The sequence below is a fragment of the Giraffa tippelskirchi genome, chromosome 11, assembly GCF_054371585.1.
Source record: "Giraffa tippelskirchi isolate mGirTip1 chromosome 11, T2T-mGirTip1v1.2.pri, whole genome shotgun sequence".
Lineage (NCBI taxonomy): Eukaryota > Metazoa > Chordata > Mammalia > Artiodactyla > Giraffidae > Giraffa > Giraffa tippelskirchi.
Genome location: NC_137285.1, coordinates 48,329,072 through 48,473,250, shown reverse-complemented (window position 1 = coordinate 48,473,250; position 144,179 = coordinate 48,329,072). Strand labels below are relative to the sequence as shown.

At 36.6% G+C, this 144,179-nt stretch overlaps 1 protein-coding gene across 5 annotated transcripts in view; it reads left to right on the top strand.

Moving 5' to 3' along the window:
- The first annotated feature begins 136,068 nt into the window (after positions 1-136,068).
- The window catches only part of PCDH18 (protocadherin 18), a 13,626-nt gene continuing 5,515 nt past the window's right edge, over positions 136,069-144,179 (top strand). For 2 of the 5 annotated variants that reach the window (XM_081545164.1, XM_081545168.1), the window contains exons 1-3: positions 136,383-138,960; positions 139,756-139,844; positions 139,934-140,097. In XM_081545164.1, the coding sequence (XP_081401290.1) occupies positions 136,474-138,960; positions 139,756-139,844; positions 139,934-140,097 (2,740 nt within the window). In that variant the 5' untranslated portion in view covers positions 136,383-136,473. Of the gene's footprint in view, positions 136,303-136,382; positions 138,961-139,755; positions 139,845-139,933; positions 140,098-144,179 lie in introns of those variants that run through there. The other 3 variants (XM_081545167.1, XM_081545166.1, XM_081545165.1) reach the window with 3 other exon arrangements.

Genomic DNA, 144,179 nt, shown 5'->3' with positions numbered 1-144,179 from the left:
GGTTTGTAGTGACAGATATTTTTGTGCAGAAAATAGCACTAATTTTCCTTTCTATATATAAGTGTGTGAATGTTTGTGATGATAAGAAAAAGATTTGAATCAAGAAAGTGAGGGTTAGGTGCTACTTTTTTTTTTTTTTTTAACATATCCTTTAAAAGTACTAAATACTTGAAGTCTGTTTCCATAGCTTATAATGGTTTGAGCGATGCTGTTTTCTAAATGCTCAAATTTGGTATGCAGCTTTATGACAGGAAGTTGGCCTCCAGAGCAAGAATGTATGTAAACAAAGAAATGTGGCTCACAGGAAGGTTTAGTTAAATCAAATCCTGGAGGCTGCTCCCACTCTGAGCTTCTTTCTGTATCTTGATTATTTGCAGATGCTTCACATAAAGCTAGAGATGAAACCCAATAGTTACCCTCCCTAAAACTCCCCAAAGCTGTTCACAGTAAGCTTAGAGTGTCAACCAGCTAAACCAAACAATGGGAAGGAAGTAAGAAACTTAATGCCATCCTGCTTCAAGATGCAGGAAGTACTTTTTTTTCCCTCAGGAATCAAGCTTCAACATTGAACTTTGGAAAGAGAGAAGCAAAAAGTCAAATAATACAACTGCCTGGAATTACCACCCCAAACATGAAGGGTTAAAAGTTATAGCTGTTTGGTCCTTTGACATGATTATAAAATCACATGCCTGCTGAGCTTCAAATGCTATTGTCTTGCCAGAAGTGCATAGCTCTGCCTTTCTTGGCTGTAAAAATGCTAAAATGCCAAGGGCTACAAATTGTCTTATACAAAGTCACAGAAACTTTATAGAATAAAATAGATGGAGAAGAAGAAAAAAAAAAAAAAGGAGGCATTATTGTCTGTCTTAGAAAGTCTGTCTGCACAAGTAAAATATTTCCTAATTCCCGCCATGCTATCTAATCCAAAGATGTAACCTAATTCTTCTGGAAACTAGAGGCTGCTTTCTTTTCCCTGAGCAATTAGGGAAAATGGCAAGAAGGCAAATCTGGTATGATGTTCTTGGAAATCTGCTGGCTGTAATGCTTTCTGCTAAAGGAACAGTGGAGAAACGAACTGAGAAAGGCCTTGCAGAGGGAGTCATTGTCAAGGACCACCACACTCCTCCCCCAGCAGTTCCCACTTCCCAAAGAATATGGGAGATGGAGCCTGCAGGTGCCCACAGGCCCTAGGATTAATCCTCAAACAGATACAGTTGGGCTCGGTGGTTTTGCTGAGATTGCTGCCGAGAGGTTCACCGCGGGAAACCACCTACCTCCTTGGGTTCTACTGGAGAGCGTAGACTCTCAGGGAATTACGAGCGCCTCAGGCCACAGCTCTTAAGTGAGTTACCATCCCTCTGCATTGACGCTGTGGATTAAGTGCTGGAACAATGGGCATGCGCAGTGCCTTGGGAGGCAGTCAGGAGGGTGGCAGCTGTCACGTAAGGATCTGTGTTGCATTCTCCTCTTCCACTAACCAGTACCCGAAAAGCCAACATCATAAAAAGTGAGTAAGAAGTAGTATAAGAGCCACATTGAAACCCCCTTGTGTGGTAGCCATTAGAACTTCAGCTTATACTAACCTGGGGGTAAGAAAACAACCTTTTCAGAAAATGAAATAAAGTTTTAAATAAGGATGAGTCGTACAGACCAAGAGAAGACTAAATAACTGAAAGCAGCTGAAAAACAATGACATTGGGCCACAGAATTGTTAACAAATGTGGCTTTTAGCCAGCCAGAGTATGAGCCTCAATTTTACAAAGATGTGGGCAGTCACTGAAAAAAATAAACTGGTTTCATGTTTACAACTTGGTCATTTAAGATTGCTCAACAAACTCATTCTATATGATAGTTCAGTTTTGGAGGTGAATATATTTGACTTAAATGACTATGAAATCTCATTTTCACATTTCCTACTTATTGACACTGAAAATAGTGAGCTCTTTATTCACAGGTAGGTAGTGCATTTCTATGTCTCGGTATTTCCTGAATCTTTGAGGAAAAAAAGATGGATATTATTTGTTTAAAGAAAACCTGTTGCCTTTCTTACTGTTAAAATGTTCAAAACCTCCCAAGCCTTTGGGTTTATTGACAGTTATGACTTCTAACTCTACCGCATGTAAATTTACTTCAGTTTCCATGAACAGTCACCTGGTACACACACAAACACACACTCTCATCCCACAGATGTACACAGGTTTAATTCTAGCTCTATTTCGTACTGATATGGTCTTTATATTGCAATGAGGGGAAGACACACTTGGCATCATGTCACTTGACTATAGTAAGAAGTGGTTTGACCTGGCTTCAGGTACCTTTTCTCAATGAAGAAAAAACTTATCACAAGAAGCTTGGCAGTTACTACTTCCTCATTGAGAAATATGAAAAAATGGTGAGTTATTATATTCATATGAAAAAGAGCTAATGAGACTGAACAGAACTACTGAGTTAAAGTTTTAACCCCAAAACACACCATGTTGAAACTTAGACTTGGGAGGAAATTACTTTGCTGGGTCATCCAGTTAGCTGCAATTAGATTCTCCTATTTTTTCAACTTCTCCCATATTTTAACCACCAAATCATCTCTTTTATGGCTTTATACTGGTTTTGTATATTTAAGAAGAATAGGAGACACTCTGAGAAAAGAATAGTATGATGTTAAATATATAGAAATGGAGAAGGTGGAATTATAATTTATAGTGACTTCAGTGGGAGAGGGGTCACACTGGGGCACCCTGGGAAAAGCACCTGGAGAAACAGAATTTAAACCTAAGGATCACTCCCTAAATATAATTTAGGAAAGAAGCTGGAGTCACTGTGAATTCTTGAAAAATGTTTTTCTCTGGAATCAGTATTGTGGCAGCAGGCATTCTAAGTCTGGAGGCTGGAGCTTCACTGAACAGTGAAAACTGGAAATGCTATTTGGGTCATCAGCATAGAGGAAATATTTAGAGCTATGAAAATTTATGAACTCTCTAAGGGCATGAACTTAAAAGGTCATTGGTAAATACAGAGTCTTGGAGAAGTTTAGACATATGGGCCAATAAGAGGAAAAGAAGAAATCAAAAGAGATAGCTCAGGAAAAAATGTTGGAAAGGGATTCAGTTTCATGGAGTATCAGAGTAACACATAAAGAGGCAACTTCAGGGAGGAAGTCATCTATTAAGTAGAAAACAAGGAATAATTAAAATAGATTTTTAAATATTGTAAAAAGAAAAGTCTGAGTTTCCAGACTCTGTTTTCAGTAAACAACAGTTTTCCAATCACTTTAAAGACTTCAATAAAGAAAACAATAAATTAACAATTTAACAGTTATGGAGCAACTACTAAGTGCTAGGCATATTCCATTGATGCTTTTCATATTATTTATGACCAACACCTTGGAACACTCATTCAGGCTTAACTTTTAATGGCATGTTTATGTCTAATAAGTGTAAACACTCCTATTCAAATTATTCAGTAATACTGTGATCTCTTTGGATTATTTGGTGTAGGAAACCCTTAGACAAAATGATCATATAAGATTTTTTATCTTTAGGACTGTATTTTTGGCTCCAGTTGGAAAAACATACTTAAAGCTCTTTATAAAACTCCTGTTAATTACTTGGAAGAACAATCACTGTGGCTTCAAATGAGAAGGTTTTTCTTTTTATTTCATATTTTATTCCATTTTATATTTATAGTAAGAATTTCAGAATAAGAACCTTTTCCGTCTGTCTCCTGTAATTTCATATTCAGTTTGGTAAGATATGATAGGCTAGTAGGATAAGTACCAAGAATAGCCCTTTAACCCCTGGAACAACTACCTCTATGCAATGGATGCTTCTTAACCTCTAGGTCAGTGTTCTCAAGAGACACCAAAATTCTTTCAGAAAGGAAAGGAAAAGAACACAGTTTGAGATCATACAGAAAGGACAATTTTAATACAACTAAAATTATTTTACTAAAACTGTCTTCCAATCCAACTTCATGAGACTTAGGCCAGATTCCTATGCTTAGAGATGTTCAATTCATTTATTTATTCCACAAATCGTTATTAAGCAACTACTCTAATGGCAGAAAGTGAAGAGGAACTAAAGAGATTCTTGATGAGGGTGAAAGAGGAGAGTGAAAAAGCTGGCTTAAAACTCAACATTCAAAGAACTAAAATCATGGTATCCAGTCCCATCAACTCATTGCAAATAGAAGCAGAAAAAGTGGAAGCAGGGACAGACTTTATTTTCCTGGGCTCCAAAATCACTGCAGACAGTGACTGCAGCCATGAAATTAAAAGATGCTTGCTCCTTGGAAGCAAACCCAGACTGCATACTAAAAAGCAGATCTATCACTTTGCTGACAAAGGTCCATTTAGTCAAAGTTATGGTTTTTCCAGTAGTCATGTAAGGATATGAGACTTGGACCATAAAGAAGGCTGGGTGCTGAATTGATGCTTTTGAATTCTGGTGCTAGAGAAGACTCTTGACAGTCACTTGGACTGCAAGGAGATCAAACTGGTCAGTCCTAAGGGAAATCAACCCTGAATATTCATTGGAAGGACTGATGCTGAAGCTGAAGCTCCAATACTTTGGCCACCTGATAAGGAGAGCCAACTGGAAAAGGCCCTGATGCTGGGAAATACTGAAGGCAAAAGGAGAAGGAGGTGGCAGAGGATGAGATTGTTGGATAACATCACCTACTCAATGAACATGAATATGAGCAAACTCCAGCAGATAGTGAACGACAGGGGAGCCTGGCGTTCTGCAGTCCATGGGATCACAAAGAGTTTGACAGGACTTAGTCACTGAACAATAACCACACACACACACACACACACACACACACACAAAATCTAGGTGCTAGGTGATGGAGCTAAAGCAAGAAACAAGAAAGACAAGGTTAGTGTGTGTCTTATTTTCTAATATATAGAGTTATATAAGGGCTTCCCTGGTAGCTCTCTGGTACAGAATCCACCTGCAATGTAGGAGATGCAGAGACATGAGTTTGATCCCTGGGTCAGTAAGATACCCTGGAGGAGGAAATGTCAACCCACTCAAGTAATCTTGCCTGGAAAATCCCATGGACAGAGGAGCCTGGTGGGTTACAGTCCATAGGGTTGCAACAGAGTCAGACATGACTAAAAGACTAAACAACAGCAAGTGTTACATAGTAAATGAGTAATTAGTGTTGGGTATTCTGACATACTCTAAAGAAAAATAAAGATAAGGAGGAAAAAAGTGAAGAAGTATGCATATGAGGGATGGAGCTAGGTGATGATTTATTATATACATGGAAATGGATATCAGAGCTGGACCTCACATAAGAAAGTGAGTAATGCAACTACCTTTAGGAAAGACATTCCATAGGGAAGAAATACCAAACCACTGCCCAGCAAGAAGATGAACTAGGGGCATGTCTGAGAAACAAGAGATAGGAATAAATATAGCTAGAGAGGTACCATTTTTAAATTATCAGATCATTAGGGGTTGGTCATTAATTAGGCTTTTATTCTAAGGAAGATGGAAAAACACCCTAGGGTTTAACACAAGGAAGGGATACTATCTGATTTTATCTCTTAAAAGTCAGACAGCTACCTTGTGTAAAGTGAAGTGAAGTGGGACAGGAGGGAAAGGAGAGGAATTCGTCAAAGAGGCTGCTACAGATGTACAGGAGCGAGTAAAGTGGACCAAGATGATAGTTTATAAAGGACATAAGTGGTCTAAGTCAAGCTGCACAATATAATCAGTAGTAAGTTGAAAGTGCAAGCCTTTTTCTTTTCTTGAGCAGATTTTATTACAAATAAGAGAACGGTTCTTACTTCAGTGTGGTGGTGATTGAACCAAAGCAAAAAAAGAGCTATAATCAAGAAAATAAAAAAAGAGCCATAATCATGTGAGCATCAGTCAACAGAAAGAAAACCAGTTATTAAAAAAGGTAAGACAGTTTCCTTACTTTGATACTAATCAGATAAAAATTACAGGAATTCAGATGATGCATAAAACAACAGTAGTGCCAGAACTTTTGGATTTTACAAACCTTAAATAAAGGACTAATATTGTCATTTCCTCTTTTATTCATCAACTAAACATATTAAAAACAATAACAGAATAAACAAAACAAAAATACAACCCACAGAATGGGAGAATATTTGCAAATGAAATGATGGACAAGGGATTAATCTCTAAAATATACAAACAGCTCATGTAACTCAATATCAAAAAAACCAACAACACAATCAAAAAAAGAGCAGAAGATCTAAACAGACATTTTTCCAAAGAAGAAGTACAGAGGTACATGAAAACATGCTCAACATTGCTAATTATCAGTTCAGTTCAGTTGCTCAGTTGTGTCCGACTCTCGGCGACCCCATGAACTGCAGCACGCCAGGCCTCTCTGTCCATCACCAACTCCTGGAGTCCACCCAAACCCATGTCCATCGAGTCGGTTATGCCATCCAACCATCTCATCCTCTGTCGTCCCCTTCTCCTTCCGCCCCCAATCCTACTCAGCGCTAGGGTCTTTTCCAATGAGTCAACCCTTCGCATGAGGTGGCCAAAGTATTCGAGTTTCAGCTTCAACATCAGACCTTCCAATGAACACCCAGGATTGATCTCTTTTAGGATGGATTGACTGGATCTTCTTGCAGTGCAAGGGACTCTCAAGAGTCTTCTCCAACACCACAGTTCAAAAGCATCAATTCTGCGGCACTCAGCTTTCTTCACCGTCCAAATCTCACATCCATACATGACCACTGGAAAAACCATAGCCTTGACTAGACGGACTTTTGTTGGCAAAGTAATGTCTCTGCTTTTAAATATGCTATCTAGGTTGGCCATAACCTTCCTTCCAAGGAGTAAGCGTCTTTTAATTTCCTGGCTGCAATCACCATCAGCAGTGATTTTGGAGCCCCAAAAAATAAAGTCTGACACTGTTTCCACTGTTTCCCCATCTATTTCCTGTGAAGTGATGGGACCAGATGCCATGATCTTAGTTTTCTGAATGTTGAGCTTTAAGCCAACTTTTTCACTCTCCTCTTTCACCTTCATCAAGAGGCTCTTTAGTTCTTCTTCACTTTCTGCCATAAGGGTGGTGTCACCCGCATATCTGAGGTTATTGATATTTCTCCCGGCAATCTTGATTCCAGCTTGTGTTTCTTCTAGCCCAGCGTTTCTCATGATGTACTCTGCATATAAGTTAAATAAGCAAGGTGACAATATACAGCCTTGACGGACTCCTTTTCCTATTTGGAACCAGTCTGTTGTTCCATGTCCAGTTCTAACTGTTGCTTCCTGACCTGCATACAGGTTTCTCAAGAGACAGGTTAGATGGTCTGGTATTCCCATCTCTTTCAGAATTGTCCACAGTTTATTGTGATCCACACAGTCAAAGACTTTGGCATAGTCAATAAAGCAAAAATAGATGTTTTTCTGGAACTCTCTTGCTTTTTCGATGATCCAGCGGATATTGGCAATTTGATCTCTGGTTCCTCTGCCTTTTCTAAAACCAGCTTGAACATCTGGAAGTTCACGGTTCACGTATTGCTGAAGCCTGGCTTGGAGAATTTTGAGCATTACTTTACTAGCATGTGAGATGAGTGCAATTGTGCGGTAGTTTGAGCATTCTTTGGCATTGCCTTTCTTTGGGATTGGAACGAAGACTGACCTCTTCCAGTCCTGTGGCCACTGCTGAGTTTTCCAAATTTGCTGGCATATCGAGTGCAGCTCTTTCACAGCATCACCTTTGAGGATTTGAAATAGCTCAACTGGAATTCCATCACCTCCACTAGCTTTGTTCGTAGTGATGCTTTCTAAGGCCCACTTGACTTCACATTCCAGGATGTCTGGCTCTAGGTGAGTGATCACACCATCGTGATTATCTGGGTCATGAAGATCTTTTTTGTACAGTTCTTCTGTGTATTCTTGCCACCTCTTCTTAATATCTTCTGCTTCTGTTAGGTCCATACCATTTCTGTCCTTTATCGAGCCTATCTTTGCATGAAATGTTCCTTTGGTATCTCTAATTTTCTTGAATTATCAGAGAAATGCAAATCAAAACTACAATGATGGATCACTTCACACCAGACAGAATGGCTATCATCAAAAAACTACAAACAATAAATGCTGGAGAGGGTGTTGAGAAAAGGGAAGCCTCTTACACTGTTGGTGGGAATGTAAATTGATCACAGCCACTATGGAGAACAGTATGGAGGTTCTTTTAAAAACCATAAATAGAGCTACCATATGATCTAGCAGTCTTGCTGCTGGGCATATATATATATCAAGAGAAAACCATAATTCAAAAATGTACATGCATCTCTATGTTTACTGCAGCATTATTTACAATAGCCAGGACACGGAAACAACCAAAATGTCCATTAATGGAGGAATGGATAAAGAAGTGGTACTTGCACCGTGGAATATTATTCAGTCATAAAAAGAATGGAATAATGCCATTTGAAGTGACATGGATGGACCTAGAATGAAGTAAGTCAGAGAAAGACAAATATATGATATTGCTTATATGTGGACTCTTTAAAAATGGTACAAATGAACGTATTTACAAAACAGACAGAGTCACAGATGTAGAAAACAGACTTATGGTTATCAAGGGAGAGAGGAATAAACTGGGAGGTTGGAATTGACATATACAGACTACTATAGATAAAATAAATAAAAAGGACTTATACAGCAAAGGGAACTCCACTCAGTACTCTGTAATGACCTATATGGGAACAGAATCTAAAAAAAAGGGGATATATGTATATGTATAACTGATTCACTTTGCTATATAGCAGAAACACAATATTGTAAATCAACTATACTCCAACAAAAATTAATTAAATAACAAAAATAGCAAAAATATCTCTTCTAATGTTCATTTAATCACATTTTCCCTTTATTACAAACTTGATTAACTCTTGCTATTCATGACAAAATTTCGTTGAAAAATGAAAGCTTCATGAATAGGCTGCCAACACTATCACATCTTCTAAAGACTGACAACAGATTTCAAGATCACATAGTATAATATTAATTTTTAAGTCACTTTAGTACTTGCAGTGTAACTCAGTTTTGTTTTTATACTATTTTTATATCAAAATTAGGGTTGCCAGATAAAACACATCTATTAAATTTCAATTTCAGACAAATAATTTTTTAGTATAATGTGCTTCAAACATTTCATAGGATATACTTACAGTAAAAATAACTATTTGTAATTAACTTGAAATTTAAGTAAATGTTCATGACTTCCCTGGTGGCTCAGACAGTGAAGCGTCTGCTTACAATGTGGGAGACCTAGGTTCGATCCCTGGGTCGGGAAGATCCTCTGGAGAAGGAAATGGCAACCCATTCCAGTACTCTTGCCTGGAAAATCCTGTGGATGGACGAGCCTGGTGGGCTACCGTCCATGGGGTCACAAAGAGTCGGACATGACTGAGTGACTAAACTTTCCTTCTCAATTTTCATTTGCCAAATCTTTCAACCCTGATCCAAATTCCTTCCACAAGTTTCTATGTACATTTTCCTTTGTATTTTACACTGAAGTACCTACTATTAAAATGTATGTATACTGTCACCAAGAATATCATTGGTACATAATAATTTTCAGACTTCTAAACAAGCATTTTTTAGTTCCTATACCAATCTCAGTTTCCTTATAAGCATTTTTAGTTATAAAAAATGCAGCTTATGTGCTAAAATGGGAACACCATAACTTCTAATAACTGTCTAATAACTGTCAGTGAAAGGTGCAATGCTTATGATACTGATGTGTATATATGTGTATTGACTTGTTGGAAGTAAAGTGCTTAAAGGAAAAGCATCCTTAATTCTTTTTCTTTTTTTTTAAGGGAATTTATTACCTTCAGTAGTTTGACTGAGCTTGTAAATGCAATAATACATTCTCTTCTTGGATTCTATGAATATATCATACACCTCCTGCAAGGCATGAAGTGACTAGATGAATGTCTGTAAATAATTGGGATGAAGGGAAATTTCCTCACTTGTGTACACATGATTGTCCTGCTACTGCCTTTGGTATTGCTGTGACTATTTTGCTTCCTTCCATTAAATGCTAATACAATGCATCATTTAGTGGTATTTCTAGCTAATGGATAGCAAGAGACTTATGATCCTTATAAAGAAATGTTTCCAATCCTAATCTACATCTGCTTTTTTTATGTCTCAATCTGTTTGCTATTTTTTAATGGCATCTTGGATAAACTTTATATAGAGGCAATCTATACTTCCATTGAAGCTTTTTAAAGGGCTTTTTTTTTTTGTAGGAAAGAAGAAAGATCATTCTTTAAATTATACTTTCCATCAATCCGAAATAGGCAGTGAGTCTGGACGTCTTTGAAAAGAGAGATCCACAGAGTAAGAAAATGAGCGAGAGAGACCTTGTTTTCTTGTAATTTGCAAATGTAATTATCCTGAACATGGAGGAGGAAGCTGAAGCAGCTGGCATGGATTTTGACAACCACATTTAAATTGTTTATAAGAAACCCTCTCCAGTAAGCATGGGTGTTCCAGATGCAAGGAGAGACTGTGGTATTTGAAATCTCAGAAAAACAAAACCCCAAAATCTGGGCATGCTTGGAGGGTGTGTGGTAGGATACAAAGCCATGTATAAACAGAATGACTGTCAGACAAGTCAAGGCTGGACCTCTTGACTGAGCACTGAGTCTCTGTACCACTTTCAAGATGTGGAACTCCTATTTCAAACTAATTAGAAGGAACCACATAGAGAAAAGGCCCAAATAGAGCAACTCCAAAAGAAAACCGCAGGGACTTACCTGGCAGTCCAATAGTTAAGACTCTGCACTCCCAATGCCTGGGTATGATTCCTGGTCACTAAACTAGATCCCACGTGTGTAAACTAATGAGCCTCCACGCCCCAAGTAACCAGACCTCATGATGAAAGGAAAATCCGGCACAGCCAAAAACAAACAAAAAAGCAGTAATATACACATTTCCAATATTCTTATTCAGGGTTGCAGTAAGACAGTAAAGGAGCTTTATGCAAGTAATGCGCCCTAGAATTTCAACACCAACATGAAAAATTCATACTTCTAAAAGAGATCAATCCTGGGTGTTCATTGAAAAGGTCTGATGTTGAAGCTGAAACTCGAATACTTTGGCCACCTCATGCGAAGGGTTGACTCATTGGAAAAGACCCTAATGCTGGGTAGTATTGGGGGTGGGAGGAGAAGGGGACGACAGAGGATGAGATGGTTGGATGGCATCACCGACTCGATGAACATGGGTTTGGGTAGACTCCTGGAGTTGGTGATGGACAGAGAGGCCTGGCGTGCTGCAGTTCATGGGGTCGCAAAGAGTCGGACACGACTGAGTGACTGAACTGAACTGAATCTTACAGAATAAATGGCTTTTGATTTGAAAGGTAAAGACTGTAATTTATGGCTTTGTAGTACAAAGAGATTTAGTATGTTTCTATACCATCTTTGCCATTTGAGGAACTTCTGATTTCCCAGTTCATATTCTCCTGAAGAAATAGAAGGCTATGAAGAAGAAAATGTATTATGAGGCAAGGTTGTGCAGTAGAGCGAGTCACACTGGGGCTTCCAGGCACTCATTCATGTATGCATTGCATGTATATGTTGAGTGTCTACTCCAGACAAGACCCATCGACAGAAGTTGGTGATGTCACACCTGCCTCCGTGGAGTTCTTCATCTTAGGGCTGAACAGGCATGTGTCCAGTTCACAGACTGTGTGACCTTGTGCAATTTCAATTTACTCAACTTCAGCCTGTTTCTCCCATTAAAAATAACACCAAAACAGATATACAACCTTTACCTCAGGTAATGTTTATCTTTTTTCAGTTTTCAAATATCAACTCTATTAGGATGTACTTTTCACCCAATAAAATTCAGGGTTTTTTTTTTTGTGAGGACCTTTGACAAATAGATACAGTAGCATAACCACCAGCATCAGTGTGATTTAGAACATTTGCATAGTGGTAAAGAATCCACTTGCCAATGCAGGAGACCAGGTTCGATCCCTGGGTTGGGAGGATCCCCTGGAATAGGAAATGGCAACCCACTCCAGTATTCTTGCCTGAAAAATTCCATGGACAGAGGAGCCTGGTGGGCTATAGTCCATGAGGTCACAAAGAGCTGGACGTGACTAACCATCCACACAAAGTTCCGTTGGGTCACTCTGCAGTCATTCCCTCTCTGAAGCCCATCCCCTGACAAACTCAGATCTTCCTCTCATATCCAATCACTACAGCTTTGTCTTTTAAGATTTAATGAATAAAAGCAACCATACATCACATTCTCTTTAGTGTCTGGCTCCTTTCACTTAGTAGAACTTTTAGAAATACTGTTGCTTGGAGTATCAATATTATTTCATCATATGGACCTTATGTGTTGTTTAGATAATTAAGAGTTTATAGTAGAGGCTGGTGAGAAGCTCCTGATTTATAGAAATCATTGCATGTGTGGCAACTATTAAATTATTAAATGATTCTGACTCAGACTTCATTTTCTGTTGAGACATAAGGAATAATATCACATTCAAGAAATAATCATTTTGGCTAATGCCCAGAGGCTCCAGTTATAAATATAGGAAGAAACTGGAAAATTTAGACATTATCTGGAAAAACTGAAGCTTCCTTTGATTCAATTAGTGAACATGTTCTTTAGACCGATGTATCAAGTTACATTGTCTCAATTCTATTTTCACTCTGTATGTGTAGATAAGGTCACACTTAAAAATATATAATCTCCAAGGGTCAGTCTTCATTGTCGCAGACATGACAATTTATGTTGTTGCAACTCTAGCAATCAGAGTCTCTTAATGGCATCATAAAACTTGACACACCATTTTTTTTCCCTACAGGGGAGAAAATTAGGAGGTTCAATTTCAATATAGAAATGGCACTCAGAAAAGTGATCACAGATAAATCTCAAAACTATTTTCAGAAAGAGGTTTCATTTTCTATGTCTTGTACACTAAAAGTATGTCTCTGAAATTAACTCATTTTTTATATGTGATCACAATCCAAACCACGTTATAAATTCTATAAATCCCCTACAAGCCTTCTAATGCCTGGAATTAGAAGGCTACATTTGGGACGTAGCTTGACCTATAATATCTTACTAATTCAAAAGAGAATGTATGCTAAGAACTTGAAATTTGAATTTTACTTCTGCTTCTGAGAACTGGTGATCAGGATTTGCAGTTTGCAACTTCAGCACTTAAATGAATCCAAGATTTATTATTGAGATCAGTAGACTGCCTATAAATGCAACCCTAGGCTGCTTGCTACTTACACTTAAATATGACTTAGCTGAAAACAGCTTAATCAGAACTTGTGGAAATGCCATCACTCTCCGTACATAAAAGATATACTCTATCATATAATCGATTTATGCCTGAAACATTATTCTGCAGGTTACTTTTACTATGACTATGTTATTGATTATCAGAAGTTTTAAACCAAATTTTGATTTTAACACTTTGTACGCTATTGCTTGACTGAAGACAGTCAATCATTAGTGTGTACCAGCTACAGCATTCCTGGAGGGGCTGCATTAATGCACCCAAGTCCTCTTTTAATCACATACTCCTCAGTGTAGCAAAGGAAGAGAGGGTTATCAGTAGGCTAAGGGCTGACATTTGTATCAAGGAAGAAAGAAGCCAGTGTTCAACTATATTCCAGTATAGATCCAAATCACCTATTTGAAAAGTGACTGCTAATGAGTTTGTAATTCAATGCTTGGAACTGTGGTGATGGTGGTTTAGTCACTAAGTTGTCTCCGACTCTTGCTACCCCATGGACTGTAGCCCGTCATGCTCCTCTGTCCATGGAGTGTGTTGCCATTTCCTTCTTCAGGGGATCTTCCCCACCAGGGATCGAACTTGGGTCTCCTGCATTGCAGACAGATTCTTTATTGACTGAGCCACCAGGGAAGCTCAGTTGGTTCATATGAAATAAAATCTTCCTCACTCTTCAACACTACAGTGACAAAATGCCAGAAAAACTTCATTGTTGACACTATCTTTAGGAACCAACAAGAACTTCATAGTGGTGGTGGTTTTTGTTTTTCATATACTTTATTTTTAATATAAACTTCTTTTTGGCTCAGTTTGTGGATAATGGAGGCGAGTTGTGAAGTGTGAACTCCAGAAAGGCAAAGACAGATGTGAAGACAAAATGATGGAGAATCATAGATCTTGTCTCTATAACACAAATTATCCCCATAAAGTAAATCTCTTTGAGATGGCTTTCTGGGATGCATTTAATTAACAAAATAGCCTGCCTGTTTTCAAAGAAATTTTTTATAAAAGCATATTGCATTTTGGCATCACCATATTTCCTGCAGTAAGACTTCACATCTCATTTCCTTGTCTTCTTTGTGTCTCACATAGGATACATTTCTTAGGGAATTTCTATAACCAGTGGTCTGAAAATTTTTTTTTCCCTGTGACTAATAAGAAAAAATATATTTTATTGCAACTACATGTATACATTGAGACATAAATATATAAAGCTATAAATATATAGTTATACATATAACTTAAAAGGTAAAAACTTTTACAAAACTTTACTTACCCTTACCATGAGTAATATACCTTGCTGTTCTTTTAGTCTGTTCTATTTAATTTTATTTTAAAAAATGTCTTCATGATCTACCACGTTGATCTCACTATCCACTAATGGTTTATCAACCACATATTGGAAAACTCTGATATGTTTGTATCCTGCAATGGCTTGGTAGGTTGTATGTACACCTGCAAAAAGTTGAATTTTGATTTTTGAATACAGTCTCTGCATAGTATAAAACTCTGCTTTTAAGCAGAAATAAATTCTTAATTTTACTTTTTGTCATAATGAACACATTTTTTCATCCTTTTCTTAAATGTAGTATCATGAGTGTAGGAATTAGGAGGCCTGGTTTCTAGTTTTTGCCCTTCTGAAAATGAGCAATAAGTTCTTAAGCACTTATTTCACCTGAAGAAGCCTAAAGAATTACGCTTTTAGACTTAAAAGAGCCTCTCTCTATGTATATAAATATTATATGTATGTATATATATATATGTGTGTGTGTGTGTGTGTGTGTCTTTGTTTTGATCTTTTTACCATGTGTTTATGTTCTTTTTGTAATAACATACAGAAAAATGAATAAACTTAACTGGATTACTTTTCAATTTCTGTTTAGGTTTAACAATAAGCATTCTGGTTTTTTGCCATCAGTTATAACTCTGTAATTTCTTCTCTAGGAGAAGTAACAAAATTTCCCAACTTCATGGCTTTTTTTCTTGGCTGGTTCTCCTGGTAAACCTGTATCTCATATTTTTTAAGATAACCAATTAGAACTACTTTGTGAAACAGGTGATGAGAAAAAAAAAAAAAGATAAGACTTGTAAGAATCCAACACACAATGTCTAGTCAATAGCCCCTAAATCTAACTTTTTTTAACTCCTTTCCCCCCCTAAAGAAATCCATGTTTCTATTTCTTATATGAGGTCTAAGATCTCTCTGTATGAGACAGTGAAACACAAACTATTCACCTCAATGCTTTCCTCTGCTGCATTAAATTTTTCAAGAACAAGTATTAGCTAAGAGATACTAAAATGTAGTGTATCCTTAATAATAATTTAAACATGCTGGTAAAAGTTGATTGTGTGTTCTTCTCTATCCTTGTCAACAAGGGTGATATTTAGTTAAATGTAATGTAAAGCCACATAAACATAAAACTTTTCTTATTACAAACTCTTCATTTAAGATTTTTTTCTTCTGGAAGCTTTAATATAAAACTTTCAGATTTTCTTATGAATTATACTTCAGATGTGTTAAATAAGATGTCTCTATTAAATTTTTTGATCCCTATTCAAGACATGAATTCATTGTTTGACTAATGCAGCATACACACAGAATGATACAAACTTCATGCTCTATGCTGTACTTAAACCAGCTTTAGACATCAAAGATTTGCATTCTTCTGATGTGAAGTGAACTACAGGCCCAAAGAATAGGCCTTTGTAGGGGGATATGGAGCTTGAAAGAAATAGCTAAGCAGTTATGCTTCACCCTGTCAAACAGCAGATTTCATATTCACTATCACAAGATGGTTTTTCTCTGAATAGCCTCCATTTCATGTGTTTGTTGGGGTGAGATAGCCTGTCTCAGTGCAGGCTAGTTAAGTTCTTGAGAACTATAAAATTTTTAATATACATACCGATACTTCTCAGTCTGCAAGCATAGATATATTAAAGTCAAATTGGAGATGTATGTTTAAATATTGTCTTTATAGAATTAGTTACACAAAAGCTGTGTGACAAACATGGGAGTCCTCAAGAGTAGGGGAAAATTTAGAAATCTACATATGCATTTGAGGGGTCTCAGAAGAGATAAGCTTCCCTCTCTCTATCACACTATAGAAAGTTCTTCTGGTGACAAAAAAGTACAAACTTCCATTTATAAAACAAGTCCTGATGACATAATGAAATGAGATGGTAAATATAGTTAGTAATACTGTATTTCATATTTGGAAGCTGTTAGAATAAATCTTAAAAATTCTCATCACAAGAAATAAAATAATGTGAAGTGATGGATGCTGACTAGACTTACTGTGACGATCATTTTTCAATACACACATATCTAGTCATTATGTTGTACACTTAAAACTAATGCAATATTATATATCAACTATATCTCAATGTAAATAAATAAAATCAATCTATTTACTTCTCAATGGTCTATATGCCACATTTACCTATATATTTTTACTTGTAAAACCCATTAATAAAAAGAATAACTAAAAGTATATAATATGTACTGATCATTAAATTAACTATCTGGCTAAGAAGATATTAAAGAGTTCATTTTAGTTGTGAATCATCACTGCAAGATGATTCTCTCAGAAGTGAAGGACAATGCAGGAAGTAAGAAGACGTCAGGAGAATTCCAGATTAAGCTACTCTAACTGTATGTGAACACATCCCATAATCTGAGAAACTGCCTTATTTCTGCCAAAGATTTCTTGCAGATGAGAAACATATAAACAACATTTAATAACATTTGAGACTCCATGAGTCTAATGTGAAACCAGGGAAAGTATCAACCCAGATTAAAATCTTCAAAAATAAAAAAATTTAATTGTTTATATTTTCATTTATGATAATAAAATAACAGTAATTAGCTATCTAACTGATTAGTGCTAATTAGATCTTATTTTTCTGTGTCAGTAAGTATGTATTGGGGCATCTTAGATGGCTAGGTGGGTATATTGGGGCATCTTAGATGGCTAGGTGGGTAAAGGGTCTGCCCACAATGCAGGAGACTCAGGAGAAGTGGGTTTGATCCCTGGGTTGGGAAGATTACCCTGGAGAAGGAAATGGCAACCCACTCTAGTATTCTTGCCTGAAAAATCCCATGGACAGAGAGGCCTGGTGGGCTATAGTCCATGGGATCACAAAGAATCAACACGACTGAGTGACAAAGTACACACAAGTATATAACTAAGTACACACAAGTATATACTGTTATATATCAGGATCATTAAGGAAAATAGAAACCACACTAAGTAATTCCAACAGAAAAATATTTAAAAGATTTGAAGAAAAAAAAAAATCAAAAAGATCAATGAAGTCAAGGCCTGTTTCTGTTTAAAAAGATAAACAATTGGTAAACCTCTAGCCAGGCTCATCTAGAAGAAAAGAGAAAAGACACAAATAAACAAAATAAATGAGAGAGGAGAAATAACCACTGATGTCACCCAGATACGAAAGGTCATGAGAATACTACAAAGAATTATATGCCATCATACTGAATGATCTAAAGAAATGGAAAAAATTTCTAGAAATTATACAGCATGGCAAGACTGAGTCAAGACAAAATAGGCAATTTGAACAGATAGATCACTAGAGTTTATCATTAAAACAGAAAACCTCCCAGCAAACAAGGCTTCTGACCACAGGACTTCACAGGAGAATTCTATCAAACATATAAAGGAGAACTTATACCTTCCCTTCTCAAAATATTCCACAAATTTGAAGAGGAGGGGACAATCTCAAAGTCATTCCACAAGGCCACCATTATTTCCCTGATACAAAAACCAAAGACACCACAATAAAAGACAATTACAACCTGATATCTTTCATGAATATAGATGCAAAAACTCTCAACAAAATATTAGCAAACCAAATCCAAAAATACATGAGAAGGATAATATAACATGATCAAGATGCATTTATTCCCAGGTCAAAAGCATGGTTCAACATTTGCAAATCAATGTGATATAGTACATTAACAAAAAGAAGAAAAAAAGGAAGAAGAAAAATCACATGATCATCTCAATAGACAGGAAAAGAATTAACAAAATTCATCATCCATCATGATTAACAACTCTCAAAAATGGATATGGAGGGAACATATCTCAACATAGTAAAGGCCATTTATGACAAACCCAAGTTAACATAATGCTCAACACTAAAGTTGAAAGCCTTCCTGCTGTGCTCAGTAACAAAACAAGGATGCCCATTTGTCACAATTTCTGTTAACAGAGCCCTAGCCACAGCAATCAGATAAGAAATATAAGGAATCAGAATTTGGAAGTGAAGAGGTAATACTGGCACTATTTTCGGTTGACAAGATAGTCTATATAGAGAGAGAACCCTAAAGTCCCCATCTAATAACCATGAGAAATAAATGAATTCAGCAAGATTCCTGGATATAAGATTAATATACAGAAATCTAGTTTGTTTCTATACACTAATAATGGAATTTCAGAAAGAAAATTTTAAGAACTCCCATTTTAAAATCACATAAAATTACCTAGGAATAAATTTAAGAAGGTGAAAGACCTATACTCTAAAATCTACAGGACATAATGTGATCCTTCAAAAGCACATGACGTTTTTCACAGAACTAGAACAAACAATCCTAAAATTTATAAGGAACCACAAAAGACCTTGAATTGCCAAAGCAACCTTGAGAAAAAAAAAACAAAGCTGGAGGCATAACCCTCCTAGATGTCAAACTATCTTACAAAGCTACAAACTATCTTACAAAGCTATAGTAACCAAAACAGCAGTGTGATTTTGGCACAGAGACACACAGATCAATGGAATAGAATGGAGAACCCAGAAATAAGCCCATGCACCTATAATCATTTAATCTATGACAAATGAAGCAAGAATGTACAATGAGGAAAAGATTATCTCTTCAAGTAGTGCTAGGAAAACTGGACAGCTACATGTAAAAGAATGAGATAAGAACATTCCCTCACACCATATATAAAAACAAACTCAAAATGGCTTAAAGACAAATTTAACACTTGAAATTATGAAACTCCTTCGCAGAACACTCAATATAAATCACAGCAATATTTTCTTGTATCAGTGTCCTAAGGCAAAATAAATATAAGCAAAAGCTTTTAACCTTGAAAGCTTTTGCACAGCAAATAGAAACATCAACAAGAAGACAACCTATATAACGGTAAAAGTATTTGCAAATGATGCATCTGTTAAGTACAGCTCATATAGCTCATATAAACAAACAACCCAATCAAAAAATGTGAATACCTTGAATAAGTATTTCTCCAAGAAAACATGCAGATGGCAAATTGGCACACGAAAAGATCCTCAACATCACTAACTAAAAGAAATGCAGGTCAAAACCACAATAAAATATCACCCTACATCTGTGAGAAGGGCTATCACCAAAAAGTCTACAAGTAACTAATTTTGAAGAGGATGTATAGAAAAGGGAGACCTCACACACCGTTGGTTGAAATGTAAATCGGTATTGCTACTATGGAAAACAGGATGGAAATTTCTCAAAAATTAAAACAGAACCACCTTATGATCCAGCAATTCCACTTCTGGGTATATATCCAGAAAAAAATGGAAAACAGTAATTTGGAAAGATACGTGCACTTCAATGTTCACAGAAACATTATTTACAATAGTTAAGACATGGAAGCAACCCATTTGCCCATCAACAGAAAACTAGATTAAGAAGATTTGGTATGTGTATATACATATTGTATATGCACACACACGCAAATATGAGTGTGTGTATATATATATATGCACTTACATACAATGGAATATTATTCATATAAAAAAATGAAATACTGCCACTTGCAGCAACATGGATGGACCTAGAGAATATTATGCTTAGTGAGATAATTCAGACAGAGAAAGATAAATACTGTATGATATCACATGTGGAATCAAAAAATAATAATAATAATACAGATGAATGCCTATCCAAAACAGAAACAGACTCACAGATATAGAAAACAAACCTGTGTTACCAAAGGGGAGAGATAAGTGGGACTGGGGGCACAAATTGGGAATATGGGATTAACAAATCCAACTACTGTATATAAAACAGATAAGCAACAAATATACAGTATGGAATGGGGAATTACACCATTATCTTAGAAAAATCTATAATGGAGTACAGTCTGCAAAAACACTGAATTACAATGCTCTACACGTGAAACTAACACACTATTGGATATAAACTATACTTCAATTAAAAATAAACTAGTAAAGCAAAATAAATAATACAAGGGTTTGAGAGTTTCAACAAATCACTGAAAGACTTAAGAGCGTTACAACTGAGATGTAGGTGGGATGTCATTAAGTTTTAGTTTGGTGCCTCAGTTTTGGTCTTAAGAGTTAAAAAATTGTTGTTTCCACTTTGAGTTATATAACTGTAGGAAACATGTGTCAATGACATAACTGACCAGTAGCCTCAAAGCTGCGTATTGACAGGGAAGTGTAGTCTAGCTGACTGCAACAAAACTTTCCATCTGCTAAAGTCCATGGGCCCACAGTCCTCTGCAGGTAGAATAAATGCCACAGGTGACACATTGGTTGGTATTTTATACTTTGTATTGGAAAAATAAAAATCTATATCTAGAAATTCATTAGAAGAAAATTCACTGAAATTACCTATGTTATGATAGTAAATGAGATTTTGGTCTTCAGTGTATGTTGATCTTTTAAAAGTCAGATGGAATTATTGTAGCAATTCCATTTCTACTGATACATAAGTTTCTTATTACTGCATAATAAATCACCACACATTGAATGGTTTACAACAACCTATTTTTTATCCTAGAGTTTTCTGAGTCAGAAATCTGGGTATAGCTTAGTTGGGTCCTCTACTAAGAGTCTTACAAGATGGCAATCCAAGTGTCATCCAGGATTTAGGTCTCATCTGTAGGCTTGACTAGTTTTAAAAAAAAATTCTAAGCTCATAAGATTGTTTGTTGAATCAAATTCTTTGCAGTTATAAAACTCATCGCGACTTGCTTCTTCAAGGCTTCTCTGAACTCTCAGAAATTCTAATCTTGATTTTAAATGTCTTACCTGATTATGTCAGGCCCACCCAGGATAATTTGTCTTTTATTAATCCTGAAGTCAACTGATTAGAGTCCTTAATTGCCTCCTGTAGCTCTTGCCAATATGGTGAAAATAACATCATCTTGGGAGTGATATCCCATCACATTGAGAGGCCCTGCCCAAACTCAAGGACAGGAAAGCACACAAGGGTTTAGGTGATTGTAAGTTAATTTAGAATTCTGCCTACTACAACTGTTAAAAGAGAGACATATTGGCAAGCCCCTAGTAACAACCCAATCAAACAGTGGGCAAAAGACCTAAACAGACCTTTCTCCAAAGAAGACATACAGGCAGCTAATAAACACATGAAAAGATCCTCAACATCACTCATTATTAGAGAAATGCAAATCAAAACTAAAATGAGATATCACCTCACACCAGTCAGAATGACCATCATCAAAAAATCTACAAACAATAAATGCTGGAGAGGGTGTGGAGAAAAGGGAATCTTCCTGCACTGTTGGTCAAATGAAAATTGATACAGCCACTATGGAAGACAGTATGGAGACTCTTTAAAAAAAACTAGGAATAAAACCACCATATGACCAAGCAAGCCCACTACTGGGCATATACCCTGAGGAAAACAAAATTGAAAAAGACAGATGCACCCCAGTGTTCATTGCATCACTATTTACAATAGCTAGAACATGGAAGCAACCTAGATACACATTGACAGATGACTGGATAAAAAATCTGTGGTACAATGGAATATTACTCAGCCATAAAAAGGCACACATTTGAGTCAGTTCTAATGAGGTGGATGAACCTGGAGCCTATTATACAGAGAGAAATAAATAAGAGAAAAGCAAATATTGTATATTAATGCATATATATGGGATTTAGAAAGATGGTACTGATGAACCTATATGCAGGGCAGCAATGGAGACACAGACATAGAGAACAAACTCACTGACATGAGGGGGAGGGGAGGAAGTAGAGGGTGGGATGTACAGAGAGAGTAACATGGAAATATACACATTACTCTATGTAAAATAGATAGCCAATGGGAATTCGCTTTATGACTCAGGGAACTCAAATCAGGGCTCTGTAACAACCTAGAGAGGTGGGATGTGTAGGGAGGAGGAAGGAAGGTTCAAGAGGGAAGGGACATGGGTATTCCTACAGCTAATTCATGTTGACTGGCAGAAACCAACAGAATATTGTAAAGCAATTATCCTTCAATTAAAAATAAATTTAATTATAAAAAAAGAGACGTATTGGGAATCTTTTGCTTCACACTACGTGACACACCACTTCTCTAGGGTGTTCTTTAACTGCTCCGTGGGCTTCCCTGATGGCTCAGTGGGTAAAGAATCAACCTGCAAAGCAGGAGACTCAAGTTCAATCCCTGGGATGGGAGGATTCCCTGGAGAAGGAAATGGCAACCCACACCAGTATTCCTGCCTGGAAAATTCCATGGACAGAGGAGCCTGGAACACTATAGTGTAAAGGGTGGAAAAGAGTCAGACACGACTGAGTGATTAAGCATCAAAGTATTAGGATAGTACATTTATGGGGTGAGAAGGGAGTGGTCATGAGGATAGTACATTTATGGGGTGAGAAGGGAGTGGTCATGAGATGCATTATTATTCTCTGTAGTGGAGTAATGTTTTGCATTGGTCTAATTCCAGAATCTTAATTATTCCAGAACTAGAATTTTCAGTATGATACACTTTTATATTCTTTAACATGTAAAAAATAAACAAACAGAATCAGAGTATCGGAATATCAGAATATGGGTTGTACACTGTCATATCTATTAGAAGTGTAGCCACAATCAGAACCCTGGTTTCCCAACTCTCTAATCCAGTAGTATTTTTCATAAAACCACCCTACTGAGGCCACAAGATTATAACAGGAAAATTTAGTTACTAGAACTACAAGTGTTTTCCAGTTTTGATACAGGGAAGATGTAAGACTCCAATTTTGTGCCTAGTTTATTGTTTTAACTGTACATAAATTTTACTGACCTTGAGACTGTTCTATTTGTGCTATATCCAAGCAATGGGTAATAGAGCATAGTGGTACAAAGAAAAACAGTATCAAAAAAGAGATGCACTAGTTCCCAGATCTTCCCCTTATATCTCCATGGCCTGCGCTCTCATCTCCTCTAGGCCTTTTTCCAATGGACTTTCTTTGAAAGGAGAACACTCTCCTAGTTCTTTGAATCTCCCTTGCTACAAAGTATTGATCACCACCTTGTTGTTAGCTTATTGTCTACATCAACCCAGTAAACTGTAGGCTGCATGATGGCAGGGATGTCTGTCTGCTGTATCCCATTATATCTTTGGTACCTAAAACAGTAGTTGGCACAGAGTAAGTGCTCAGCAAACATGTATGGAATGAAAAAAAAAGGATTGAATTAATTTTTAGTTGTAAGAGATCAGGCTCATCTTGAGAATCAAAAAGGCCAAGAAAATGATGGAAAATATGGATAGCCACCTGCGTAAATTTGTGTGTGTTCAGTTGCTCAGTCAGGTCCAGCTCTTTGCGACCCCATGGACTGTAGCCTTCCAGGTTCTTCTGTCCATGGGGTTCTATAGGCAAGAATACTGGAGTGGGTTGCCATGCCTTTCTCCAGAGGATCTTTCCAACCCAGGGATCAAACCCAGGTCTCCCGCATTGCAGGCAGATTCTTTACCATTTGAGCTAACTGGGAAGCCCCGAATAAATCTGAGAAGTGTTTATTATAAAAATACTGGGATTCAATTTAATAACAAGTAACAACATTTGGGTGGCCTAGGGCTCTGGACTCAGTGTTTTAGATAACATTGAGCTATCACACCAGTTGATCTGTCGTGAGCAGTTTAAAATACCAAACAGTAATCTCCAACTCTGCTACTTAGGTCCTGTGAAATATCTATCAGAGATAAATCATTGTTATAGAATAGTATGGGCTTCCCTGGTGGCTCACATGGTAAAGAATCCTCCTGCAGTGTAGGAGACCTGGGTTCAATCCCTGGGTTGGGAAGATCCCCTGGAAGAGGAACGGCTATCCACTCCAGTATTCTGGCCTGAGGACTGCAAAGAGTTGGACATGACAGAGTGACTTTCAACACACATAGGATAGTATCTTAAGGAGACAAATTAGCTACTTACTACTTTAGTATTTTGTATATATAACTTACCAGAAAGTGGCATCAGCTGTTTAGATACCCACAGAATTACTTTTATTTAGTGGGATCCAGGCTTGGATCGTTCCTTTTCCAAAAGTCAACCTAAAAACTATAGGTTTCATACTTGTTTTCGAGTTTGGGGGGATTTTGTTGTTGTTCTTACTGTTTTTGAGAAATTGACAGAGTCCTGAATGTTATTCAGTGCCTCCTCAATAATGCTTAACCAAACTTTTATTCAAAATTAGTAATTTATCAATAAAACACACACACACACACACTAGGTTACACAAAAGAACTAATATATTTTATTCCTCCTAATAATGAGTTACATGATAAGTAGCAACCCTTAGTCTTTGCCTTGGCTGCCAGGATGTTTAGAACTATTGCTATCTTCTTAGGATGACCACCTACCTTCCCTTGTGTACCTGGGATTCCTAGGTGTCTCAGGACACAAGCCTTTCAGTACCAAAACTGGACAGTTTCAGTCTAACCAGGAAGGTTTTGATTATAAAATACATGCTTGTCTTTGAAACTTTAAACATTATAAATTTATAAAAACTGCATTTATTTATAAATATAATTTACTTATATATTTATAAATCTCTCAAGTTTATAAAAAAGTAAGCTAAGTTGTGGGTACTCAGTCTGAAAGGGTAATTCTGTTTGACTAGTTGGATTAAGGAACCAGAACTAAGGGTGAGAGAGTACTCAAGGAAAGGATTTGAAAGTCACTGATGTGGAGAAACAGCTAAAGAACAGATGGTCCCTTTATGTGCCCTGCTGAGAGAAGCAAGAGACATATACTAAGTGGTAGAGGGAAAAAAAAAAAAAGAGAGAGACAAAACAGGAAGAGAAGCTTCTATTTTTATTATTGGCTACAGCTCTTACATTTTGTTTAAAAGTTCTCATCAAGATCCTACATTCCTTGATAATTTCTTTATTGATTTTCACATATTTAAACCAAGACATACTGTCTTTAAATAGTGTTAAAAATTAATGGATTAGGTAGGGGCTAAGCAAGGAGAAATGTCTAAACCTATTAACTGAAGAAGGTTTGGCCTAAATAATACTGTCACTGTAAAGTGACAAAGCTCTGAGTGGAGATGTTTGGGTTGGAAATGATGCAGAAAGAATTCCAGCCACCACCACACGCTGCAAAGCACTCCCTGGTGCCCCTGCATCATCACTTTCTTAGCCTGTCCTGAGCCAACATATTGTTTTTCTGTCCAAGTAATTTTCAGTAACACCCACAGAATCCCCAGCAGTGACTGCACTGAACGTTAACACCTGGCAAAAATTCAACTTAATGTGAGCAAATGGCATCACAGAATTTAAGCTCCTGTATAAAAATCTCCCTCCACACACTGAAAGACAGGAAAGGAAATGAACAAGCTCATGGTTATGAAATTAAGCAGTCTTCAGCCACTAATTCCAAGACAAAATAAATAAATAAAACATGCATCTTTTATAACCTGGTTCCAGCACCACTCAGGAAAACAAAATTACACAATTCTACCCGGAGAGCATCTGTGTGATAGAAGCAGCTTAATAATTAAAACCAAGTTCTGTTCAGAGAAGCTTGTTCCATCCGATTCAAGACACATGCAAGGGGTCTTTCCTGGTTCCAGGGACTGCGCTGGTTCAATTCCCTTTATTATTTCCATCAGAGAAATTTCACCAAATACAGACAGCATGTAATTTTTTAAATTTACTTTGTATCACACCATCATTTTAGACTAAGTTTACCATTAAGCTTATTTACTAGTCAATGAATGTATCATTTTCGACAAAGCAGAGATATGAGAAAGAAAACTGTGAAAGTTGCCAGAACACTTGCCCTGTTTTGCTCAGGTTTTTCAATTTAATAAATTGTTGTCACATGGAAAACCGGTCACCTAGATTTTTCACATGTGAGACTTGATACCCAGAAATCCCCTTACTAAATAATGGGATCCGTGAGGCCTCAGTTTAAAATGTAGCCCTCTTTGGTTTGAGCTGAAATTTGTCATGTGAGCTGTTGAATAAAGAGCCCCACTTGTTGGCTCCATCTCCACAAGCTGACAGCCCTGCCTTGGCTCTGGTAGAATGTTTTTTGTTTTGTTTTGAGGTAGACTCCTTAATCGCATTAGAAGCTATTATAATCCCCTGACCAAAGAGACAGCTTGCTCTTGGTAGGGCCATGCATCCGGGCCCCACTGCTTTGAGTCATGGATTTCCATTTCACTGATGAGGTGACATTATCCTCTTGACACAGTCCTTTTTGTCCAACAGTTGGTGCTATCTTTCTACCACACAGAAGCCTGGAACACACTGGAGAGTGTTCAAATAGTTGGAGAAAAGAAAACTTTTTCTCCATACATTTTTACTTAAGGTATTGTTTTATTTATTTCAAACTCTGAAAGGAACTGTCTCCAGTATCAACTGGCTTTTCTATTTCTTATGCTAGGACAGGAAAAAAAAAAAAAATGTACAAGCTGCACTCATATTGCTCTAAAGTTTCATGTCCAATTCTGGGTATTAATAAAGCATAGTGGTTAAAAGTGACCTATGTCATTAGCTGGCCCTGGTTGTGAAACCTGGATTTTTCTCACATTACTATGTGACTTTTGGAAAGTGACTCAGACTCTGTATAGGAGTTCAGTGTGTGTTAGTCACTCAGTTGTGTCTGACTCTTTGCTACCCCATGGACTGTAGCCCACCAGGTTCCACGGTGAGCTGTCCATGGAATTCTCCAGGCACGAATTCTGAAGTGGGCTGCCATTCCCTTCTCCAGGGATCTTTCCAACCCAGGGATCGAACCCAGGTCTCCTGCATTGGAGGCCGATTCTTTATTGTCTAAGCCACCAGGGAAGCCTCCATATAGGAGTTTACCCATCTTTAAAGTATACACAATAAATATCTACCTCTTAACATGTTTGGGGAAGTTAAGGAAATAATGCCAATATGTATTCATAGTATACTGTCACATAACAGCTGATTATCATTATTGTCATTATAAGATTTTAAAAGCAGCGAAATAGACTTTTATATATCTAGAAAATTAAGATAATCCACACCTTTAATAAATATAATACATATGTTCTATGGTAAAACTGTACATTTTCAAAAAATTAAATACAGAAAAACACGTATGCAAAAAAATGTAGAGTTTCACATTAATAAAAATATTTTAATTCTAGCAAATCTATTCTTAAAATATCTGCTGATACTACAGTCCCTGAGCTGGAGTCCACGAGTCCTGGAGTCAGATGTTGAGTGTGTTGTGTAAACAGTGGGCTGTTTCATGATTCAAGAATGTTCAGGATTAAAAGACAAAATTGTGCTAAAAAACAATCTACTGATACTATTTCCAGAAATTCTCTCAAAATCCCATAATAACCAGTATTTTAAAAAAAAAAACAGTTGTTCAGGAAGCAAATTATTTAGTGACATATTGTTCAGAGAGACCTATTTCAGCATTTACCCAGGCACACATGGGTATATGTTGTACTTAACGGCTCTTATTCGTAAGACTAACAAACTCAAACAATAAGAAAGCAGTTCTTCCCTGTAGCTCCCCAACAGAGCTCAAACTGTACCCATTAGGAATGAAACAGAATCCTTAGAAGCACAGGAATACATCTGTAAAGATAATGATTATCTTTGTTCTCTGATAATGTAAAAAAAAAAAAAAAAATCACACCTTTTTCAAGGAACTCTGACACCACATAATAAAGTAATTGTTACTGCCCACCAATTCTGGCAGGCTAGACCCTCGGTGACCTTTGACATAGAGCGATAGCATAGTTTCTAAGATACTTCCAACAACTATAGCAGTGTTTGCAAAGAGCTTACATTCATAGTCGCTATACAAAATAAGCCTGTGTGGAAATTTCAGGGCCATTGTTTTTTTTTTTTTAAGGTGATATGAATATTCCCTGCTAAAGAAAGATCCAGTCAGCCTCTTTCCCACCCATTTTGAGGGGTAAGTACTGTCTAGGACTAGAGTATAAAAATAGTTATGTATCATATAAGATGTTATTAAAAAAATGCAAAAACACTCACCTTCATTCTGCATTTTTACTATTTGAAAAAATAGCCAGCACTCCACTTCCAACACACACACACACACCCCACCAGTAATTTTTTCTTCCCTTTTTTCTTTTGATTCCAGAAAGGATGCTGAGCCAACTAATTTTTGCAAATGGGGCCTGGGCAAATCCACTTGGAAGCCCAAAGCCCTGGGCAGAGGAAAGCATGGCTGCTTACACTCGTATCCTCGCTTCTGCTGTAACACTTGTTTGCTCTCTCCCCCACCAAGTAAAAGCACATGCAAGAGGGAAGAGGGCCCTGAGCAACAACATTTGGAAGCTGAAAACCAGTTAAATAGGGTAGTTGTTAGGAGCAGTGAGAGATTTGAAGAACAGAGGTGGAGGAGTAGGAAGGCTTCAGAGGAGAGGGAAATGAGAAATGAAGGGGAGATAGAGACCGTCAGGGTTTGAACAATTCTGGAACCAGCAAAGTGCCCACAATTAGGTGGGTGGGTCATGTGTAATTCCGCATGATTAATCTTAGCCTTTTTCATGTAATGGGGTTATTTGGAATCCATTGAGATAATAGATGTGAAATCATTTCATAAAAATTCAAGCACAATATGAATGTGAAGTTTTAGTCATAAGTGATTACAGCTGTTTTACCAAATGAGAGGCCTGAGGGCATGGGAGAGGTTTGAATTAATAAGATATTAATTATTCTGTAGTTCAGTAATTTCTGTAGTTCAGAAAATTCTTTTCTCATCAAAAAAACAGAGAGAGGGTAGTGTAGATACTAAAATATCCATTTGCCCAAGATATTACACACCTCTTAATCTTTTAATTAACACAGCATCTGTGTCGGTGACTCTTTAAGTCTTACAAACCACATTACAACAGTTGCCTGAATATTCTTCAAACCATTGGGAATTGAACTTTTGCCATGGGGGTTATAAGACCCAACAGACTTACCCGGTTCATAAATCCTTCAGCTTCCTGGTCTGGAGTCAAACAATTCTTCAGTCTTCTCTCCTCAACCAGAGATTACTCTGCGACGCTGCAAAAACGGGCATCCGGGCCCACCGTGCTTCACCTTTCCTTTTATAGGTGCCTTTTGCCATGTGACTTTGTAGCTCCTCCTTCACTAAAAGGATACAGTATGTTTGCTTTCCTCTGACTTTGGGCTTGGCCATGAGGTGGCAACCCACTCCAGTACTCTTGCCTGGAGAGCCCCACGGACAGAGGAGCCTGGCAGGCTACAGTCCATGGGGTCACAAGAGCTGGACATGACTGAGAGACTAAATCACCACCACCACCACCATCATGAGACTTGTTTTAGCAAACAGAATATGGCAGAAATGATAGTGTGCCTGCTCTAGGCTCTATGGAGCCTCAAGATGCCTTGCAACTTTCAAGTCTCTTACTTAATCCTCTGCTGTTACCGTGAGGGAGACTCGCCTTAAGTATTCAGTTCATCAGAGGGAGATGACGGACGTGTGGGGAAGAGCTGCCCCAGCTGAGCCCAATTTAGGTTAGCCAGCCCTTCTAGGCCCCGCAGGTGCATGAGATAAACCATTTCTTCTTTTGCCAGCTGCTGAGAACTTTGGTTGTGCATTCAGTTCAGTTCAGTTCAGTTCAGTCGCTCAGTCGTGTCCGACTCTTTGCAACCCCATGAATTGCAGCACGCCAGGCCTCTCTGTCCATCACCAACTTCCGGAGTCCGGTTGTGCATTACCCAGGTTTATTGAAACAACTGTTAATCCAGACGCTGACCCTCCAAAGTTAATCATTTCTTCTGGCACCACGAGAGTGAGGTCAGCACCAAACCGTCAGGCCCTTTCCACCTGGACTCTTTTTCATTTGTCTCTCCATTATCTCCACATGGTAACAACATCATCACTCCCCTAACCAAACTGCATTCCTGTTTTTAAGCCATAGTTAAAAGAATTTTCTTTTGAAATAATAGTGGAGAAAATGCAAGGTCCTTTTTAAGAAAAAGAACGGAGAATCCGTGAATGGAAATATGCATCTCTTTTTGAACCATCGTCTACAGCCAAAGATTTAAATCCAGCATTTACGATTATCTGAACGCATAGCCACTAAAACAAAACAGAACAGAAACTTAAAATCTGCCATTGTGTTAGCATTCACATCTCTTGGGATGATATGAATTAGGAGGGGTTAAGAGTCACTCAGTTCTGCTCTTGGATGATCACAGAGCTATCTTTAGAACCAGGCAGAACCAGGTTACTGAAACACAAACTAATGGTGTACGCCTGGGAAGTGAAAGTAAATTTTCCAAGCATCTCCATCTTCCTTTGTCAAAATATGGATATTTTGACAGTTTCCTATTAAACTATCTTCCTCAGTTTATTAAAAGGGACAAATGAGAAAGACATATTGAAGGCATATACTGGAGTTACAGGCAGCCTCCATTCTCTTTTCTAACCAGACCAAGATATATATCCCATAGTATCCTTACCATACTCTACTTTTGTTTAAACAAGTGACATTGCATGTCATGGTCATTGCTACTGCTACAGAGTAAGACACATATTATTATGTCAAATGAACTGTGTGAAACTCAGCCAAAGAGGCCCAGGGCACATACAGTTTTGTTTTGTTTTGTTTTTGCCATCATTCTACAAGTCCATGCTCAAAGAACAAACCCTTGTGCTTTTACTTTGATTTGGGATTCAAACAACACTCAAAGAACTCAATCAAGTTGTTTTTTTTTTCCTATTTGTGACTTTATCTCCTGTATTCCTCTGTATGCCTTCCTTAAATTCATAGGGACTGGCTGAGAAGTTGATACTGCTTTTCTTACCTGGCTGAGAAGTTGATCATCACCTGAAAAGTTCATGATCTGGAATTAACCTTTGGATCCAAAGACAGACTTTATTCCCACAAAATCAAAATTGGTAACACTTTCTTGGATACCCACTGTACACAAACAAAAATTATGTTAACTTGACCGTACAAACATTGATAAACATGAGCATACTTTTAAAAAACATAATGCTGCTTGTTCTCACAGTTTAAAAGTATAGCAGAAGAAATGGGTTACTTTTTTCCTTTAGAGCCTTTCTTAATAAGCTAACAAACATGAATAATTGTATTTCAGGATTTTCTCTGCTCCATAATCCTCCCTCAGAAGTTTTCAGACACTGAAGAAATTTTCAAAGATTAACCTTTGGAAATAGTTGTCTTTTTAGAAAAGAATAAACAAAAGGAAAAAAAAAACAAAACTATGTGAAATTTCCCAGACTCTCTTTCTAATTTACACTAATGGATATGCAGGTCATATGGAAAATTGAACACCAAAATCTGAATTTTCGGGGCAAGAGAATTTATGCACACAAATCCTATTACCAGCTAATGGGATTTGTGGGGATCCCCAGTGACCTATTTAGAAAATGTACCCCCTGCTGTTTAAGATGAATATATCATGTGAGCTAAACCAGAATACTCAGTCCTGCAGTTGGCTTTATCCCCAGTCTGTCGGAGTGATCCCTCCATGATTTCTAAAAGATGCTGGCAACCATAGCAGTTTGCTTATCTGACTGACAGTGCAAAATGACATCTATATTTTCTCTTTTAAGTTCTCCAAAATATGTTTCAAATATTTTTTAAAGGCCTCTTCTTTCCTTTCTCCTTTCCTCTCTACCCTTCCCTCCTCCTCCTTTTTTTCCTCCTTGTCTTCCTGTTCTCTTCTCCTTTTTCTACTCACTTCCTTTTCCTTATTCTTAAATGTAGAAAAGAAGTGAAGCAAGCATTAAGGCATTACTATTCTCTCTCTGTCTGTACTTGGTTGAAGAGACTGACGCTCCTGTCACAGTTAAAGTACCTGTCACTGCAGTGGTTTCAGAACTCTCTCGTGATATAAACATATATATGTTTTTGGAGAACTATTTCTAAGTCAGGACTGTCAGGAGCTGAGAAAACCAAATCACCATGAGTGTGGAAGTGTCTGGTGGTATTGATACTGCACTCCTGTCTGTATAATACTCCCTTGGCAAAACACCAGTTTTCTCTGGGACATGGTCTCTCACTAACCTCCTGCAGTCCTCTGACTGGATACAAAATCACCCTCCACAGGGCATTGCCCCTTCCTTCAAAAGGGTGTGTTTCTATTTACGAGCCAACGAAACATCTTTGTCCTCAAAGCAAACATCTCAAATCTTTTCTTGGAACATGCTATCTGAAAGCAAACATACAAAACTAACAAAACTAATGCAAAATTGAATTATTCCTCTTTAAACATATGAGTTTTGAGAATGTTTTTATATTAATACCTAAAGAATTAAACTGATAATGATGAAACACCAGACAACCTTCCAAGAACTATCAGATAAGAAAAGAGTTTGAACATGAAATTCTTGGCATTACTCAGATCACCATACATAATCTCACAGAGGGTTACTCTTACAATTAAAGATGGGTAAAGTAATTCAAAATCAATTTATGTAAAGCCAGAATAATGATATATAGTAAGATTCTTTATATAAGCTTTTTCTTAACACCAAAGGGTTAGATTTCTGATTTTTTAGCACCTAGACCTTTTGAAACATATAGAAATCACAATTTGTTTGGATATATACAGCTTATTACTACATTACTAGTTTCCTTATTTCATGTAGAACTTGATTTCTCCTCCAAAATTTCATAACATCCTAGCAGATGCATTCAGTACACAATCAGTGACTGTGATTGTGTTTCACTGTCTACTGATTTGTGTATGTCTGTGACCTCTTGGCTTCATTCCTTTAAGTCTCAGCAACACTCAGAATTATCAGACTCGGAGGTCATTAGACTCAATTCTAGTTTTTGGGTTTCTTTTTTGAGCATTTGGTAAGGATTGATGTTTCATGAGTGTTATTCTTTCTTAAAAATCTCCAAAGTTCAAACAGAAAATTGTTAACGCATTCTACTTTGTAATTACCATATAGGTTCATTAAACACATTTATTTCTGTAAAAGATACATTATGTATCAATTTTTGCATCATCCATTGTGCATCAATTTTTCTCAACTATCCAAAAAATCATAAAATAATAAGAATATAGAAGAATGATGAAACATTTAGAAGAATAATACAAAAGTGAAACAAATCGTTATTCTTTAGCTTTCTTACTGTGTTGTACAAAGTAATGTATCATCTTTCAAGAAGGCATAAAGGAAATCTGCCTGTCATTATTTTTTGTAATCTGCTTTTAGCTTTCATTGAACACAGTAATTTTTTTTTTCCTGCCTATCTGAGCAAAGAGGAGACAACTGTCATTGAAAGACATTTCAAAATCATTAGACAAATCAGAAGGTGAATGCAAAGGCAAAGAGAACTGCACTTTACACTTTGATGGTAAAACTGATCATATAAGCAAAATCTCAGGCTATAGGTGTTTAGATTGATGAAAACTTAGAAAAATTTTTCAAACTCAAATTTGATAAGGAAGCAACATAATTCTAAAGACAAAAGGTAATATGATTTTCTCATCTAATTAGCCAATCAATAGGAAGAGGGACTTCATAACATAAAATTTTTGACAAAAACCTAAACCATCCCATTTTGCTAGAAGGATATATATATCTGTATTGTATTATATATGTATTTTATGAAGCATCTTGTCAAACTTGAAAAAAATAATAAATGACTTGATACTACTGTTAATATTTGATAGTTTACTATAACAAAATTATTAAAATTTTAGTAAAAATTAAGTAAACTTTAAAAATTCTACAGATTACTTGTAAAAAAAAGATACTTTGAAAATTAAAGTGTTCATGAAGCCCAGAGTAAATAAGTTATGATTTTTTTTCTGGCAAATTGAGGGTTAAGCTGCAAATATTCTAAACGAGAAGCCTGTATATTCTAAATTAAAACATTTCAGCAAATCTAATAGAAGTGTACTTCCTCATCTTGACTTCTAAAATTGACTAAAGGGCTCACAGACTGCCTGCTGTATCCTTGGACCTAGAGGATACGAGAAACAGTAGAGCAAGGAGCCAAATGAGAAGATAAAGATCCTGCAGTGACCAAAATTTTCTCTGAATGTATCTGTCTTTGCACACTATTTTCCTTATTTATTTCTTATGGAACACATTACTGTTGAGCTTGGCATTTGAAAGATCAGCATTGCTGATCAAATTACCAACTAGGTTGGTTTAAGAGTGTTTCATCAAAACTTTTGGCTACTCCTCAGTTCATCCCAGGGCAGCACCATCAACCTTCCTGGCAGCAAAAGAGTAACATAAAAAGATTCTTTGTTGTTTTATGAACATGTGCCAAGCCAAAATTCCCATTGTGCATCTATGGAACCAGTTATCAAGATCACCATGTCAATTCAACTGGAGTGCACATATATCTTTCCTTATTTACAGATCTGTAATTACTTGCATTTAGTTCATACTACTTATCTTAAAAAACAGCCATAAAAATTTATATTGGTTGTACACATATGGGTAAACAGACTCATTTGGGCTGTTGAATAAAATTTATCAATCCAATTAAGTTAACTTGAAAGCTATGCTGAGTGGCAGAGATCTAAATACACTGGTTCTTGTGATTATGTGGTAGCAAAACACATCCATCAGGTCCCAGGTCCCACTCAAGTGTGTTAAGGACATTCAGCCATACAGATAGTTCAGTTAAATCTCATCTACTTGGTCTCTATTCATTAAATTCTCCCAGCTGTGAACCATTAGCAGGAAGAATCAATCCAAAGTTTTTGGGAAGCACTGCCTCCAGCCTGGCCCAGTCTCTTAGTTCCTCTTATAAAATTCTAGTTCTATCCTTCACGTAGCCCAGAACATAAGCTTCTTAATATTCACAGCTCTAGTACTCTATTGCTCCATCATAAGAGAGGCAAACCATGAGTCTAGCCTTAAATTCATATTCTTTACATTTCCCCATTTCTCTCAATTATTTGTATAAATCATAATAGCATTTTAAATTTATTTTTATTAAGATTACTTTTAGAGCAATTTTATATTAACAGAAAAATTGAGGGGAAGATATAGAGATTTCCCATATAGTCCCTTACCCCACACATGGATAGCTTCTCTATTATCAATATGCCCCTCTAGAGAAGTACCTTTGTACAACTGATGAGCCTACACTGACACATCATAATCAACCAAAGTCATTAGCTTACATTATGGTTCACTCTTGCCATTGTATATTCTATGGGTTTGGATACATATATAATGACTTGTATCTATCATTATGGTATCATACAGAGTATTTTTCACTGCCTTTAAAATCCTTTATGCTCCACCTATTCATTCCTCCCCCTACCTTATCCCTCACAAACATTGATTTCTTCCTTTTTTTTTTTTTTACTGTCTTCATAGATTTGCCTTTTCCAGAATGTCATATAATTGAAGCATACTGTACATACCCTTTTCATACTGGTTTCTTTCACTTAGTAGTAATACACATGTTTCCTTTATAACTTTTTATGAATTCATGTACATTTTTTTAAAACAGTAAATAATATTCCATTTTCAGTATATACCAGTTTACTTTTCCATTGATCGCCTGAAAGACATCATGGTTGCTTCCAAGTTTCGAGAATTATGAACAAAGCCACTATAAACATCATGGACAGGTTTGTGTGGTTATAAGTTGTGAACTCCTTTGGATAAATACCAAGGAGTGCAACTGCTGGATTGTAGGATAAGAATCTGCTTGGCTTTCTAAGAAATCATCGAAACCTCTTTCAGAGTTGGTAACATTTTTGATTCCCACTAGAAATGAATGAGAGTCCCTGTTGCTCCACATCTTCACTAGCGTTTGGTGTTGCCGGTGTCCCAGGTTTTGGTCATTCTAACAGGTGTGTAGTGGTATCTCAGTGTTGTCTTAATTTGCATTTCCCTGATGACATACAATAAAGAACATCTTTTCATATGCTGATTTGCCATCTGTGTATCTCCTTTGATGAGATGTCTGTTAAGGTCTTTGGTCCATTTTTTAATTAGGTTGTTTGTTTTTTTATTCTTGAGTTATGAGAGTTCTTTGTATATTTTGGATAACAATCCCTGATTAGATGTGTCTTTTGCAAATATTTTCTCCCAGTTTGTGGTTTGTTTTCTCACTCTCCTGATCATAATTGGATTAAAATTTTTATTCCCCAATGGACCTTCTATAAGAGAAGGAATTCATGGCATAAAATTCATAAACAGGTAGATGTACTATAGTAAATAGCACAGATGAACTTGATTCTCTAGTTTAAGAAATATTTTAGAATGTCTACTGTTGCATCAGGTTCTATTCTAATCTCTGGGAAGAAATGAAAAAACAAGTAAATAAAACCAAAAATCAAGACAATATGTTGTGTCACAATAGAAGTTTATATCAGACTTAGCATTCTATGGAATTAGGAAGGAGAAAGCATTACGCTTCCATGGGAGTACAGGGAATACAGGGAGGGTGATGATTATTAAGATAAGAATACTCTTCCAACTGTGTGTCTATCAAATCGATCAATTTGTTATTTCTCCAAGTGACAGTGGACATTCTCTCTTGTTGGGCTCTTGTATTTCCCTTTGTTTTTAGAATAGAAATGTCATCTGTGAAATCATTCTAGTAATTCTCTTGTCCCTTGGAACAAAACCCTTATCTCTTTGCATTGTCTCCCTCACCTAGTCCCATACATCCTTCCTAGAAAAAAAAAAAAACAAAAGCTATAATTTTGGGGCCTTTCCTGACTAAATTGATCTTATTTAGTTAATTAAATATAATTGTCAGTCCACTACAACTCTCTGCCCCTTGAATAAATCCACATTCCACCTCATTCCCACTTCCTTGCAATAGCCTCTTTTCATTTATGGCTCCTTCCTTTCCAGCAGCTTCTGCTGATTTATCATTCTAAATCCATTTTTAATTTTCTAACTTTTATAACGCAAAGGTATAAACCTCAATAAACTTGGGTAGGAGACATTACTGTTTGTAAATGCTTTAGGGTTCATTGAAACATCTCCATTATTTTTTAGATTTCCACACTCTCTATAGGGAAGTTTAATGCATGTTGAATTCACAACCATTTGTATGTGTGTGCACTTCAGTTTTCAAAGATCTGTGAGTGCCATATGTAGAGAAGAAATCACACAAAGGCAAGCTAATTAGTAAAAAAACAGCCTAGAGGAAACAAACCTGGAATTAATGGTGACTGCCAACCTAAAAAGCAAATGTCATTCTACCGTAAAATCCCAGAACATTCCTTTCTTTTTCCTGAGGATCTCAGGATCACAGGAACAAACACTGCTAAGGTAAATAAAAACCCATATAGCCACAGCAAATGTTGTTTATGTAGACCAGACCCAAGTAACCACACTGGTTCAAAGCTGAGTTTTTTTTTTGTTTTTTTTTTTTTTTTTTTATAAATTTATTTATTTTAGTTGGGGGCTAATTACTTTACAATATTGTAATAGTTTTTGCCATACATTGACATGAATCAGCCATGGGTTTACATGTGTTCCCCTTCCTGGACCCCCCACCCACCCAAAGCTGAGTTTTTTAATCAGAAACCTTTTGCGCCCAACCAAAGATGTCTTAATCAGACAGAACCACAAAAAGGGAAGCTATATTAACACAAAGCTTGTGTATAAGTCAGCTGGAAATCATTACTTTCTTAGGAAGTGTTCCAAATTTTGTTATTTTCTACTAGTACTAGGTAACTACTGAGTATTTTACAAATAGAAAACAATAACAGTGAATTGGCAATAACACAGAGTTAGTTTTTGGAAACTTTACCAAAAAAAAAAAAAACCTCAAAATTACTCACACATGTGAATATGCAAAAATCTATCTTTTTTTTTTTTCTTATTGAGTTATAAGATATAAGATGAGCAGCTTCCTTTCACTAGTGGAAGTCCAAAGTTCTTCTTGTCAATGTTCATCTTTGGGTAGAGTTTGGTCTTTCCTCTCTAATACAGAGAAAGATTCAAAATCAATTTCATGAGACAAATTAACTACATAGCTTTATCCCAGTTACCATTCAAGAAGGCTTGCTCTAGTGTGACTTCATTTGAATAAACACTGTTTTCAATGAATTTGACTGTATTTACTGAGTCTTAGGAAAACAGAGAAAGAATCTGGGATTAATGGGAGCCACTGTAAAGATTTTCATCTTTCCCACTCTCTTTGCCATTATCTTGAAGTTATTTCATTAAAGTTTTTTTAGTACTTTTCCTGCAGTTTTCTATAATGGGAAAATCATTTTACTAATGGAAAAGTTTTATTTTTTATGTCAAAGTCCAACTGAAATGAGTTTAAAACTAGAACATCTTTGAGAGAGGCAGGTTTGGAAAACTCTTAAATTGTTCATTGTGTTAACCCAAGGGTATATAATGGCAAAAAGGATATTTTGGAGTGTGTAATTCCTAATAATTTAGGTTGGGAAGTAGAAGGGAGAAGTGTAGGGTCTTCTTTGACTGTATAAACAGGGTCAATGTATTTAAATTAAAACAGACATTGGCCGGTAGTTTCTGGGCCAACATATATATTTTTAACATATACAAATTTTATATAATATTATATATACATATTATATATAATATTCAGTGGTAATAAAAAGCAAAATGTCATATTACTCTGGGAAAATCTGCTTTTGAATGAACCAAAACAACTCTTCCTATCTGTTTTTTAAATATATTAATAGTTTAATCTTTTGAAGATATGTATCGAGATAGCATAGTTAATGATTTCCTCTTGTATTCTGTATATGATTCTATTATTTAGAATTAAACATGATCTGTTTTAAGAATTGTTCATGTATATGTTATATAAACGAACCACTGAGTAGTAAGATATAATGCCATATACATTTTGCATATTCAGTGTAGCATAATGCCCTCTGATGTCAACATATTTAAGAACTGAGATGAGTTGGCTCTAGAAAATCTTGTCAGCATTGGGTATAGACCGTCTAAGAAAGAGAAAACTAAACTACTATCCCTAAAAAATACCAATTCCCTTGATAAACTTTGCAGTCTTACTTTTCTTAGTTGTTTTTGAATATGTCATAGAACAAATACTGTCTTGATTATATGATACCATAACTTCTGGGAAATAATTTTTATTTATTGGAATTGCAATGTGGTAAATTGATATTCAAGAAATAGCACATTCTAGTTAATGAAAAAGTAAAACTGAAAATGGATAAAACTTCTTAGCAACAATGAAATACAGTAAAGGAAATTTACAATTTTTTTTAACACAAACCATTTGGGATGTATTTGAGACAATATGATTTTTAAATGCTTTACTTTTCCCCTACTTAATAGACCGCCCCCCAAAGAATCCAATTATTTACTATGCTAAAAGGTGAAAAACAAAGGATAAAACCAAAATCAGCTGAACTAATTCGGTTTAATTAGTTATTTCTCTTGTTCCCATAAATGAAGATGCCTACAGAAATAGTAACATTTTCATAAGAAACAAGAGACCCCAAAATGAAACCATATGTCCTGTTGAGGCTAGTCCTTGAATTCAGGAAATACCAATTATCTTCATTGTTGTTTTATTCTTTAATTCCTAAAAATGTAGGCATGGTTTTGAATTCCAGTTTGGCAACTATATGCAATTCCCCATCAATGTCACTCACTTTTGTGCCTTTTATCTTTCTTTTTAAAGTTATGTTTGATGTTTCCTCAAATAATTTTTTTCTGAATAAAGGGGAAAAAATGTGATTTTAGTTCACAGTTTAGTTTTGAATCTTTTTTCACATACTTAAGTCAAGTCAGAGCAGGACTGGAAATATCTTCTATTCTCTGCTAAAACTGAGTTTTATGGCTGCTGAAGACTGATCTAATTTTTAATTTTACAAGTATTTTGTGGCTAGAATATGCTACTGCTTGAATATCAATTTACCATAAGTTACTTACATGGAAGTTCCAATTATTAATAATAATAATTAGAATTAAGGAAATGTCATTCTGCTACTTCTCATCGGGAGATATCTTCAAAATTCTCTTTTCTGCTAAAATTTCCTGGCTAATATTTTTAAATTTATCCAGTAATGATCTATCTCTACCTTTTTTTAATCTTCTGGGCCATAACTATTAACACATCCAATAAATATTTGTTGCCTAACTATGGGATGAGAAATATGGTTGTAGAGTATCTCTATAAAAGTTTTCTATCTTGTGCACTAGTGTTGTGATAGTGAAAGGCTTCTTTTGTCTTTTTTCTTCTCTCATTCACTCTCTTTCACATAAAGCAACATGGGGTGAGTGGCATACTATTAGAATTTCTCCTGCCAGCTACTCTTCTGTTACTATTTGTGTTTTTCACTATTTAGCTTTCAAACATTTCAAAGTTTTGTTTGTATGTTTGAAATCAATTGTTTAACAAATCAGAAACAACTGAAGCTAACAGCAGTCCCTAATGTAATTTTGTCTGTTTTGCTTTGTGTAGATAAAGGTCAACTAAAAGAATTGAGATCTTTAATTTCTAGTCAAGTGTGCCACCTTCCAGAACATCTACTTACTTTATGTCTAGGAACTATAATTCGAGAAGCAGTGCGTCTTTAGTAGCCCAGTCATACCTGGCTTTGTGACCCCATGGACTGTAGCCCTCCAGGCTCCTCTGTTCATGGCATTCTCCAGGCAAGAATACTGGAGTGGGTTGCCATTCCCTCCTCCAGGGCGTCTTCCCCACCCAGGGTTCAAACCCACATCTCCTGTGACTCCTGCACTGAGGCAGAGTCTTTACCCACTGAGTCACTGGGGAAGTTCCTCGAGAAGTGGTATATATGCATGAAAATGGCAATATTACTGTGTCCTGAGAACTTAACCTGGTAACTGTCAGGTTGTTGCCATTGCTGTTGTTTAGTCCCTCAGTCATGTCTGACTCTTTTACGACACCCACAGACTGTAGCCTGCCAGGCTCCTCTGTCCATGGGATTTTCCAGGCAAGATTACTGGAGTGGGTTGCCATTTCCTCCTCCAGGGGATCTTCCCGACCCAGGGATGGAACCTGTGCCTCCAGCTCCAGGTCTCCTACATTACAGGTGGATTCTTTACCACTCAGCCCCCTGGTAAGCCCAACTGTCAGGTTGGGGGCCTCAAAATATAGCCAAGCAGAAATGTGGGTTGAACTCCATTTGCAGCTAGGGTCTTACCAAACTGCTGCCAGCTCTCAGGAGAATTACAATGGCCATTAGAAGGAACATTCAAACAAGATAAGTTTATTGAAAAAGAGCTCGGTGCTCTGGGATGACTTGGAGGAGTAGGATGGCAGATGGGGTGGGAGGGAGGACAAAGATGGAGGGGATATATATATATATATACCTATGCTGATCCACTTTGTTGTACAACAGAAACTAACAGAACACTGTAAAGAAATTATACGCAAAATACTTTACAACACTGCAAGTATTTTAATTTTTTAATAAAAGATTAAAAAATGTTTTTAAAAGTGCACTTAAAAACAATGGCTTCCAAATCAAGCAAACAGAATGGGATACCTATTTTAATTGGTATGCAGAAACCTCCAAAAGAATTTCAAACTAGCCTCATTGAGAGACTTGTTGTAAAATGCTAATGCAACAATTAAATATACAAGACATCTAAAACAAAAGACTTATGGCTGATTCATGTTGATGTATGGGAGAAAACAATACAAAGTTGAAAAGCAATTATCCTTCAATTAAAAAGAGAAAAAATTTTAAAAGGAAAAAAAATAAAACAAAAGACTATAAGACAAACCTAATCCTATTGTTCCCCCACGTCCTTTACTTGTGCACTCATTCTAATAATCCTGTCTGAATTGTTCTTCTCACTCTAAGACCACACGATCATAAGCAAAAGTCACCGATCAATAGCCTTACAGACACTTTCATATCTCTCTTCACAGGAGGATACCCATATAGCCCTCTCCCAAAGCTGATGAGACGCTGAGGGTTTTTTCCTCTGGTAAATTGATATGTTATTCCATTTAATAGCCAAGAGAAAACAAAAATTAAAATTCCTACCAGAGTCAGCTCTCCCAGATCTCTGTACCCAGAGAGATAGGAAAATAAAATATCACTTTGCACCCTCTTTGAGGACATCTCTTGAGTCCAAGAAATCAATCGATATTGCCAGAAATATGACAAGCTAGACAGCATATTAAAAAGCAGAGACATCAATTTGCTGACATAGTCGTGTAGTCAAAGCTATGATTTCTCCAGCAGTCATGTATGGATGTGAGAGCTGGACAGTAAAAAAGGCTAAGCGCTGAAGAATTGATGCCTTCAAACTGTGGTGCTGGAGAAGACTCTTGATAATCCCTTGGACTGCAAGGAGATCAAACCAGTCAATCCTAAAGGAAATCAACCCTGAATATTCATTGGAAGGGCTGATGCTGAAGCTAAAGCTCCAGTACTTTTGGCTGCCTGATGGGAAGAGCCAGTTCATTGGAAAAGACCCTGATGCTGGGAAAGATTGAGGGCAGAAGGAGAAGGGGGCGACAGAGGATGAGATGGTTGGATGGCATCACCGACTCAATAGACATGAGTCTGAGCAAACTCTGGGAGATAGTGAAGGACAGGGAAGCCTGGCATGCTACAGCCCATGGGGCCACAAAGAGTCAGATACGATGGTGACTGAACAACAACAACAGCTAAAAAACTGGCAAGATATTTCAAGAGATTTTTTTTTTATTAGGTAGTTCTATGTCAGAGTTGGTAAGAGATCAAAAGCTGATATTTAGCTGCTGCTGCTGCTAAGTCGCTTCAGTCGTGTCCAACTCTGTGCTACCCCATAGATGGCAGTCCACCAGGCTCCGTCGTCCCTGGGATTCTCCAGGCAAGAACACTGGAGTGGGTTGCCATTTCCTTCTCCAATGCATGAAAGTGAAAAGTGAAAGTGAAGTCACTCAGTCGTGTCTGACTCTTTGCGATCCCATGGACTGCAGCCTACCAGGCTCCTCCGTCCATGGGATCTTCCAGGCAAGAGTACTGGAGTGAGTTGCCATTGCCTTCTCTGTGATATTTAGAGCCTGATAGAAATATTTTTCAAGCCATCTCTCCAAAGTAAATTGAAGATAGTGTAGTTGGATGGTACATCAACCTATGATTTTCTTTAACTTAGTTGATTTTAATTGGTTTGGGTCTTGGGGACCATGGCTCTGAAGTGCCCTCCAAACACTGGGAATTAATTTGCTCATTATAATTATAATAATCTCCCTGGTGCATTGTATTATCTCAAAAGCTTTAAATGTGTGTTTGTAGCTGCTAAGCATTATGCAAATGATCTCCCTAAGACTGGAACATCAGAAAAGAAATGAAGAGAATCTGTGACTATCATAGGAATTAAGCAAAAACATCGTGACTTGTGGATACCATACAAGGGATCAACAAAGCTTTGAGAATCAGAGAGATAGGTAAGAGTGACACTAATGCCTAAATTTTGATCACATCTCTGAATTAACCTGAGAGTTTGATCAAAAGTGGTGAGAAAAAGAAACACTGATTTTGAAATGGAGTCACTTGTGCTAAGCTGTATGTCAGTAAACCAAGACTTAATACTTAACTTGCTGGCAGTTCAACTTCCCACAGGAATGTAATCTTAATTGGTTGGTCTGGAATTTTCTGGTCAGCACCAATGACATAATGTGACACAAAGCTCCCTTCCATCCCTCATAGGTAATTTACCTATGCCTGAAAACAATCCACTCTTTCCCCCTTTCTGCTTATCCAAGCCTTTCATTTTGTACAGCTCTTCAAAGGTCCTCTCTTTCCTGCTAGGTGGGATGCCACCCAATTCATGAATTGTTCAATAAAGCCAATTAGATCTTTGAAATTTACTTGAATTTTTGTGAGCTTCATTTTTTTTTTTTTGTAATACAGTGATAATGATATCTGTTCTACCTTCCTGAGGGATTTTTTGAGAATCTGATAAACTAATGTGGATAGAATCACTTTGTAACATGTAAAGTGTCATAAAAATATAATCTATTATTATAAAGTATTCATAGAGAATTCTGTAATATTTGATTTCTAGATAGTGTGTTCATTTCTTACAGTTTCACTTGGAAAGAGTCTATTTTTAAAAAATACAATTGTTGTGTCAAACAGAAGAAAGCAAACTGACATCAAGTAATGAGCAGCACTGGGAAAATAACGTAGTCTCCTAGCCTCCTAAAGAAACTTATCTTGGTGTTAAGTTTATTTTAATAATTAATGAGAGAGTTGGAGTTTATAGTTATTCTTCACTAGACCTGGATAGACTAGAAAAAGGACCAACTGCTATCTGTAAGCCTGTTTTTCAGATTTTTGTTTCAAAAAACAGATCTGAATCCCTAGGTCTTAAAGGGAAAAAAATCTTCTAACCACCAGCCCCAGAGAGCTGTGTAAAATGAAATGGAGGTGGGAGGACAAAACCTCTCAGAATCGAGCAGAGGCCATGTCAACAGATGTGGCTGCAGTGAATAGAAAAGGTTGAATAGTTGCTTTGTTGCTTGCTTTCTGTTTGTACCACAGAGGGTCCTCTCTATACAAATCTTTCTGGCAGATGATGTACCACATAACTCTAACTGCCTGTAGAAACATACAGAACCTGATCTTTGCTAAACACAGGAACCCTCAGCTCTTGCCTCTGTTTATTTTAATGAATGTTTATTTTAACAAATGCTTTGCATGAGACCAAACATTTATGGTAATTGTGAAAGAGAATTTATGAAGAACATAACTGAAAAGCCCATATAATTTTGCTTTTGAATCTACTGACAGAAAGCAATCAGTCTCAGACTACACTGAACAAAGAAAAACAATACATGTGAGTTTTTCAAAGTTGTACTTATAATTGGCAGGTATGAAATGACTTCATAGCTAAAGAGAGAAGGAAGGTGTGTTCAAATTAAAACTATTTCTTAAAAGAAACCCTGTTATGAGAGTGTGTTATGAACAATGTGTTGAAATAAGCCACACAACCTTCACTCTATTATTAAAGATTTTGGTGGAAAAGTACATGGCATTGTTGAAGTACTCTACACATGTCCATTGATTTATTTCATGAGGAACTGTTAATGTTGCCTACTTGTAAAAGGTCAGACACCAGAATTTGGAGGCCTGCCCAGACTCCTTTAAATAACCCCAGGGACCTGGCATTCTGTGATCCAGGATGCCTCGGTGGGTGGGTGGGTGGACAGTGGTTGAGAGAGGTGTTCTTCCATTTATTAAACTCTTATTTTTGTCAAATAAAATCAACACCAGCCTCGAAGGCCAGCAGTAGCCAACAGCAATAAAGCATAAAATGTTCCTTCATAAAGGTATATGGTCATATTCAACTCTTCCCCTGTAGTAGATTTTTATTTCACGTGGAACAGAATAAATGAGTCTCCTGAAAGCTGGTGGATTTACAGCTTGAATTTACTATTCTTCTAGCATGGCGTTAACTTCACTAATAAAAATGTTGTGTCTGCTTTGCAGAAATTCTCCACTGAAGCAAATAATGCATATCTAGGCATAGGAAAAGGATGCGAGTTCAGGAAGAACAAGAAAGAGGGAAGAAGGGAAACAGTGAGAATGTGCCCTTTTTCTTGAACGACATATTAAATAACAATATACAATAAAAGGCATAATCTTAGAAACTGTAGTTCTTATCATTGGAATTCCTTCCTTCATGCCTGTATTCTTGTGTATTAACCAGATATTGTTTTTCATGAGCTGCCTAATTTTTATGTACGTGTGTGGAATGATTCTTTAGGGGAAAGGAAAAAAGGGTATGGTCTTCTTGAAATGCATCTGATTCCCCTTCCATGTTTAGACAGCTGTATGCTTCTTCATCCTCTCTAGAGATATTTCAAAGCAGGTAAATAAGATGACTTGCTTTAATTCCTTAATTTTCTATTCTGCCACACATTCTGACTTTGTCATAAGTAAACAAACATGATTTGGGCACAGAATTAAAAAACAAACAACAAAAAAATGCAGGGAAGAAGAGGGGAAAAGGACACACTGAGAGAAAGAATTTAAATCTGAGGCCCAGGGCGCTCCCTCTTCCTCTGTCTACACAGAGTCAGCCATGTCAGCAAGCCTTTGGTCCTCCCCCACAGGCTGGAGGCCCTGCGATACAGGACTGTGTCCCATGCATTCATGGGCCGCTCTGACGCTGCAGCCCCTTTTGTTCAGAGCCAGATCATTGCTCTCCCTCCTCTCAGCTGCCATATGGTGCAGGGGAGACCCAAGTACAAAGACAGACAGGGAGAGCGCAAGGCTGAAAGAGCAAGGGAAGAAAGAAAATCAAGAGCTGCAGATGAAGCTAATTTACGTCTAGTGTTGAAGGGGCGAGAAGGCAAGGTGGGGCTGAGAACGGAGAGGAGAGAGGGAGCACATGGAGGGAGCGTGCGGAACGGATGTTCTTGGAATATGAAACTTCTCACAGATAAGCAACAGAGCTGTTTCCTGTGAGATGCGGGCTCTGCTTATTCTCCAAATATGGTGTTAAAAACAGAAAATGACCACTATGATTATCTTTTGTTATCAGTCCTAAAATCACTTCTATTATTCCTCAAGGTCAGGAGTTACATCATTTTTTTATCATAATGATATAGTTAACAAGATAAATATGCTGTTTTTATGTATATTCTCACAGTCTTGCTCTGTGATAATTTTGAATATTGTGTAAAGCCTCTCTCTTCATATGAAAATTACAATGCACATGTATTTTTTCCCCCTTAGTAAATGTCCTCCCAGTGAGGACATATGGGGAGCCTACATTTTCAGGCGTCTATGGCCAACCTGTTGGGACACAATTCATACTTTATTAAACCACATGAATGTTCCCAATGTATAGGTTTTTGTATCAAGATTGTTAGATTTTTAAAGTCAAAGTGATTAGAATACATAACACTAATGTATTCTGGCACTTTGAAAAAAGTTTATGCCAGAGGGTGTAACATTTGATTTTCCCACCATTTATTTTCTGTATAAAACAATGTACAGCCATACTTGTCATGTTTCATGATGGAAAGAGGCAGAAATATAGCTCTCTGCCATAAGAAGACCTTAATAATTTTGATCATTCCTTCAACGAGTAAGTAGTACAACAAATAGTACAGCTGCCCAATATTTCATATTTAATTCTGACCTCATAATGTTTGATAAGATAATGTTGTATGAAAATATTATTATTTTACATGTCAAGGTGTATTGAAGAATCCACAGATTTCATGGTTATACAAGTTATCAAGTGCTTATCTCAGATATAATTGTGCCACCTTTTATAAAGAATAAAGGCCCCTTGAAACTGTCTATAGCTTAAAGTCCAATAAACTACATTTTGCTAGTTTTACTCCTGCACTTTGACAATTACCCCTCAGTGTACATGGCTGATGTTTCCAAATCTATCTCTCAAAGTTGGAGTTAACCAGCTGCTCGAATTTTGGATTTGCTTTCATCTCTGTCTACATTTACTCACTTGGGGATCTGGTCTAATCTCATGCTTTTAGACACCATCCATATGATGACAGCAGCCATATTCACATCTCCTAAACTCTACATGCATATTTCAAGCTGCCATCTCAGCATATTCCTGTGTGTGTGATAGACATCTTAAACTTGATGTGTCCAAATCTAAATTCCTGATTTGCACTCACTAAACCTGCTTCTCCCATGGGTCTCCCAATCTCAATTATTAATAACTACCAGTCTTTCCTGCTAGCCCCTTAGGCCAAAATTTTTGAAGTCATCATTGACTCTTCTCTTTCTTCAAGACACACATCCAGTACAGCAGTAATCCTTGTTGATTTTATCTTCAAAATATATCCAGAATCCAAACACTTCTCACCAGTTCTATAGCTACCATTTTGGTCCAAGCTACCAGGGTTTCTCTACTGCATTTCTGTAATAATCTTATTTGTCTTTCTAGATTCATTCTTGTCCTTACACTATATTCTCAATAGAGCAACCAGGATAAGCCTTATATTACTTTTTATGTTAAATCTTTTCCTTTTATGTACAAAAACTTGTGAATAATCTGCCTACCCATTACCTCTTTAACCTTGCCTGGGTCACACTGGCTACCTTCCTTTTTGCAAATGCACTAATCACACTCTTTTCTTTGTCTAGCTTCTCTGTCTAGAACACTTTTTCCTCAGATTTCCCCACTTCATTCAACTTTTTCTTACATGTCATCTTTTCAGGGAAACCTTCCCTAACACTCCATTTAACATTGTAACCCTCCTCCCAACACACATCATCCCAGTTCTTGTTACGTTTTTCCCATAGAATGTTTTACTTTCTAACTTCCAAAATAAAATTTCTTCCTGTGAGAGTAGCAGCACAAGGCCCTGAAATTATTGAAAATACATGAGGTATGTCTTCTTGTGAAGTCTAAATTATAGTTACTGTGTCTAGTTACTATCAGAAATAGGAATAATGGTTTTATTTTTTCTACCTAGAAGTGTATGATTCACCAAAATATATTTTACAATTGCTTATCTGTTTTCTTAGCCTTTTCCTAAAAAGGAAGACCTGATATGTGTTAGATGTCAGAATCTGCTCTTCAGTTCCCCAAACTGAACTGATTTTAAGATAAAAGAGAAACTGCCAGTAAAAGAGAAATTAAAATTAATATTCTATAGAGAAAAGTAATTGATAGAAAAATGAAAGTAGCATCCTAAATTAGCCTAAATATTATCCCTCAAAACATGTAAATTGAATGAAAAACTTAGGGAAAAACATATGCATTGCTGTTATAACCAAAACACTTGGTATATTCTGGTAAATGGTGACGAGAAAATATTCTGTTTATAAGAAAAGGTTCTAACTAGACTCTTGCTTGTTTTCACTTTTCTTCTACTGCTGCTACTGTGTATTGTTAAGAACTTGCTGAGGCTAGGTTCTCCAGTGAAAAAGTACTCAAAACATGGAAAGATGGTCATTTAAATTTATATACCCAAACAAAGACATCATAAGTTACATTTTCACATGGAAAAGCGTGGGACTTGGAGTTTGCAGCATTGGTGAATATCCCAGCTCAAAAGTTTAGCTGCCTCAGTAGCTTTGTCAAGATAATTATTTTGAGTCTGTTCCCTTATCTGTTATATATGAATGATAGCCTACTTCAAACCACTGTGGTGATGATAATAAATGCCTCTAAGACACATTCTGGTACACACACAAAAAGTGCACAAAAAATCAGTGTTAATCTAATAAAGTATAGAATGACATATGAAAGTCAGAGATATGAACATCACTTTCAATCATGTTCCTCCTTTTAAAATTTAGAAGTTCATGATTTCAATTTAATTTTATATAACCTTCTTTATGGTTTTAACTAGAGCAAAAAAAAAAGAAAGAAACCTTGATTAGTTAATAATGGAGACCCATGGCACCTTGATCATCACTATCTGTTTCTTCTCAAATGAATCTCAAAATATACCTAATTCCTTCTTGTTAGCATATAAAGAGCATTTCCTGAATAAGTGAGTGAATCACTGAATGAATGAATCAATGAACCTCAAAAGGTCAGTTTTCATCCCAATTCCAAAGACGAGCAGTGCTAAACAATGTTCAAACTACCGGACAGTTGTGCTCACTTTCCAAGCTAGTAAAGTTATGCTCAAAATTCTTCAAGCTAGGCTTCAGTAGTACTTGAATTGAGAACTTCCAGATGGACAAGTTGGTTTTAGAAAGGCAGAGGAGCCAGAGATCAAATTGCCAACATTCATTGGATCATACAGAAAGCAAGAGAATTCCAGGGAAACATCTACTTCTATTTCATTGACTATGCTAAAGCCTTTGACAGTTCAACAGTTCAACAAACTGTGGAAAAGTCTTAAAGAGATAGAAATACTAGACCACCTTATCTGTCTCCTGAGAAACCTGTATGCTGATCAGGAAGCAACAGTTAGAAATTTACATGGAACAATGGACTGTTTCAAATGAGAAAGGAATATGACAAGGCTATATATTGTCACCCTGTTTATTTAACTTATATGGAGGGTACATCATGTGAAATGCCGGGCTGGATGAATCACAAGCTGGAATCAAGATTGCTGGGAGAAATATCAACAATCTCAGATATGCAGACAATAGTACTCTAAAGGCAGAAAAGTGAAGAGGAACTAAAGAGCCTCTTGATGAAGGTGAAAGAGGAGAGTGAAAAAACTGGCTTAAAACTCAATATTCAAAACACTAATATCATGGCATTCAGTCCCATCACTTTTTGGCAAATAGAAGGGAAAAAAGTAGAAGCAGTGACAGATTTTTCTCTTCTTGGACTCAAAAATCACTGCAAATGGTGACTGCAGTCATGAAATTAAAATACAGTTGCTCCTTGAAAGGAAGAATATGACAAGCCTAAACAGTGTATTAAAAAGCAGAGACACTCACTTTTCTGACAAAGGTCCATATACTCAAAGATATAGTCTTTCCAGTAGTCATGTATGGATGTGAGAGTTGGACCACAAAGAAGGCTAATTGCCAAAGAATTTATGCTTTCAATCTGTGGTGCTGGAGAAGACTCTTGAGAGTCCCTTGGACTGCAAGGAGATCCAACCAGTCCATCCTAATGGAAATCAATCCTGAATATTCTTTGGAAGGACTGCTGCTGAAGCTGAAGCTCCAATACTTTGGCCACCTGATGTGAAGAGCTGACTCGTTGGAAAAGACTCTGATGCTGGGAAAGATTGAAGGTAAAAGGAGAAGGGGTGGAGATAGTTGGCTAACATCACCGATTCAGTGGTCATGAACCTGGGCAACTCCAGGAGACAGTAAGGGACAGCAAGGCCTGGTGTGCTGCAGTCCATGGCATTACAAAGAGTTGGACACAACTTAACAACTGAACAACAGCAACACCTGGCACCCTGATCATCATTATCTGATTCTTCTCAAATGAATCTCACAGAAACCCTACCTGGTAGCAAATAAAGAGTGTTTCCTGAGTTCAACCTAAGGTATATGCAATATCCTCAACTTGATTTAATTTTTCAAAAAATGAGGATAACTTATGTCAAGGGAATCAACAGGAACTTGTTGAACTCACGAGCTTCAGTACCTGAGATGTTGAGGAAGGGTGTGGTTGTAAATGAGTACTTGTGTTGTGCTTTTGTCAGCTCAGGCTGCCTTAACAAAACACCACAGACTGAATGGCTTAAGTAACAGATACCTATTTCTCATAGTTCTGCAGGCTAGGAAGACCAAGATTGAGGTGCCTGCATATTCAGTTCTTTGTGAAGGCCCTTTTCATGACTTTCAGGCAGTAATAGTCTTTTCCCTGTGTCCTCACATGGCAGAAAGGGAGAAAGTGTAAGGACTCTGGTGTTTTTCCTCTTCTTACAAGGGCACTAACCTCATCAAGAGAACCCTACCCTCATGACCTCATTCTAATCTGAATACCCTCAAAGCGCCACCTCCAAATACAATCACACTGTGTGTTAGAGCTTCAACATATCAATTTGGGGGACACATAAATTAAGTGCACAGCATATTGCCAAGCAACAGAAAATGTGCAATGAAATTATGAACTGAAAGTATTAAAAGCAGAAAGTATTACTTATAAAAATAGTGATGCTGATTTCAGATTTCAGACTCCATTCTTAGATAGTTCCTTGTTTTGCCTGTCTGCTCTTTATGCTTTTAGTTATCATCTAGACTTTTCTTAATACATCTACTGTTTGTATCTGCTGTGGAAGTATTCTGAGCTCTGCTTCTGTTTTTTGGCACCGTAAAACTTTACTACATTATTTGAAGCAGTACAGTGGCAACTTGTACACTGTCCTCCCCTCTTTCTTCCTGAGATGCTTTCTGTTTAGTTCACTGTACATAAACTGTCTAAGCATCCAAGATATAACCTGGGAAAATGCTCAGTAATATACATCAAAATGTCAGATGGGTTAAGTCCCAAGGTCTTCTGATTGAACAAATTATTCCCAGTGTCATATGATATCTACAAAGCTCCATGTACCAGATATTAAACTAGGCATTTTTACTGACCTTCCCTCATTTAATATTTGTATTTCCTTGTATGAAATACACTGCCTATTGCTGTTTTTCAGCCACTGAAATTGAGATCAACAGTGATTAAAATACTTTGTCTCAAGAGATTGATTCAAGATGGTGGAGTCGAAAGATATGCGCTCATCTCCTCCTGCAAGAGCACCAAAATTGCAACTAGCTATTGAACAACCATCAACTGGAAAACACTGGAACCCACCAAAAAAAGATACCCCACATCCAAAGACAAAAGAGAAGCCACAATGAAACAGCAAGAGGGGCACAATCACAATACAATGAAATCCCATACCTGCCAGGTAGGAGACCCACAAACTGGAGAACAAAAGTACCAAAGAAGTTCTCCCACTGTTACGAAGGTTCTGAACCCCACATCAGGCTTCCCAACCTGAGGATCCAGCAAAGGGGCTAGGAATCCCCAGGCAATCTGACTTTGAAAGCCATCAGTATTTGATTACAGGATTTCCACAGGACTAGGGGAAGCAGCGGAGAAGGCAATGGCACCCTACTCCAGTACTGTTGCCTGGAAAAGCCCATGGATGGAGGAGCCTTGTAGGCTACAGTCTATGGGGTCACTAAGAGTCGGACACGATTGAGCGACTTCACTTTCACTTTTCTCTTTCATGCATTGGAGAAGGAAATGGCAACCCACTCCAGTGTTCTTGCCTGGAGAATCCCAGGGACGGGGGAGCCTGGTGGGCTGCTGTCTATGGGGTTGCACAGAGTCAGACACGACTGAAGTGACTTATCAGCAGCAGCAGCAGCAGGGGAAGCAGAGACTCCACTCTTGGAGGGCATAAACAAAATCTTTTATGCACCAGAACCCAGGGTAGTGATGGAGGTTCTCCTATGGAGGCATGGGTCAGCAGTGGCTCCCCATAAGGACAAGGGCACCAGCAGTAGCAGTCCTGGGAGGTGCCCTTTGGCATGAGCCCACTTTAGGGTTGCCATTAACCCTACCATAGAGCCTGTAGATTTCAGGGCTGGATCACCTCAGGCCAAACAACTAAAATACTTCATCTCAAATTACACATTTTATATAAAAACAGATCCAGAATTGAACATATATTTTGTGACTTCAAGTCCAGGTAATACCATTTCAATAAGCTTAATATCAAACAGAATCAATAGGTGATACAAATCCAATTTAATACTGACAAAATCAGATCTCTCTCATTTGGGGAGTTGGAGGGTATCAGTACATTACAGAACTTAAATTTGGAATTCTTGTTTTCTTTCTGTGAATTGTCCTCACACAGTGCATTCTGTACTTCTTGGCATACTAACTATTCATTTCAATCAGTATATCCTCATGTAATATACTGTCTAAAAACAACGCCACAATAAACTGATATATCAATATAACATTAAGAGTTTGAGCGTTGACCATGTTTAATTTCACCTATCACTGATTGTAATCCAAAGCAAGGCCACTTGAGTTAAGTCTTAAAAGATAAGAAAGGCTTCTCGAAAAGCCTTTTTCCAGGATGTGATGTTAGGATACAATCTATTTGAAGGAAATGCCTGTCAACATCATCTTGACCCACAAGAACTCTGTTTTGTGTTTGTATAAAATATCTGCCTCTCTTACTTCTCAGCTGTTACTGGGGTCATCATCAAGAGCCCTTATGAAATTCTTGGGTACATCCTTCATTAAGGAATGATTGAATAGAAAGTGAGAAATGTAGCAAAGAAGTTATATGGAGAAAAACATCCCAGAGGAGAGGGGCTTGGTACACAACAAAGATCCATGGCTTGGAGACAGAATCTTCTCTGGCTCAAATCCTAGGTCTGGCATTCATTAGCAGTAGGACTTTGGGCCTCTTTGAAATTAACTGCCTTTATGTTCAACACTTGTAACTTAATAGCATCCACCTCAAAGAACTTTTGCAAAGCACAAGTTATATAGTTTGTGTGAGTATGCGATTAAAATGTAACAGGTACTCAATAATTTTTAATTTCTTTTCTTCATGTATATTTATTTTCCCAATTAGGGTATAAATTCTATTAGATCAAGGTCTTGATTTTAGTTCTTTTTCAAACAAGGCTTGGCATGGTTTTTGTCATATAATAGTCACTCAGCAAGTGAAACTATAGAAAGAAAAAGACGATTCAGTTCAGTTCAGGTGCTCAGTCCTGTCTGGCTCTTTGCGACCCCATGGACTGCAGCATGCCAGGCCTCCCTGTATATCACCAACTCTCAGAGCTTGCTCAAACTCATGTCCATGGAGTCAGTGATGCCATCCAACCGTCTCATCCTCTGTCATCCCCTTCTCCCGCCTTCAATCTTTCCCAGCATCAGGGTCTTTTCAAATAAGTCAGTTATATGCATCAGGTGGCCAAAGCATTGGAGCTTCAGCTTCAACATCAGTCCTTCAAATGAATATTGAGAACTGATTTCCTTTAGGATTGACTAGCTTGATCTCCTTGCAGTCCAAGGGACTCTTGAGAGTCCTCTCCAACACCACAGTTCAAAAGCATAAATTCTTCAGTGCTCAGCTTTCTTTATGGTTCAACTCTCACATCCATACACGACTGCTGGAAAAACCATAGCTTTGACTAGATTGACCTTTGTTAGCAAAGTAATATCTCTGCTTTTTAATATTCTGTCTAGGTTGGTCATAGCTTCTCTTCCAAGGAGCAAGCGTTCTTTAATTTAATGGCTGCAATCACCATCTGCAGTGATTTTGGAGCCCAAGAAAATAAAGCCTATCACTCTTTCCATTGTTTCCCCATTTATTTGCCTTGAAGTGATAGAACAAGATGCCATGATTTTAGTTTTTTGAATGTTGAGTTTTAAGCCAGCTTTTTCACTCTCCTCTTTTACTTTCATCAAGAGGCTCTTCGGTTCCTCTTTGCTTTCTGCCATAAGGGTGGTGTCACCTGCATATCTGAGGTTATTGATATTTCTCTTGGCAATCTTGACTCCATCTTGTGCTTCACCCAGCCCGGCATTTTGCATGATGTACTCTGCATATAAGTTAAACAAGCAGGGTAACAGTATACAGCCTTGATGTACTCCTTTCACAATTTGGAACCAGTCTGTTGTTCTATGTCCAGCTCTAACTGTTGTTTTTTGACCTGCATACAGATTTTTCAAGAGGCAAATTGGTCTGGTATTGCCATCTCTTGAAGAATTTTCCACAGTTTGTTGTGATCACAGAAAAAATGGTTAGAAGAAAACAAAAATCAGCGTACTGAGGTATCTTCAGTAGATGGCTCTGGCACTTCTCACATTCTGAGTAGTACTTTGCTTAGCTGAAGTTCAAGATATTTTAAGTATAAACTTTTTTCAATCAATATAATTTTTTTTCACAATTTGCCCAATAGGACCACTGAGTCCAGTGCCAAAGAGCAGCCTTTTTTTTTTTTCCAAACCGTATATTTTTTAACTTATCTAAAGCCAAACATGAGCCCATCTGTGCTATATAATGAGAGATAAGGATTCCCATACTACATCATAAATCATTTTCTCTCTCTGTTTTTCTCTCTGTCTCTGTCTCTTTCTCCCTCTCTCTCTCTCTCATACACATGGCTCAAACTTTCAAAGTGCTGAAAAATTCATTCTTCACAGAAATATAATTTGAAACTGAAGTCTTATTGGGGAAAGTCAGAAATTAATTGAGGTGAAGTAATTGCGTTCATTTTCTTCCGTTTTTCCAGGAGGACTGCCACAGGCTGTGAGGAGGAAATATGACCTCCTACACGTGTTTCCATGAGGAACATGCTTGTTGTGCAGCCACTGGGTTAAAAGCCAGCTTCACTCCCTGGTGCACAAACGTATTTTGGAAAATGAGCCAGAGGAGTCAGGACTGCTATTTCTCAGTCTGCTTTAACCATTGACAGACTATGTTTATACCAACTCTGGAGATACTCAGGTGAGACAGACACCCCAGAGAATATCGGGGAAACACCTACTTTCACATGGGTGTTACGTTGTGCTCACTAATATATTCTAATAACATAATTCCTATTTCAAATGTAAACAACTTGTACACTACCTAGTATACTGTCCGAGTTTAATACTTCTTTATTCTACAGATTTCTCATATAAGGACACCCACTGAAAGTTGTCCTTCACTGTTACTTGAATCCAATTAAGGTAACACTATTTCTGTCTTGTGTTCTGATGACAGCACTGAGATATCACGTCCTCTGATAAATACTCAGATATCTTAATGAGGTCAATGTCACTACCTGTCTAATTAACTTTTATTTTCTGTAATTCACACTCTGGGAGTCTCCACTGTGATATTGATGAGATTCAGGTCACAATAGCCCCCTAATCTGGCACTTTGGCATGTTGACTCTTTAAAGCTGAAGGAAACTGAGAAATGAAGAGTGCCAGAAAGACTCTCCGAGTTTCTCTAGTGAAGCCGGTCACTAGACCCTTAAGTGAGAAGTGCCCTCCCTACATCCAGAGAAAAGAAGCATCCTTAACTTTGAAGACAGAGGGATGCTGAAAGGAATCTAAACCAACCGACCCTCTAAGTTTCTCCTATTTTAAGACAAAGCTCATACCCTCTATCCTACCACATTCTCCCACAACTTTCCACTCTTCATCAAACCTAGCATAAAAATGTTTAGGTTTAACCATTTCTACAGATCTACATTTCCTCATGAGGGCCCCTGTATTAGGTAAAATTTTGATTAAATAGGTTTTGTATGCTTTCTGTTGTTAATCTGTGTTTTGGTACAGAGAACTAGCTAAGAAACTGGAAGTAAAAATATAGTTTCCCTCCCATACAATGTCTTATTGAAAGAAAGTGCTGTTATTAAATAGAGTACAGTAAATATTATCTCTGTATAACTTCATAGCTGAGGAAATTGGAGATAATATAGTTATTTTAATATATATTGAAATGATAAATTAATGTTCAATAATTCTAAGAGTATGAATAAAGTTATGTTTTGGTAAAAAAAATTTACTGTATCTTACCTTTACTTTCTCTATATACTGTCATTTCTAGAAGCTCTCTGAGTATTCTGACTCAAAGCCCAGGTGGGATGCAATTTATTAACCATAATAGCTCTTTGAGCATTGGCTTACTAAAAATTGTTCCTGAAATTCTTGAGCAATTTAGTGCTTGGAAAAGAGACCTCCAGCTTTAAAGATACTACCACTGAATATGAAAATCTAGACTCTGTTGCTAACCATGCAAAGAGGAAAATGTCCTCTGGGTGTTTGAATAATTTTATTTATCTAGCATTTGTTCCCTCTGATTATGTATTTTTAGAGCAGACTTTTAAAAAAGCTTAAATTTAAAGAAAGGAACAAACATTTTCTTTTGAAAGGATGTTAATAATCCCTAGGGCAGGTACTTTTCTTCTTAAAAGCACAGATAGGTATTTCTACATTATACATTTGACAGAGTGGTATGTCAAATGCCTGAAATTTAAACTTATTTTATCTAAAGGGTAAAATCAGTCATACTAAGGGAATTTAAAAGTGAAGGTACTTTTGCATGATAAAAGTCACATTAAGTTTGTGCAACTTTTGCAAGCGTACATTTGCATGCTTCACTAAAGTTCATATAATGAGACTTAAAATGAGATTAATACAAAAGGAGCATTTCTCATTCTCCCTCTCCTTTTTTTCTAAAATACTACAGTTTTAAACATTTCTAACATCATTCTAATCAAGCTGTTCCTTAATGGTTGTTCTGCTTTGGTTTACATTATAATGATTCATTGGTTTATGGCAACTGTAAAAATACTAGAAATCAAACACCTATTTCATTAGTTGATTCTTAACACTAAGGTGATCACAGCTATATATCTGACACATGATTTTCATCACTGAAATTGATAGTATATGTTTGAGTTTACATACTATGGTAAGAACACATACTTTTGTATTTCATCTTTAAAGCACTGAAGTCAATAACCTGAACTCTGGATTAGCATGTTTGAGGTTTTAATGATTGAGAGACGTTTTTATGTCTACAGGCCAAAAATTATTTTTATACTAGACATTTGGATAAGAAACAGACCAACTTCTTTAGATAACTGCAATTATTAAGTCACTTAGATTCCTCCTAATTCAACTCAAGCAGCAGCCATTCCTGAGTAACAACTTCCTCTCTGCTCTTTGAGCCCCCTCCCAACTCCTCCCAGCAACTCTAAACTAAAGACAGATTTTTAAAACATAAACCAATGCTTTAGGATAAAATTTGTTTCTCATACAATATAAATCTCCCAGAAATGTTGGAAATGGTGGTTCATGAAAAGGCAAATTGTTTTTCATTGGCCTATAGCTTTTAATGTTAAAACTGAAGCAGAGCAATTATATTCTTCATAAAACTACAATTTTGTGACTTCTGACCTCTTTCCCATCCGGTCCCCAAGTAGTCTTCATTCCAATAGTAATAGCATAGGGAAATAAAAAAAGACCCACATTTACAAGAATTTAGCTTCTGGCAAGCATCATTTTAAAGAATTCACTTCCTGGCTCATGGTTTACATGACCTGTCTTCTCTTGCTTTTTTCTTTCCCTCCACCCTTCCCCCTCTCCTCCTTAGGGCAAGCTGAGTTTTAACTATTGCATTCACTGCTGCTTCCTGTCTCTTTTGCTTTCTATTTTCACAACCATGGGAATGGAATCTGCTCAGAACTATTAGACCAATATCCCCACACACCACTACTTTCATGCTTCACCACTGCCTAGAAAAGTATCAGCATGATTAATTCAGAAATATCTCATAAACTACTAGCTGAGTTAACTTCTATAATGTTTTCAGGTATTTCTTGTTTTTTTTGTTTTTCTAAGTTGTTATTTTAAAGAAAAACTTGATTTATATTAGGATCTAATTTTCCTTGGGGGCACAAAATATATAATCCTACTCTTAATTAAGGAATGATTTTATCTTACTATTTTCAATGTCAGTTTGTGTTTCTTGTATTTCACTATTTTTATAAACCACTCCCTCCAAAATCTCACTCAGAAGTCATATGTATGAAGAACCAAGTTTCCATTATCTATTCTATCAGGAAATGGGAGAACCAACTCTCAGGCAAAAATTAAGGGAAAAAATTAAGGTATCACAGTTAAACCTCAGTTTATAAGGTCAGTGCATCCTTGAAACATAACACACATAAGAGAAAAACACATAAGAGAATTATACACGTAAATGTGGAAAAGGTTTTTATTTGCCTTATTTTTAGGTAAATAGGATTGTTAGGTAATTTCTCCAGCTTGTGAAAGCTTCCAATTAAAAATAAAATTACATACTTTCTTAAAAAATAGTTCAAAACACAAACAGCAACAATTTAGCCTTACAATTATATTAATTATATTTTTATGTTATCTACACTTTTTTTTAGAGTTCAAAAACATCTGTTTCCAATAGGGTGGGAGAGAGGTTTGTTTGTTTGTTTTTGTTTTTTTTAAGTGAAAGGAAGTTAACTCTTTCCTGATTCTAACCCTTTCCTGATTTTTTTCATAGGATTCTCTTCTCTTGATCTGTTTCTTATTACCTACATTATTTTGTTTCTAGATCTGCTACTGTGGAGCTATCTTAAAACTTTTCTGCTCAAATTCTGGAGAAAGAATATATGACTAACTCAGCAAATTGAATTTCCCTGGTGACTCAGACAATAAAGAATCTGCCTGCAATGAGGGAGACCTGGGTTCGATCCCTGGGTTGGGAAGATCCCCTGGAAAAGGGAAAGGCTACCCACTCCAATACTCTTGCCTGGAGAACTCCATGTATAGAGAAGCCTGGCTGACTACAGTCCTTGGGGTCTCAAAGAGTTGGACACGACTGAGTACTAACAGATTCACTTTCACTTCAGCAAATTGACATTTTACCTTTTAGGCATAGTGTTTTGTATCAGACAGGATCAGCTTTGCTGACCTGTGTATCTCTTTCTGGTAAAATCAGTGGTCACTTCTTCAAGGGATGCCCTATGCTTTCCTTCTTCCATGACTGTTTCCAGCAGTGTGGTTTCCTTTAGAGGAGTCAGGTAGACAAAGTACTAAAATTCATGTCTTGAACAATGGAGAGACTGTGGAAGTAAATATACAGTAATTCATTTATAGTATGGCTTCACTTATTTATCCTAAGCTGTAACTGCTGCCAAAAGTATGGCAATTGAATTAGGATTCTTAGATCATAAGGTAAAGTTTTAGTTTCTATAGATATTACATTCTTCCTTTCAAAAGTAGTTTTAAAAATATAACATGAGATATTTTCTAAATGCTTGCCATCTTTTAAATATTGTTTCATATAATGATTAACCATTCATATTCTCGTCTTCTGTGAATTACCTAACCATATTCTTTAAAACATGTTCTGTTGGATTGTTGGCTCTTTTGTGCTGAATTATACATTTTTTTAAGATATTTGTGTTATAATACATTTTCTCAATATATGGTCTTACCCTGTTTATACTGTCATTTGTCATAGTAAATTTTTAATACTATTAATAACAGTCATATGTTCATAATAAAATGAGTCTTTTTGGTTTGTTTTTTGTTGTTGTTGTCACATGTTAACATTGTTGTTCTTTATCTTGATAGCATAACAATATGTATATCTTTTTAAGAAAGATTTATTTTTAATTCATCATGAATTTACATTTTAAAAACAGATTTTGTTACTCTTCTTGAATATACAATAATTTTGTGGCTTCACTATTTTGTTTTTTACTATTTCTAGAAAATTTTCAACTATAACCTCTCCAAGTGTTGCTTTGTCTTTATTTTCTATTCTCCATCCTCAATCTCCCATTAAAAATAAAGTAATTATTTTTTTCCATTCTACTCCCTAGATCTATTTTGTTTCATGTTTCTTATCACTTTACCTCTTTTTTCAGCTTCTATATGGTTTCCTCAGACCTATACTCAAGTTCATGGACATTTATTCCTGTGTTTCTAATAAGCTGTTTGGCCTGTCTAAAGAATGTGTACTTTATATTTGTACATTTTCATTCCTAAACTATTTGGTCCTGGTTTCTCTTGCTAATCTGCCTCTTTTTCAATCAAAGCATTTTGCATTACTGTTTAACTTCCTTCTTGTAGCACCTTAGCAATTATAAATTATAAAGTATCATTTATATTGTTCTATTAGCTCTAATTCTTGGAGAATTCATCCTGTTACTGTGTCTGTTGAATCTATTTCACAGTATTCCTGTGGTTCAAAAGCTTTTGCAGAGATACCACCTCAGAGGATTTCCCCTTTGCTCCTGGATATCATTATTGCTCTGGATCATGGAAATGTTCTTTTAGGGCCACTATGTACATTTTTTTTCCTACTAAGTAGAAATGTCCTCTCTTTGATAATTTTTTTGGGAGGGGGGTATTTTTTGAGTTTTGATATCATGCAGTAGTGAGAAATCACTTTACTGACAAAGGTCCATAGAGTCAAAGCTATGGCTTTTCCCGTAGTCATGTATGGATGTGAGAGTTGGACCATAAAGAAGGCTGAGTGCCAAAGAATTGATGCTTTTGAACTGCGGTGCTGGACTGCAAGGAGATGCAATCCTAAAGGAAATCAACCCTGAATATTCATCAGAAGGACTGATGCTGAAGCTGAAGCTGAAGCCCCAATACTCTGGCCCCCTGATGGAAAGAGCCGACTCATTGGAAAAGACCCTGATGCTGGGAAAGATTGAATACAAAAGGATAAGGAGGTGGCAGAGGACGAGATGGTTAGATAGCATCACCAACTCAATGGACATAAATATGAGCAACCTCTGGGAGATAGTGAAAGACATGGAAGCCTAGAATACTGCAGTCCATGGGGTTGCAAAGAATCAGACATGACTTAGAGACTGAACAACAATACTGAGACAAGAGAGACAGGAGAGAAGGAGGCAGAGCACAATGTTTAATTAAAAAAAAAAAAAAAAAGGCAAAGCCACTGAGGATACAACAAAAACTGGTTAGAACCTACTAGGCCCAAAATGGTGGAAGATTTCACTTTCCCTAGACCTTGAGCCTCATTATGTGCTTATTTTAGCATATTTGCATATGCTAAGTGGCACACCCACAGGCACCATGACAGTGCCCATAAAAGTCTAAAATGTGGGCAGTGGCCCAATTCCTGGAAATGCCCACTCTTTATTCAAGATAGTTAGAATGTTCCTCCCACTTGTTAGCTTATGAAATTACCCAGCACAGAAAAACTAACCACTCGCAAAAGCCAGGGCCACTGTTACCTTGTGACATGGTCCACATTCTGCTTAAGAAATGTATATCTCTAAATAACCTGCTTTCACTTCTCTATGGCTGCTCCTGACTTCTTTCCTGAGTGAAGCCAGGGACCCTCATTTGGTGGCCATCCCTGAAACTCACCCAAGGCCTGAGACATGACCATTCTTGTGCACCCCATTTTACAACAGTGCTGTCATTTTTAGACCTACTTCCATACAAGGCTTTGGTTTTCATTGTTACAGGAGAATTTTTTCTACATGAAACATGAGTAGAAACAGTCTGCTGTTTGGTGGTCAGTGGGTATTGTTTTTTCCTTGTCCTTTGTTCAAGGAGATTACATTCATTCCAGAGTACTGGTTTTGTGTGGGTCTCATTTCCAGGTCCATGCCTCCTCTACTGCTTTGGACCTAAAAGCAGTAGCCCTTGCGATTAGAGTCCTTATCAGATCAGATAATCCCTGGGTTATTGTGGACTTTATCACTTGTTTAGTAGTTCCTTCTTTCTTGTTTAGTAGTAGTTCTTTCTTTGTCACCTCTGGTAATTTTTCCTCTCTTTAGATTTTACCTCTTTCCTCTTCTCTTCTCTATCTTCTTTTCCCTTTCTCCCCTGACACCTATCCATCCCCTCATTTTGTTCAAATTTTCTCTTACTGAAGGAAGGTTTCAGGACACAGAACAAAAAGTTACTAGGCATTTCCTGACTCATTTTGATTAGGCCAGTTCAATACAATCCTGATACTTATTCTTATCTCTAGTCTGCCTTCTCCAACCCATAACAAACTGATTCAAGTTTTCTCTTCCTGGACAATCCTCCTACCAGGCCAAAGACCCTAAACTTATATTTGTTATTTTCTCTGATCTAATTTGTGAGAGCAAGCCTACTATGGGAAGCTACGTACAAAAAGTGTTTTTAAATACAGAGAAGGCTGCATTCCTTAACTATGAAAATAATTACTAAGAGGGCAATGCACTAAATAACCATAAGAAGAAAAATTCCTTATAACCATAGTTGAGATTCTACATCAAAGTAATGATTAGCAATTACTGTCTCTTTGAAGACTGTACTTAAATTTTATTGCCTCTCAGGCAACTATTTGGAAATATCTGATTGATGATATAACAGGTCTTGTTTTTAAATCTTTAGAAAGTTATAGGCTTAAGTTTTTGTTACCTGTTCTAAAAGAAAGAAATGATGGCCTGCCTTATCTAAAATACTTTGGTTTGTTATATATGAGGTTGGTTGATCTTTTGTTAACATACAACTCATGTTTTCTGATGTGTTTTCCTTTCATTCAAGTTTAACTTAAGTTGCATTTTCTGAAAGTACACACAGCCCAGTTACAGGAAACGAAGCCCGGTTGTACTCTCAACTGAGACAATCAGCCGTATGTGGGAAAACACTCACCAATAATGTAGTCAATAAGATATTTACATTCATTACAAAGAAAATGAGTTTGATTCTCCTTCTTGACATAGGCTGTTTCTCTTAGATTATGCTTCTCCACAGCTGTAGATCTCTTTCAAGGATATTTTATCATTCTACACAGTAGTTTATATTCTTAGGATTCATTCACGATTCATCTGAAGGGTTGTACAGTTTTATTCAAGAAATTTTTAAACAGTGGTGTGGTACATGTATGGAAGTAAAGTCTTTCTGATTTGTCAATTTAATATTTAACATTTAAAGTTATCTTAAGAGTCTGATAAGGGTTTTATAGCTATACAGATAAAGAAACTTGCCCCAAATCCCACAATTGTTAAGTGATATAGCCAGGATTTGACCCACACTCTGTCTATTTATACCTTACATTTAACAACCGTGTTATACTGTTTACTGGTCCCAACTAGTCATTCCACCATGAGAGCAAATTGCAACTGTTCTATTGAACTGAATAATTTTGTTTCCAATTTGGAAATGGTCTAGTCTTTTTGAAATATTTCTAATGAGCAACTTATTGGTATGACTAATTGTATCTTTATTTTGCTATTATTTACTACTTCTAGAAGCACTGAAGAAAATCTACTACCTAAGTAATCTCTTTATTCACAAAAGTAAGTTTGGCATTGGCCTTAACTTCTGACACTGAAAAAAAACTGATTAGAATACTTAGAAATGAATCCACGAACACAATTAAAAGAAAAAAAGAGATGGTTAATTGTGCTAATGTACATTCCTCTTTATAACCTGCAGATGCTCACAAGTAACTGAGGAAATAAATTCTATCTCCCCAACAAATGAAATGTCTCACCACTATATTTTTGTTCCTTTTGCTGCAACTCTTAAGGGCTTTTTATTTATCTGACTATAGATGTTGGGAACTGATCAACCACTATGAGAAACACCTCCAGCTAAATTGAAGGAAACATGTTTTAATAAACTCCATATTCTAATAATGAGTTTTATCATATACTCTATGATGAAAAACAAAAAATAGTCACTATGCCAAATCTATGTATTCAAAATTACCATCTCTAATATTTGAAGACAGGCTTGTCGTTATCATATAACTTAAGTTACATGAAGTATGATTTAAATTCCCTAAGGAAACATTTCAAAATGTGGTGTGCATTAGGTTCTTTCATTTCCCAAAAGGTGATTCATAGAACGAGGGCTAGAAAAAATGGTGTTCTTGGCAATTCTTTAGTTTCACACCCCTATCACCCATTTTTGCATTTAAACTGATCATTTACTGGCAGCAGATGGGTAATAGAATAAAAGTTTTCAATACAGTGTGGTGAGCATATATATTTCCAGACACAACATGAGAGAGTGCAAAGCAGTGCTCTTTAAAGTGATTAACAAAGAGCCGTGGAATCTGCTATCAATCTTCCTTGTTACTGTCATAGCCCTTCCCAGGACTGTTAGAGAAACTTTACAATAGCTGAATACATGTTACACATACAGATGGGGAAGTGCCTCAGGCAGTTTGGCAAATTTTACTATGAGTCAATTTTTGAATTTCTGCTTTCTGAGTCACCATATCATCTGAGTCTGACATTTTCATTTTAAAAATTCCTGTTACCTTAATGTTGACATGTCTGTATCATTTCATAACATTTGTTGCATTTGAAAATATTATCAACAAATATGCTTCACTGAGATTAACATTAAATGACAAGATACAAGTTTAATTTATCTGGGGGCACATTCTCCTCCGCACTGCCCCCCACCCATTGTGGTGTAAGGAAATCCCCTTCTCAATTTCAATTTTTCTAACTGTAGGGGGAAAATTATGGATATTTCTAGCATGAGAGTTTTTTGTAAATAATGTTCTAATTAATGTATGTATATAAAATGGTATAACATTTCATATGAGCTACTAGTTTCAGACTCTTGTTAATTATAAAAGACAAAAGATACAGGAGCACAGCTCAAAGTAGTGCTAATGAGAGGTTTGTTTGCTTATTTATTTTAACTCAACTCTTACTAAAAAAAGTGCTTGCTTTTAGATAACTATTAATCTCTGGTTCTAATCAGAACCATGGTATTAATGGGACTATTTTAAATGGCTAATATTTCCCAAAGAAAGTCTTAGAATGATGTTGAATGTATTATCTACACACATCAGCTACAGAGGATTTTCCTTAGGCTTGCATTACTGCTATATGAGAGTCCTCTTTAACCCATCATGATTCCTAGTTGCAATTTAGAATACAAAGAAGATGCAATTAAGAGTCTGGGTGGAGGGTGTGCTGTTCATTCACAGAGATGGAAAATGAAAAAAAAGAAAGTGAGTGACAACCAAGGTACATTTTTAGGTAAAACAGGAAGCTGAAGGACCATTTCATTTAACGTTAATCATAAATACAGAGTGGGCTTCCCAGGTGTCTAGTGGTAAAGAATCCCCTGCTAGTGCAGGAGAACAAGTTTGATCCTTGGGTTGGGAAGATTCTCTAGAGAAGGCAATGGTAACCCACTCTAGTATTCTTGCCTGGGAAATCCCATGAACAGAGAAGCCTGGTGAGCTATAGTCCATGGGTCGTAAAAGAGTCAGACACTTACTCAGCAACTAAACAACAACAACATAAATACAGAAGAGGAGAACAGAATAATTTCAGAATGTGTATAAAGGATAGAAACAGTATGGACCTAACAGAAGCAGAAGATATTAAGAAGAGGCGGCAAGAATACACAGAAGAACTGTACAAAAAAGATCTTAATGACCCAGATAACCACAATGGTGTGATCACTCACCTAGAGCCAGACAATCTAGAGTGCGAAGTCAAGTGGGCCTTAGAAACCATCACTATGAACAAAGCTAGTGGAGGTGATGGAATTCCAGCTGAGCTAATTCACATCCTGAAAGATGATGCTGTTCAAGTCCTCAAGTCAACATGCCAGCAAATTTGGAAAACTCAGCAGCGGCCACAGGACTGGAAAAGGTCAGTTTTCATTCCAATCAAAAGAAAGGCAGTGCCAAAGAATGTTCAAACTACCACACAATTGCACTCATTTCACATGCCAGAAAAGTAATGCTCAAAATTCTCCCAGCTAGGCTTGAACAGTACGTGAACCGAGAAATTCCAGATCTACAAGCTGGATTTAGAAAAAGCAGAGGAGCCAAAGATCAAATTGACAACATTGGTTGAATCATAGAAAAAAGCAAGGGAATTCCAGAAGAGCATCTACTTCTGCTTCATTAACTACATTAAAGCCTTTGATGGTGTAGGTCACAAAAAAAAACCGTGGAACATTCTTAAAGAGATAGGAATAACAGGCCACCTTACCTGTCTCCTGCAAAACCTGTATGCAGATCAAGAAGCAACAGTTAGAACCAGACATGGAACAATGACAACAGACTGGTTGCAAATTGGGAAAGGAGTACATCAAGGCTGTATATTGTCATCCTGCTTATTTAACTTATATATAGAGTACATCATGTGAAATGCTGGGCTGGATGAATCACAAGCTGGAATCAATATGGTCATGAGAAATATCAATAACCTCAGATATGCAGATAACACCACCCTTATGAAGAGGAACTAAAGAGCCTCTTGATGAAGGTGAAAGAGGAGTGTGAAAAAGTTGGCTTAAAACTCAACATTCAAAAAATGAAGATCATGGCATCCAGTATCATCACTTCATGGCAAATAGATGGGGAAACAGTGGAAATAGTGACTTTATTTTTTTGGCTCCAAAATCACTACAGATGGTGACTGTAGCCAAGAAATTAAAAGACACTTCCTCCTTGGAAGAGAAGCTATGACCAACCTAGATAGCATACTAAAAAGCAGAGCCATTACTTTGCCGACAAAGGTCCATCTAGTCCAAGCTATGGTTTTTCCAGTAGTCATGTATGGATGTGAGAGTTGGACCATAAAGAAGGCTAAGTGCCAAAGAAGTGATGCTTTTGACCTGTGGTGTTACAGAAGACTCTTGAGAGTCCTTTGGACTCCAAGGAGATCAAACCAGTCAATCCTAAAGGAAATCAGCCCTGAAAAATCATTGGAAAGTCTAATGCTGAAGCTGAAGCTTCAATACTTCGGCAACCTGATGCAAAGAGCTGACTCACTGGAAAAGACCCTGATGCTGGGAAAGATTGAAGGCAAAAGAAGTGGCAGAGGATGAGATGGTTAGATAGCATCACCAACTCAGTGGACATAAATTTGAGCAAATTCTGGGAGATAGTTAAAGACATGGAAGCCTGGCCTGCTGCAGTCCATGGGTTCGCAAAGAATCATACCACACTGAGCTACTGAGCAACAACAATGGGACTTTAGGCTAAAGTTAAGGAGATTGAAGACATTTGCAAAAGAAAATAGTGAAATTGGGAAATTTTAGTTTTCTCAGCAGTGATACAGACTTACATGATCTTCAGGAGCTTAGGTTGTAGTGTATCCAATCAACTATTTTTTTTTTTAGCTTTCTCCAAAAATGCTCAAAGATCAGGAAGAAGGTTGGGGAAAGAAATGGCAGTTATGACAAATAGTCAAGACCAAAGAGACTCTGGAGGCAAGCAGATGTATGTATCAAAGGAGGTCAAGTCTCTGGGATGTTGACTGAGGGCAAAATTCAGCTTATGAAAAAATGACAGACCTGAGAATAATATGTGGAGATTAAGGAAGTAAATTCTAGAAATATTGATCTTGAAAGAGGGAGATTTGGAAAAATGATGACACCAAAATATGTGGCTTGTATACCATAAATTTTGTATCATCAAAATTTATCAGTTCAGTTCAGTTGCTCAGTCATGTCCCACTCTTTGCAACCCCATGGACTGCAGCACTCCAGGCTTCCCTGTATAACACCAACTCCTGGAGCTTGCTCAAACTCATGTCCATCAAGTCGGTGATGCCATCCAACCACTTCATTCTTTGTCATCCCCTACTTCTCCTACCTTCAATCTTTTCCAGCATCAGGGTCTTTTCCAGTGACAGTTTTTCTCATCAGGTGGCCAAAGCATTGGAGCTTCAGCTTCAGCATCAGTCCTTCCAATGAACACCCAGGACTGATCTGCTTTAGGATGGATTGGTTGGATCGCCTTGCAGTCCAAGGGACTCTCCAGAGTCTTCTCTAACACCACAGTTCAAAAGCATCAGTTCTTTGGCACTCAGCTTTCTTTATAATCCAACTCTCCCATCCACACATGACTACTAGAAAAACCATAGTTTTGACTAGACAGACCTTTGTCAGTAAAGTAATGGCTCTGCTTTTAAATATGCTGTCTAGGTTTGTCATAGCTTTTCTTCTAAGGAGCAAGAGTCTTATAATTCAACGGCTGCAGTCACCATCTGCAGTGATTTTGAAGCTCCAAACTATAAGGTCTCTCACTGTCTCCATTGTTTCCCCATCTATTTGCCATGAAGTGTTGGGACCAGATGCCATGATCTTAGTTTTCTTAATGTTGAGATCAAGGAATTATAAGGACAGGTTCTGAAGCCACAGTATTTAAATAAGGTTGGATCTTTAATTTTAAATATTATGCATATTTACAAAGTTCTAGACACAATTATCAAGTACATGCTTCAATATTCATTTTACTCAAAGGATATTTTAAGGGCACAAAATTATGGTCAGATTTTTTTTTTTAACCAAGGCAGAAACCAGCCTGATCCATTTTTCTAATAGAGAAGAGAGTCTTCTCAAATTAGAAGACATTAGGTGTATGGAGATTCCTTTTTTCTCTACAAAGAAAGGGGCAAGTTAGGATACTGTGCATGCTTTTTGAAAATAATGAGGCCACCCTTCCCTTTAGTACATCTTTTTCATATCTTGCTGCCTTCCAAAAAATGCTGGCTATTATGTTTGCTTTTTATATTCATTAATAACCATTTGCAAAGTAACTCACTTTCTCTTCATCTGTTTTTTTTTTCTTCTTTTTTTTTGCTCTGACACTTTAATGCTTCTGACATCTTTCAACACATAATGAAAACCAGCTCTGCCTTTTCCTGGTTTCCTCATTTCTGAGTACTATGGCAACGGATGCTAGTTGACTTAGTAAAACTTGAAAATGTCACATTGCTCTTCATTCTTTGATGAATGCACATTCATGAACACAGCTCAATGCAAAAGCAATTACAGGCAGTCTTAAAAAGGACCATAACCAAAGTCACCCTTAAATGATTTTCTCCAGGTGTTGTATTCAGAGTAAAACATGGCAAGCCAATCCTGGCATTTAAAAAGACAATCTTTTTTGCCTCTGAGAATAATTAGCAATCACTTTAAAATATTTTTATGAAAAACTATGATTTCTGTAAATAAATCTTAATTCCAAATCACTGAATTCACTTAGCATACTATCTCCTCCAAAATGAATGAAATCCATTAAAAACATATAATGAGGAAGAAACATAGACAAATTATTTAACACACACATAAATTGCAACTTAAAACTAATTTCAGTGACACATATAAAACACACACATTTTTTACTTACTTAATTTTAACAGGAACCTGCAAAACAAAAACATATTTAAGAATGGTTTGCTCTATGATGGCAAATGTTTGCTCATCAGAGACTGACTCTATCTTAATTTAATGCTGCTGCTGCTGCTAAGTCGTTTCAGTCGTGTCCGACTCTGTGCGACCCCATAGACGGCAGCCCACCAGGCTCCGCCGTCCCTGGGATTCTCCAGGCAAGAATACTGGAGTGGGTTGCCACTTCCTTCTCCAAGGGATCTTCCCAACCCAGGGATAGAACCCATGTTTCCTGCACTGCAGGAGAAATCTTTACCACTGAGTCACCAGGGAAGCCTCAAGAGTAATATTGGATGGCTGTTATTTTAAAATTTAAATGAAAAATAATTTATTACACTTATGAGTATATGCTTTTTCATTGCCCATGTACATTGTCTGGTATTGCTAGATTTTATTGGTGATTCTATATTAAATCACATGTAGAATCTCATATTTTTATAGGGTACTATTAACAAATTATATCCACATACCATATTACTACATTTCTTCATTTCCATACCAATTATCTCAATATCTGTGCCATGTTTAAATGGCATATCTTATTTACATTTTACAGTTGAGGAAACTAAGATCTGAAAGCTTAACATTTGAAATCACAAAGTTATAAAGTGAGAAAACTAAAATGTTACCTCAGTCTCTGACTTCATATTGGGGGTTCTTTTCTTGTCATCTTATATCTTTTATGTATTGCCTTAGTTAAATGCATCTTCCAAATAGTCTATATTCCTTAGGAATATTGAAGTGGTTAAAAAAGAATTTTCTAAAGCAGCCAGCAGCAAAGACAATCAGTGAATCCCAGCCATGATGTTTTGTGACGTGTTCCTGTGTTATCAACACAGAGACGTCTTTGAAGTCTAAAACTGCCATATCTGAAAGTAGCAGAAGCAAAGTAGTGATAAATATACCCAAGGCTTGCTCACAATTATAATTAATTAGTCCTATCTCACTGAAAGGTACAATACAATGTACAATAACGTTAATGTTTGGGGGGAAAGCAACAATTCTATATAAGCAATTTGAATGTATCAAAAAACACTGTTCTATTTAAAGTGCACATTTAGAGTACCTACTCTAGGGAGCTCCAAGAAAATTTCCTTCTGGCAATTCCTAGTGGTCCAGGAATAGACAAAAAGCTTAAAGAGAGTCCATCACAGAAGCATGAAACATCGAAACTAGGGCAGCTGTAATATGCAATCATTCTCTGTAGGAGAAGGTCATAAATGAGGTCCATGTAAGGGAAGCTTAAAGTAAACAGTTTCAGCTTCCAAAAAGGATGCATCTTGGCCACTCAGTCACACTGGGGACCTACCGGGAAGCTCACTAAAAAGTGTGCCAACACTTCAAGAGTGTTTCATTCAAGAAGCAGTAATGGTGAAGGGGTTAAGTGTGTGAACTCTGAAATAAGACAGATTGGGTTCTAAGCTCGGGTCTACCAATTTCTACCATGCAAATTTAGTAAAATGTCTTCAACTCTCATGACCCAGTTCTTCCATTTGTAAGACAGGAATGATAATAGTAACCAATATTGGGGGTGTTGTGAGAAATGCATATGCTTAAACAGTTGGGCCCCCTCAATAAAAATATTTTCAGGCTGTGTAACACTCTGGGGTTAATCAAATTATTAGAGCAGCTGTCAACAGTTGATATTCCTGATGTTTCCTTAGTAACCAGCAAAATAGCAGAGAAAAACTATCTATTAAATTGCACTGAATGATTTCACAAGGTTTACCAATATTAGAAAATATGAAGATAATAAGGGGTTTGAGCATACAGAACTAAATACGAATGGCTGAAACACCATAGTCAAGATTGATAAATAATATTTAAAAAGAGAATTTGAAAAAAATGAGACCTTTAGGTTTGAACATCCATTGTATATAAAATATGTGGTAAGTCAGTTAAATAAAAATACATTCAATATATGTGCAAATGTTTCATAAAATCTGAAATACAAATAAGCAAAAAGAAAATTTTTTGAGCCTAATTATAAACCAAAGATAAATATTAAAATGACTGTGAGAAAGCATTATTTATCATTATAAATGGCAGAATTTTAAGACTAAAAACAGGTTAAAAGGGGATTATAAGGTGCTCTCCTAGCTTGTTGATAGGAGTGTAGAACTGACATAAACATTGTAAATGTCAATATGATAAAATAGATCGAAACCCCAAAAACATACATATCATTTTACAAAGTATTCTGCTGTTAAAATTTACAGTTAGAAAATTACCAGCTTTACAATGTTCTTTATTCTGTTTATAGTTTGAACAAAAATAGAGACAAAGTAAGAGCCCTTCAAGATAGTGCTGAATAATTAAATACACTGAAAAAATAAATAATCATGCAATGAAATATGCTACTTTTAAAATAATGATATATACCTGTTTTTATTGGTATAAAATGTACAATTCAGCATTAACTTTACAAAGAATGTTACAAAACTGTGTAATATCTCCTTTTTCTTTAAAACACACAGAAAGAGAAATGAGACAGAGATATAGGGAGGGAAGATAGAGGGAAAGAGCAAGAAAAAAGAAAACAGATAAAGCAGATAAACAAATATCAATACTAAAATGATTAGTCACACATGATTTATGTTTTCTTCATTACACTTTTCTTTGTTTTCAACACTTAACAGGAACACATTTCTAGTTGAGAATAAAAACATTTCCATTAAACAGGGATAAAAAATATTTTGGCAATAGCCTTTCTGGATAAAATAATCTAGGCTGGAACACAGCATCTCTGTTCAAAACAAAGGAATCTCACTCAATATGATAGCTTAAAGGTAACAAAATAGTTTATCTGTCTTTCAGCTATGAGGCAGTGATCCTTTAAACCACAATATAAAATGGCTCATTTCTGGGAATGTCACTTAGCTCAAGGATTTTTGAGGAAAAGTGAACTTTTGTGCTGTTAAAATGCTTTTGTAATACAGGAGCATCTTGTGTCAAAAAATATGCACACTTTTGGATTTTTCCAATGTGTTCATTAGCATGACTTCAAAAAAAATCAATGGATGGGTATCCTTTTTTGAAAAATTTATATTTTTAGACATACTGATCATGATAATGAAGTTAACTTTAAATGTCCACTTTTTCACATGCATGCAGGCTTGCACAGGTAAACATATTGTTTAGTGGTAGTTCAGTCGCTAAGTCATGTCCCACTCCTACAACCCCATGGACTCTATAGCCTGTCAGACTTCTCAGTCCATGGGATTCTCCAGACAAGAATACTGGAGTGGGTTGCTATTTCCTTCTTCAGGGGATCTTTCCCACCCAGGAATCAAACCCCAGTTTTCTGCATTAGAGGCAGATTCTCTACCGACTGAGCTACAAGGAAATCCATATTGGTAGGCCAAATTTTTAAACAGATTTAAAGAATCGATTTTTCTGATTAGAAACAACCACAAACATGCTTTTTTAAACACTGATCTAGTATAAATGAAATCATTTTAATGGAAGAAAGGCTCAAAAAATTATTACATTTAGTGGATTTTATTTTTGGAATTAAACTACTCTTGCAAGTGGAAACTAACAACAGAAAATTCAGTTAGAAATACATAAGGAAAATTGATTCTAAGCAGAAGAAATATTTGAGAGGCTTACTTCATTTACATATTTACAAAATATACAATTATTAGTCATCTTTATTCACAGAGAAAGTGTTTTGACAAGTATTTCCCTGAAATCAAATAGATGGAGTGACTAGTGAATCGGAAAGCATTTCCTCGTGCTATGTAATCAATCAATTTCAGCATACTAGCTTCTCTGAATAACTCTCCCATTCAAAACGAGTTTCGTTAGTTTTTCAGTTCAGTTCAGTCGCTCAGTCGTGTCCGACTCTTTGCGACCCCATGAACCGCAGCATGCCTGGCCTCACTGTCCATCATTAACTCCCTAAGTCGATCCAAACCCATGTCCATCGAATCAGTGATGCCATCCAGCTATCTCATCCTCTGTCGTCCCCTTCTCCTCGTGCCCTCAATCTTTCCCAGCATCAGGGTCTTTGCCAACGAGTCAGCTCTTCGCATCAGGTGGCCAAAGTATGAAGTTTCAGCTTCAACATCAACCCTTCCAATGAATATTCAGGACTGATTTCCTTTAGGATGGACTGGTTGGATCTCCTTGCAGTCCAAGGGACTCTCAAGAGTCTTCTCCAATACCACAGTTCAAAAGCATCAATTCTTCGGCACTCTTCTTTCTTTATAGTCCAACTCTCACATCCATACATGACCACTGGAAAAACCATAGCCTTGACTAGATGTACTTTTGTTGACAAAGTAATGTCTCTGCTTTTTAATATGCTATCTAGGTTGGTCATAACTTTCCTTCCAAGGAGTAAGAGTCTTTTAATTTCATGGCTGCAGTCACCATCTGCAGTGATTTTGGAGCCCAGAAAAATAAAGTCTGTCACTGTTTCCCCATCTATCTGTCATGAAGTGATGGGACTGGATGCCATGATCTTAGTTTTCTGAATGTTGAGCTTTAAGCCAACTTTTTCACTCTCCACTTTCACTTTCATCAAGAGGCTCTTTAGTTCCTCTTCACTTTCTGCCATAAGGGTGGTGTCATCTGCATATCTGAGGTTATTGATATTTCTCCTGGCAATCTTGATTCCAGCGTGTGCTTCTTCCAGCCCAGCATTTCTCAAGATGTACTCTGCATATAAGTTAAATAAGCAGGGTGACAATATACAGCCTTGGCGTACTCCTTTTCCTATTTGGAACCAGTCTGTTGTTCCATGTTCAGTCCTAACTGTTGCTTCCTGACCTGCATCCAGGTTTCTCAAGAGGCAGGTCAGGTGGTCTGCTATTCCCATCTCTTTCAGAATTTTCCACAGTGTATTGTGATCCACACAGTCAAAGGCTTTGGCATAGTCAATAAAGCAGAAGTAGATGTTTGTCTGGAACTCTCTTGCTTTTTCTATTATCAAAAGAATGTTGGCAATTTGATCTCTGGTTTCTCTGCCTTTTCTAAAACCAGCTTGAACATTTGGAAGTTCACGGTTCACATATTGCTGAAGCCTGCCTTGGAGAATTAGCCACTTTAAAAGCTATGCTATAAATATATTAATATACAAATGATACACTCATGTTGACATTGGGATCTAATTTGGTGGGGGGTGGCATGCTGTGCCACTTGTACAATCTTAGTTTCTTGACCAGGGATTGAATCTAGGCCCTTGGCATTGAGACTGGAGAGTGTTAGCCACTGGACCACCAGGAAGTCCTGGGATCTAACATATCAAGGTCCTGCCAGGATCATATTTTTGTCATTAAAATAGGCTGTGTATATCCTCTATGACTCACAAATTCTATCACCAAGGTGACACTCGTGAAGTACTTGGATTATTTAGTAAGCACAGATTAAATAAACTACTCTTACTATGCCCTACCTACTGCAAACTCATCCTGCTCATCAACCAGGCTCCCCCTCAACTTCAGCTTTCAGTAGAAGTTAGAAGACCTGATTTGCCCCAGATTTCTTATTGGCCAAATACAGAATTTGAATAAACCAGCCTCTTTTACTTTGCAGAATGTCACATAATTAACTTATAATCAAGAATAATATTAGGGACTTCCCTGGAGGTCCAGACTTTGCCTTCCAATGCAGGGGTGTGAATTCAATCCTGGGTTGAGGAATTAAGATCTCACATGCCTCTTGGTTAAAAAGTCAAAAACATAAAACAGAAGCACTACTGTAACAAATTCAATAAAGACTTTAAAAATGGTCCACATCAAAAAACTTTTTAAGAAAAGAATAATATTAAACTGTTTTTGTCAACCTGAGCATTAGTATGAAGTTCTTTCAATAAAGTATCTCTTTTCTTGTTCTCTGACACCTTGTTTCTTTCCATCTCACAGTAAGTAGAACAAGAGAAGCATAAACTCTAAATATCGGATACTACCCTCTCCAAACACTTTTTTTTTTTTGCCTTTTCTTAGATTTACCATTTCTCTAACATTTGACATTAAAATCAAAAGCTCTATTAATAAAGATATATGAGATTTTAGGTAAGTCATTTAATGATGTTAGGTATCTATACCAGTAAAAAGATTAACTATTGCCAGATTAGAGAGTCCTTAGGAGAATTAAATTGAAAAATGTACCTGAAAATATTTCCTAAATTGTAAAGATCACACAAGTTTCCTACATTTTCACTTTCTTTTCATTCCATAATACAATCATTTTTTTTAGAGTTTTATGCTGTTGTTGTGTAACACCTGTATATTAAAAACTATTCAACATTTCACTCACGTATGAGACTGCAGACAGGATATGACATTTCATTCAGAAGAACTGAATGAAACAATGCCATCATGTCCACTTCTGACTTTTCACGTTAGCAAGTTGCTTACTGAGAATAATGATTTCACATGAAAGATGGCTGGACTTTTATCACTTATGCTTCTACAAAAAATATTTAAAAAGCAGTCCTTTAAAAAGTTATGTGAGTTATTTATAACTTCCTGTATTCCTTTTGTCTTAATGGCAACACACTGTATGATATTTTATAACCCCTGTAACTTCCATTATCAGTCTGCAAGTCTGCATTTCTTTCTTTGTTGACTCATATATTTGCAAATTATTTATTCATCCCAAGATATATCGATGCAGCTGAAAGAAAAGAATAATGTCAAGTCAAACATGGGTAAAAGTGACTCAGTAAAAGGTGCATAAATCTCTCCTTTTTCTCTATATGTCTCGAATTAGAGTAGTACCAAAGTTTTAGAAAAATTTTTAAGAATATTGAAAGATGATATCTGTGAATAAAGTTTCCACTTTCTTTTCAACCTTGCTATTGTTAATTTCACCTCATCCTTTACTCTAGGGAATGTTTTGTTGTTCAGTTGCTAAGTCATGTCTGACTCTTTGTGACCCCATGAACTGCAGCACACCAGGATTACCTGTACTTCACCATTTCCCAGAGTTTGCTCAAATTCATGTCCATTGAGTAGATGATGTCATCCAACCATCTCATCCTCTGTTGCTCCTTCTCCTCCTGCCCTCATCTTCCCCAGCATCAGGGTCTTTCCCAATGTGCCCGCTGTTCACATCAGGTGGCCAAAGCATTGGAGCTTCAGCATCAGTCCTTTCAATGAATATTCAGGGCTGATTTCCTTTAGGATTGACTGGTTTGATCTCCTTACTGTTCAAGGGACTCTCAAGAGTCTTCTCCAGAACCACAATTTGAAAGCATCAGTTCTTCAGCATTCAGCCTTCTTTATATTCCAACTCTTACATCTGTACATGACTACTGGAAAAACCATAGCTTTGACTAGACAAACCTTTGTAGGCAAAGTGATGCCTCTGAAATTTAATACACCGTCCAGGTTTGTCATAGCTTTTCTTTCAAGGAGCAAGCATCTTTTAATTTCATAGCTGCATTCACTGCCCATAGTGATTTTGGAGCCATGAAAAGAAAATCTATCACTGTTTCCATTTTTTCCCCATCTATTTGCCATGAACTGAGGCCACCTTATGCCAAGGTCTTAGTTTTCTGAATGATGAATTTTAAGCCAGCTTTTTCAATCTCCTCTTTCAACTTCATCAATGTCAGGGAGCGTTTAACAGGAGGTTTCCTGTGTGCAGTTTTTGATCTGTCATGAATTCTCTGTTCGTTATTAATTCCTGAATATTCAGGAATGAGAGGAGTAGCAAGCTGCTCCCAGGACTGAGGAATGCATGCATTTCCTTCATTAGCTTTTCCATACGGAGAAAAGTAACTATTTACTAACCTCTTCCTTTTTGATATGGATCATATATTAAAAGTGATTATTTACAATCCTCTCTCTTTGATACGGATTGTCTTCTAGACTTATGTTTCCTTGGTAATTTGTAAGTCTGGTCTTTTGATCTTTATCTTTGCTGAAAAAGCTACCTTGTAAGACAGTACATATACCCACACTATGTTGAACAAAGTACCCTTGCTCCATCAGAGCTTGGGTCCCTGTATCTTTCTTTCTCTCTCTCTCTCTCTTTCCCTCAGGCTATTTCTCTGGAGCTTGGAAGCCCGCTGAACTCACTTTCTTGCCTGGGCTTTGAAGACCTCCTCGAGAGAGCACCCTGTGCCTTCGTGAAGCAGTGCAAGCCTTGTGTCAAAGGCTTTTTTGGCTCTCTGCATAAACCAGGGAATATCAGCCTCTTTCTCTCTTTTCCTTTCTTATCGTCTACTCCAGACTGCCAGGTTCTGGTCCATTAAAGGACCTCAACAATCAAGAGTCTCTTTAGTCTCTCTTTGCTTTCTGCCATTAGAGTACTATCATCTGCATATCTGAGGTTGTTGCTATTTCTCCCAGCAATCTTGATTCCAGCTTGTGATTCATCCAGCCCAGCATTTCACATGATGTACTTTGCATCTAAGTTAAAAAAGCAGGGTGACAACATACAGCCTTGATGTACTCCTTTCCCAATTTTGAACCAGTCTGTTGTTCCATGTCCAGTTCTAACTGCTTCTTCTTGATCCACATACAGATTTCTCAGGAGACAGGTAAGGTGGTCTGGTATTTACATCTCTTTAAGAATTTTCCACAGTTTGTAGTGATCCACATAACCAAAGGCTTTAGCGTAGTCAATGAAGCAGATCTTTTTTTCTTGAATTCCCTTGCGTTTTCTGTGGTGTAACAGATGTTGGCAATTTGAACTTTGGTTCCTCTGCTTTTTCTAAATCCACTTCATACATGTGGAATTTCAGTTCATGTACTGCTGAAACCTAGCTTGAAGGATTTTGAGCATTACATTGCTAACATATAAAATGAGTGCAATTGTATGGTGGTTTGAACATTTTTTCACATTTTTGACACAGCCTTTCTTTGGAATTGGAATGAAAACTGACCATTTCCACTCCTGTGGCCACTGCTGAGTTTTCCAAATTTGTTGACATATTGAGTTCAGCCCTTTGACAGCACTGTCTTTTAGGATCTGAAATAGCTCAGCTAGAATTCTATCACCTCCACTAGCTTTGTTGTAGCAATGCTTCCTAAGGCCCAGTTGACTTCACACTGCAGGATGTCTGGCTCTGGGTGAGTGATCACATCACTGTGGTTGTCTGGGTCATTAAGATCTTTTTTGTATAGCGTATTCTTGCTATCTCTTGTTAATCTCTTCTGCTTCTGTTAGGTCCTTGCCATTTCTGTCCTTTATGGTACTCATTTTTGAATGAATTGTTCCCTTGGTATGTTTAATTTTCTTGAAGAGATCTCTAGTCTTTCCCATTCTATAGTATTGCTCTGTTTCTTTGCATATTCTCTCAAAAAGGTCTTCTTATGTCTCCTTGCTCTTCTCTAGAACTCTGCATTCATTGGGTATATCTTTCCTTTTCTTCCTTGCTTTAAATGTCTCTTCTCTTCTCAGCTATTTGTAAAGCCTCCTCAGACAACCACTTTGCCTTCTTGCATTTCTTTTTCTTTGGGATGATTTTGGTCACTGCCTCCTGTACAATATTATGAACCTCAGTCCATAGTTCTCCAGGCACTCTGTCTACCAGATCTAATCCCTTGAATCTATTTGTCATTTCTACTGTAAAATCATAAGGAATTTGATTTAGGTAATACTTGGGGGGGATGATTAGTTGTGTTGTAAATAAATATACTTTAACATTTTTTGAGATTTCCCATGGAAGATGGGATTTCTCTTATTTGGTTTTTCATTTGTTTTTATAAACTTAGTATTTCACATGGATCTCTTTATTTTTAAGAATTTTCCTTCTATAAACTTCCCTAGCTTTTATCTTGTTTGTTTCTTCATAGATTGACTGGTTTTGTTTGATTATTTTAACTTACTATCTATGCTATTGAAGGTCACCATCCTCAGATTTACTTCCTTGAGAATGTTCCAGCTCCACATTCTGTGTTTATAAAGCTATAATTGACTTTCTAAAATTATCTAATATTACTACTAAAGCAGCCAGTTACAGAATGTTCCAATAATTCCAAGTCTAAGAATTGTTTCTGGGTATCAGGTATTCTTCGGCATTAACACTGACATTGAACTGACTCTGAAACACAAATGAATTAGTCTAATTCGCTATTCATTGTCTTCATAAAAAAGAGCTATATATTTCCTATCAAATATGCTAACCTTCATTTGACTCTTCTTAGCAATGAGATGACCTCCCTGCAAGAAGCTAACATAATTTTACTGTCACATATGCAGTCTCTTAATATAGGCATTCCAAGATCAAGTCCATTTTCTAATTTATAACAAACAGCAAAAATATAGGGGAACAGAGCAAAATAAAAACACACAATTTTAGTAGACTATCTAACTTAAACATTAAAGGTCACAGTGTACACCATAAGCTTTCTTTGTGAGAATCACAAAAATAAAGGCCTGAATGATGGTATATTTCACATAGATTCAAAAAGTAGTCAAGTTTGTAGGACAGCACAAAGAAGAAGGAGCTCATCAGGTTCAGTTTAAAAGTTAGTAAGCAACAACCGTGTACAAGACATTGAACAAGAAAATAAAGATAAAGAAGATATTACCTTTGTTCCTAAGAAAACTATGGGGAGATACACTGGTGCATCAGTATGTCGGACAGAATGTGGTATCATAAAGAAATCTAGTGAAGAGAAACAAAACAAGTGCAGTGAAATCAAGGAAAGAGAAAAAAATTAACTGTGACCTAAAGAATCAGGAAAGACTGGAGATGAGTGCTCAGATAAGTTTCCATGGGCAGAAATAGAAGACAGTATTTTCAGAGATGATGGTGTGAACACAGGAATAAAATTGACAATGTGCAGTTTGTTCTGCACGTTGAGTAAATGTGCAGAACAAATCATGAGTGCCTTACAAAATAATATCTGAATGACAGGAGGTTCACATCAGATTACAAGGAAAAACTTAAATAAATAATATTTAATAATGACATATGAATTTCTATACATAAAATGGATGCAAAAGTTTTGGAACAGAAAAATTAATATCAGAATTATGCTTCAAAAATGCCATTCTGGGGTCCTATGAGTGGGCTGAGTGAAATACCATGGAAAAAAAAAAAACTTATTTAAGGGATGAGCATCACTACGAACAAAGCTAGAAGAGGTGATGGAATTCCAGTTGAGCTATTTCATATTCTAAAAGATGATGCTATGAAATTGCTGCACTCAAAATGCCAGCAAATTTGGAAAACTCAGCAGTGGCCACAGGACTGGAAAAGGTCGGTTTTTATTCCAGTCCCAAAGAAAGGCAATGCCAAAGAATGCTCAAATTACCACACAATTGCACTCATCTCACATGCTAGTAAAGTAATGCTCAAAATTCTCCAAGGCAGGCTTCAACAATACGTGAACCATGAAATTCCAGATGTTCAAGCTGGTTTTAGAAAAGGCAGAGGAACCAGAGATCAAATTGCCAACATCCGGTGGATCATTGAAAAAGCAAGAGAGTTCCAGAAAAACATCTACTTCTGCTTTATTGACTATGCCAAAGCCTTTGACTGTGTGGATCATAATACACTGTGCAAATTTCTGAAAGAGATGAGAATACCAGACCACCTAACCTGTCTCTTGAGAAACCTGTATGCAGGTCAGGAAGCAACAGTTAGGACTGAACATGGAACAACAGACTGGTTCCAAATAGGGAAAGGAGTATGTCAAGCCTGTATATTGTCACCCTGCTTATTTAACTTATATGCAGAGTACAGCATGAGAAATGCTGGGCTGGAATAAGCACAAGCTGGAATCAAGATTGCCAGGAGAAATATCAATAACCTCAGATATGCAGATGACACCACCCTTATCGCAGAAACTGAAGAAGAACTAAAGAGCCTCTTGATGAAAGTGAAAGAGGAGAGTGAAAAAGTTGGCTTAAAGATCAACATTCAGAAAACTAAGATCACGGCATCTGGTCCCATCACTTCATGGCAAATAGATGGGGAAACAGTGGCTGACTTTATTTTTGGGGGCTCTAAAATCACTGCAAATGGTGACTGCAGCCATGAAATTAAAATATGTTCACTCCTTGGAAGAAAAGTTATGACCAAGCTAGATAGCATATTAAAAAGCAGAGACATTACTTTGCCAACAAAGGTCCATGTAGCCAAGGCTATGGTTTTTCCAGTGGTCATGTATGGATATGATAGTTGGACTGTGAAGAAAGCTGAGCACTGAAGAATCGATGCTTTCGAACTGTGGTGTTGGAGAAGACTCTTGAGAGTGCCTTGGACTGCATGGAGATCCAACCAGTCCATCCTAAACGAGATCAGCTCTGGGTGTTCATTGGAAGGACTGATGTTGAAGCTGAAACTCCAATACTTTGGCCACCTGATGCAAAGAGTTGACTCACTGGAAAAGACCCTGATGCTGTGAAAGATTGCAGGAGGGAGGAGAAGGGGATGACAGAGGATGAGATGGTTGGGTCACATCCCCGACTCAATGGACATGAGTTTGAGTGAACTCTGGGAGCTGGTGATGGACAGGGAAGCCTGGCATGCTGTAGTCCATGGGGTCGCAAAGAATCAGACATGACTGAGCAAATGAACTGAACTGAAGGGACAACTGGAATAATCTATCTGAAAATAAAGACAGCTTAAATTTTTAAGAAAGCAAGGTATATTGTTGTCAAAGCACTGATTTATCGTTTGATCTTAAGTTGGGAAAGAAGAGGAGGCGATGTTTAAAAGGGACTAGAATTTCAAGGTAAGGACATATTTGGCAACCAAGAATGCATGGAACATAGCAAGAAAAAACAGCTTTAGTTGGAATTCTTAGTTACCACCTTCTTTTTCCTACAAAAGGCTGAATCTATAATGCCCTTCACTCTCAATATGCTCATACTGCACTATTCCTGGATCAGTCCTTATTGTAATGTATTTGCAAATAGCCAGGGCTTCCCATGTGGTACTGGTGGTAAAGAGCCTGCCTGTCAATGCAGGAGACACAAGAGATGTGAGTTTGATCCCTGGGTCGGGAAGATTCTCTGGAGGAGGAGATGGCAACCCACTCCAGTATTCTTGCCTGGAGGACCCCATGGATAGAGGAGCCTGGCGGGCTACGTCCATGGGCTTGCAAAGAGTAGGACATGACTGAAGTGACATAGCACGCACAGGCACACACCAATCTCTTGAATCATAGCTTTATGTCACCCTCAAAGAATCAGGAAATACAGTCTCTGGAATAAATGGTACTCTCCCATTCTGCTCCTTGAGTTTCAACTTGATGCCATTTACCCCAAGTATAATGTTCTGCAAGAAAATCATACCCAAATGTCCATTTTAAAAATCATCAGTCATCACTACACTTGTCTAGGCTTCTTTTGTCTTTTCCCCATTATCCTATTCCGTCTAGAATTTGTATTTATTATCACAGTTCCTAGTCTTGAACTCAAATTCAGCACCTCAGTGCCAATAATATTGCCTTGCTCTTACCTCTTACTCTTCTAAAAAGTGACTTTTTACCCTATGTTGAATAATTTTGACTTGTTCTCATCACAGTCTGAGTTTTGCTTACTTTTTTTTAAGTGCTAAATCTGATCTCTTTTATTATAGATATCTTTAACAACTGAAGAAGATAAAGAGAGATAAATTATAAATTTTGAATGAGTGTGGCTAGTTTACTTTTCTGAAGTTAGTCTAAGTATCTGTATCTGTCCAGGTCTCTCTGTATGGCTACTGTTCCAGGTGCTACATAGAATCTTTTTCCTCCCTGATACCAGAGTATGTCTTCAGATTTTACAGATATTATAGGAAGGATGCTGACTTAATTAAGGAGTATACTGGTCCCAAGCAGAGATAGAACATTCATATGTCAGTGCCCAAGAGGAAGCTGGACTGATGGCAAGAGAGCAATGATATGAGCACCATAAGCAAGTCCAATGTTAAAGGGCTTATATTTCAGAATGTTAAACTTGCCCTGTTCATTTAACTTCTTAGACACCACTGAAATGTCTGTACAGTAATTTTTTAAAAGTCTTAAAATATTGGGAGAGAAGACAACAGAATACAGGATATTTTGAAAGATAAACAGCAGGGGAAAAAAGACTTTCACAACCAAAAGTGTAAATGAAGATGTGATGGCAAAATATTGAAAGTCTGTATAAGGAAGAGAAGATTTCTCTCCTGAACACCACACAGAATTCACATCACAAAATTTCTAGTGTAATACCAGAAGATTGAAGTTTAATTTTTGACAACACAAAATAGAAAGACTTAAAATTTAGGCTTGTGAGGGAGCAATGCTGAGGAGCAGATGTATAAAAAAGGGATTATGAAGGTCCATGTATGCAATCTAAATTAATGGGAATTGCTAGAGAGATTACAAAATTCAGTAAGTCTAACATCCAAGTAATTGAAATTTCTAGAAAGAGAGAGAAGAGTAAGTAGAGGAAGGGAAATTATTAAAGACACAATACAACAAAATCTTCCCAAAATTAAAGAACATGGGTCTCCGTTATAAAAGAGTCCATAGGTGCTCAGATAAACATGAAATTATCAATGTTAGGGCATAGCATTCAAATTTCTTTAGGTAAAAGAGGAAGGGGATAAGCAATAAATAACTGGTCCAAAATCTTCCAAAGAATATTAAAATAGGGTAAAAATTAAAAAAATAAGAAAAAACAACATTGAGCTTCTCAATAACGATCTTGGACCCCAATTTTGTTGGACAACATAATTATAATGAAATGACAATTTACATTAATGACTAAAATACAATTTCTAATTTAGAATTCTATAAGATAGTGAAATTTTTTAACTAGGTAAGGATAGAATAGATTTTTCATATACATGGTCACAAAGAAAATGTAATATCTTAGATTAGGGATACGGTTGAGATATGCTTCTCACATTTTAAAAGAGGAAGCCAGCATCATTTCATCTGTGGACCTTTTTAGTGGCTTCCCTGCATTCATTTATTTTTGTTATATCCTCTCAAGAAAACTTTGCACTTTGTTATGTGATTTGCTTTGAAGAGTGTGATAACAGTAAATCTGATGCAAGCAGGGATTTGAAAGAATGCTTCAACTTCTCTTTCGCTTTTGGGTCTATAAATTACCATGAGACCATGTCAAGAGAACAGGGCTGGTCTGCTTGAGAGCTATGAGAGACCTGTGTATAGGAGAAACCTGTGAAGGGTAACTGAGTAACATACTAGCTGAGACTCTACTAGACCAGCATGCCCTATGCTGATCGAGACAACTAAACATAAATACACGAGTAAGCTCAGCCAAGGCCCACCCAGTCAGCGGATCTCACCCTACTCCTCCCTGCTTTAAGAAACATTTCAGTAACTGTCTTTTGGCTTTTTATTTTAAACCACTAAATCGCCACTAAATATGCATAACAAAGATATGGCCATTAACATAAATAAAATCTAAAATGGGTTAATCTGGGCAGAGTAGGATGAGAGATACAGTTTATGTGCTTTCTTTCATTATAGCCTTTTTAGTAGTAACTAGGTTTTTTAAAATCATGAGCATGGTTTAAATTTTTTAAATGATGACTGATAGGGCTCCTTGGAAGAAAAGCTATGACCAACCTAGACAGCATATTAAAAAGCAGAGATATAACTCTGCCAACAAATGTCCGTCTAGTCAAAGCTATGGCTTTTCCAGTAGTCATGTATGGATGTGAGAGTTGAACTATAAAGAAAGATGAGCACTGAAGAACTGATGCTTTTGATCTGTGGTGTTGGAGAAGATTCTTGACAGACCCTTGGACTGTAAGGAGATCCAACCAGTCCATCCTAAAGGAAATCAGTCCTGAATATTCACTGGAAAGACTGATACTGAAACTGAAACTCCATTGCTTTGGCCACGTGATGTGAAGAACTGACTCATTGGAAAAGACCCTGATGCTGGAAAAGATTGAAGGCAGGAGGAGAAGGGGACGACAGGATGAGATGGTTGGATGGCATCACTGACTCTATGGATATGAGTTTGAGTAAACTCGGGGAGTTGGTGATGGACAGGGAAGTTTGGCTTGCTGCAGTCCATGGGGTCGCAAAGAGTCTGACATGACTGAACAACTGAATTAAATTGAGGGCTCTACAAAAATAGTTCTTTGCCAGAAGAGTTTTATTGTTTATACTGCTGCTGTTTTGTTTGATTTGAATGAGAGAGAAAAAGTAAAAATGTAGGAATACACTTGAGTCAGGGCAGGATATGAATGCTGTTTTCTGGCCTGAAAACATGAAGGTCTAGAATAATAAGTAGCTGACAAGAACCTAGTATCCTTAGGAATAGAGGTTGCTATTGGAGTAAGACTGAAATCAATTCAGTATGTTTTCTAAGGAACAGAGCTTCCTGGGGAACAGACCATTGTGTGCAGAGAAGTTTTGGAGGCAGAAGTTGACAGTAAGTAACTATATTTTTGCCTTTGACTGCTAATATAGGTATGAAAGACATGGATCAACATAACTTCGAATACTTTGGCAACCTGATGTGAAGAGCCAACTCATTGGAAAAGACCTTGATGCTGGGAAAAATTGAGGGCAGAAGGAGAATGGGATGACAGAGGATGAGATGGTTGGATGGCATCACTGACTCAATGGACGTGAGTTTGAGCAAATTGGGAGATAGTGAAGGACAGACAAGCCTGGAGTGCTGCAGTCCATGGGGTCACAGAGTCGGATGACATGACTTAGTGACTGAACAACAACAATTTTGAATATATCTCTATTTAAAATATTGTTTGATGTGAGAATTGCTTGAAAAATCCCAGATTTTCCTGGCTTGGACTTCTGAGGAAATTTTATAACAAAAGAGTTCACTATGTGAATGTAAAATTTAGCTCAGAATCTAATTCCAGGATCACATATACTGAAACACCTGATTCAAAATTAATGAGCTGGCATTTATACAAGAATACATGGGTTACAGCTGTTATCCAAGGAAAATACTTCTTTCAAGATAGTAAAAATAGAAGCTTTTCCTTTATCTGAGGAGTATATGGGATGAAAATACATGATTGGTAGTTCAAATATACCATTTAAAAAGACAGGTTTCAAAGTCTCATTAACTAGAGGATAAAACTTTTAGGTACAGTATGATATAAATGTGCCCAAGTAATCACTGTGCTTTGATGGAGCAAAGATTATCATTCAAAGTAAACCCATTTTCCTTCTGTGTGGAACAACACAGTCATTAAGGAAAAAATGCTCAGTGATTTTGTATTTAACAAGAACATATTAATAATAACTTTATGTGTGTCAGCCACACCCCCATAATCACCTTCAGTCACCCTGGAGCACATAAAGACACCTTTGGTCTCGGTAAGCACAGAAATATACAAATTCAAGACAAATCAACTGATCTCTGTTGTCCACAATGCTACCCTCAGTACTCACATAGATGCTGTGGTGATTTCTCTGCCAACCCCCACCTGCTGCCACTCACACTGGGAGCCCTAGACTCTGTCTGCATTCATGTATCTGTGTATTAAAACACACTACTAGTCTCTTTCATCTTTAATTTACCCAAATCAAGCACAAACCGATCTTATATTCTTCAAAAAAATAACACTATGACAACATGATATCATCTAGATAAACAAAGAAAAATTTAAACCAATGTGAGTTATTGCACTTCTTTGTAACATATATCTACTAACCTGTGATATCCTCTGATAAAAATGTAAAGAACCATGAATATTTGGTTTTTTTTAGTAAGATGTTTAATGAGATCCTTCTTCTTGCAAGTTACAGTGGATGCTACAGACTGAATTCAACTAACATGTGTATTATTTAGTATTGAAAGAAAGTAAAACATGATCCCCAGTCCTACATACATTAAAGGTGGAATTGAAAACATTCTTTTGTTCTAGGAATGTTGAAAATGGTGTTCATAAGAACTCAGGCTGAAAGTCACCAAAGAGCAGGTCCAAGTATATGAAAATGCAGAACAAAAAATTTATATTAATGAGATTGAAAGAACTAAAAAAAGCAAGACTCAGTTACGTTGGCAGTTATTCATGTATATAGAATATATACAGAGAGAAGTTAGCTCATTATCTAATTACATGACCTGAGTAAAGAAGTAACAGATGAACTGGGGACACTGATCAAGTCATCAAAACTCAAGTAAGAAATAGATAAATTTTAACATAAAATATAAAACAGGGAAAAATTGTGATGCCTTATTTTTGCTTCTGAGATTAGAATAATAAACAAATCTCAATTTTGCTTAACATATATTTAAACTTAACATGAATGAGAAGTTTCAATGATGAGTATGCTGGGAATTTTTGTTTTTGTCTAATTACATGTATGGTCATAAACAGTAAATAAATCATTATCACACCATCATGCAAAGAACCTCCTTAAGATCCTTGTTTTCTTATATATTTATTTTCTTGGATATAATCACAGATGTTGGATAATTCAAGTTCTGGATTCCAACACTTTAAAATGCTCAAGAACTGCTGATATACTGTTTATGAAATTCACTCAGTCATGTCTGGCTCTTTGCAACCCCATGGACTGTTGCTTGCCAGGCTCCTCTGTTCATGGAAGAATACTGGAGAGGGCTGCCATTTCCTTCTCCAGGGGATCTTCCCAACCCAGGGATAGAACCCAGGTCTCTCACATTGCAGGCGGATTCTTTACCGTCTGAGCCACCAGAGAAGCCCATACTGTTATTTAATCACATCCTATTTCTAAATGATCTCATAAAAGAGTTGACCAAAGGGTTGACCAAGACATGACTTAATAATTTCAGGTAAAACCTGGACTTGGTTGTCCTTCTTAATCATAATGGCAAAATGCTTAGATTTTCTTTTCAAGGAATAATTAAAATTAATTTTTAAATTGGCAAGGATGGATGAAGGAACTGTCACTGTATTTGGCTTTGTGTGTGCATGTGTATGTGTGGGGAGAACAGAAGAAGCAAATAAGCTCTTGTCTTATCATATACTCTTACTCTAAAAGAGGAGCATTTTTGCAACAACAGTATATACATATATATATTTATATATGTGTACATACACATATATGTTACCATATATATATATATACTATATAATATGTGAGAATATATATTTATACATGTACATATACTATATATGGGCTTCCTTGGTGGCTCAAACGGTCAAGAACCTGCCTGCAATGCAGGAGACCTGGGTTCAATCCCTGGGTAGGGAAGATTCCCCGGAGAAGGGAATGGCAACCCACTCCAGCATTACTGCTTGGAGGATTCCATGGACAGCAGAGACTGGCAGGCTAGAATCCTCAGGGTCACAAAGAGTCAGACACAAATGAGCGGCACACATACTATATATATTAGTTTCAATGAATATGTGTAGTGTGTGTGTTAGTTGCTCAGTTGTGTCTGACTCTTTGTGACCCCATGGACTGCAGCCCACCAGGCTCTTCTGTCCATGAGATTTTCCAGGCGAGGATACTGGAGTGGGTTGCCATTTCCTTCTCCAGGGAATCTTCCCAACCCAAGAATCGAACCCGGGTCTCCTGCACTGCAGGCAGATCCTTTATCGACTGAGCTACAAGGGAAGGCCATGAATGTGTGTAACTTAATTTAAATTTTCCATATTGTTCTTATTTTTCTAACTTCACCATAGACCAGTGAATACTTGGTCTGCACAGTGATGAAGAGGCAAATGCAGGTAAGATCATGTTTGCAGTAGTCTTATCACCACTGACACAGAGCAATAACCCCAATGGCAAATGACTACAACTCGAGTAGACAGTACAATTCCCTCAAAGAGTGATGTCACACTACATAGGTAGAACTTGTCACTAATCAGTCTGATACACGGATATATTACATACACAATCTTACTTAAAAAAACAAGAAAAACCTTGTACAGTCTGATATGAAAATGAGAGTGAAGTAGTGAAGCTGATTCTTATGGGGGGAGTGGCAGAGATATCACACAAGGAATACTGAAAAGAAGTGGCTTATATTTCTAAAGCACTAGTTTTTATCAGACTATTTAAAAATATATCCAAAGAGGCCCTTATCTCTGAGAATGCTATCTTAATTTCTGTTAGAAATTCCTGACTTTCTATCCTCTGTTTTTCATATATTCAGATCAAAAGCCTGTGAACTGTGTGAACTACCAAACATCAATGTTCACATAGAGTTCAATGACAGAAGAGGAATTCTGCCAATTCCTTTTATACTTGAACAACTTAAGGTCAAAGGTAAAAGCTAAAGAACTAATTCATGTGAGATTATTTTATTAAAAAGAAAACAAACTAATGCAAACTATCACTGTTTATTCTTTCAGTTTTAACGACACCCACCTTCCTTCATTTCCTGACAATAATTTCTGGCTTTCTTTGGTTTTTATCTGCTCTAACTTTTCCAAGGTCAGACACTAACAATTTTTAAAATGATTAAATCCTGATTAAAATGTGGGGGTTTTCACATGTGCATGAATATATCCCTCACATTCCTGATCTAGATTTATTTGATATTTTCACTCATGGGCTACAGATAGAGAGATTAAAAAATATTGTATCATTTGTTTCTTTTTATCAAAAAGGATTATTCACTAAGACATTTCTCTAAAGGGAAAAAAAATAAAACAAGTCCATATGAGAGAGGAAAGAGCCTACTGCTAATTCAGATCATAAAAGTACATTTTAATCATTCATCAGAAATCAGAAACTTCTTTCTCTTGCAGTCTTAGGATGTATTATTCTGCAGGTTTAACTAATTCAGTTTTCTGTGTATATATATATATATATACATGAAAAAAAGATAAAATGGAAAACACAAGAATCTGTAGAAAACTAGTTAAATTTTTTCTTTAAATTGCTTTCTTTCTATCTTGCTCTCAAAATATATTTCTCCTGCCTTAGTTGACTCAAGTTTAGCAAATGAAAACTAAATGGAGAGCATGGAGCACAACATGTCTTCACAATAGCAGTGCTTACAGAATAAATTGCTCCATTTCTGTAGCTGGGAAAAGAGTTCAGATGGATTCTAAATGTCAGGAAATTTATAAAGTGAAGGCATTTTTTAAAATTCAGGGTATTTTCTTCTATATATTCAGTAATATCATGTTTTTTTTCTCATTTTCCCTACTAATCCCTTTCAATTCTACATATTTATAGATACTCCAATAGACCAATTAAAAATATATTGAGACAGGTACAGATATGTACAGTTAGACAAAATACCTGACAATATGTCCCATATTTAAATTATGAAATAGCTTTTTGTATTTTTTAAATTGCCTTCATAATCAGGATACTATCCAAACAACCTCAAAAGTAGTTTTAACAGCACAAGTATTTTATATTAATAATACCTCTTAGAAACCAGAAGCCAGCAGAGTGAAAATGATTAGTACTGTTCCTACAAAACTGTCAATGTAAGCTATTTACCATAGATCAAGTATAGTAAATACACATAAGGTAATGAAATAGCTAACGTGGCTGCCTAGAGTGCTGGGTTAAAATGGAATGTGAAGCTTTTTTTTTTTAACAAATGAGCAATAAGATTGATAAGGAATACTTGCTATGGGAGAGAAGTAATAGCACTTCTGCTTCAGATTTGTCATTCCTAATATGAAGGTCAGTTTAGAATGATTTATTATATAGAACATAAGCTACCTATGATCAATTTCTATTTAAAAGATTTCTATATTTGCCACAGTATTTATTTTCAATGCCTTCCTTTCACTGGTGCCTTTCTCTGTACCTTCAAATATTTGTTGATTCAACTCAAGGTAAAACTTCATTCAACTATATCTATAGCCCCATCCTTGAACTTTTTATCATCAGAAACTCCTCTGCTCTTCAGTTCTCAATCAGGTGTATCTAATGTAATTTTTCTTAGACTTCATGAAAGTCATGTTTTTTCCTACCTAGCACAGATGCTATGACCTCTCATTTGGAACATGATTATGCCACAAGCAGAGATTATCAGGAAAGTCAGCCACCTTCTCCATGCTTCTGTCCCTTCCCCCAATTTCGATATTTTCTTTTTCCTTTATATACATCCCTGCTTACATCTCGCTCTTCTGATCCAGAAGAGAACACATCTGTCATTCTTTACAGCCTGTTTTCTGACTATGTTTCAGGTGCCGTCTCCTCCTGCTTCTCCATGACCATGTCCTATAAATTTCCCCCCTCTTATCTCCATTTCTACCGATATATTGCCCTCAACAAATAAACACTCTTAAACAGACTGCCTCTTAAAAATCTCAGCAACAACCACAGAATCAGCTTCCTAGACCATAAATTTCACTCTAGTTATAGGCCTTTCTCCCTCCTTTTTCAGGCAAACATTTCCAAAGTGAAGTTCACATTCTCTGATTCACAAAAGAGGCAGTGCATCACAGGGCTTGACAATAACGAGCCTCGAAGTTGGTGTAGGCTGGAGTTCTATGCAACTTAGTCCTTGCCATGTAACATTGGGCAAGTTATTTAAACTGTTATTGAAATTTTCTGTATCTGTACAATATGCTCTCTATGGGTATATGAGGACCAAATTATTTAAATTACGTAAGGAATGTCATATACCAAAGTGATGGTTCCCGTATTGTCCATTTGATTCTTCTGTATCTTTCCCCATACCTTTTGTTCACTCCCAGTAGTACCTTAAGTCAGACCTTCATCATTTTTCACCAAGATTATTCAACAACTTCTCAGTTTGTATGACTCCCTACTATCAACCTGTTCTAACCCAGTTTTGTCACCCAACTACAAGAGTGCTTACTGTTTTCATAAGAAATCTTCCCGTGTTACTGCCTGGTCAACACTTTTAAAGGATTCTTATTACCAAGAGAATACTTTGAATACTTCCCCAAAAGTTTTATCTAATTATTTGCATTAGAATCACCTGGGATGGTGGCTAAAAATGAGTATGTCAAAGTGATACCAACTGAATCAGAATCTTTAGACAATTATATGACACTGTATTGTAGGCAATGCATCCCCATGTATTTTGCATTAAATGTAAGGCCTATTACAATTGCATGTGATATTGCATCCTACTGAACTTTATTGAATTTTTCAAAAACATGGAACATTTTCTCATATTATATTGTCTTTGTATATGACTATCAAGCAACCTGGAATATTTCCATATTAATTAATTTTTCAAAACTCCCCTGCTTCAAGAAGGTTAGATTGACTATCATTTTCCATCAGAAGTTGGCTACAATGCCCTTAATGCCACTTATGTTTATGCTATCTATCATTATACATACCTCACTTTAACATCTTTCCCATCAAATTGTAATTTTCTTTAAGAAACAAGAGTCTTTTAATTTGCATTCTCAGCACTTAGCACATTGTATTGCTCATAGTAAGGACTATACAATGTTTCGTCTCTTTCTCATTAACCTGGTTATCTATCCTTCCACTTATTTAATTATCTATGTTTTTAAATTTGTGGATGCTAAGTCATGTCCGATTCTTTTATGATCCCATGGACTGTCCCCCACCAGGCTCCTCTGTCCATGGGATTTTCCAGGAAAGAATACTGGAGTGGGTTGCCATTTTCTTCTCCAGGGGATCTTCCTGATCCAGGGATTCAACCCGCATCTCCTGCATTGCAAGCAGATTCTTTACCACTGAACCATCAGAGAAGCTTTATCTATGCATTTATTTATAAATACATTTATTTATTTTTAAATTTATATGATCATGGATTTATTACAATAAGCATCAATTACTTCATGCAATTACATAAAATACACAATGAATTTATCAGCTATATAAAGGGAATAAACAAACAAAGCGAGGCAACTATCACATAGTAAAACGTACATCCACACCTACCGTAAAGATTTTCTCACCTACCTACATTATGACAAATGAGATTTGTCTTTTACACAATAGCTGTAGGCCATAAAAACAAGTCAACAACACCAAACTGCTCAGTGAAAATTCTCCTGCAGCTCAGAGGTACCATCTTCAACAATATTGTTGCTAAGCTCATGCTGTAACAGAACCCCAGGTATTCTATATTACATAGCAGTTAGATAGAGGCATCTTACTGAGTTCTGTTCAAAGTAACATGGACAATATTAAGGTTTACCTAATCTAGGTATAGCCTCTAACATACTTTTCATGAGAGCGCCCATGCTCTCTCCATCTTCTTTAGTACAGATGGGGAGCATCCAGTGGGGGAGCCTGAGGCTCTCACAGTGAGAAAGCCATGGACAGAATGACCTTGAATCTCTCAGTTATCAAAAAGAAAGCTGCCCAACTAGATTGAGATGGAAGACATAGCTTCTATTGCATTCAGTAACCAAAACTTGCTTATTTTTAACAATTAGACAATTTTATCTCAAAAAAACTGTCATAGTCAATCTCTCAATGCGTTAGTTCCTTAGGACTTTTGTTCTCATAATCACTTTTGCCATAAGGTTCCCCCAAATGTATTTTTTTCTGAAGTACAAATACAATTTCTAGGTACCTAGACTTCTGGTGACCTGGTGTAATCTAAGACTATACTTTAAATGTATGGATGACTTCATGGACTGACTATATATTTTTAAAGTAATTCTTACTATATTATGTTACTTATCCTGGCCTCTGATGAGCAGTCCAGGATTGTGAAGTACTGAGTGTTCCTTAAGTTTAAATAAAACAGTGAATTAATTTAATGCATCTCAATTTTTCCCCCATGGCTCTAGTTAAGAGAATAAAGAAAAAATTATGGAGAATAGAGGTCAAACTTTCATATATGAAGAGAAAGCACATGTTTTAAACAGATTTAAGAACAGAATTTCAGGAATAGTTCTTCTATACCTGAAAGCACTAGCATTAATCTTTCTGCTAATTCTGATTTCAATTGTATCCACGGTATAATATCTAAAAAGTCCTGAGGATACAGAGTAACATTAAATAAAAATCTAGCTGATGATTGGTGAAAATCAGGTTTCTCTTACACTAGTAATCCTAACGGTATTACATAAATTTAAATAATCATTAAAAATCATAGAAATGATAATATCTTTACGTTACTTCTGTCTAAGATAGTTTAACAAGATGACTTGTGTGTTTTGGAGGATACTCGTAACTTAAATACAAGGCCACACTTTTCAAATATTCAGTGTAAATGGGTACACATCAAGAATTTAGTCACTGATAGGTAATTTTTTCAAGGGTCAGTGACTGAGTTCAATATGAATGGGTATAGGCTAAGTATCTTCTTAATTGAAACATTTTTACCACAGCTCATCACCTCTTTACCAAGGTTAATGCCGTAATTCTCTCACAATTCTGATTTTCTCAGGATATTTTGAGTACTTTGTGCTTAAGTCAATAATCTGGAGTATGGGATAAGAAATTCTTCCCAATGTTTTCCCCCCATTTTCTTTCTCCTATAAAAGCTAAGGAAGGGTTGAGGCATGTGAAAATACAAAAGTAATGGGGAAATGAATGCTAATAAATATTTGCTATGTTTTGAGTACAGTCCATCCTATGTGAATCTCTCCTTATATTTAAAAAGTTCAACTGCGAGAAAGGGTATAGAATTACAATACAGAATGCAAGTTTACATGATGGGGCCTGCAATTCTATCATCATCTTCATTTATCAAAGTGAAAAAAATAGCTTTTTTTCTTTTAAAAAAATTTTACAGTTTCAATTACTTAACTAGGTCATATTTAAGTCATGTATATAGAGCTGTAAAATAGTTTCCATAAACTATCCACAGAAAGCAGTCTTTTTACCTCAGTCTCACTGCCCTTGCCTAAGGGAATAAAAACATAGCTACAAGTTACCCTACCTCTTGTCCATTTTAAACAGCGTGTATGGTCATTACCTTACCAGTCTTTCTCTCATTTGCATGCATCTCGGCCTCCATTTCATTAACCCGTCAGCGTCAGGCTGAAAGGAACTTTTCCTTATCTGAGCTGATAGATAGCAGTGAAGCTTGTTCCCTTGTGTCTGCATCTTTCAATGAAAAAGCAAGATTGGGAAACAGATTTATAACAATACATGGATGCACTGAATTAGAAAAGACAGTTTCAGAGCAATGACATGCTTTTTTTCTCCTCTGGTGCACATTTCACTGAGATATGTCAAATACACTGTATTAAAGCTTTACAAGTTTTGAAAGCTTTTTCAACCTCTTTCTTTTGTTGTTGTTGTTGCTATTGTTCTTTTTACTTTCTCTGTGTTGTTTTGTTTGTATTTTCTCGAAATTTGGAAAATGTTATCTAGAATTCCTGTATCGGGAAGAGGGTTATAAATGACAGTTTCCCCTCTTACATTCTGTGCCTGATTGTTAAAAGGGGATCAGCAACTATATTGCTTAAAGAAAAATCTTAAAAATAAGTAAAACTGGCACATCGGCAGAGCAGCCCACACCTATCAACAAAAGTTGCAACTCTCTCCATTTATCATAAAGAGCCACTGATGGAATAAAGATGCTTTGAAAGTCATTTCAAAAGTAAATGTATTTCCTTAAAGGATATGAACGTAAATTCAGTAGCTTTAAGTTTTTAATCTTTATAGCCAGCATAATGAAATAATGTGATGTGACAAAATTGTACATAATGTTACATGAGTCCACAAGTTCTGTCCACATTTCACAGTTATTTAATCCTTATAATTAGTGAGACAGTAGTGCTATGTTTTCAGATTTTATTTACAGGTACTATATTTCCCTAAGCAAGATCAAACTAGGTAATAACTTTCCATGTGTTGTCTGGGAATATTCTTGAGTCCAACATTCCCTCTAATACATAGACCTTTTCTGTAATATCCCAGAAACATAGCGCATGAAGCCTGTTTTTGAACTCCTGTTATGCAGCACTATTAAACTGAAAGGCAGCACATTACAGTGTTTAGATAATGGCTTTCCTGTAATATTCATCGCAGACCCAATGTATGTTTAAATACTGAAACAACTGTCATGAAATTCACCAAGTCAAGCACACTCTTTCTGAAACACTTATTAGAAATCCTTTGTGCTCTAGGAATGTGGTAGGTGCTAGACACACTGCTGAACAGCACAGAGCTTACCCTACCCTGAGAAACCTTCTAGTAGTCTAATTTGGGATGGAAAGTATATGTAGATTATTACAAAATAATTGGATTTTTAATATAATAGTGATAACACATAAGTAGATATGAGAATATATATGAAAATGTATTTTGTACTGAAATTTCTGAAAAGTTTTCCTACAATGTATAATCAAATTGCCAAGCTATGAGTAAAATTTAGGAAAGAGAAAACGTAACATAAGAAAGAATCAATAACATTTCTGCAACTCAGATATAAATTAACTGTTGTATAACTGTGTTAAATAAAGTACAATGCTTCTACATTTATTCTTCACAACAGTCTCACACAGTAAGAACTCTTAAATCCTGTATACCAGTAAGAAAACTAAGGCTCAGAGATATAAACAGATCATTTATGGTCACCTATCTAATAAGTAGAATATCTATTTGATAAAAACATTTCTCCTCCATTGGATTGTAATTGCCAGGAATGACAGAACCACCAGATACAGTGTGCACTCAATTTTTGATTGTTAAATTAATGAATGTATGAATTATTCCAATGTTATCCTCTTATTTTTATAGTATACTTTTATTTTACTAGGCAGAGAAAAATGTTTGTATAAATGCCTGGAGGGCAGGTAACATATGATTGATGCTTTTAGAGATCTGAAAGTACATTAGCTTAACCAAAACTTTTATTTCTTATTTAAAAATTCCCAAATGTAATACAGCTTCTTTTTTCTCTAAAATTTTATCTACATTGCATGGTAAGACATCAGCCTGTGACATATTATTAGGTGTCTCCCTGTAAATGTGATTTAAAAAGTAAAAAGTTAGATTTGAGTTTCAGGTGAGACATTGACTTGATGTGTGGTCATGGAGAAATAAAAATATGAAAGTTTTCCCACGTGTAAAAATGCCATAAGAATGATACCTTTCCATGAGCTTATTGTAAGGTTTACATTGAACTGCCTATATATGGCATCTATCACAGTACCTGTGACGTTGAGTACTCAATAAATGTTAGTATCCTTTCCCTTGCCTGATTTTTTAATTGAATTTATTACTTTTCATGAATTGCTACTATTTTGTTATATCAATCTGAAAATCAGGGTTTTATCACCAATACAACCATTAATATAAAGCCCATATTTTGGGTGGCAGAAAATACATTAAAAAGAATCATTTTTTATAGTATGTAAAATTTAACAAGAGAGTTCCAGAAAAACATCTATTTCTGCTTTATTGACTATGCCAAAGCCTTTGACTGTGTGGATCACAATAAACTGTGGACAATTCTGAAAGAGATGGGAATACCAGACCATCTGACCTGTCTCTTGAGAAACCTGTATGCAGGTCAGGAAGCAACAGTTAGAACTGGACATGGAAGAACAGAATGGTTCCAAACAGGAAAAGGAGTACGTCAAGGCTGTATATTGTCACCCTGCTTATTTAACTTATATGCAGAGTACATCATGAGAAATGCCGGGCTGGAAGAAACACAAGCTGGAATCAAGATTGCCGGGAGAAATATCAATAACCTCAGATATGCGGATGACACCACCCTTGTGGCAGAAAGTGAAGAAGAACTAAAGAGCCTCTTGATGAAGGTGAAAGAGGAGAGTGGAAAAGTTGGCTTAAAGCTCAACGTTCAGAAAACTAAGATCATGGCATCTGGTCCCATCACTTCATGGGAAATAGATGGGGAAACAGTGGAAACAGTGTCAGACTTTATTTTTTTGGGCTCCAAAATCACTGCTGATGGTGATTGCAGCCATGAAATTAAAAGACGCTTACTCCTTGGAAGGAAGGTTATGGCCAACCTAGATAGCATATTTAAAAGCAGAGACATTACTTTGCCAACAAAAGTACGTCTAGTTAAGGCTATGGTTTTTCCAGTGGTCATGTATGGATGTGAGAGTTGGACGGTGAAGAAAGCTGAGCGCCGAAGAATTGATACTTTTGAACTGTGGTGTTGGAGAAGACTCTTGAGAGTCCCTTGGACTGCAAGGAGATCCAATCAATGCATCCTAAAAGAGATCAATCCTGGGTGTTCACTGGAAGGTCTGATGTTGAAGCTGAAACTCCAATACTTTGGGCACCTCATGCAAAGGGTTGACTCATTGGAAAAGACCCTAATGCTGGGTAGGATTGGGGGCAGGAGGAGAAGGGGTCAACAGAGGATGAGATGGTTGGATGGCATCACCGACTCGATGGACATGGGTTTAGGTAGACTCCGGGAGTTGGTGATGGACAGAGAGGCCTGGTGTGCTGCAATTCATGGGGTCGCAGCGACTGAACTGAACTGAACTGAACTGAAAATTTAACATTAACCTCATTGATACCATGTCATTTATTCATGTGCAATTTATTTGAAGGAAGCTCCAAATTTTCATTTATGTTCTTTTGGAAAACAAAGGTCACAATTGACAAACTACCCAGCCTCTGTATGCCATCTACTCAACAACTATATGTCATGCCTAATTGGTGTAGGGTGCTGCACAAGCTGTCCCAAGGCAGAAAACTATGAGGGAACCTATAGTCTAGCAGAAGATGATGATAATAAGGTAGTATATGAAAGAAATGATAAGGGAAGGAAGAGGAATTTGGAATGTATTATAACATTACTTAAATACTGACTCATCGTGGTTGATTTGAGAGAGGGCTTCCCTGGTAGCTCAGCTGCTAAAGAATTGGCCTGCAATGCAGGAGACCCTGGTTTGATTTCTGGGTCAGAAAGATCCACTGAAGAAGGGATAAGTTACCCACTCCAGTATTCTTGGGCTTCCCTGATGGCTCAGTTGGTAAAGAATCTGCTGGCAATGCAGGAGACCTGGGTTTGATCCCTGGGTTGGGAAGATCCCCTGGAGAAAGGAACAGCTGCCCACTCCAGTATTCTGGCCTAGAGAATTCCATGGACAGAGGAGCCTGGAAGGCTACAGTCCATGGGGTCGCAAAGAGCCGGACACAACTGTGAGATTTTCACTTTCACTTTAAGAGAGTAAGAAACTAAATATGACTGAGATTGTATACCTGAGACTGTGAAGAATGGTGGGGTCATTAGGAGAGAGGGAACTGAGAAGATGAAAGAATTTAGGGAGGATGTTGAGCTTGGCTCTGTTCACCCTGGACTATCCGCATAGGATAAGTGATATAAACTAGATCAAAAACACATCTGGAGTTTGATCTAGAAATGAGAATTTCAAAGCCACTTGAAAACTGGTTAAGTGGCAAATGGAACTGTCATGGGAGAAAATAGATAATTGATTAATAGCTATCTACCTAGATGATAGGTAGGTAAATATATTTTTAAAATCCAAAGGTAAATCTAAACTGGAGGAATATTTGTACTTTGAAGAAAGAAGCTTAAAGAGAAGCCTAAGGAAAAAGGGAATCATTAATAAAGAAACAAAAATACAGAAAGAAAGAGAGACGTGGGAGAGAGACAGGGAGGGAGGGAAGAATGAAGGAAGAGAAAAGAAAAAAGAAGGGTCAAGGAGAAAGGATTGCTGAAGCCCAGATTTAATTTAAGACAGTAGAAAATTCTAAGTTAAAAACTAAAAAGGGACCATTGAATTGGCAAATATAGTTTTGTTTCCTATATGCACGCTCAGTCATTCAATTGTGTTCATTATATTGTATTTAATTTTTCCTGTTTACGTAGAACTTGGTAGTATGAATTCATTGACATTCTTATATTAATTTATTATGGACTGATCCTATTTTAATTACAATAGTTTTCAATTTCATATTTTAAGATACAGTAGAAAGAAAGAGTAGTAAAATAGCCCCAAATTGGGAGAAACTATGTTAGTCATTGTTAAAACAATATCCACTTGAATTTTTAATACATCTCATAATTAAACCTAGTTGCCAGTAAAGCTTTTTTTCCTGTTGTTGTAAAGAATCAAGCTTTATGTAAACTTGAACAATGATCATAAATTATCTCATTCTATTCTATTGCTTTGGTAGCAAGATTTCTCTTCTCATGAAACTGTAAAGTTTTTCAAACTTTCCAAAAGTCTCTCAAACATTCTTTCAGGAAACTATTGTTTTTAATTTGTTGCTCCTGTATTATTAATGCTTGAGGAATAATTTAGACAAGCAGTTTAGAAGAATAGATTTTTCAGCTAAGTATTTTTTAAAATAATCCCTTGGTTTACATGGAAATTTCCATTGTTAGGCATTAAGATAATTCAGCTGTTCTCACTGCTAAATTATCAAAATTCCTTAAAAATTGTTCCAGCTAACACTGGCACACTAGGAATTGATGTCTCATACAATCCAGAATACATACACAGGTGATTGATATATTATAAATGAAGAAATATATCTTTACTACTACAGTTATTTGTTTATACGATGCAAACATCAGAGGTAATATGCAAGTATTAACATTTACATAGAAAGTTAAAAGTAACAATAAGTAAAAAATAAGTTTTAACAATAAGTTAAAAATAACAACAGGTACAATGGTTTAATGAAGAACTGAATACATTGCTTTTCCAACCTTCATTTAGTATCACTGGGTAAACAGTAGAACATAACTAGTTGCTATACTTTCTCGTCTCATGACTAAGTTCAACCCAGAGTTGGACAGATTTCCTAGAAGCTGAAGTTACATCATCATCCAGGTCCAAAAGGAAGGCCCGTAGACGTGGATCTCTCTTGTCAGGATTGGTGTAAACCCAAATTTGGTTATTCTAAAAGTCTTAGAATGGCTGGCATGTTTCCCTCAGTAAGTCGCTGAAAAGAAACTATATGTCATATCATGGCCATTAAGTGCTCTTTCTTCTTTTCGGAGCTTCTGTTGTGGGGAGTCATGCCTTTTCTCCCAATTTATGTGGTTCTTCTAGGATTAGAACACAAGGATATATCTACTTCCTCTACTATTGAGGTGGGTTTATATCCTGGGGTCAGGCAAAAAAATAATTTGAGAAGACTTATATGTACACTGTGAGAGAGAAAAAGAACTCCTTTGCCTTGAGATCAGTAAGTATAAGCTAGAATTGGCTAGTGATCATATTGATACCAAATACAGAGATACTGTTTGATAATGAAGCCAACAGAGAATATAAACCAGAAATTGAGAGAGAGAGAGAGAGAAGGAACCCAGTAGTGTTTTAACCTCATCTGTTATTTTTATTTTAGTCTGAAATAGTTGGAGTTGAATATATTCCACTTGCAGTTGAAAAACTCCTGCCTTATTTCAAGCATATTAGATGTAGTTTGAATTTTTCTTAGAAATGTTGTTTAAAAAGAAAAGGGAATATGATACTGAGCCATTATCTAAAAATCCTCTAAAAGTCCAGAATGAATATCATTTGGTATGTAATCATTTATTCATTAATTTTTTTAATAGAGTGTCTACTTTGTGCCAGGCATTGTTCCAGAAAATACAAGTACAGTTATGCCCTAGAAAAAGTTCTTAAACCTGTAGTGTGGAAGAGTACACATTAAACACATAAATAATTTCAAGTAGCAATAAAGGCTACAAAAAAAACAAGCAAACAGCCCCAACAGTTAATGGGCTATTAAGGGAAGGATCACTACGAACAAAGCTAGTGGAGGTGATGGAATTCCAGTTGAGCTATTTCAAATCCTGAAAGATGATGCTGTGAAAGTGCTGCACTCAATATGCCAGCAAATCTGGAAAACTCAGCAGTGTCCACAGGACTGGAAAAGGTCGGTTTTCATTCCAATCCCAAAGAAAGGCAATGCCAAAGAATGCTCAAACTACTGCACAATTGTACTCATCTCACATGCTAGTAAAGTAATGCTCAAAATTCTCCAAGCCAGGCTTCAGCAATCTGTGAACCGTGAACTTCCAGATGTTCAAGCTGGTTTTAGAAAAGGCAGAGGAACCAGAGATCAAATTGCCAACATCTGGTGGATCATCAAAAAAGCAAGAGAGTTCCAGAAAAACATCTATTTCTGCTTTATTGACTATGCCAAAGCCTTTGACTGTGTGGACCACAATAAACTTGGAAAATTCTTAAAGAGATGGGAATACCAGACCATCTGACCTGTCTCTTGAGAAACCTGTATGCAGGTCAGGAAGCAACGGTTAGAATTGGACATGGAACAACAGACTAGTTCCAAATAGGAAAATGAGTACGTCAAGGCTGTATATTTTCACCCTGCTTATTTAACTTATATGCAGAGTACATCGTGAGAAACATTGGGCTGGAAGAAACACAAGCTGGAATCAAGATTGCCGGGAGAAATATCAATAACCTCAGATATGCAGATGACACCACCCTTATGGCAGAAAGTGAAGAAGAACTAAAGAGCCTCTTGATGAAAGTGAAAGAGGAGAGTGAAAAAGTTGTCTTAAAGCTCAACATTCAGAAAACTAAGATCATGGCATCTGGTCCCATCACTTCATGGGAAATAGATGGGGAAACAGTGGAAACAGTGTCAGACTTTATTTTGGGGGACTCCAAAATCACTGCAGATGGTGATTGCAGCCATGAAATTAAAAGACGCTTACTCCTTGGAAGGAAGGTTATGACCAACCTAGATAGCATATTTAAAAGCAGAGACATTACTTTGCCAACAAAGTTTCATCTAGTTAAGGCTATGGTTTTTCCAGTGGTCATGTATGGATGTGAGAGTTGGAGTATAAAGAAAGCTGAGCACCGAAGAATGATGCTTTTGAACTGTGGTTTTGGAGAAGACTCTTGAGAGTCCCTCGGACTGCAAGAAGATCCAACCAATCCATCCTAAAGGAGATCAGTCCTGGGTGTTCATTGGAAGGGTTGATGTTGAAGCTGAAACTCCAATACTTTGGCCACCTCATGCGAAGAGTTGACTCATTGTAAAAGACCCTAATCCTGGGAAGAATTGGGGGCAGGAGGAGAAGGGGACGACAGAGGATGAGATGGCTGGATGGCATCACCGACTTGATGGACATGGGTTTGGGTGGACTCCAGGAGTTGGTGATGGACAGGGAGGCCTGGCATCCTGCGATTCATGGGGTCGCAAAGAGTCAGACACAACCGAGCGACTGAACTGAACTGAACTGAAGGGAAGGATAGTTATGGAAAGCTTCCTTAAACATAATTTTGAATGACGAGGCAGCTTAACACATAGTGATCAGGGATTAAGCAAAAACGAAAAGAGTTTGTCTTGTTCAAAACACTTAAAGAAGGGCAGTACATAGAGAAGTAGTGAATGAGGAAGAGAGCAGTAGGCAACGATTTTAAGAGCTAGGGTCTTGTTGGCTAACATAACAAGTTTGCAAATTTTTTTTTTAGTATTTTTAAAGTATTTATTGAATTAGTTACACTATTGCTTGTTGTTTATGTTCTGTTTTTTTGGCCACAAGATACATGGAATCTTAGCTCTCCAACCAGGGATTGAACCCACACTCCCTGCATTGGAAGGCAAAGTCTTAACCACTGGCCCACCAGGGAAGTCCCTATTCTCATTTTAAAGGAAACTAGTTGGAACATTTTAAATAATACAGTTAAATACAGTTTCTCTCTCTCTCTCTCTCTCTATATGTGTGTGTGTGTGTATATATATATATATATATATATATATATATGTATAATTCCTACTAAGTGCTCTAAGGAGATTATATCAAGAGAGAAAGGGTGAAGCAAGAAGACCAATGAGAAAAGTATGTTGCGATATGGGGATGAAAAACAGTACATGGACTAAGGAAGCAATAAATAAGCAATAAATATAATAGTAAGTGATTGGCTTAGTTATGTATTTTGAAAAGTGAAACTGACCAATGGTTTGGGGTACTAAGAGGGGATGGTTCATATCAAGAGAAATATCAGGGATGAAACGTACATGCTAGGAGGGAGGAGAAACTTGTGTCCCTCGACTGCATTTATATTCTCAGGATTAGAGATTCTTCTGGGTTACAAAAAGAAATAGCCATAGGGGTTTAAGCTTCGCTTTGAATTCAGAAACATCCAACTTTTAACTCCTAACTCTACCATTTCTTAGATTTGTGACTCTTCATTTGTTCAACACTCATTAGGCATACATTTGTTTCCGTTGGCATGCCAAGTGGTGGAGAGGCAAAAAAGACAGCTCTGCTTTTAAATCCCAGTGGAGAGACAAATAAGCAAATAAACAAATATATAGATAAAATAATTAGAAATCATATGTAATTGTTAAACAGGAAATAAAGAAGGAATAGAGAAAGCAGACTTTAGATAACATGGTAACGACAAAAGTCCTCTCAGATGAGGTAATGTCTATGATGAGATCCCACTGTTGGAAGGAAACAAATCAAGTAGAGTTTGAGGGAAGAATGGTCAAGGAGTAGGATACCCTACAAAGAAGCCTTGTGGCTTGAGCTTCTTCATCTGTTAAAGGAGGAGGATGATAATCTTTGCACACATTTTTGAAAATTTAATAATTGAAAGCACAGTCAGAACTAAGCACAGTTTTAGAGGTATAGTAAAGATTAAATAAAGGTTATAAAAACTCTCCTAATTCACAGAACTGTTAAAATAGGAAGTTAGTATTGCATTAGTGTTGTGAGCACTGGTTTGATTTTATGTGAATGGATTTTACTGGTCTAAAATACATATACAAACTTTGTTATCTCAGACAAACTGTTTATTAAGATCACAGAATATCAGAATGGGATCAGTCCTGGGAGACAAACCTCCTGCAGGGCAGGTAAGACAAGGACAGAGACAATCTGGGAAGACCAAAAGAAAACAATCAGCATAAGGTCATTAGGTCATCTCTATAGACAAAGTGACTGTGGTAAGAGAGTTTACATAATTACTAAGTACTAGAAGCAGAGTCTGAATCTAAAGACCATGATAGATGATGTACCTCTCATTGCCTGTGTATCTTAACATGTTAAATTCTCCTTGCAGTAAAATTGAAAGCTGAGAATTACATAGAAGACCATGTGTACATTTAGGAAGTTTTTCCATGCTTTAAGAAAGAAGTTCCCAACCTGCATAGGGGCCCTGAGGGATTTACTGGAGGCCATTTGGCAACATGTAAAGACATATTTAGGCTTCCCTCATAGCTCAGTTGGGGAAGGCAATGGCACCCCAATCCAGTACTCTTGCCTGGAAAATCCCATGGACGGAGGAGCCTGGTAGGCTGCAGTCCATGGGGTCGCAAAGAGTCGGACACGACTGAGCGACTTCACTTTCACTTTTCACTTTCATGCATTGGAGAAGGAAATGGCAACCCACTCCAGTACTCTTGCCTGGAGAATCCCAGGGACGGGGGAGCCTGGTGGGCTGCCGTCTATGGGGTCGCACAGAGTCGGACACGACTGAAGCGACTTAGCAGCAGCAGCAGCAGCAGCACAGGTCAGTTGGTAAATCATCTGCCTGCAATGAAGGAGACTTGAGTTCAATACCTGGGTCAGGAAGATCCCCTGGAGAAGGAAATGGCAACCCACTCCAGTATTCTTTCCTGGAGAATCCCATGGACAGAGGATCCTGGCAGGCTACAGTCCATGGATCACAAGAGTCGGACACGACTTAGTGACTAAACCACCACCACCAAAGACATATTTAGTTGTTACAATGAAGGTGAGGAGGGGAAGATTTGCCATTCACATCTAGTGAGTAGAGGCCAAGTATACTGCTAAACATCCTACAATATTCAGGACAGCCCCCTGCAACAAAAGACTTATCCTGCTCAATATGTCGTGGTACTGAGCTTATGACCTCCAGGGTTAATTAAGAGGTACGTATTTTATTAATTACAGAGAAGGTGGTATATAGAATAGTGACAACAAAAGTATAAGCATATTTAAAGGAGTGAGATAAAAGATTTGGGAAGGATCTACTGTACAGCACAGGGAGTTGTATTCAATATCTTGTAAGAACCTATAATGGAAAACTGTCTGAAAAAGAATATATATGTGTATATATGTATAACTGAATCACTTCACTGTACACTTGAAATTAACACAACACTGTAAATTAACTATACTTCAATTGAAAAAAAAATTCAGAAATATACAGAAAGTAGTTTCCTAAACCACAACAGGTTAAGTTTTACTTTCTCTGGAAACTGTAATCTATAAGAATGGCATGAAGGATGGCCTCTATAAATAACTGCCTTTTGATATAACTCACTCTTGGAAATATGATATTGCTTTTTAGAAATTGCAATATAGAAGAAGGAAATACATTTTAAAACCTATATATTTTGCAAACTCACAGTTCTTATGTATAATATTTGAAGTATGTGATGACAAGTAAATGAAAGATCAATGAGTTGTCTGTCAGGAATGAGGGATAAATATTCAGAAAGCCTCTATTAAATCTTACTGATAAACATGCTTCTGATGAAGAATTTGAAAATTTTAGTAACTCAAAATCTTATTTCCATCCTACAACAGCTCTTTGTCAGTTTTTTTGCCATTTAGTAATTAAAAATTCTGTACCTTTACATTTTGGCACGACATCTGTTGGTGTGTTCCATCTATTTCAAACATCATGGGCCCATAAGAGGACAAGAGATGGGATAGCAAGAGTTGATTAACTCCACTAAATCTGTGAGTCGTAACAATCTACTCAAGTGTCTGACAGACAGTAGGAAGAGCCTTGGTTAAAATGGAGCTCTTCTAAAGTTGAATTGAAGGCACGGTTAAGAGCATGAGCTCAGGAGCCAGAATTTCCGGATGCAAATCCAAGCACAGCCTTTTACTATCTGCTTGTCCTTGAGAAAGTTAGTTAACAAGAATTCCACCACATTCTCTTGAATGAACACTAAAATAGGCATTCATCGATGCCTTGCTTCATAAATTTTTGGAAAGGAACAAATTATATAATATGTGTAAAGAAACTAGCAGAAGGTCTAATACATTGCTGTAAATGTTATCTTTATGTGGAAGCGGGTGACCAGCCAATGAAAAGCTGTAAGACTACACACCCATCATAACTTCTCATATAAATGAATCCAAATTTTAGCTATTGAGTATATTATTTTAAGAGTAGCTAAACAGAATCTGTTGAGATTTAACAACGTATTTGCCAACAATGCAAACAAATATTTTCTAACACATGGAACAAAAAAGAATACCATTAAATGATATTTGTTCTGGGGTTTATACAAAAGTTACCCCTAGGATTTATGATAATATGGCCTCAACTGATTCAAAAGTATAGGCCCCTTAAAAAGAATGGCAAAACAGGTTAAAAAAAAAGAACAATGGCAAATTCTAACACAGGCTCCTCTCTGGGGGCTTAACTTATAAGGGGTCCTTCTTCCTTTGAATAGGTGACATGAATTTGCTAAGTAACAACAGTGTTCCAAGAGATGATTTTTGGAAAAAGGATAGGACCCTTTTCGATTACAGATGGGACAAGTTATGCTTTGCACTGGGGATTAAAAAAAAAAAAAAAGCTGTGGGGGGGAATTAAGTCCCGGGACTAAAGCCAAGAATCATCTAGGATGAAGAGGGTCAGGTTCTCTTGTCTGTTTTGAGTTGGGGAGCAATCTCATGCTATTCCTAGATGAGCTGATGGAACTGAATACTTAGCGTTTCAAATGCTAGTAATTAGCTCTCTCTTACTTTCTCTGCCTTTGGAGAGGAAAATACAAAGTCTGTGAACATCTCACACCAGATCAGGTAACTCCTATTTATGACAGAGTTGGAAAATGGGAGAGAATTCATTAACTTCCTTTTGAAAGGAGTAAAACTCCTTGGTCCCATTATAAAGCATCAGCCCTTCGGTCTTAGTTTTACCATAATGGGAGAATAAAGTCTTGTCTAAAACTAAAAGACAAGAAAAGAGAGTGGCAAAAAAGGCAGAGAATTGAATTCTGAGAGGAAAGACAGGGTCAGCAAGTACAAGAATTACAAGGAGCTGGTTTGCTAAAGGAAGAGCATAGAGTCATACAATCAGACTACAGGATACAGTACAGTATGACCGTGCGGTTTATTTCAGTGGCTACCCGGTGCTCAGACTCATATCTAGAATTAGTGTAAAGGATTCTGACAACAGCACAGTTATGAAATGAGTGCCAATATAATGAAAGTTATTTTTCTTTTGGTTTTCTCTGAAATAGAAGGAAAATAGGAATGAGCAGTGACTCTGTGATGAATATAGAACATCACAAAATCACTTCCCATCTGCTAGCTAAATAGACAACCATAAATCTCTTAAATGATAAAAACAAGAAAATGTGGTATATATACATCAAGAAAAATCTTTGACATCTCCTACCAGAAACATAAGAAGAGGTATTTGTTTAATTTTTAATGTGGTGGGGTTTTTTTTGATTGTGAAATTAATGCTAAGTTAACATTTTTAAAAATATTATTGATCAATAGAGAATTTCAAGTTTTATTCTAATTATATAGGAGAGATGCTTTTTGATTGACAAAAGTGACTTTAGTTCATGGTTATACTGACAATGGCAAATAATGTTACTATTTTTTAAACCAAAATACATTAAAAATTTTACATTATCTCTTTTCTTATGCACTATATTTTTAAATCAGATTTATTGAGGTTTACTTTACATAATTTTCATGCTTTCAAGTATGTAGTTTCACTAGTTTTAACAAACATACAGTTGTGTTTCATTAACGTTTTGATACTGATTTCTAGAGTCTTTGGTGAGACAATTGTCAATAAAAGACAAGATCCTAAATTCCAAACTTTTCAAATTGACTTGATGTTAGCTTGAAAATACTTAAGAGAAATTCAAAATTGAACTTTTGAAAGACTATATACATATACAGCTCTCTTACAGAACTGAGGTGAAGAAAAATACACGTGTACAAACTAACACTAAAAAATGTGTTAGTGGCACCACAAGCATAATGCTTAGAAAGTGATCACTAATTATTATATTTAATTTTAAGGTTACACAGATTTTAACATTTGCTACCGTGATGTATGAGCTTCCCTGGTAGCTTAGCTGGTAAAGAATCCGCCTGCAATGAGGGAGACCTGGGTTCGATCCCTGGGTTGGGAAGATCCCCTGCAGGAGGACATGGCAATCTTCCTCAGTATTCTTGTCTGGAGAATCACCTTGGACAGAGGAGGCTGGTGGGCTACAGTCCATGGGGTCACAAAGAGTCAGACTTGACTGAGCGATGAAGCACAGCACCACAGTTTCTATTATTAAATACTTTTATAATGTCAAGAATTCAGTGTCTTCATTGAATATGCATTTCCCTAAGAAAACTGTCTCTTGTTTTAGCTAAATATTGGTTATTTTCCCAATATACTGTAGGTCAATGTGTTAAATATTCAGTGCATGTATGTATAACTTAAAAATGTCTTTCATAGCTTAATGGTTTTAAGAAAAGGACACATTTTTTATGAAGATCCATAAATGATAAAATTGATAAATTTTTCAAATGTTTTAGGTTGGTTGCACAAGAAAATAATAATAATGACATGATGTCAGAATAATGGTATATATTATGGCAAACTCAAACTAATAACCTCCAGGGTGTTCAACTTCCATGAAATCCATTTCATATCTCATCTATTATGGAGGATCTGTGAAAAATAGTTTACTATTCCCTTTCTGAGATATTTGGCAATGCAGGGCTGGCTCATGAAAGCAAAGAGATTAGATACTGTCATTTTCAAAGGGTAAAATCTGTGAAAGCTGTTTTCTAATTCTAGAAATGTCTGCGTGATAAAAATCCCTCCACGCAAATAACATGGGAGGAACAAAACCAAGTCATTTCTCTCAGTTTTCAAAATACTTTCTTATCATTTAAAGAAGTACACTTCTCAGAGGGCTATATCTACATACACAAAACCAGGTATATACACTCACACAGGTGAAGTTTACGTCTTGAAAGTGTTCACCCTTGGAGTTGTGTAGCCCTCAGAGAAAGGTTTTCATCCTTCCACATTTAGGAATTATCATCAGAATTTTAAGACTATGTTGTATTCAAAGTTCTAGTTGGGTAATGATGAGACCCACATTGAACAAAGAAATTGTTTAAACTTGATCATTTTGGGCTTCCCAGGTGGCTCTAGTGGTAAAGAACCCGCCTACCAATGCAGGAAACATAAGAGACACAGGTTTGATCCCATGGTTGGGAAGATTCCCTGGTGGAGGAAATGGCAACCCACACCAGTACTCTTGCCTGGAGAATCCCAGGGTCAGAGGAGCCTGGCAGGTTTTGGTCCATATGGTCACAAAGAGTTGGACACGACCGAAGCGACTTAGCATGCAGCATGCACAAAGCCCTCTGTGAAACCCTGAGATGATGTGTTAAATATTACCTGAAGGGTACATGTGCATGAGAAGCAAAAGCTTTCACTGGATCAGCAATGGAAAGGACTCTGTAACCAATATAATGCAAATGCCTTTTCCTAGGGCCTTTAGAAGTATTTAAAACCTTCCATATTTTCTTTTTGGCTTGTATTGCCAGTTTTATCCCCCACAAAAGAATCTCCCCTGGAACATGCCCTCTATTTTAATATTCTTGGGTTCCTGCTGATTTTCTTTTGCACCACTTCCATTTCACACAATGCTTGGGCTCTAGCTTATATATGTCTCATCTATTAGTTTGTGACATTCCTAAGAATTAAGCCTCTATGCTCCTACAGCTGCATTTCCAGCAATGGCCTGAGTCAACACTATGTTTGTGTTACTCTCTTATGTACATCTCACCTCCCTTGCTACAGTGCATATCTATAAAGCCTTGTTTATTTTCTGTCGCCAAAAATCTAGTCCAAGCCTCGCAGAGTGAGCAGAAATCAAACTGAATTCCTAGTTTATTCCAAACATCCACTATCCAGACATTCCATGAAAAAACAAGCAGAGGAAAAAGACCGTCTAATCTGAACAATCCTTGTTCATGAAGCTTTCTAATTTTTTTGTCTTCATCAAGAAATTTCTTTTTAATTTTTTTCCTTCTGTCACTTTCTCCTTTAGGCAACAGTACATGAAAGTATATTTTTTGAATTCCATTATTTTTTCCTATCTTCTGGTATCATTTATGGAACAACACAATAACAACTCATGGAAATGTAACATTTGGCAACATTTTTTTTTCACTCCCTGAATTCAAAATATAACTACAAGATTCAACATGCAGCAAATTGGCTTTGAAGATTTTCTTTCAGAATCTCAGCAGATGTGAAAACGCAAAGAAAACAGTTCAGAAGTTTTCACCCATTTGTTACTTTCCTGTCATTTTCATAGCCATAGTGACATAAAAGGTCTTTCCAACTATGTATTTCTTCATGTGTTATCTCTATATTTCTGGGCTTTTCTCTCTCTCCATATTTGAAGACTATCTGCCAAAGCTGCAGAATCCTATAAAGTCAAGAATTCTCTTCTTTTCCCCACAGTGATCTCTCGGACTAGTCCTTTCCCCATCGCATGAATTTATGCTGCGGACATCCTCCTCCTCCACACGCTCTTCTACTTCTTGTGTCCTTTCCAACCGCTGGAAGTTTTTTTTTTTTTCCTTCCACTCTCTTCATTGTACTCCCCCTCCCATCTCCCAGGGAAATAGCCTCAGATACTACATAGAATGGTCTCTGAACTTGCTTGGCATAATTATCACTGGCTTCTCCCTTGATGTTATTGACTCTTTTGCAGATTTCTGGAGTTTTGGACCCTAATTTTCCTGTGACTCATGAACATCTGATTAGGAAATAATCTTGATATTCTCTTTGAATCACTAAATATCTTCTTTGAGGCTTACTTCATTTGATTATACTGTAAATTGTCATATTATGATCTCTTTTTATTGTTTCTATCTACAAATACTTTAATCCCTCCTTTTCACTGGAACCTTTGGTACATTGTATTTTTTATTCTTTTTTAAACAAGCTCCTTTCATTGCTATATACAATTTTTTGTGTCTATGCAGGTACTCTCAATACTAAATTCAAAGTGCCCCGACTGTCATTTATATCTACTCTAATAACTAGTCGCTTCTAACTTAAAGACAGTAAGATTCTTAGAAATAGACCATAAAATATCAATAAGATCTTGATCATTTCACTGCCTCTTTACATTTATTAAATGGGATATAGATACTTGCTCTGCTCAACTCCTCATACTTATGAAAGAATCAAAATATTTTACATATGTGAAAATGCCATGAACACCATAAAAACTTCACAAATATGAAGTAATATGACCTTGAAAACCATTCTTCAGTCTGGTATTCATGATTATGGAAGTGCATGATATGATTTTAGATGGTCCATGGAGGAACTTCATTTTTACTTCAATGATTACGTGAATTATTTGCTCAGTTTACAACCTAACACATATATTTAAGCCAAAATAGAATCTAATCTGAAAACAGTGGTGTACCAGTATTGTAATGGCACTGTCTGGAAGTACTTGACAGACTCAAGAATTCTGAAAATCAAAAATTTGAACAACAAAATCACCTTGAAAATCCTTCTCTTATCAGAGAAAGCAAACACAGTCTTTCTATGGAAAAATACAGCAATACCTCAAAACCCATATTTAACTGTCATTTGGGTAGTTATCAAACCCAAATCAACATAGTGAGAAGTGAGAAAAAATGCAGAGTAAAGGGAGTAAAAGAGGTAGTTATTCTAAAAGATATATAAACACTTGCATTCAAAGAAGAATAGTATATGTATATGTGTAACTGAATCACTTTGCTATACACCTGAAAATATCACAACATTGTTAATCAACTATACTCCAACATAAAATAAAAAGTTTTTTAAAAAGAAATGTGCTTTAGTGTTCAAAAATATGATGAAAATGTGTTTATTCTCATTTACTTGAAATATTTTCAGCACTTATCATGAGCTGGGCATGAAACTAGTTGCTGGAGACAAAATGATATGCATCACCATTCCTTACCACTGCCCTCTTGAAAGTTAGACACTAGTGGAAGAGAAATTAGTCAGATAGTCTCAAAAATGAATGAAAATCACTAATTTGACAAGAGCTAACTAGGAAGACCTATAATAAGGCAATTTTATCAGAGAGATCAGAAAAGACTTCTTTGAAAGAGTAATGCTCTGACTAAGGTGTAAAGAATAATCATTAACTAGACAGAGAGAGAAGGAAAGAATGTCCATGTAGGAGTCATGATAAATGCAAAGGCCCTATGATGAGAAATCATGAAAAGTACATAGAATTGAAGGATATTTTCCTTCAAGAGAGTGAGGGGCAGCATAATGAGGGAACAAGCTAGAACTAAGATAAAGACTATGTAAGGTCTTGTAAAAGCCCGCGATAGAAAGTGTGAAAAGTGAAAGTGTTAGTCTCTCAGTCCTGTCTGGCTCTTTGTGACCCTATGAGTCCATAGCCCGCCAGATGCCTCTGTCTACAGGATTCTCCAGGCAAGAATACTAGAGTGGGTTGCCATTCCCTTCTCCTGGGGATTTTTCTGACCCAGGGATTGAACCTGGATGTCTTGCGCTGTAGGCAGACTCTTTACCATATGAGGTGCAATTGATAAAATCAGCATCTTAATTTTTTAATTTTAGAATAATGTATTATTTTCATTAGAGAGACACATTTTTAATACATGTTAAGTAATTTTGTTTTCCATTCAGTTTCTTCTACCACTGTTTGTAGTAATAATATACATTTTCCTTTTTAAGGTTTTTAAATGAAAATACTGAGTTGACTTGAAGAAAACATAATTTTATAAATAATACCATAAGTGGTATGAAAATATGTTAAAAACCATATAGGTGTTACATGAATGACTAAAAAGTTTGTGAAACACTACTTTAGTCTAAATATGAATTTTTTAAGAAAAGAATTGAGCTTTACAGAGATTGCTTAAAATGAACTTTGGAGTTTTTATTATAATCAATCAAATTTATCATGGGAAAATGAAACAAATAATAACAGTAATGTGAAAGAAAGTGAAAGTGAAAGTCACTCAGTCATGTCCGACTCTTTGCAACTATACAGTCCATGGAATTCTCCAGGCCAGAATACTGGAATGGGTAGCCTTTCCCTTCTCCAGGGGATCTTCCCAACCCAGGGATCAAACCCAGGTCTCCCACATTGCAGGCAGATTCTTTACCAGCTGAGCCACAAGGGAAGCCAATAACAGTAATGCTGACACCATTTTAAAATATTTTAAAATCATTTATAAATAGAATTTTCATAGTTCTAGACACTTTATTTATCTTGTGACATATGAATATGGGACCAGATATTGATCCCTTTGTGTTCTTAGAGACACTTTGTTGCATAAACAAATACTTTCTTATGAAAATATTTGAATGAGTTCTAATCCGAGGGTCCTGACTTATGAGAAACCTAAAGAGCAAGTTTGATCTTTAGGCATGCTACTTCTAGTTAGGGTTGGGCAGAGTGTTCACAGGCTTACAGACTTTCTTTATAGGATTAGTGGTTTCGGGTAGAATTTTCCAGGGTCATTAAGGATAATCCAAGTAAAGGAAGGAACAGTATTAAGAAGAGTCTCCTCAAAATTAAACCTCTCTACTCTTGGAAGCTTGTACTTCTCATCGAGATGATAAGTCATCTATCTTTGTTCATGTCATTTCAGAATTAGAAATACTTCTAAACCAACCTATTGGGCCTTGCTCACTGCCTTCTGCTAACATGGCGGCCCAGCTTAGAGTCCAAGTGTATTAAGTCTGAGGAGTTGGAACATCTCTAAGAATATGTGGTATAAATGTTTAAAATATCTTCTGATTCTAAGACATATTTTATTTAAATTAAAACTTATTTTTGATAGCTATTAGAACATGAGGTACAAAATTCAAAAGCACACATAAAAGTTCATACCAGTAAGACTCTAAGTCTCTTTTGCAATCTTTGTCTACCAATAGGTTTCCCTCCAAAAGATGCAAGCTCTGTTACCAGTTACTTATTGATATTAACAGAGATATTAAATACATACATATATGTATTGAATTGGGGCTTCCCTCATAGCTCAGTTGGTAAAGAATCTGCCTGCAAAGCAGGAGACCAGGGTTTGATTCCTGGGTCGGGAAGATCCTCTAGAGAAGGAAATGGCAACCCACTCCAGTCTCCTCGCCTGGAGAATTCTATGGACAGAGGAGCCTGGCAGGCTACAGTCCATGGGATCACAAGAGTCGGGCATGACTTAGCAACTAAACCACTATATATGTAGTAAAGAATTATGAAGCAAATGATAGCACATCAGAAAAAAACTAAACCATCTCTTCCACTGCATTCTGAGTTTCCTTCTATATTGTGTACTCTCTAACAATTTATTTCAAAAACTTCAACATAAATAATTCTTCCTGTTTTACCTGTGGTATCAGTTACTAAGTGCTGACTGCTGTTGCTGCTGCTGCTAAGTCGCTTCTGTCATGTTCAACTCTTGGAGTGAGTTGCCATTTCCTTCTCCAATGCATGAAGGTGAAAAGTGAAAGTGAAGTCGCTCAGTCGTGTCTGACTCTTAGCGACCCCATGGACTGCAGCCTACCAGGCTCCTCCATCCATGGGATTTTCCAGGCAAGAGTACTGGAGTGGGGTGCCATTGCCTTCTCCAAAGTGCTGACTAGGTGCCAGCAACCATGCTAATGTCTACAAATTCATTATCCCACTTAATACTCAGAGCAAGACTATCAGGTTGGGATTTTCTTATCCCTATCTTAAAATAGGGAGATTTTGAGAATTTGAGAATCAGTGAGTATCAGTAATTTGGCCAAATCTGCAAGACTGGTAAGTGCCAAAGCCAGAACTGGGATGGAACACAGGAAAATCTCATCCCTTAGTGTGTGTGCTCTTCACCACTGTGAGACGCCTGTCTTACACACACACATACACACACACACACTACCACAAACACATGTACACACACACACACACACATATATATATACAAATGTATAAATATATTCATTTAGGCATTTATAAAAATGCAAATGTCTGGAAAAAATATAAACTTATACCTTAGTGATTAAATGAAAAACATAAAGAAGGAGCTTAATTGATAATAAATATGCTTCAGGTCTCATTTGCCATTTCACTCTTTTGTATTCCAGCTACTTGGGGACTTACTTCCCACATACTAATTACACAATATCAAATGTTTGTATTTCTACTGACCAAAACACAAATATGGATTCCAACAGCCTGCAGATAACTTGTTGGTATATAAATCAATAAGAGATTATAAATTCCTAGTACTTTTAGATTGCATGTCAGATTCAGGAAGGACAGTTGCCAGAAAGCCACATTGCTTGGAACTGTTTCTGAATTACTGGCACTGGATATTGCCATATCGATTTATTGATTAAAACAACAACAATGATCTACAGGCTTAAGAGGCACCTGAAATAAGTCAGTGATTTTTGGTGATATGCATTGTACAAGTAGATTTTTTCATATAAAATTATTACCATGCATCCGTTTAATTATTTTTGTAGAAATTATCTTTGGGGGAACTTCTTGGGAAAACTCTAAGGGTTGAAGTGAAACTTTTTACCTAATTTTCTTGTCATGAGGCTCTTTAATCAAACACAGCCGAAACATCATTATTACTGCTAAAAAATAATTCCTTAAGATTATAAGTTTTCCAATTGTTTTATTTTTTTAAGTTACTTGGTCCTTGAAATGTAAATAAAAGAAATGTCATGTTTCATGATTAATTAAAATGTCTTTCAGTGTAGAGTTTACCATTTTATCTCTAATTTATCTGAAACTTTTGTTGTAAGTCCTAGGTTATTTTTTCAATAGAGCTGGGGTTTGATGATTGCATTCCAGTAGTGTCTTTAGCGTGATTTTCTTTCTCTGTATCTCCTGTAATTTGTTACTCTAGAGAACTGATCAGATTTGTCAAGGGTTTTTGATTGTTTTCCTAAGTGGTGGTGTGTATTTCCATCAGGAGGCACACAATGTCTCCAGTTGTCCTTTTGTGATATTATCAGTCACTGATAATCATTGCCTAAGTTCTTTATTTCATTACAGATTGAAAAATGATGATATTCTAATTTTAATATTCCTCTTATTTTATCTGATAGAATTGTTCCTAAAAGGAGGAACATCCCCATATCAACTCTGCTATAAGTATAGGTTATTTAGAAAAGGCAGAATAAATCCCAATCTCCCACCTCTATTTACAAGATATTTGGTTCTTTAGCATCTTTAAAAAGCAAGCAAAAATTTTTTTTTATCACTGCTGAATTCATGAATTTAAACATTTCTTTATGTATTTTAATACATTGCTATTATTCTTAATGATACTAAAATGATTCCATATTTAGCTAGGCAGAGTCTATTCAGGTTTCCTCCTGAGTCTTAAAGACATTATCCTTCTAGGTTTTGCCAACATTTTTCTGTTATGACAAGATGATCCCGGCTCATATTACACATTTCCTGTCTCAGACTGAGAAGCAACCATTTCTCCAAAGAACCCTAGATCCGTTCAGTGAAAAAATGATATTAAGAGATCACAGGGCACTAAAGGAACTTGTTCTTACTGGTCATTGATTTTATGTCTTTTCATTTGCAAGATATCAGGAACATACATATGAATGTGTATTTTTTTTTTAAACTAAAATACACATGTATGTGTCTTTCATGTTATTTTCGATTTAAAAATTTGCTATTTTATATTATAGAGCATATTACATTATCCCAAAGTTCAATATATATGTAGGATATAAACAAAGAAATTCAGCTTATCAGCTGTAACCTCTTTTCTCCCTCCTCTACTGATAAGCATTTTAAAATTTTGTGGATAATACCTCTGATGTTTCACAAAGTACACTCACACACATTTGGGTATCCAAACTTTCTTAGATAACTTGCAAATAGTCAACATAATTTTCTCCATATCTTGATGATCACTCCATAGGATGGCTATTCATTCCAGTTGTATGGTCTTACACAATAGAGGTTTTTGGGTTTTTTTGGTAGCTTACTCAAGCAGTACACTACTGATAGGAGCTTGAGTTATTTCCAGTTTAATTTTTTTTTTTATGATTATAAACAGTGCTGCAATGAGGAGCTTTGTCCAAATAATTTGTTTTGTAGTATTGCCATGCAATGACTTGATTTTATAATAATCCTTTTAAGGTAAATAATTACTCTATTTAATAAATAAAGATAACTATTAATCAGAAAATGAAGTGCTAAGAAAATAATTTTAATCGATTAGCCAATTGATTGATCTAGTCAAATAACTGTAATCCATACTGGTGAAATAAACTAGGACAGAGAGAGGGCAATGTCTCTTCATATTTAATTTGTCTGAAGGTCAAATCTCAAATCAGTTGCAAAGTCTATGATAAATCAGACCACCCTGGACATGGTGTCCTCCAGAAATCTGCCCAGCCAGACTCTGACCTCTAATTCTCTGATATTAGGCCTCTGTTTTCATTGTGTTCATTTTTTTTTTTTTTTAATTCTTGCCTCCTTGCCCTTTTCAGTCAATTGTCCTTCACAATAAACCATTTAAGAGAAAAATTAATGTTTAATAGTTTCGGTACTTGAGCTATAGAGTGAGGTATCAATTTCACATTACTCAAGTAACTTGACACATGTTTAAGGTATTAAATAGTTTTCCAGGCATTCCCCCATAGTGATGGAAAAAAGAAATCTCTTAACTCTTTAAAACTCTGCCTTCTGGATCCCTGTTCACCTGGCCTGGCCTGGCTATCCCATCTCCCTCAGGGCTTCACTGGTGGTCCAGTGGTTAAGATTCCTCACTCCCAGTGCAAGGAACTGAGTTTGATCCCTCGTCAGGGAACTGGATCCCACATGCCGCACTAAATAAGAAGAAGAAAAAAAAGAGATATCCCATCTCTGTTATCAGGATGGCCTGATTCAGTTTCTTCAGTACACTACTGCACTTAGATTCATGTTTGATAGAATCACCTGGCTTACCAATTTGCTTCAGAGTGTTCCTATTGGTTCCCCTACACATTTTAAATTATTTAAAGTGTAACATTTGTGTTGTAACACATCTATCACCATTTCTCTTCTGGATTGCCTCTGAATTGACAGTTCATTTTTCAGGGAGAGTGAAGGTGACCTTTAAGCCAGAATCTAGGATATGATTTTCATACTGTTAGAATGGCTGCCTGGAGGTATGCAACATCACATATGAATGCCTGCGTCCTGGCTTCTCTTTGGTCAAGAAGCAACTCATTATTTCTAGAGAATCACCAAATGCAGGATTTGTTTCCAATTTAATGTCTTTCTCTAAGATGGAGCAGCAAAATGCTATTGTTGAATGGTGGTGTTTTGTTCCTTTAAAGATTCAATCATTTATACCTAATTTATACTCTTATGTGAGCCATTAGACGATAAAGCGTTGTAAGATAGAAAGTTTGACACAAGAGCTTCTACTTTTATTGCTTGGCCATGACCAGTGTCCTTCCACTGCTATACCCAAATCTGAAAAGATATAAATCACATCAATTTTGCTATCAAATCAGAAGTCAGTTTGTTTCAATATTTCATGCATAATCTGGACAAAATCTTCATAGTCAAATTGCTCATTTTTAGAAAGAGTTGACAGAAATGAGGGCTTCCCTGGTAGCTCAGATGGTAAAGAATCTGCCTACCATGCAAGAGATGTGGGTTTGATTCCCGGAAAGGGAAGCTCCCCTGGAGAAGGGAATGGAAGGCACTCCAGTATTCTTGCCTGGAAAATTCCATGGACAGAGGAGACTGGCAGGCCACAGTCCAGGGGGTTGCAAAGAGTCGGACACAACTGAGAGAATAAAACACCCTGACTGAAATGATTCTAAACCTTGACTGCATAGTGTAATCATTTGGGGAATTTTTCAAACTCCCCAGGAAGCAAGACAGATCAATTTAGTTATAATCTCTAGGAGTGAGATCCAGCCAACTGTAGTTTGTAAAGCTCTTCAGGTGATTTCAAGGTTCAACCAATGGGAAACAATTGAAAAAATGCTTTTCTCTAAGGCTCATATATTTGCAATTGAGAATCACTACTTGGTAAGCAAGCCATGGCTAATAAGGAAGTTTGTTACCACACAGAGCAGAAAAGATTTTGTGAATCAATGTTATCAGTCTGTAAAACAGTCATTCATCATAAACCTTATTAAATAATCTACTGTTCATAATTTAGAAATAGCTGTGCTAAAATAATATTTTGAAGAATAAAATATAACCTGTCTCTACATTGTGACATTTTGGAAAAAGAATTAAGTACTAATATTTAAACCACTTATTCAAGATCAAATAAAACCCTAGGAATAATATTCAGTTTGCTCAAGGAATTTGATTAGTGTAGCATTCATAATAGTTACCCTCCAAATCTATTTGGACTCTGATATTCCACTTTATAGAGTTTTACTTTTATCTACATACAAACTTCTTTAATGGAAATTGCCCATATGCCATACAATTCATGGTTGACTTATTTTACATTTGCTTAACAGCCTCATTCCATGATTTAAGGGGACATTTGTAAGGGCAAAACAGTCAAAAATATCTTAATAACACGATGGTTTTCAAAGGGCACTCAAAGGCAAAATGTGAACATGACATTTCAACATTGATTAGTAACATGAGTATAATGCAGATACTACATCTAAGACTAAATTCAGCACATCAATTTTGTTCATGACATACACAGATTATTCCTAAGTGAATGGTTAGATTTTATTTTTTATAAGGAAAGTGATTTTTTTTGACATATGAAGAATAAGGTAACATTTGTTTACATTTGTATGTATGTTAAGAGTTTGAAAATTCAGGTTGCTTTCAATTTCCATCATGAAAATATTAAAATTAGTATATTTTTAATTTGTAAGAGGTAATACCAGCTGCTTCATTATGCAGCATTGTATCTGCTTGGGGATTTAACCCATACGCCTGGGAGCATATGCTTTTTAGAAAATATTTTTAGTAAACATTTGGATGTTGTCAGACATAACACTGGAGAGAATGTGCACTCTATTACTTTAATTTTATTTTAGCATGTGGCTGTATGTCATTATATTTCCTTTAAGAGTTATATTGATATATGACTACTATATATAAGTAAATAATGAAAATATATATGTATATACATATATCTACATGCATACATCTCATATATATATATATATATACACATAGACATATAGAGAGAGAAAATATGGCAAATCACTAATGCAATTCACAAAGACAAGACACCATTTGTTACTTATGAAGATCTAATTGTGTTGATAACATATATGCTGGTGTTCTATGATTTTTAGCAATATTCCATACTATAGATTTGGACAATACTTGAAATAGAATTTAAGTACTAGTTGGCATGTGTTCAGTTTCTATGAAGTTCACATTTTCTGCAATACATTAACAAGCAGAAATATTGCTAAAATTTCTTTTATCAGGGACATAGGCAAGCGTGATAAGTGAGGCTAAATAAAATATATGACAGCACAAGGCTGTGAGAGGAGAGAATCTGTAAACAAAACCTCTTACTGGAGCTGAACAAATGCTGGGAGTCTCATCCAGAGCATTGAATGAAGATCCAGTGTAGTGGGCAGAACACCAGAGTGTCTGGCAGCAAACTGCAAACTGTCACTCCCTGAGCACTTGGCAGCACAGCATGAGATCACTGGTACTCTCACAGGTAGGTGTTGCAAACAATGATGATTCCAGGTGAGATTCCCAAAGGAATGTCAGCATCACAAAATTTCACCAGCTGATAAAAGGCAACAGCTAAAAATGTTTGGAGCAGGATTGAGTAATGTGGATTTGGAATGGCAGGAGAATAAAACTAACAAAACCAAAAAAGATCTGAAGGTTAATTATTATAATTGGAACAGTAGGTGAGAATGACACATCAGGTATAAGGAAGAAGTTTAATTAGAGCCAGGGACCAGGGTTGGGGTCAGACTCAATGAAGCATCAGTTACTGGTTAGCACCAATGTTCATATATCCTTCCTGACTCAAGACAAGATTGGTTCCTGATACTCTGGGATAGAAATCTGCAGGGTACAAAGGGTGGGATTCAAGTGGTCTGGGATGAAAAAGACTAGTGATACAAAAATTGTGAACCAGATAAGCATTTCATATGGGTACCAGAATTCAGGACACAAATGTCATTCCCATGGATGCAACTTTTAAAACAATCTGCAAGCATGCTTCTGTGAAGTAAACAGCAGTCAAGATTTAGGTCTTATAGCCTTTCTGAGAGAGCCTACTGTATGATCCAGAGATGTTTATATCAGACCTCTGCCTACAGAAATAACTTCAAGTGTTTTACTCTAAGCTGTCAAGAAATTCTAGATGCATCAAGTTTCTTAATGGTGTATTATCACTTACATCTAGATAAGATATAAGGAACTCAAATACCTTCATTTTGTGTAAACAGTCTGGGGACGATGTATTTTCTGCAACTCTGCTACACATTACCTATTTTCCAAACATGAATTATCACAAACAGTAAGCATTAGAATACATAAAGTTTTTTTCCTCCATTCACATGATGGTGACTTTGAGTTATATCACATTCCAAAACATTATTTTATTTTCTCCTGTGTTTTACTTCTAAAAATGTGCATTTTGAAGGGCAGTACAGAATGGCATATACAACTAGGTAACATATTTATAACAATAATTTTATACTTTTAAAAAAGGATCTTTATTTTTAATACCAAATTTTAAATATATATATTAATGAAGTTGTATGTCTTAACTTCTAGAATTCAAAGAAAAAGCAGTATAATTATGATTAATAAGATTGTTTCCCACATATAAAAAAAATAAAGCTCAATCATCACAAAATTTTTCAATAGTGATATCACAAATATTATTTTTTTCTCAACTGTAGTCATTGGAGTAAAGTTTTATTTATTGCAGAAAAATAGTTTTGCAAGCTTTCTCTTTCACAACATAATTTTTAAATAAAAGTACAAATAAGACTTCATAGCTTTCACCACATAACACAGTTTTCCCAGATTTTAACAGCCTAATCATTTTGTTGTTGTTGTTTCACACAAAGAAGTTTTACTCCATTTGAGCCAGAATGTTTTAAATGCTTGTTTTTCAAAATTAAGTTTTATCTTTAAGAAAAGGTGTGCAGTTTTTATATCACTTAATAACAAGAAAGGAGGTTTTCTTTTAACCTCTTTGTAGTCTACATGTCAATAAATGACAGACTTCTGCTACTTAATCTAGAAAAAAGCCATACATTATCACCTCAACCTGGCTCAAGATAAACTTGTTAATAACTGGGGTTTATGAATATTTATCATGCAACAAGTGGTTAAAGAGACAGTACAGCTTTAAATTTCAGTTAGTATTACTGACAGCCTTGCAACTTAACACTGATTAATCAGACTGACTGAGGCTTTAGACACACAGGCTTGTCTGAATTTGTCATATATCTTACGTGAATCTTTTCTTCCTTGCATTTCAAAATACTCGATCTCTACTGAAAATTACTCAAAATCCTTTTTGGAGACAGAGATTCAGTCTTGACCAAAGCTTCTGCAGGATGCAAAATTGGAGCGGGAATCAATGAGAACAATTGAAATAACAACTAACTCATCATGATTCCTTAATGGAAAATACTAAGAGACCTGGAACAGAGACCTCTGAAATATGATACTGTCTTGAAAGATGTGGCATGCTATTATAAAGCAAAATAAAATTCCACATTCCAGAACCTCAAGTTCCTTCCAGGTTTTGATTTGAATTAGTCATTTTTCTGCTCCTTCTTTCTCATTCCTAGTGCTTTCCAGTGTGTGATCTATTGATATATTCCTGAGAAAACTTTCCACTGAGTTGAAAGCCTGAGAACTTTAGTTTGGATGAATGATAATGAGCACTGTCAAAGAGGCAGTAAAATTGAGTCCTTGGTCCTGGCTGCTGAGCTGAGAGCTGCAGGAGTTAATTGTGTGAATGGTAATGAGACCAGGGAGGCAGCAGATGCTCGCGTGCCTTTACAATCCAAATCCCACCAACAAATTCCTCCCACAGAAACTTTGAGGGACATCTTGGCACCCTGGAGATGGAGCTAGACCCAGCCACAGCCACATGCCACCTGCTAAACCTATTGTTAAAAAAAAAAAAAAAGGGGCCCATTACAATAACAAAGTTGTTTGCCTTCTTTTGCAATGACTTTATGACATCAGTTTTACCATAGTAGAGGAATGGAAGGGAAAGGAACATCTGATTCTTTAGAGAGAAACATTTGCACCCCAAACAGTTGACTTACATGGAAAGACTGATGTTCAGTGTATGATGCATACTCCTCTGATAAACTATGCCTGCCTTCTCATCTTGTAACTCCCCACAGGCTGTTTACAGAAGATTTACAAGACCATGTGGTTTTTAATGACATGAAGAGAAAGAGCCATGTCTGTACCTACAGAAAAATCAAAAGAGAAAAAAGTTAGGATGTAGACTTCTTACCAAAATTATTCATTTCTGAATTTAAAAAAACAAAACTCTACATGAAAATAAAAATTCTTGACATTTTAAATCATCTTAGCCAAAATGTTCTATGAATGATCTATCTTTAACAAATTAGAATTTTACTGAGGATTCAGTAATTGTATCTTTTTTAAAATATCTGAGATTGGGAAGTCCAGAATGCCCTGTCTTAGAAAAATGAATGGTCAGAGTGAAAGCAAGCAAAATTAGAAGAAACCCTCAGATATTGAGTGTTTAGGCTTGTGGGACAATGTTTTCCATATGGCAGTTTAGGGCTCTCCATGAGGACAGTAAAATGGTATGCCACTGTGGGAAATTCTATTATATATTACTTTTACTTTTGAGGATGTATACACTGCTTTTCAGAAGTGTTGGTGTTATATTCCTTGTAAGAAAAAAAAAGTGGCCTATTTCTAGTATTGGAAAAATAGGGTTAGTTTCAATGGCAACTGCAGACAAGGTAGATGTCACATTAATCCTGCCCTAGAAGAGAGGCTCAGTGTCTCTGTCCAGGTTAAATAAAAGCTGCCTCACGTCTCACTTTTTGTTCAGCTGGTTGACCCTCATTATTATAAAAGCAATTAGTGAGGCTGAAATTTCTGAATTCATTGGACAAACCTTTGATGATACTGCATTAGCAATACAAGTTTGAATTAGAAATATTTGCATGCTTTCTAAATTGCTATCACTATCATCACTGCAGGTTTGGGATTGTATAAACTCTATGGTGCTAGATTATTCTGTCTGTAAAGACCCAAGGTTCTATAGTAAATAAAGAAAAACTGTGTTCTTTTCATAATAATAAAATATGTGCTTCTGACTTACTGAGAAGTCAGATATGGAAGCATGTGGGAGCAATATGTAAATGCCAAGCAAGCTGTTTATACTGGGATCTGCTCCTGCATAATAATCATAATCCAATGCCAGCAGAAACCTTTTGAATTTAAAACACTGTAGAGTTCCAGCAAAACAGAAAGAACCACAGCAAATGTTGTAGTTGCTGATTATTTCTGAAAAATCTCAAACGTTTACTTTTTTCTTTTTTTGCATGTCAGGGATTTCTATAACCTTAATGCTATTCAGTAAAATCATTTTAAAACAGCTTGATCCCACTTTGGTGAACTGCTCTGCATAAAAATGGGGGGAGGGTGTTGAGAATTGCTTTGCTTTTCTGTATTTCTAGTACTAGAATAACACATTAAAACAGAAATGCATAGCCATTTTGTTTAAGAAAAGTTGTATTGGCAACTGTGGAGACAGTGAATTTTATTATTTCATTAAATTAATGTTAGAAATTCAGACCTCTGTGCAGACTTAATGTGCAGGCTATATATGCTTCTTAAAATTTAAAGAAACAGTTTTATTGTTTTTATTTACTTAGATGGTTAAATGCTATACTTGTGGCTGAGAAAGATGAACACATTTGCTTGCCTTAAATGATGTTACTTTTTTTGCCAGGAATGTCAGTGTCTTTCATCTAGCCTCTCAACAGAAGGCAGAGTTTCTAGAAAAGTTTGTCAAAATAAATAATATACTCTTGAGTACTCAATGTAAGCAGGATATCCAGGTGCACTTTTATGTCTTCCTTCTGAGTTTAGGATTCTATCCTTTGCACCAGAAAATATTTGTAGAGAGTGACTTATCACTGGGAAGACTGGTGTGGTGGTATGAACAATGATGCAACATCAAAGAGTCCTTGAGTGGGAAGTGGGTTCCTTTGATCTCAGGTCAGTTTCTCTTGTACCACATTATGCTACTCCCTTGTGTCCGTCCCCTGGTTGGCTTTTGCTCAAACACTGGAATGTTTCTGATTATAACATAAATAGAAATATGAATGGCTACTCTCCTTTTCTCAGTTTCCCAGACTTTCTAGCTGCATCTTTGAAGCCACAAATGATTGATTTGTTTTTTCTTCTAGATGAACCTGTTCTCAGAGAAATCAGGATACCTGGGAGACTGGGAGATTTAGAGTCAGAAGAATATTACCTCTGTTTTTCTTTACCTCTTCTATTTTTCCCAGCTCTGCCTAAGAATCACTTCAATTACTCTTGTAGCATTGATAATTTTTAAGAATACCATCCAAAGGACAAAACAGTGATAATTTTTTGTTGTTACAAGGACCGTAATATTTTTCCACAAGATAATGCACTTCAACGGGTACTGATATCTTTCCCTATAGCTTCATTGTTTTGAAAAAAAAGGAAGAATTCAAAACTGGGACAGCCCTTTTCATTTAATAACTAAGAAACAAGTAAATATTATGCAAATACAAATATACAAATCCAATATCAACTATATATTAGCTGTGTAAAAAAATTACTTAAACTTTGTGAATCTTAGTTTCTTTATAATAAAATGGTTCTAGGATTAATGTGTCAGACAATAGTTGCTCTCCACTCAGCAACCACTTTCCTATACTCTGTTAATTGAATCCCAATATTTTAGCATTTTATATGAACTGAAAGAGCTCTTCCTGGACCCCAGGGCTAAAACGTATTCGTTTAGGCCAATTATGACAATTCCCCTCTTCTTGCAAGAGGTTGAAGGATCATCACAAGACATAAATCTGAAAAGAGGTTTCAGAGGATATCTGTGGAAGGCTCCTAGAAGAAAAAAACTCTATAAGGGAAATACTACCTTTTTGAACTCTATATTCAGCTGAGTGGGAAGACATTTCCCAGAATTGTAATAGCCATCTCGGGAAGAAGAAAGAACCCATGTTAAGAAGGATACGGCAGCACATTCAAGACGAATGAATAGAAAGATGGGAGAAACGTGGTTCATGATGACATTACTAAGCCTCTTAATTACTGAATGTTAGAAGTGTCCTATCTCTATATATCTTGTGTTTTGACATAATATACTCCTTTTTGTTGATACTTTGGCTGGGTTTTATACTTTTATCCCACATATTTCTAGCAATTATGAACATCTCATTATTAAGATTACAGTAATAATTAAATGAGGAAATATAATAAAGGCCACTTGGTACATAACAGTGATTAATAAATATTACTTTTATTTTCATTGTGTTTTAAAACCTTGACATTTATCTGCTATGCGAGGTATGACTATTTTAGATAGTATCTTCTATGAGTAACTCATTCTAAATGTAAACTCTTAAATTTGCCCTCTTAATTATTAATACATTTTGGAGTAGATATTTTCTAAAATGGTTTACTGCTTTTAGGCAGTTTTTTTTTTTTTTAATGCTTTACTAGCTAAATGAGGATCTTCTTTGGAAATTAAATTCCTGAGGATAAAGAATATTGAGTATAATTGGCTAATTTATTATAATTAACCTATCCAAATTCAAAATAGATACTAATGATAATAATAAGGCACCATGTTGCCACAGATGATAGCCTGTTATGTGCCTTACAGGAAACAGGCATTATTTTCAATGAAGGCCCATCAAATTTCCTCAGTTTTGTTCCAACTGAAACATTTTCTGTATAACTAACACACATTCATACTTAAGTAAAAAGTATGTACAAATTGTTCATTTCTTTTATAGGTTGAAAAAGGAATAGAACTTGCACTTTCAGAGAGCAGCTATATAGCCAAGTATCTGCTACATGTCCTAAATTTATTAATCATTGATTTTCTTTATTATATGAAATTTTAATTATTCTTGACAAAGTTGCTATTTGAAAATACCTTGAACTTTTTCTTTTCCTTGTGAAATTCAACATCCCTTAATTTGATAAAGAAATCTTACTGCACTGCAAATCCTACATTGCTTCTCTTAAAAACAGTTCAACTGGTAGATGGTAACTGTGAAGTAAATAATTTCCCACAAATTCTAAGTAAATAAGCAATTGGATACTGAAGTTGCAACTAAGTTAGCCATATTTACTAATAGTGGGTTTTCTGCATAATTTTGATGGTGATAGACATTATTTAAGCTTAACATACTATATTAAAAAATGGGCTTCTCTGGGCTTCTCAGTGGTAAAGAATCTGCCTGCCAATGCAGCAGACACAGGTTCGATCCCTGGGTTGGGAAGATCCCCTGGAGAAGGAAATGCAACACACTCTAGTATTCTTGTCTGGGAAATCCCTTGGACAGAGGAGCCCAGCGGGCTACAGTCCATGAGGTCACAGAGAGTCAGACACGACTTAGCAACTAAACAACAACAACAATATATTAAAGCCTTTCAAAAAGCTTTAACCCACTCTAATATATCCTAAAATAGCACTGATTTAATTTTTACTATATAAGTGGATGCTGGTACTTATAACTGATATTAGTTTTCCTTCATACTTTTAGAAATGTTTTCTTAAGAGTAGACACTAATCTATGTATAGTAGGATGCTCTTAGCTGGAAAAAAAAATGGTTAGATGAATTAGATATTTATTGGGAACACTCAGAGGTACTACATGTGAAAAGGATTTTAATATGAACACAAAAGATTTAAGCATTGGCAATAAATTTTTGTCATACTTCAATTTCTATTTCTTTTTAATCTTGAGCTAGAAATAGTTAAGGATAAATAGTGTACTCAAGATTTGCTTTTCCACACCACTGAGTAATGAAGGACTATTTGCATGAAGAAAACAGAATGCAAATGTGCCATTTATATATACTTGACAGATACAAATCACTCAATCAGGAATTCCTAAGCATACACATATGTACAAATAAACATATATGTAATGACATTGTTAACATTTTTGCCTTCAGAAATAGCTCCTCGAAAAGAATTAGATTTCTTTTTTTGAAAACTATTCCCCTCCCAAATGAAAAGTGTACTTTCTAAATAGATGAGGACAGGGAGAAAACTGGTATAAAACACTGAATCCAGAGGGAAGCTCAATTCCCTTTTCTTTCTATGAATTTAACTAAATAGAGAAGTTTTCTATCACTTCTACTTACATTCGGGAATTAATGGAATTTAAGCCTTGGCCCTTCTGTGGTAATCTTCACCATATGCCAATTGTCCCAATTGTCTAAATTCCCTGGAGGAGCAAAATCTCACAGCACATAGGATGTGAGTACCATTATGTTAGGGTTTCAACCCCTCCAGACAATAGATTACTCTTTGAGGCCTTGTGTCTCAATCTTTAATGTGCATAGGAATCAGCCTAGGATCTTATTAAAATGCAGAATCTGTTTGAGTAGGTCTGGGGTACTGTCTGAAATTCTGCATTTCTAACAAGCTTCCAGATAATGCCCAGGCTGCTGCTCTCCAGACCGTACACTGTATAGCAATGCTTAAACTGAGCACTCAGACCCAGCTCACTGAAGGACTTGCGATCCCCCAGAGTTCCTCGAGTTCCTTGAATCTTCTCAGCAGTAACTTTTGGAACACAGTGTGTAGGCTTATTTTCTGCCTCAGGATATTGTCCTGATGAGAAAGAAATTTAAGAGCCTCTATGATAGTCCCGATGATTAATCCTAAAACCAACCTTGCTGCCATATAGTTTAAGTTGGTGATCTTTCTCAAATCTTGACTAGGCTCCTGGTATCTGACCATTTCCAGAATACTGGATCTTAGGTCCCCGTATTCATCTTGTTCTCTTCATATTAATAACTAATTTCATAACCTGTCTGGCTCAGAAGGCCTGAAGTCCTAAAATGAAAAGATTACCTGTGTGCCTGGTATTCTGGACTCAGTTGATTGCCTGCTGCCAGCCCTTAAGTCATCTGCTGGAACTTGGCACTCTACCATTGGCAGGACATCCCAAATACTGATTGCCCACTCAGATAAAACTGGCCTGGCACCTGTCACTGCATTTCATGGACTCCATTTCTTCCAGGCCTTCCACTGATGCTGCCTCCTGGTGCCTCCTGCAAGCTTTGCCTGCAGGTGTGTGGTCCTCATACGGACATTTATCCCATGGTTTTGATCAGAATTCTCATAAAATCTATTTCTATTCTACAAGTCTCAGGATAATTTAGGATCCATTCTCATATCTCAGTCCTAGATCTTATGTTGATAACTATGTTCCAATAAAGAGTTCATACTGTTTAGTGATTTTATATTGTATATCCTTGAATAGGTTAGAAAATGGAATACAGGGAGAACAACATGAACTTCTTTTACCTGTATTGCACTATTAAATACATTTCTATGTTTAAGGGTCTAGGTATACTTAAACATGTTTATGGATCTTGTGGAATTTTCTTCAGTGAACCACCAAGTGTTCAAGATCTTCATGGATCACTATGATTAGCTTTGTCAATTATGGCTCACAAGTGACCTTCATAAATCAAAAATGGGGAGAGATTCATCTTTCCAGCATAAGATTATATAAGTATCTAAACCAAAAGCTTGAAAAGCCAGAAAGACTGTGGTTATAATTCACTCTCCTTCTTCCACCCCTCCAATGGATATTAGGAAGAAGACAGACACACAGAGGCTAAGAAAAGGAAACTAACCTTTGTTTAATGTTTACTCTGTTTACTCTCTCTGTTGTATGTTTCTTCTATACAATTCTTAAAATTCTTATAAGAATTCTTTATAGCAAACAATGATTAGTCCCACAGGATTAGCCAGATTAAGAGAAGATAAATAAATTGTTCAAGATTATACAACTACCACCTCGTGGTACCGGAGTTGGGCTCATATAAAAAGTCAAGCTTTTTATTTTAAATAGTTCCAGAGTATTGAGATTTCTTAACTTTAACAACTTCTGGCTGGTAAAGCTTTTGCTCTTACCTCATTTCCCAAGACATATAGTAGAGTAACTATTAGGTTTGTTACAAGCAAGAATATAAGTTCCTCCTACAAGGCATTTCACAACAAACGGTATGAGAAAGGTTATCATGGTATGCCAATTTTCAAAAAGATTGTGAGATCCCAGAGTAATACAAATTAATAACTAAAAAATTTAAACAAAATTGATATCTGTTTGTAAGAAATTTTAGTGACTATAATTTTGTATTCTAGGACCAAAAAAGTCACTATCGTTGATCTAATGGAGAAGTACACAAGTTTTACAATTGAGTCTTACCCTTCCTCTCTTCTTCAGTAGGAAAAAAGAAAAGTGAAAGTGTTAGTCACTCAGTCGTGTCTGACTCTTTGTGACCCCATGGACTGTAGCCCACCAGACTCCTCTGTCAATGGAATTCTCCAGGCAAGAATACTGGAGTGGTTTGCCATTTCCTTCTCTTGGGATCTTCCCAAGCCAGGGATCGAAAACGGGTCTCCCGCACTGCAGGCAGACTCTTTACCCACTGAGCCACAAGGGAAGCACCTTCAGTAGGTAAGAAACAGATAAAGATTTAGAATTATAAAGCTCTGTTTTCGCTGGGCTTCCCTGGTGGCTCAGACAGTAAAGAATCTTCCTGCAATGCAGGAGACCCCAGTTTGATCCCTGGGTCAGGAAGATCTCCTAGAGGAGGAAATGGCTACCCACTCCAGTATTCTTGCCTGGAGAAGCCCATGGACAGAAGAGCCAAAATTTATCACAAGAAATGACATGATAAAAGTGACTGGATATATAGCCTATGCGAGCTGGTATCTTTTCTCTAGGTTTAGCAATTTTCAGCCAACTGAGGCTGATGAAGTAAAAGGAGATTTTTGAATAAAATATGCACAACAGGATGGAAGTAGCTGAGATTCCTCTCCAGGAGCTGGAGTGGCTATCATCACTTAGAATGCCACAGTCCTCAAGAGAAGAACCCCTCTTCCTTCTTGTCAACAAAGGCCTCCATGTCAAACCAGTTTGGACACTAAGGAACATTCTATCACTACTTTATCACTAGGATATCTAAGTTGTTTCAGGGTCTATCATTTTTTTCATGACTTTGTAAAATTCAAGAAGAAGAAAGTTAAATCCAATCATCATTAGACAACAACTAACAGAAGTTTATCAGTTTTCCTCCCCTGACACAATCGCTTTCATAAATAGCAAGGGATACGAGGGACAGATTTTTTTTAGGATTTTCTATTCAGGGCTACCAAATAAGGACATTTTGAATTGCTGGAACTAATTCAAAGTTTGAAGGAAAGATTTAGTTTCTATTTTGTACTTTTTGAAAACAAGTTTGAAAAAACAGAGCAATATATACTGAGGAGAAATCAAAAGCAAAATACTATCATGTAGGTACATATAATTCCTCAGGGAGAGACTGACCAGCTGAAAATGAAGTAGTATTTGGTAAGGATGATACAACAAGAGAAAGAAGCCCTCCTGCATGAAGGATTCAACGTTCTTTAATGATTTACTCATGGAAACACATTTCTTATGAGTTTATATTAATTTACAACCGATTTCAAATATTTCAGTAAGTTACTTCTGAAGCTCTTTTTCACAACAGTTAATTCTGTTCAAGTTCACTGTCAGAAATAAGTGAAAGATTTTTAAGATATTTTTACTTTTTAAGCATAGGACAAATGTCTTTTACATTAAGATAATCAAAACCATTGCTCTTGGGGTACTGGGAGGTAGACTTACCAAATCCAAAAAGAAAACTCTCCTAGAACTAATAGAATTAGATTACCTTTGAATTTTCACCCCAACTTTGAATAGTCACTAATTCCTTTCTTTGCTCTTTTGGTGTCTGCAAAGGGGTTCACTAAAGCCTGAATTGATATAATTATTGGCTCAGATTGTTAGAGATCTAGGACAGATGGCTATGGGTTTCTAAAGTCCCAGTTGCTTGTGGTAGTTTTCCTAGTTTTGCTATAGGGTTGGGGGATCAGCAATTTGAAAGGGCTACAAACTTGTAAAACAGTATTATTCATGGGGCCAGAATGTTCATCAGCGTGACCCAGTACTAAATACATTCATTATAGGCATTTCTATTCTGCACAATTTGCCACACAGCACTGGTTTCTGGAGGGGGGAGAAAAAGACAATGGCTTATAAAATGCTTTTGAATGCCTAAAAAGAAGGAGAATTCACGCTGAGACTCCTCTGCTTTCTTTTTTGGAAAGAATCTTCTTGGTTACTTTAGCTGAGCTCTGCTGAGAGTAAGCAAAGTGGAAAAATCAGAAAATTACTTTTTTTATATGTTTCTGGGGGGCAAAATAGAGAGTGGGAGAAAATAAATGGGAAAAAGTGACAGTGAGATTATGTGAAATAGCAAATATGCAAGTGGATGAAGACAGCTGAGGAATAATGCAAGAGGTATGAGAAAAAGCATTAAGAATAGAGCCATGATGATAAACTTAAAAGGAATTGCAGAGCAGAAAGAACATCATAAATAATCATATTTTCAAATAAGAATACCATATCAGTTTCTGTGACCTGGATAGAGCACAAGCCTCCCATGATATTGCCTTAGCATTTTGATGCACACAAAATGCAATTTTCAGCTCAGGCATTTTATTTTTCAATGTAAACAAGCTTTGGGTTTTAAAATACAAATCCTAAAAGTGTTTTCATAAATAATACATATATTATAAAAATTTGACTTGTAAATTTCTGAGTCCATGTCCCCCCAGTATTCATTGTGAAGATTCACCATGTATAGATGGTCTAGTACCTTTTCCGTAGAAATTGACATGCTAAAGCATGAAATGTCTTTTACCAAAGGTAAATAGGATTTTTTGAAGTACAAGGCAAAGAAATATCATAGCCAATTTTGGCCAAACTCCAGGCAAGAAGTGTTATAAGGTAGAACTATATTGTTAATTAGTTTCAAATCTTAAGGTGTTCCTTTAAATCTTGCTAATTAAGAGAAATCAAGAAAGGAAAATAGCCTTTTTCTTATCTTCAAAGAATAAAGATGAAAGAAAAACAGAAAATGAAACCTCTTTACTAGTTCTGTTCTTTAAAACAGAGCACAAGAAAATCTGCTTGTGCTCACAGGAGAAAGACCCAAGTATTTACAGAGGGGGAGGGGAAGGAGGCGGGCAAACAAGCATAATTAGAAGCAAGTTTTCAAATTGTATTAAATTCCTCCACCAACAAAATGCACTTAGAGGTATTTTAAGTTAAACCAGTACTTAAGAACTATGAAAAGCAAGATGATTACATGTTTGCGGAAGAAGAAAGGGCAATTAAGAAAACCAGGCCAATTTAAAATACCAAATAAATAAAGGCGACCAGAAGTTGATTTAAAGTTTTTCTTCTGTAATTTGTCTCTCCTTTGTCGTGGCACGCTCAGAGAAAGTGAATGCAGTAGATGCAGAGGAGGAAGGGAGAGGGGTGGAGGAAGGCAGGAGCAGTCACGGAGCCTCTCGCATCCTCCTCCCCCAGCCCCCACCGGCCCTGCTCTCCCAGGCTCGCTCTCTCCCGCGCCCCCAGCCCCCGCCCCCCACCCCTCCCAGTCTCTCTCCTTCTCCCACCCTCCTCTCCAGTCTGCCCAGCCCTCGCTTTGGGGACTCCATCAGCTTTTGATTTGGAAGGACGCTGATTGGCTGGAAGCGATTCAACACACGCCAGGCAAGAGAGCTTTGTCTGAGTTGAAGTGAAGTTGTACAGATTTTAGACTGGAGTCAGCAATCACGGGCGTTTAGTCTGCAGCCGAGCAGAGAAAGGGAGAGAGAATCGCTCGGGAAAGATCCATTGCGGACTCCGCCGGCACCCTGCAATAGATGGATTCCGACGACACGAGGGGGAAAACGCGGAGGTGACACTCTCTTTGCCTGCCAAGAGGACGAACGGCCGAACAAATGCAAGGACTGGACTCCATGCCGGTAATATCTGGAAGGCGTGACACGGTGTGTATAAAGCAAAAGTTTGCGAGCTGTTTAATTGCTGTGCTGTGTTATTAAGAGACGCTTTCAAATTTCCGGTACCAAATGTAGCTTAGCTTTAAGTTGCCAAAGAAGTTGAGGGAATTGGTTTGCTGTTTTAATTTGCTCTGTGAGCGGAATCTCATAAACTGACCGATGTACCAAATGAATGCTAAAATGCACTTTACGTTTGTTTTTGCACTCCTGGTGGTGTCTTTCAACTCGGATGTGCTGGGCAAGAATTTGAAATACAGGATTTATGAGGAGCAGAGGGTTGGATCGGTAATTGCAAGACTATCAGAGGATGTGGCTGATGTGTTAGTTAAGCTACCTAATCCTTCTACTGTTCGCTTCCGAGCCATGCAACGGGGAAATTCTCCTCTACTCGTGGTCAACGAGGATAACGGGGAAATCAGCATAGGAGCAAAAATTGACCGCGAACAACTATGCCAGAAAAACTTGAACTGTTCCATAGAGTTTGATGTGATCACTCTGCCCACTGAGCATCTGCAGCTTTTCCATATTGAAGTTGAAGTGCTGGATATTAATGACAATTCGCCCCAGTTTTCAAGATCTCTCATACCTATTGAGATTTCAGAAAGCGCGGCAGTGGGAACCCGTATCCCTCTGGACAGTGCATTTGATCCAGATGTTGGGGAAAATTCCCTCCACACGTACTCTCTATCTGCCAATGATTTTTTTAATATCGAGGTTCGAACCAGGACTGATGGAGCAAAGTATGCAGAACTCATAGTGGTCAGAGAGCTGGATCGGGAGCTGAAGTCAAGCTATGAGCTTCAGCTCACCGCCTCAGACATGGGGGTGCCTCAGAGGTCTGGCTCATCCATACTAAAAATCAGCATTTCAGACTCTAATGACAATAGCCCTGCTTTTGAGCAGCAGTCTTATATAATACAACTCTTAGAAAACTCTCCTGTTGGCACTTTGCTCCTCGATCTGAATGCCACTGATCCAGATGAGGGCGCTAATGGGAAAATTGTCTATTCCTTCAGCAGTCATGTGTCTCCCAAAATTATAGAGACTTTTAAGATTGATTCAGAAAGAGGACATTTGACTCTTTTCAAGCAGGTGGATTATGAAATCACCAAATCCTATGAGATTGATGTTCAGGCTCAAGATTTGGGTCCAAATTCAATCCCAGCTCACTGCAAAATTATAATTAAGGTTGTGGATGTTAATGACAATAAACCTGAAATTAGCATAAACCTCATGTCCCCTGGAAAAGAAGAAATTTCGTATATTTTTGAAGGGGATCCTATTGACTCATTTGTTGCCTTGGTCAGGGTTCAGGACAAGGATTCTGGGCTGAATGGAGAAATAGTTTGTAAGCTTCATGGACATGGTCACTTTAAACTTCAGAAGACTTATGAAAACAATTATTTAATCTTGACGAATGCCACACTGGATAGAGAAAAGAGATCTGAATACAGTTTGACTGTAATCGCTGAGGACAAGGGGACACCCAGCCTCTCAACAGTAAAACATTTTACTGTTCAAATCAATGATATAAATGACAATCCACCCCACTTCCAGAGAAGTCGATATGAATTTGCAATCTCAGAGAATAACTCACCTGGGGCATATATCACCACCGTTACAGCCACAGATCCTGATCTTGGAGAAAATGGGCAAGTGACATATACCATTTTGGAGAGTTTTATCCTGGGAAGTTCCATAACTACATATGTAACCATTGACCCATCTAATGGAGCCATCTACGCCCTCAGAATATTTGACCATGAGGAGGTGAGTCAGATCACTTTTGTGGTTGAAGCAAGAGATGGTGGAAGTCCAAAGCAACTTGTAAGCAATACCACAGTTGTGCTCACCATCATTGATGAAAATGACAATGTTCCTGTGGTTATAGGGCCTGCACTGCGCAACAACACCGCAGAAATCCCCATCCCCAAAGGGGTTGAAAGTGGCTTTCATGTCACAAGAATTAGGGCAATTGACAGAGACTCTGGTGTGAATGCAGAACTCAGCTGCTCCATAGTAGCAGGTAATGAGGAGAATATCTTTGTAATTGATCCACGATCATGTGACATCCATACCAACGTAAGCATGGAATCTGTTCCCTACACAGAATGGGAGCTCTCAGTTGTCATCCAGGACAAAGGCAATCCTCAGCTGCATACGAAAGTCCTTCTGAAGTGTGTGATCTTTGAATATGCAGAGTCAGTGACAAGTACAGCAATGACCTCAGTAAGCCAGGCACCCTTGGATGTCTCCATGATTATAATCATTTCCTTGGGAGCAATTTGTGCAGTGTTGTTGGTTATTATGGTGCTGTTTGCAACTAGGTGTAACCGAGAAAAGAAAGACACTAGATCCTACAACTGCAGGGTAGCAGAATCGACGTACCAGCATCACCCCAAAAGACCCTCCAGGCAGATCCACAAGGGGGACATCACATTGGTGCCTACCGTTAATGGCACCCTGCCCATCAGATCTCATCACAGGTCATCTCCGTCTTCATCTCCTACCTTAGAAAGAGGGCAAATGGGCAGCCGGCAGAGTCACAACAGTCACCAGTCCCTCAACAGTTTGGTGACCATCTCATCAAACCACGTGCCAGAGAATTTCTCATTAGAACTCACCCATGCCACCCCTGCTGTTGAGGTAAGATCACACCCTGCACCTATTCACTGACACAGTCATTAGTGGTCAGAAGTTGTCTATGCCTTAGCTGTTAAACGTTTCCATTACTAAGTAACAGTACTAACAATATGGAAATTAAATAGGATGCACGTTACATTATGTAGATAAAGCAAATATACACACCTCAGCATGCTGGTCTTAAGTTTTTCATAAAGAATCTGCTTGCATGTACTATGTGTAGTATTGAAAAGTAAATGTGAAGCTTGCAAAGGACCATCTAATTAGAGTCCCCTTATCCTCAGACTATGATACTTCAAGCCAGAAACAAAGGGGCTTGCTCTATTCTCATAGTTATGGTCTCTAAGAAAAATTTAAAAATGGAGGCTTCCGGAATCCCATCCCAGTGCATGTGTATTTGTTCAACTTTTGAAATTTTTCTGACATTATTTTGACATGTGTTTTACAGCATGTCTCATGTATTTTTACAGCATTTTCCATGTATTTCTATAACTGATCACTTTAACCTGAACAATAAAATAGAGGTAATCAGTCATTTTTTAAATAAAGGAATCCTCTTTCAAAAAGAAAATTTCAGCTGTATGATAACATCTAAATCTCTCTGGGACTTATTTCAGTTCTGTTTGGTGGCTGGCTGCATGGTCTATTGAGTCTAGCATGTGTGGGTTTTTAAAATGAAGATAATATGTTCAATTAATTAGGATGAAATAGTGAGTAGTAACTGTAGTTGCTTGCTTAAAGCTTTTGAGTATTGGGGAATTTGTTTCCAGGAATCAATACAGTCTGTTTGGTTTCCAGCAGGTCTCCCAGCTTCTTTCAATGCTTCACCAGGGACAGTATCAGCCAAGGCCAAGTTTTAGAGGAAACAAATATTCCAGGAGCTATAGGTATGAATGACCCTCCTGTCACCTATTATATCTCCAATAACCTAATGCTGAAGAGTAAAATCTATACTTTCCCTGACTTCTCTTTCTAGATATGCCCTTCAAGACATGGACAAATTTAGCTTGAAAGACAGTGGCCGTGGTGACAGTGAAGCAGGAGACAGTGATTATGATCTGGGGCGAGATTCTCCAATAGACAGGCTGCTGGGTGAAGGATTCAGTGATCTGTTTCTTACAGATGGAAGAATTCCAGCAGGTAAGAGTGTGGTGATGGATAAATCCTTATTTTCAGGTCTACTACACCAGTGGAGTGAGTGGTTTCCCCCATGCTTTTATTTTTGATTTGTACTAAAGTATCTATATGCACATTATCAGCAATGAACATAAATTGAAACAATTTTATATTGTTTAATTAAAATTCATAGTAATCAGTTGGTAGAGAAAGGGAATAAACAGGAAAGCTTAAGAGGACAAGAAGGAAGGGGTGGGGAGAGGAGGATAGAAAACCACACCACTTCCCTCCTCTTTCTCCCCCATCCACCACTGCCATAGGGCACTCTTGAGCAATTCTGTCAAATTACTGGGTGGTTGTTTTTCATTCAGACAGCCTGTTTTGGTGCCTAGTGGTAAGCAGGACTATAATTTGGAGGACACATTTCCTGTGATGGGAACCAACTCACATAATCAGAGATGAAAATACACTAGGGAATGGTACACTTCAATCACTAAAAATAGGCAAAAGAATGCATCTTTGTAGGTGGCAAGCATGGAATATTTTTTGCCACCTTTCATTTTATGTCTGCACTGTAATGAAGGAGGGGCAGGAGTCCAGGAGGGGAACTTAAAGTACACAGCTAGATGGAGGAGACCCTATTAAGTTGTGAGCCACGTTTTCCGTCGAGTCCCTTCTCTCTAATCCTACAGTAGAAACTCTTAGATCCAGCTGAGTAAATACTGACTGCCTCACTGTAGCAACCTTGTTACTAAAGACTGTAATATTAAATCAACCCTTCAGAACCTATTCCTTTGGCTACTTATATTTCTAAATTCCACTGAATGTTGATCAAATAACTGCCACTTGATAAATGAATAAATGAAGTGATAAATGAAAGAAAGGGAGAACAAAACCGTATTACCTATGTGAGTCCACGAACAACTGTTTCCTAAATACAGATAAATAAGATAGTTTAGGAAATAGACCTGAGGGAGCTTCAGAGAGCCACAGAAACTCAGTGGAAATCAGTAAACAGAAACGCTAGCTCTAGTAAACTGTAGTTGTAATGGTGGCAGTAGCTGCAGCAGTATTAATATTAATCCAGGCAGTCACAGTCACAGTTACCAGTGATGCCCCAGTGCTTCCTCTGGGCTCATGAGTTCTGTACCTGCACTGCCTCTCCCAACACTCTGGCATAGCAGTTAGTGGTGGTGGTAATAACAGTAGTGTTCTTTTTTTTTTTTTTTTGGAGATTTGAAAAGAAGCTTATAAAGGTTAAAAAAAAAAGGTATACAAAATCAAGCAATTTTTATATTTTAGAGGTGAGATTTGAACCCATGCCTCGACTCATAAACACAAATCTATCAAGAGTAATATAAAGTAACAGTTGTTTTTTTTTCAATACTTTGAGTGATATATTTGTTTTGCCTTTCTAAAGTCTTACTACCTGTCTGAGAACCAATGAAATGCTGCTTATTTAATTATGCTGTTACTGTAATAGATACTGCATTTCTGACAGGATGATGTATGGGAAGGACAGTGGCATTAAGGGCTACAATCAATGTACATTGAAAGCTGATACTTACACAGTCACTCATGGTGGGGTTTTTTGTTTGTTTTTGTTAAATTCATAAATTCCCTAGACCAATTTAAAGAGAAATTCTTGAAAAATCTAGTGGAATATATATGGCCTCAGAAAATTTGCTCATAGAGAAACCGTCTTATTATTCTTACCCATGAAATGAAAAAGTTGGCTGAATTTCTATGATTCTATAATACTGATGGAACTCTAATTTTGAATATTGATCCCTAATTTTGAATAATATAATTTCCCAACTTACATTATTTCATAAAATGGAAACATATCATGGGTATAATACCAATATTTCCTAAGTTATTTTTTCAATTGTAGAAAGTTGATTCATTGACACAATTTTCACTTATCACTATAAGTGCCCCTGCTTAGATAACCTTGCCGGGCCCAAATGATGCCTAAAGTCCTTTTTTAACTCTGAAATTCTCTAATTCAATAGCTAATCATTGTCTAATTTTTTTATAAAAGGTCACAACTCCTCTTTCATTCTAGCCTATATTTTCAAAGTTACCACTGCCAGGTATGTTCATGGCAGGAGAGTTATCTAATGCTTGAATTAAAGTAATTAAAATAAATGTTAAAGAATAAAGAATAATTGGGGAAATAATAGGTGGATATTGATAAACTCTAGAAACTAGAGCCTTATTTAGTGAGTGACTTTAGACTCCTCCTAAGTCACATTTCTTCTGAAAGTTAGAGGATCATTTTTATATTATCATTAATAACACCAGTTAATATGTAGACAACTCTTTAAAAAGCAATTCCACAAAATCATACTTAATCCAGGTGTGTGGTGGGAGAACTCTTTTGCTAGGGCATGGAACTGTATTATAATAGATTGTATTACAATACATACACTTCTGCCTTATTAGCTTCTTGTCTCTATGTGGGGTATCATAGAAACTATTCTAGAGGCACAGAGCACCAGGAAATCACTAATGATCAATAAAATATCTTAAGCTTTTTGTATGCTTGGCTAGTATAAAAATGTGCATAATCAAATATCTATACTTAATTATCACCATCATTCTGATGATACATTACCTATATTCTGGTTTATTCTTCACACTGGCAGTTTCTTTCAACACATTAGTGTGTAAAAGTTTTGCTTTGTAAACTTTATATTCCCAGGATATATTCCAAGTAGAAAAAAATGTTAAGTCCACATCTGAATGCCATTAACAAAAATCAGCACAATTTTTTTAAAGCATGGATATTTTTAGGATTTCAGTGTCTTATTCCAACTGTTTTTTCTGCATTAGACTGTGATCAAATATAGATTATGTTATGTTGCTTTGCCTGCCAACAGGGTCATTTCTGGTCATTCATTCTATCAATTCCCACAGGGGGACCCTGCATTCTGAACAGTAAAGTCAGCCTGCATCTTTGTCTGTTGGCTCATGTTTGTCAGCATACTTTCTCCCTTACTCATTCAGCTTTGAATTACAATTCTACACAAATGCTTGCAAAATCTCCCTTTTCCCAAAGTGTTAGCTACACCAGGATGTCATTGCAATACTCCTTGACTGAGCTCATTTCATTTTTTTTATCATTGTAACATCTATGATTACTTAATTCAAACATTCCTCTTTAATTCCATGTTCTCTCCATTCTCATGGCTGGTATCCTACTTCTGGTTGCTTTTCTGTCTCAGCACATGAAGTGATATTCACTTTCCAATAGCTTCTTCCTTTTTCAAACCTTTCTTTCATACAGCTTGAACAACTTTTTCAGAACATTTTATATTTTTTAGTTCAAAAACAGTAATTGACTTTTGTTGCCCGGCAACACCTAATTCAGCTGTTTGTCTTGACATTTCAAGGCCAGTGAAATCCAGTCCTAGCTTATTAAATTTATTATTATTTTTTTTATCTTTTGCAATAGACAAGGTCATTTCTACATAACACAGCAATCCTTCGCTCATGTTCACCTTTCCACTTGAAAAACCAGCTTCTCTTTACTTTGTCTAAATCCTTTTCATCTCAAAGTTTGTTTAACTGCTTCAGCATCCACCTCTACTCTTTTTTTTTAATTTTATTTTTATTGAAGTATAGTTGCTATACAATATTATATGTTATAGGTATATAATACAGTGATTCACAATTTTTAAAAGTTATACTTCACTTATAGTTATTATAGAATAATGGCTATGTTCCCTGTGCTATACAATATATCCTTGTAGGTTATTTATTTTATACCTAATAGTTTGTACCTCTTAATCCCTTATCCCTATCTTGCCCCTCCCCTCTTCCCTCTCTCCACTGGTAACCATCAGTTCATTTTCTATATCTGTGAGCCTGTTTCTTTTTTGTTATATGCACCAGTTATAGCTTTTAGATTCCACATGTAAGTGATATCATACATGGTTTTTTTTTTTTTTACATATTGTCTCAGCATCATATAGTTTGACACTTTAGACATCTATGACCTCATTTGTCACACTTGATTATTCTAGTACTGGAAACCATTTGAGGGTGGGGAGATATAACACCATTTTACATATGGCAGGCTCTTAATAGATTGATCACTC